Source organism: Rhinopithecus roxellana, chromosome 10 (assembly GCF_007565055.1).
Source record: "Rhinopithecus roxellana isolate Shanxi Qingling chromosome 10, ASM756505v1, whole genome shotgun sequence".
NCBI classification, from domain to species: domain Eukaryota; kingdom Metazoa; phylum Chordata; class Mammalia; order Primates; family Cercopithecidae; genus Rhinopithecus; species Rhinopithecus roxellana.
Window position 1 is genome coordinate 1,331,059 of NC_044558.1, and position 144,179 is coordinate 1,475,237.

Consider the following 144,179-nt stretch of genomic DNA (forward strand, 5'->3'; position numbering starts at 1 on the left):
AGGTCCCACACCCCAGCTGGTTTTCCGAAGCCTTTTCCAGAATGCTGAGGCTGTTTTGGGGATACTAACTTTCCCCATATCTGACAAACCAGATAGGGCATCCTATTTGCCTCTTACCACCTTTCTCAGAGAGACCTCACCTCTGAAGCAGCCTCTGCCAGGGGCCTCCTTCAGCAGCAGCAAAGCGGAGTATTCCTTGCACTTCCCTTCTTCTAAACAAGTCAACATCTTAAGCTTGTTTTTCCATCTTCCCAGCTCATTGAAAAAAATATCTTATGCTTTCTATTTTCCTAACACATACACACACACAGAAGAGCAGCGCCGTGAGGGCAGGGGGTCTTGTTTTCCCAGATCTGAGCCTGGCCCTCAAACACTAGCCAAATTCGTACTAACACGATAACCAGAGGCAGAAATGCAAATATCCCCACGACTTCAAATACCCTAAGGATCTAACAGGCCGAGTGGCCCATGTAACTATGGTTTGTGCTGGGCCATTCCACTGGTGTCCAAATCCCTGTCCAAGTGAGCTCTTTAATTTTGGGACTTTCAGACAGCTGTTTTGGTTTGGTTTTTTTTTTCTGTTTTGTTTTCATTAAATGGATCTACTATAGTTACAATCAAGAATATCCCAGGCCGAGTGTGGTGGCTCATGCCTGTAATCCCAGCACTTTGGGAGGCCAAGGTGAGCGAATCACCTGAGGTCAGGAGTTCAAGACCAGCCTGGCCAACATGTTGAAACCCCATCTTTACTAATACAAAAATGAACCAGCCATGGTGGCAGGCACTTATAATCCCAGCTACTCAGAAGGCTGAGGCAGGAGAATGGTGTGAACCGGGAGGTGAGGCTGCAGTGAGCCAAGATCGTGCCACTGCCTTCCAGCCTGGGCAACACAGCAAGACTCTCAAAAAAAATAAAAATAAACCAACACTCCCACTTAGTTCTTCACCAATGTCAGATACTTCGGTTAAAAGAAAAATAATATGAAAACATGTTTCTAAATTTCAGTGTTGAATTTAACCATATCTTTTAAGAAGATATGAAGATAGAAGTTCCCCAAGGATCGGGGGAGGAAAAAAGTACAGTTAAAAAAATTTTTAAAACCTCAGGAGAAAAACAAGTATGGGATAAGACCTGAAGGCAAAACTTTTTCTTTGCACTTTGATTTCAAAAGAACAGAGATGCCCAAAACGTGAACTCTCTCATCTGCATTTTATATTCCTCTACGTCTTTTGAAAGGCTGGAGATGGGATCCCAGGTTCCAAAGTGCCTGGCCATAGTTCACATCAGGCGTTTACTCCCCTGACTATGCCTAGAGATCTCTGTGGCCCAATTTACACAAAAATGTCCTAATTTACCCACGTTCATCACTTTGAACAAAGTCTCAAGAAATGAGACAAATATTGACACTCCACAGAAGCAAGTATTCTCTTCCAAAAAGTGTCAGGTTCCCATGAGCCAGGCAGCTTGGTTACAGAAAGCACTGGCTGACTTGCTGGTTTAATGTTAAATGCATTTAAAATGTTAAGTGATCAGGCCCCCCTTCCAGTGGGTGTGCGCGTTGAGCTGGCTGCAGTAGTGATGCAGACCACGTTCTTGCCTTTGGTTTTGCTTCAAGCAGAGCACCCCACACCCAGGAAGAGGCCATAGGAGAGCATCGAGGTCTAGGACAGTTCTAAGGAGAGCTGCAGGCCGACTGCCTTGTCCACAAATAGTCTCTCATTTCAGAGGGAATCACTGCAGAGTTCATAACACGCAGATTTTAAAAATTCCTATTTCTAATTTCATCCCATTAGAACTTTTGAAGAACAGATGTGCACCTGCTCCAAATCAATGAGAGGACACTCGGACAATCCCTCACAGGTCCTCGGCCTCTACCTCCTACCTAGAAAATGTCAGCTCAAGCCTATCACAGCACAGTGCAATTTTCTATAAATAACGTGCATACCTGCATCTGAACTGAGATGTGAATGTCTGGAATATGCCTGCCAGGCCCAGGAGGAACTGCAGCAGCTGTGGGGACACAAGCCACTAAGGAATCCAATTTGGAGGGAACTTAAGGCAACTAAAACTAGTTCCACTGGTTTTTCTTGGCAAGGCTTGACCAGGCAAACTTACCACTGTGGCTAATTCATGGTAATTGGGATGGGGACTTAACAATAATTAGAGCAATTACAGAATTTACTACTCAATTGCAATGGCAGAGATTCCTGAGAATGGAAGAACTGTTGCCCAGGAATAGAGTTCAACAGGTCCTCCCCACGCTCCGGGAAACATGGCATTTCCACGCACCCCTGCTTTGGTCCCCCGGCCACCACCCTCCTGATCTCGGCCATCTGATGGCATCACTCCCCACAGCTGGAAACACCTGACCTCTTGCCACCCTCCCATCTGCCCTGCCTTCCTCCAGCCCGCGATATTCAGGGATGCCCACATATGGGACCAGGAAACCAGGGTTATCCTAAACCAGTGCCTGCATTCAAAGTCCTCCACAGCAGGACAATCACCAACGGCCAATACTCCCAGAACCTTCCACCTCAAAACGGGAGCACATCTGGATTCAAGCTGACAACGCTGCAATCTCTTTGCCATGCACACACGGAGTCATGTCAGGTTCCACCTAAAGGTGTCATCAGGTTCCACGCTGGTCAGGAGCCCAAGCCTAGTCACTCTGTATGATCTCAATTCACCATCCACAGAGAAGCCTGCAGTTTTCCTCTGGTGCATGGTGTGGATGGTGGATGCATTTCCCCTAAAGACTTGAAGACGGGAGCCTGGCCAAGGAGGCCAGTCACCCCACCCCTGCAAGGCCCAAACCTACCCCTCTGCTGTCTGCACACAGTACCACAAGTCTAACAGGGCTGGCTCTGTGGTGGGATCCATCTGGGCCTGCAGAGGACCCGGGGCACAGGAACCATGCAGCCTGGCTGCAGCCAGAGTTCTAAGGGATCACCACAAGGTTCTCCAGCCGAGGTGCCCTCACCACAGGCAGAGCCATGCAAGAGAACTGCCTGCTGAACTGGAAACGTCCCAGTCTGCTCAGTCAACCCAGAAAGACAACAGCCACCTACAGCTGCTGAGCCCCAAAATGTGGCCACTGGACCTGAAGGGCTGAATCTGGAATTTAATCTGTGAAGTTGTTTTCCAGTGTGCTTAGCCATGTATTCAAATCTTTATTCTAGTTAAATTTAAAGGAGCCTCCGGCTATGGGCTCCCTTGTTGGGCATCACAGCTCCAGGGAGTAAGAATGGGAAGGAGAGGCCCAGAGCCTCTCTGCATTCTCCATGCTAATTCAATACATCATTGTAAGGAAAGGCACTCCAGCAGGAGAGGTGTGCACGGGAAGAACCGGGTTGGCCCTGACACAAGCATGACCCCCATGGCATCACAACTGCCTCAGCCAACAGGCACAAGACAATGATGCCCACCTGGACAGGCCACCGGATGTGATGACACACCCCAAGCCCTAGTCCCACAGCAGCCAGAGACCACCTGCCGCTCATCCCGGGTGAAACAGGCAGAGCTGCCTGAGCCCTCAAAAGCAGGAAGAATTAAGGAGGCACTTCCTGCGATTTCCACGACACACATGACACTCCTATGAGACTGACACAGGCTTCGCTGTGAAAGTGCAGAGGACGGTGCAGTCCCTAGGCGGGCTGCTTCTTCCATTGGGGAAGAAACCAGATCCATTTCCTTGTACGAGAATTATTTAGTACCATGATTAAAAGACAGAAGGTGGCTGATGTTATCAAATCACCAAGCACCACCGCATGGCTCCTTCTCCAAAGAGGGCCTGGAAACTTGCAGCCACCCGCAGTGTTTACAATGGAGACATGGGTGACTGAGGTCTGGCTTCCTCAGGGAAGCTAAATTTGAACACTCACCACTGAGGAATCGGTCATTTACAGTCACTCACCCTCAATGCAGAAGAGGGCTCAAGACACTGCACCAGACTTCAACACTCAGGGTCAAATTCACAAGTTTTACAAAATGTATTTACTTGGGATGCCAGAAGAGATGTAGCTTCACACCCCGCCCCCCCAGGGTTTGCTTAGCCCCTTCACCAGTGGATCACACCAACAGATGACACATCCACGCCTCATCCATGGCAGCACAGAAAACCACTTGGAAGACAGACACTCCCCACCAAGCTTCCTGGCTTCGGTGTTTAAAATCTGCATCTCGTACGTGAGATTGCACTCCTCCCAACAACAGACATTGTGACTGTCATTTCACCCAGAAGTGCTTTAGGAAATGACACACGGCCCAGACGCCAGAGGTCGCCGGCCACCTCACTCTAGCCTAATTCCTTTGTGCCTGTATGGAGGCTTCACAGACACAGCCTGGTCACATTAATGACCATATGAGAAGCTCAGGGCATAGATGAACTCAGTGCTGAATTTTTCCATTTATCGCCCCTTTGTTTTATCCAGAAGACAGCCGAGAAAGGCTGGGGCAGATCATCTCCAGCCACTTCTCTTCACCCCAGGTCACCCCTCAGTCACACGCTTTTGAGAAACCAAAGCAATTCTGTTCTCTCCACTCTGGGTTCCAAGTACTAAATTCCTCCATTTTATCAATTAGATTATCAAGCAGCCATTTGTAATCTGGATTGCAATCTGATACAAAATTTAAAGCTAATTTAGGTTGCGGTAATAGCTCCTATTTACATTATAGACAAGGCATGGATGAAAACTTTAATCTGTTTGTTCATAGGACCAATTTTGTAAACAAACCAACTATTCAAGCAATGATTGTCTTCAGTCAGATGCAAATTAATTTGCTCATAAAAGATTTTCCAGCAGGAATTTTTAAATCCACGGTATTTCCTGAGCTTGTCTCTGCACCTTAGCCCAGGTGCACAGCAGGACTTCCCAGGGCATCCCATCAGCAGGCCCACTGAAGAGAACAAGCCTGCAGCCCCCAGCCCGGGAATCAAGTCCAAGCCCCAGCAGCCCCTCGTCCAGCCGGGGCTTCTTCACCAGCACAGCACCCAGAGGACTTCCAGGTTTAATGCCACGTGTGTGTGGAGAGTACTGGAAGGACCACAGTGGACATCCTGCAAATGCAAATTCCCTCCTGGAACAGCCCAGCAGCCCTCTGTACCTTCCCCAAAGTACCCATGCCAGGCAGGCGTAGAGTCTAATGGGATGCCTAGGAATCAGCATTTAACACAATTCTGATTAATAAAAAAGTTTGAGAGGCCGGTGAGAGGCTGCTGTGGCCTCCACTCATTTGCAGGCTCTGAAGAGACAGATTCAGGTAACAGGCCAGACAGGACAGGACAAGGATGGGGAGGTGGAGGGCAAATTACATGGACCACCAACCACCCCACCATCCCCACTGAGACTCCGTGATTTAAGGAGAGGCAAAGCCAGGGAGAAAAGATGCCCACACCACGCGAGGAAGATTTCACCTAAAGCGCGCATGTGGCTGAGGGCCAAGGTTGGGCAAGCCAGGAGCACAGAATGGGGTTCTCAGGCCCAGAGGTGCCCCCCCACACCCAGACCTCCCAAGTACTGCCTGTGTTCCTGCCTGGTTTATTTCCTGCCCCTCTTCTACTGTGTTGGTTTCTCAGCCGCCCCCTTAAACGCACAACCTCTGCCCACCACCACTACACCCCCCTCTCAAAATTGGTGGACTGAAAAGAGCAGGTGGGGTAAGAGCTGGGCTCTGGGGCCAACGTCCTGCCTGAGACATTAGTTCCAACCCATGCAGCTGTGATGTGAGCCCCTGAGATGTCTCAAATGTGAGATGGGAAGGTAACTGAACCCACTTCCCAGGGAAGCTGTGGAGACTGAGATCACATAGCCACACCTCGGCGTCCAGCACACGTGGGACCCCAGCCATGTTGCCCCTGATGGGAATCCCTCTATGCCCCCTCTGCTACCAGGGCCAACCCCCAGCAGTAGCTGTGGAGGGTACGTCCTATATTCCCACTACACTCACCTCCCATTGCTCCATGCAGTGACCTGCCACGCGTCGGCCACCAGCAAACCCGGCCCCACTGGATAACTGACCACCGCCCCCCCCAACTTTGGGGCGTCTTCCACTGGCAGTTCTGAAGCAGGCCGAGAAACCACCCTCAAGGGCTCTCACCTGTTCTTATTGCACGTAATGATCTGCCACGCAGGGCCACCTGCAAACCCGGCTCCACCATCCAGGTTCTGGTGGGTAACTGTCCCCCTCCCCCGCTTCCTCCTGGGGTGTCTGGGAGGCTCAGAAACTGCCCTCCAAGGGCACTCATCTGTTCCTTATTGCAATAATACCTCCTTTAAAGAAATCCGCTTTGACTTCCAGCACTGCAGGTGCTGTTTAGGAATCCTGCTTGCTTGCAAGCTCCAAGAGCTTGAGGTCACGTCCACCTCACCAGCATCCCAGAGACCCAGCACTGTCCCACTCTGTGTTTAAAATTCCAAAATACTTTCAAAACGCTATTGGCATTTGGTTTGCGCATAAAATGCTAAAAACCTTCAAGTGAAACATATCTCCAACAGTTTGCTTCAATCATAACATACAAGTTACACATCTGCCAAGTTGTAAAGCCTCACGCATTTATAACATTTTATGTATAGCCAAATGGTTCATTAATATAAATTATGAGAATCTCTAAGAAACAGGTTTTTTTCTGGCATTAGATGACCAAAGGAAAACTGGGTTCTGGCTGGCTTGTGGGCCTGTAGAGACAGACATATCTGCTGACACAACCAAGCTCCTTCCCACTGATGGGGCCTCATCCCAGGCCCCTCACCCGGACGCCCACATGCACCTGGAGAAGCAAGCTGACCTGCCCACATTTCTCAAATGCACAGCTGTTGCTCACACTGCAGATGGAGCTCAAGGCACGAGCAGGCCACCGCGCTAAAAATACCACACAGCGTCCACGACAGGTGACGGTGGTTTTCACTCCATCCCAAAGCCCCATGTGAGTTTACAGCCATGACTACTAAATGGATTTTTAGGACCTTAAGACATACTTTGCTTTTATGCAACAAAGTTAAAAGAGTATCCCTCAGATATAGGCTCTGAAACTGGAATAATTATTTGGGAACAGAGCCTCTGCCAGATCAGGATAAGCACTTGGGACAACACCCCGTGACCTCCGTCCACACAAACCCATCCAGACCAGAGGCCTCCTGCACTGCTCTGTAATTTCTGTAAACGAGGCATTAGTGCAATAAGGAACAGATGAGTGCCCTTAGAGGGCAGTTTCTGAGCCTCCCAGCTACACAGCCACGTTCAGGCTGAAGCCCTGCCACCTCCAGAAACACTGTCCCTCGCCGAGGTGTGCCTGGCTTCTCCCTTCTTCCAGAACTTAACAAAACCTGAAAGGACAGGTGTGTGTAGAGAAACACAAACTGGCCGGGCACGGTGGCTCAAGCCTGTAATCCCAGCACTTTGGGAGGCCGAGACGGGCAGATCACGAGGTCAGAAGATCGAGACCATCCTGGCTAACACAGTGAAACCCCGTCTCTACTAAAAGAAAATACAAAAAAACTAGCCGGGCGAAGTGGGGGGTGCCTGTAGTCCCAGCTACTCCAGAGGCTGAGGCAGGAGAATGGTGGAAACCCGGGAGGCGGAGCTCGCAGTGAGCTGAGATCCGGCCACTGCACTCCAGCCCGGGCGGCAGAGCAAGACTCTGTCTCAAAAAAAAAAAAAAAAAAAGAAAAAAGAAAAAAAAACACAAACTACTTGCCATTCCACTTCCCAGTTCAGGCTGTAGGAAGCTCATTTCAGCCCTCACTGTGTTCTGACTGTGGCTTAGTTCCCACAAGAAATAAAGTCAGAATTCTAGTCCCTGTCTCCCAGGCGGTGTGGCAGGCATACATACCTTCAGTTACTTGAGGAAAGGCATGGCAAGCTTCCTTCAGTAAAACTGCACAGTTCCCAGAGCCCTGATGCCATCCCCCTCACGCCACTGTGAACACCTGGACAGAATACATTTCAATGCATGCACCTTCGTGGGCTAGTTTTCTACTTCTCCACTAAATCGCCCCAAATTTAGCACCCTCAACACTGACTTTTCTCATATTTCTGGAAGCTGGAGTCCAAAACAAGTCCCACCAGCTAATGTCGAGGTGTCAGCAGGGCTGGCTCTGGGGAAGCGACCCTCTCCTTGCCTCCCCCAGCCTCTAGAGGTTTATCACATCCCCTGGTCCATAGGCGGCCACAGGACCCACAGCGGCCCTGACGGCGCCACAACAGGAAGATGCAGAGTGTCAGGAGCCCAGGTTCTTAGTGCTAGGACCAAGCCTCCCCACCCAACCCTCCCAGCTCCTCACGCACGCCTGTGCGAGCTAATATAGATTCCACTTTAACTAGTGTCACCTGTGTAAGGTGTAAGTACTCAGCTGTGAACTGGTTAACCTCACCCACACAGATCCCAGGAATAAACTCACAGGCCATGGACCACTCCACAAGCAATGGGTGACCACCTGCCCGGGGACCTCCATGGCCCAGCAGAGCCCTGTGGTACCTCCCTGTGGGCTCAGGGACCAGCGGCCGGGGTCTGCAGCGCCAGAGGGCCCTGGATAAAAAAGATAGCTCCCATGTCGGGAGGCACCCGCCCGGCGGTTGGGTTCCCGGTACTTTAAGTAGCCCAGGTGGACAAGCCACCCCGTGTGCAACTCCGTCACCAGAATAACGGCTGCACGTGGCGAGTGCACGGGTGGCCACCACTCAGCCCACCTGGCCGCGCTAAGCACATCACCACCGTGATGCCCAATCAGACTCAGCTGCTGGCACAGTCCAGGCATCAGCCCCCAAGAACATTCTGGATCACAATTCACAATAGTGATTGCGATCAGGGCCACACGTGGCTGAATGTATTCACAGGAGGACGCCACAGCTGATCTGGCTGGACTGAGAGCATTTCCCACTGTACCTTCTTACAACACCATTTTATTTGCACTTTATTAAACTTTTATGGCTTTTTTCTACCGATCTACTTTATGGGAGTGTTTCTTGTTCTTATGACTGCAGCGATACTTCAACTTACAGTTATCAATGTGTAAAGTTAGTTTGGAAGGTGCCTTATCATTAAACATTTCACAAGCAAGCAGTCAGAGGCACCTAACCCGGAGGCCTGTCTCTGAGCCAAACCTACATTGGACTCAAAGAAAACGGCACACGGAGAGGGGCTGGATCTCCAGCGCCCATTCCTAGGGGGCCTCCTGGGGAGCGGATATGGAGGGAGAAGCCCTGGGCTACGGCACCGTTGTACTAAAGAAAAGTCCATTTGGGTAAATGTAAGCACCGGACTGAAGAGATTAAGCAAACCATGAAAAGAAACCACTAACCACAGCTTCTCCAAAACAGAACTAAACTCCCTTTAGTTTGAATTGGAAAAGCAGAAGTGATGATCAGGATACAAAAAAAATGACAAAGTATGTGAACACAGGAGAATAAACAAGAGCCACTGTCTCTTCCTGTGTCAGTGGGAGCCTCGCATCTAAGCTGGATTTAGAAGGTTGCTACTTTGGAAGGAAAGTTATCCCCAACCCTAGTTTGTAAGCAAGTGGAGCAGAACGCTTCAATTATTTCAAGGTTTAGCGGTAAAGCTCTGCAACTCTCATAACCATTTTAATTGGTGTGAATTTTAAAGTGATTCAATCTGTTGGCTGGAGTATCTAACGGCTTAACCACGGGGTCACGTTGGAAAATTATTCCAATTGCTTTTGTTTTTCCTACTGAAGATGCATTTGAACGTTCTTGTAGTTTGCAGTTGGTTGGTTCTGATGTTTGCTCCTGAGGAGGCCCAAGTACCCAGAGGGGAAGAATCTGAAACCTCAAGCCATTCGAATGCTGTCTGGGGAGATGGAGACCCCAACCCGAGGGCCACTGACGGACTCAGCAGGGGCGCAGGGCCGCCCGACGCAAGGGCCACATATTTGCCGCTTACAAAACAACATAAACACACACCCCCCAGGTGTGCACACACGCTCTGTACACGCTCAGTCTGTCCATCCCAACACCAACTCACAACCTCGAGGTGTGCACACACGCTCTGTACGCGCTCACGTCTGTCCGTGCCAACACCAGCACACACCCCCAGGTGTGCACACACGCTCTGTACACGCTCAGTCTGTCCATGCCAACACCAACTCACAACCTCGAGGCGTGCACACACGCTCTGTACACATCTGTCCCCACCAACACCAGCACATACCCCAGGGGTGCACACACGCTCTGTACACGCTCACATCTGTCCATGCCAACAACAGCACACACCCCCAAGGTGTGCACACACGCTCTGTACACATCTGTCCCTGCCAATGCCAGCACACATTCTGTACGTGCTCACATCTGTCCCTGCCAATGCCAGCACACATCCCCAAGGTGTGCACACACGCTCTGTACACGCTCACATCCCTCCCTGCCAATATAAGCACACACCCCCAGGGGTGCACACACGCTCTGCACATACTCACACCTGTCCCTGCAGTCTGGGTCAAACAGTCACAGAGAGGCAGAGGAGGAGGAGGAAGGACGCGATGGGCACTGAGGTCCTGGGCCGGCTCCCCTCCCTACGTCGGGAGAGACCCCTCATGTGGTCCTGCCGTCACTCACCCTTCCACCTCCATCCTCCATCCTCCCACAGGGATCAGGAGGACGCCCACTGCACAGAGCTGTGATGAGCATGAACAGAAGATGGCAGGAGCTCACGCCAAGGTGCTGAGCACGGGGCCTACGGAGTGCTTCTTTCTGCTGTGGCTGACATCATCAAACAAGAGGCTGACACGGCTTCCGGAGAGAATGTCACTCGCTGAGAAACTGAAACGTGTGACCTAGGAGCCTGTGAAGGTCTAAGAACAAACCAACAAACCAAACAGCTTTGTTTTTCAAACACCATAGCCTGTTTTTTCTTTTTTTTTTTTTTTTTTTTTTGAGACGGAGTCTCGCTCTGTCGCCCAGGCTGGAGTGCAGTGGCCGGATCTCAGCTCACTGCAAGCTCCGCCTCCTGGGTTCACGCCATTCTCCTGCCTCAGCCTCCTGAGTAGCTGGGACTACAGGCGCCCGCCAGGTCGCCCGGCTAGATTTTTGTATTTTTAGTAGAGACGGGGTTTCACCATGTTAGCCAGGATGGTCTTGATCTCCTGACCTCGTGATCCGCCCGTCTCGGCCTCCCAAAGTGCTGGGATTACAGGCTTGAGCCACCGCGCCCGGCCTTTTCTTTTTTTTTTTTTAATGCTCTACCTTGGGTATCATTTAGTTTAATTTCAAGGTAAGTCCAATAAATACACAAAATCACAGGACTGAGCATGGAGCGTTGTTTCACTTCATGTCCTCCAGCCTTTAGGACACATTAAGGAAAGACATGATTCCAGGATTCCCATTAGAAAGGCTGCCCTGAGGCACCTGCTGGGACAGCCAAATTGCAGGTGTTGATGCTGCCCCTAAGCTGCTTGGATGAAGCAGAAGATTCCAGAGGTCTCTTCTCTTCTCTTCTGCCCCTCGCCCAGGAGAGAAGGTGGGGGGAGAAAGGTGAGAGAAGACAGGACTTAGAAGGGGGGAGGGAGGGATGGGGGAGGGAGGGAGGAGGGGCATGTTCCATCCACCAAGGCAGCTGCACTGCAGAGAGAATGGAGGGTGTGTTGCCTCTCAGGACAGCAAGTTCAAGCTGTTTATAATTGTTAGCATAAACAGTGACCAGCTGAGGACAGGGCTGCAACTGGAGTTGACAATGTTTTATTTTCATAGTTGATATTGGGGACCTGGACCTAAAGCTCTGTGTCTTGTCCTTTTGCCAGATGGGCCAACGCATCTCTATACTTGACTCTATTTGACTAAATACCCGATATTGACTAGGAATTATGATGTGTAGGACACCCCTTACCACAGTAACTTCAAACTCACGTTCTAAATGCAATTTCCTCAGGGACTGGCTTCTAACTCTGGGTGGGAATGTTAAGCTCCGTCCAGTTCAATTCAATAAGCATTTATCAAGAAACTCCTAGATCAAGAGCTGTGTTAGACACTGGGTATGGGGTGCTGGGGATACGAAGATGTGGAATTAGAACAAGAGAAGCTCAAATGCTCTCATTTAATTCCCTAATGCAATTACCTAGCTTCAGCCTGATGGCTGTAATGTCTAAATTCACTTTTTCTTTATTCCACTTCTACATAACAAAGCATAAATAATCACAGAGGAATGATTCTGTGTTGGACTATTCCGTGGACAGAGAAGAGCATTCTGACCGGCATGAGATACTGTCTCCATTCCCAGGGAGCCCTTGAGGTGGCTGCACGGAGCACACGCGTGAAGATTCAGGAGCAGGAGCGTCAGATGACGGGAGGGGCACGGAGGCAGCACCAGACAGATGCCTGCTGAGGGGCCGCTGCAGCCAGGCTGGCCGGGAAGGTCACGGGAGTGGGCGCAGGCGTCTCCCTCCAGCCGCACTTGGTTTTCATGAGGACGCGTGCAGGGTAGGGGATGACACCAAAATGCTGTGGCGCTGAGGGGAGGAGGGGAGGGACGCAGGGCTGAGGGCTGGCCCCCACCCCTTTCGTCCATGCCCCTATGAACGCTGCCAAAATCAGCCCCAATGGGGAGAAGTGAGGTTTGTGAAAGAGGTGGACAGACTTGGCTTCCATGGAATTCACAGATTCCAGTCATTAAAAATCCCTTCTGAGTTTTCATCTGGAAAACTTTGCAAATGTATTTGGGGACAAGAGGCAGAAGATGAAGCCAACACAGCTGGGCTCAAACCGCCGCCCTTCTCCTTCTCTCTGCATCCAGGACCTGCCCTGAGCCCCTGAGTGCGAGGACCCGGAGCTGCCCAGCTCAAGGGCGGGGCCCCTGACCAGAGGAGGGAGCCGCACAGCGGGGCCCCCAGCACGTGGATGGCAGGATCTGTGCTATCTCAGTCCCAGGGCCCCAAACAGAGAAGGCCTGGGGCTCCCAGCTGAAGCTTTGCTGTCTCCTCTGTCACCAAAGTCGAGAAGGACTAAGTGGGACCAACGCCGGACCTGCCAGCTCCTGGGTGGCTGCCGATGTGGCCCTCAGGCTGTGGGTGAGACCATCTAGGGGAGCCCAGACAGCGCGAGAATCAGCCACGAGTGCTCCAGGGGCCCCAAAACACAAGCGCAGCCTGAGGAAGGCAGAGCCCGCTCAGATCCCCATCCAGGCTTGTGTGCCACACTCGAGAGGCACACGGCACCAGAACATGGTGCTTTAAGTGGCTTTGTTGGGTGTAGGAACACAAAGTGGGGCCTCGAGTGGCTCAGAAGTCACTCCCACCAGCCCGCGGGACCGGGGCGGCCCCTCTGGACCTGGCTGGCGTCTCTCCAGGACGGGCTCCAAAGTCCCACGGATGAGGTGTGCGTGGGTCTTGCTCTGACCTGAGGAGGGCCCCTGACAAGTATCCTGAACATGCAGCCACACAGCTGGCTGACTCATCTGAAGGGACCAGCTGAGCCAGGAGCCAGGGAAGGCTGGAGAGAACTCGACTAACACACAAACCCTGCCCAGGCGCCTACCCAGGGCGCCCATGAGAAAACTAGGGAAGCTTTGAAGACGGAGGTGTGCATGGGGCTGGGAGAACCCAGGGAGGAGCCTCACTGGGGACCAGGAGGGATGGACGGCTGGGCCTCACAAGCAAAGGAGGGAGGCACTCAGTGCCATGAAGACCACACTGCACCCACAGATGCAGGCCTGGCTGGCAGCACGACCTTGGCTGCAGGGGCCCAGGAGCACGTGTGTTTGGCAGGAGCTGCCCTCCTGGAGCCCCACTACAGGTACCCTCATTTTAGAGGCAGGTACCTGATATCAACGATGACAATCAACCATGCCACCCTGAATTACAGCCGTGTCCTCAGCGGGTCACTGTTTATGCTGACAATTACAAAGGGTTTGAACTCGCTGTCCCAAGAGGCAACAAGCCCTTCATTATCACCGCAGCAAGCCTCTGTGCGGCCCTCCTCCCCCTGCCGCTTCTGGTCTGGGCAATGTGAAGTCCCATGACAGTGACTCAGAGCCGGCCCAGCAGCTTCAGTGCAGGAAAAATCACAAAAACTCAAACACATCCTAAACATGGGCAGTTGGTAGGAGCCGATTCCTCAATTAAACCTGTTCGGAGGCTTTCTGGGCTAGCACAGCTCTTGATAACCGGCTTCGCTTTCTGCTCCCTGTGAAGGGCAGCGAGGAGGCTGGGCTCTGCCATTCTGCAGGCTCCCCTACGCAGAGTCTGCCCGGTGGCCTCAGTGGCCTGTGCCAGACAGTGTGATCGTCGCCCGCAGTGAACACTCGGCACAGCAGAGTAGGCTTGGGGAAGAACAGAAAGTGACCTCTAAGCCTGCAGAAGACGCTAAGCCACACAGGGCCTCAAGCGCACTGCGTGTCAATCGCGGGGGAAGCAGGAACGAGCTCTTAATAGTTCCAGTAAACGCAAAGGCCGCCCTGGAAAACTGCCTGAACCTTTCTGACTACTCACAGGTGGGGAGCCACTGCCTGAGACACAAAGGTAAAGAATTAACCTGAAACTGCATATTATAAAACTTATTTTTAAATGACGACGCTTAATTTAAAAGACTCCCAAAGAATACTGCATTAGAAAGTGACAGAGTGAAACCGTGAGGCTGACCACAGGAGTCCCTGGAAATTTCACCAAATGTTGTGTCAAAACTGGGAAACAGAAGAACCGCACCTGATGAAACATTCGATTCATCACTTGAGTCCTCCCCACATATGAAGCTATGTTAAAAAGTGTTCCCAGAAGGTAAAGTGAGCAGGAGGCCTGTGAACACAGAAAGAAAGAGCCACTTCGTCTGCGGACCACGACAAAAGAAACGCTAACAGTGCCTACGACACACTGGAGTTCAGGGCTCTGGGCGCAGCTGTGACGGGGACACTCAGGGCCCCATTGTCCAGATGGGAAACCAGGGCGGAAACACCAGGGAGCCTGTCCTAGGGTGCAGAGCCAGTGAACGGTAGTTCATACTGCGCCAATCCCAGCTGCCAGGCTCTGGGGCTCCTGGGGACAGAATCCTGTTGACTTCACTCTGGGGTTCGAGAGGTGGCAGCATCCCCCAAAGGCACCTGGAGAAGTGGTGTTACCCTCTATCCCTCCATCCCCTGTCCCCGGTGTTACCCTCCATCCCCGTCCCCGGCGTTACCCTCCGTCCCCCTGTCCCTGGTGTTACCCTCCGTCCCCTGTCCCCAGGTTTCTCCATGTTGGTCAGGCTGGTCGTGAACTCCTGACCTCAGGTGATCTGCCCTCATCGGCCTCCCAAAGTGCTGAGATTACTGGCATGAGCCACCATGCCTGGCAGATATATATATATATATATATATATATATTTAGATAGAATCTCCCTCTGTCGCCCAGGCTGGAGTACAGTGGTACGATCTGGGCTCACTGCAACCTGCGCCTCCTGGGTTCAAGCAATTCTTCTGCCTCAGCCTCCCAAGTAGCTGGGATTACAGGCGCCCACCACCATGTCCTGCTAATCTTTTGTATTTTTAGTAGACACTGGGTTTCACCATCTTGGCCAAACTGGTCTTGAACTCCTGACCTTATGATCCACCCGCCTTGGCCTCCCAAAGTGCTGAGATTACAGGCGTGAGCCACCACGCCCGGCCAATATGTTTTTAAAAGTTAAAAGATGCCATTCTTTATGTTCCTGTGCACTTCATGGCTAAATGAGAACTAATCACTAACTACGGTTAGCCAAGTGATTAAAAGATAAAAAACGTAAGCTCTATGTTGTCTTTATGGTCCAAAAACTTAATGCCTAAGAAGGTGAAAGATCAGCAAATAAACATTAAAGCAAATTCACATTAAAGCAAATTCACTATACCTAAGACACCTCAAGAAGAGGCTTGGAAAGTTGCCAATAAGAACTTGGCGATGTGCCAACCTAATTTAAGGCTTTTCAACTTATCCTTTTTGGGTCACAGGATCACCAAAAATATAAACAAATATAATAATAGGAGATTAAGTAAAAAGGAAATTATAAGTTCACGTGTCAGACTCTCCTTTTTACATCTCTTCATCTCCCCCAGAAAATTTTGCTTTCTTTGTTGTTTTCCCAAAAGGAGGTGTGTGTTACTTCCAACATTATATTGTAGTAACTTTACCATATTTTAGTTTTTAAAATTCATTTTCTTGATTTTTCAGATTCCATTTCCATTTCAGTTTGTACCTGAAGGAGAGAAGCATGGATTGAATTTGCCTGGGTTTTCTGAATTTCATAATATAAATTCAAAGCTCTCAAGTGGTAGGAATGCAGGCTTTGATTAGTGAATTTCAAGCACCCATTTCTCAGGGTGAAGGACAAGGTTAATTCTACTCTAAATAATCCTACCATTCAGAAAACCTGGTGTTTCTACAGGGAAAAAACAGGTTGTGACTACAAACCTGAAAGTAAAGGCAAACAACGCCAGACAGAGGCAGGAAAATGGGGGAGGACCCTTGGTAAATGTCACATGCCTCCTGGGGCCCCCATGGGCTTTGACTCCAGGGGAGATGAAGGGTATTTGTTAAAGAAAGAAGTCACTGGGACAGACAAAAGCTTATGGCACAGGAAGTTAGTTTGACTAAGGACACCGAAATGTAGGGAATTTGAATGTAGGAATTCCTAGGTGTGAGGTTGAAGTGAAACTTGATTGAAAAGAAGCTGCTGATGGTGAGTCTCTCCTTAAGTATTCCTGGCTTCTGGATAGTTGGTATAAACTCTGTGGTCCTCGAATACAATGCCCTTGAAAATTTTATAAGGTTAAGCACCTGGAAAATTACTTCAATGTAATGAATGGTAGCACTACCTCCGATGATGCTAACAAGCAAGCTATTAAGAAACAGAAAAGCTCACCGATCAAATTGAGATGCTAGAAGCGTATTAAATCAATTAAATACATGGCACAAAACACAGTCAAAAAAGATGGGATACGTTAATCTATTTAGGGTAAGGTGCATGTAGAGTAGAAAGGGTAGCAGTGTTTATATGTCCTCTGATACACTGGTGTAGTCACAAGAACTAAGGACAAGAACCAAGGGTGAGAATTTGAGATTCATTTAGGGCCAGGGGTCTGCAGAACAGATGTACCTGGAACACGGGTGTGAATGTGCTCTTATCAGAGAGACAAAGGGGTAGGTATTCCTGGCCCTGAAATAGTTCTCCTTGGCTCATTAAGCAGTTTTTTGGGTTTTTTGTTGTTGTTTTTGAGATGGAGTCACACTCTGTCACCCAGGCTGGAATGCAGTGGCGCGATCTTGGTCCACTGCAACCTCCTCCTTCTGGGTTCAAGCCATTCTTCTGCTTCAGCCTCCCGAGTAGCTGGGACTACAGGTGCACGCCACCACACCTGGCTAATTTTTTGTGTTTTTAGTAGAGACGGGGTTTCACCATATTGGCCAGGCTGGTCGTGAACTCCTGACCTTGTGATCTGTCTGCTTCAGCCTCCCAAACTGCTAGCATTACAGGCTTGAGCCACCAGGCCCGGCCTCACTGAGCAGCTTTGAAATTTATTTGCATTTTTTTGGGCAGCATACATGTAAGGCTGGAGTGAGTGTCTTCAATGGTGGCCAGTTCAAGAGTTATCCTGTTGCATGCCCTCTGGTAACCATAGGATATTTTGCATTAGGCTAAATAACAGTATTAGGTTCCTCTCACTTCTTCCACCCTTTTTGTGTTCTGTGTACATGTGCTCTGCTTAGCTAAATCTAGTCTGTCTTACCATTTATCAATTTATGTATAATTAGTATGTCTTATGAGTTATACAAATTTCATTTGTTTTTTCTTCCACAGTCAAGGTGAACATTTTCAGGCAATACAGCCAACGTGCATCACACCAGATTAGCCATACATCTATGTCCTTTCTGTAAATCGAATCTCCTAATTCTTAGCCTCTCCTACATCCCACATCTCATTTTGGTTTTTTTTGTTTTGTTTTGTTTGTTTTTTTAAGACAGAGTCTCACTCTGTCACTCAGGCTGCAGTGCAGTGGCGCAATCTCAGCTCACTGCAACCTCCGCCTCCCGGGTTCAAGCGATTCTCCTGCCTCAGCCTCCTGAGAGGCTGCGGCTACAGGCGCCCGCCACCACACCAGGCTAATTTTTGTGTTTTTAGTAGAGATGGGGTTTCACCATATTGGCCATGCTGTTCTTGAACTCCCAACCTCATGATCTGCCCGCCTTGGCCCCACAAAGTGCTGTGATTACAGATGTGAGCCACTGAGCCCGTCCCCAAATCTCATTTCTTAAGTCTCGTCCTTCCTCAGCCTTTCAGTAATCCTACAGTCATACTTTTGTTTTAAGACAACATTTTGCTGTGTTGCTCGGGCTGGAGTGTAGTGGCACAATCATTGCTCACTGCTACTTTGACCTTCTGGGTCCAACAGATCCTCCCACCTCAACCTCCCTAGTTGCTGGGATCACAGGCTAATTTTTTTTTTTTTTTTTTCTATTTTTTGTAGAGACAGGCTATCACTATGTTGCCTAGGTTGGTCTCGAACTCCTGGGCTCAAGGGATCCTCCCACGTTGGCCTGCAAAAGTGCTGGGATTGCAGGTGTGAGCCCCTGCACCAGGTCAGCAATCATACTTAGCCCTCAAGCTATGTAAGCCTCTGTAGGTTCCTTCAGTGCCATCCACACAACTGTCACACACGGATCCTGCTCGGTTGCTTGCTGGTCAATTCCTATCTCATTAGGTCAATAAAAATGACTCCTTTTTACTCAGAGTTGCTGCCCCTCTATCGGGGGAAAAAGACCACGTTTTAAGTATCTGCCATGTCAGTTTTGTTTGTTTGTTTGTTTGTTTGTTTGTTTGTTTGTTTGTTTTTGAGTTGGAGTCTCCCTCTGTTACCCAGCTCACTGCAACCTCTGCCTCCCGGGTTCAAGCAGTTATCTTGCCTCAGCCTCCTGAGTGGCTGGGATTACAGGCATGTGCCCACCATGCCCGGCAAAGTTCTGTATTTTTAGTAGAAATGGGGTTTCACCAAGCTGGTCAGGCTGGTCTCAGACTCCTGACCTCGTGATCCACCTGCCTCGGCCTCCCAAAGTGCTGGGATTAGAGGCAGGAGCCACCACTCCTGGCCACATCAGTCTTTGCCAGGATAAGAGAAATGATCATTATTTTTTTTTTTTTTTTTTTTTTTTTTTTGAGATGGAGTCTTGCTCTGTCACCCAGGCTGGAGTACAGTGGCCAGATCTCAGCTCACTGCAAGCTCCGCCTCCCGGGTTTATGCCATTCTCCTGCCTCAGCCTCCCGAGTAGCTGGGACTACAGGTGCCCGCCACCTCGCCCGGCTAGTTTTTTTGTATTTTTTAGTAGAGACGGGGTTTCACCGTGGTACCCAGGATGGTCTTGATCTCCTGACCTCGTGATCCGCCCGATTCGGCCTCCCAAAGTGCTGGGATTACAGGCTTGAGCCACCGCACCCAGCCTGATCATTATTCTTAACTTAGCAATGTCTTTTTATTATGCCTTTTTTAAAAAAACATGTTTTTCCTTTTTTTTTTCTTACAGCTCTATAGGTCAGAATAATCTGCCTCTTTATTTTTTTTTTGAGACGGAGTCTTGCTTTGTCGCCCAGGATGGAGTGCAGTGGCACAATCTCGGCTCACTGCAACCTCTGCCTCCCGGGTTCAAGCGATTCTTCTTCCTCAACTTTCCGAGCAGCTGGAATTATACATGCCTGCAACCACTCCCAGCTAATTTTTGTATTTTTAGTAGAGATGGGGTTTCGCCATGTTGGCCAGGCTGCTCCCCAACTCCTGACATCAGGTGATCCGCCTGCCTCAGCCTCCTAAAGTGCTGGGATTACAGGCATGAGCCACCACAGCAGGCCTACTCTGCCTCTTATGTCACTCACATCTTCCAAAAGAATAGTGAAAAACAGGCCGGGTGCGTTGGCTCACACCTGTAATCCCAGCCCTTTGGGAGGCCAAGGTGGGTGGATCACCTGAGGTCAAGTGTTTGAGACCGGCCTGGCCAACATGGAGAAACCCTATCTCTAATAAAAATACAATCATTAGCTGGGTGTGGTGGCACAGGACTGTAATCCCAGCTATTTGAGAGGCTGAGGCAGGAGGAGAATCGCTTGAACCTGAGAATCAAGAGGTTGCAGTAAGCCGAGATGGCGCCACTGCACTCCAGCCTGGGCAACAGAGTGAGACTCTGTTTCAAAACATAATAAATAAATAAATAAATAAATAAATAAATAAATAAATAAATAAAAACATTAGCTGGGTGTGGTGGCACGTGCCTGTAATCCCAACTACTCTGGAGGCTGAGGCAGGAGAATCACTTAAACCTGGGAGGCAGAGGTTGCAGTAAGCCAAGATCCTACCACTGCACTTCAGCTTGGGCGACAGAGCAAGACTCTGTCTCTAAAAAAAAGACAAAAAGAATAGTGAAAAATAAAGTGAGTTCCAATTTGGAGGTAAATACCTTTAAGAGTACTTCAGATTTACACAGCACACAATTACACAGAAAATATTTATAAACTGCACTTCACAACATAAATAAATAAATAATAAACTGTACTTCACTTGAACTGTAAGCTATACTCTGAGGTTACCATTTGTGTGTTAAGACTCTAAAGCTCTGTAAGTATGTTTTTTTTTTTTTAATAGACTAGTCAGGCTGGGTACGGTGGTTCACACCTGTAATCCCAGCGCTTTGGGAGGCTGAGGTGGGTGGATGACCTGAGGTCAGGAGTTCAAGACCAGCCAGGCCAATATGGTGAAACCTTGTGTCTACTAAAATTACAAAAATTAGCCGGGCGTGGTGGTGGGCACCTATAATCCCAGCTACTCGGGAGGCTCAGGCAGGAGAATTGGCTTGAACGGTGATGCGAAGGTTACAGTGAGATGAGATCGCACAGTATACTCCAGCCATCTGGGTGACACAGGAAAACATCGTCTCAAAAAAAAAAAAAAGAAGAAGGCTAGGCACAGTGGCTCACGCCTATAATCCTAGCAATTTGGGAGGCCAAGGCAGGCAGATCACCTGAGGTCAGGAGTTTGAGACCAGCTTGACCAACATGGAGAAACTTTGTGTCTACTAAAAACACAATATTATCCAGAGAAACTCCGTGTCTACTAAAAATACAGTGTTATCCGGGCATGGTGGCGCATGCCTATAATCCCAGCTTTCCAGAGGCTGAGTCAGGAAAATCGCTTGAACCGGGGAGGCAGAGGTTGGAGTGAGCCAAGACTGCGCCATTACACTGGGCAACAAAGTGTGAAACTCCATCTCAAAAAAAACCCCAGAAAATATAATAGTGTTATAATTTACAAAACCACCCATTAACATCTACACAGTATGTGCTAAAATATCTTTGACTGAGGCCGGGCGCGGTGGCTCAAGCCTGTAATCCCAGCACTTTGGGAGGCCGAGATGGGCGGATCACAAGGTCAGGAGATTGAGACCATACTGGCTAACACCGTGAAACCCCGTCTCTACTAAAAATACAAAAAACTAGCCAGGCGAGGTGGCGGACGCCTGTAGTCCCAGCTACTCGGGAGGCTGAGGCAGGAGAATGGCGTAAACCCGGGAGGCAGAGCTTGCAGTGAGCGGAGATCTGGCCACTGCACTCCAGCCTGGGCGACAGAGCGAGACTCCGTCTCAAAAAAATTAAATTAAATTAAATTAAATTAAATTAAAAAAAAAAAAGATTATCCTTTCAGCAGGTGGAGGGTGGTATCTGCCACATCAGATTTCTCATCAGGATAATAGAAATATAAACTACTCCCATGTTTTGTAGCTGAACTTAATCTGAAGCAAAGAGAAGCCAGATATTTTTTTCCAAAATTTCTAGGCTCTGAATTACCATTTAGTATTTCCTCAAATTTATTGGAGCTTCATTATCTGTCCTTTGTAAGAATCAATAATTTTATTAAAATGTTAGTGACACACCATCTTAAAAAACAAAAAAGGTGGAGCGCAGTGGCTCACACCTGTAATCCCAGCACTTTGGGAGGCCATGGCAGGCAGATCACTCGAAGTCAGGAATCTCAATCTGTTGCGATTGAGATTCTCAGCTCACTGCAATCTCCTGCAACAAATTGTTGTATTTTTGGTAGAGCGGTGCTTCGCCATGTTGGCCAGGCTGGTCTCGAACTCCTGACCTCGTGTGATCCACCCAGCTCAGCCTCCCAAAGTGCTGGGATTATAGGCATGAGCCACCTTGCCCAGCCACTTACTCAATTCTATCCATTTTTTGAGGCAGGGGACTCACTGCTGCCCAGGCTGGAGTGAGCCCTCCAGTACTCAAGCGATATTCCTGCCTCCCAAGTAGCTGGGACTACCATGGGCCTCCATGTTCAGCTTTTTCTGTTTACTTCTAAGATAGCCGTCTTCTCAGCTAATTTTCTCCCTTACCCCAACCAAAAACTTAACAAAGATTTTTGTTTAAGCTGTATTTTTACTGATTGAAACACTAGGAGAATTCAGGCCAAAGTCAACTAAAGGAAAAATGGTTGTTTTATTCATTAGTACTTAAACCAGCCAAAGTAGTACTGATGTCATAATGCAGCAAACACAAGACCTCTTTCCACAAATATTAGCATAATCAACAAAATAGGGGCTATAGTAACACAGAGCCAAAAAGGGCTGAGGAAATCAATGAAGTATGTTACAGCTTAACCCTTCACCCTTCGCCTCAATAAGGTTTTTATTTTATTTTATTTTATTTTATTTTGACATGGAGTCTGGCTCTGCCATCCAGGCTGGATTGCTGTGGCACCATCTGGGCTCAGCCTCCTGAGTAGCTGGGATTACATGGTCCTGCCACCACGCCCAGCTAATCTTTGTATTTTAGTAGAGACAGGGTTTCACCATGTTGGCCAGACTGGTCTCGAACTCCTAACCTGAGGTGATCTGCCTCCCTTGGCCTCCCAAAGAGCTGGTATTACAGGCATGAGCCACCGCGCCTGGCCTCAGTAGAGTTTTTTAAAAAATAAGCAAAGCCTCCCAATTCCAAACAATAGGAATATATTTTCATCACACCAATTTGTACTTTTATTTCTTATTCTTTTTTCTTTACCTTATCTTGAGGTTAGATTCTAAACCCTAAAGGTACCCAAACTAGTATTAGATCTAGTTATCTAGAGCCAGAGACAGCTAGTATCAAGTTGTCTTTAGCAGCCAAGGTTATTAAAATGTCTTTTCTCAGGGAAGATCCAATAGGAAAAAAAAAAAGAAACCTCTCTGATTAGGCTCCAACCATACTCCACCCTCCATCAAATTGACTGGATAGGCATAATGGAACCCAGAACATGTGGTTTCCAAACAAGAAAACTTCTATCAGGGAGGGGAGGAGGGGAGAGGAAGGTTCAGCCAGTGCCCAGATTGAAATTGAGTAATATCAATTTCACTCATCTTCACACATCTTCAGGTTGCATGTTCGTGGAGTAGTTTAGGGATAAATCCACGGTTTGTGGAGTACCACAATACCTCGTCGTCTACTGTATTACATTAAGGCCTTCCCCAGCAGCTTCCAAGGCAGCCTCCAAGTCACTGGCAGGAGAATTTGGCTGGAACTGCAAGCAGAACTGCAGAGATTCCTCTCCACAGTTATACATAGGAAGGGACTGTTCCAGGCCTGATTTTTCCAGGACTGGGTGCACCAGGTCTGAGCGTTCCAGGAGTGGTTGCTCCAGGACTGGATGTTCTGGGTCTGGTTGCTCCAGGATGAATTGTTCCAGGTCTGGTTGCTCCACGTCAGAAGGTTCCCAGTCGGGTTCACCAGGCATCCCTGGTGCAGGAAGAGTAGAGGCTGGGGTAGGCAGGTGCTGAGGCCTTCTGAAAGAGAAGGAGGGATTGACAGAAAGGGTACAAGGACAACCAAAACTGTCTGTGACTGCAGTTGTGTGTTTCAGGGATGGACAACATTGAAAGATCACTGAAAGGAAAGAACAGAATAAAGTTTCCTGTTACCTGAGTCACACCATTGCTATTCTTTGGCCAGTTGTTTTTCTGCCACCTCTTAGATTTCATTCTCTAGTTCTGGAACCAGGCCTTCACCTGCAGGAAAAAGTGACAGAAATTATAAAATATTAGTAATACAGATGTTCCTTGAATCAAAGAATATTACTAACTTTTATTCCTGGCAAGGAGCCATGTCTCACACCTGTAATGCCAACACTTGGGGAAGCCAAGGTGGGCGAGTTGCTTAAGCCCAGGAGTTCGGGCCAGCCTCACCAAAATGGTGAAACCCGGTCTCTACAAAAATTTTAAAAATTAGTCCGACATACTTGGTGGCTCACGCCTGTAATCCCAGCACTTTGGGAGGCCTACGTGGGTGGATCACGAGGTCAGGAGATCGAGATCATCCTGGCTAACACAGTGAAACTCTGTCTCTACTAACTATACAAAAAAAAAAAAAAAAAAAAATTAGCCGGGCATGGTGGCGGGCGCCTGTAGTCCCAGCTACTCAGCAGGCTGAGGCAAGATAATGGCCTGAACCCGGGAGGCGGAGCTTGCAGTAAGCCGAGATCGCACCGCTGCACTCCAGTCTGGGCGACAAAGCCAGACTCTGTCTCAAAAAACAAAAAAAAATTAGCCCGGAATAATGGTGTGTGCCTGTGGTCCCAGTTACTTAGGCACAGAGATGGAAGGATCACTTGCACCTGGGAGGTGGAGGGTGCAGTGAGCCAAGATTGCACAGCTGCATTCCAGCCTGGGCAACAGAGAAAGACTGTCTTAAAAAAAAAGAAGAAAAAAGAGAAATAACCATTTTCGATTAAAAAAAAAAAAAAAAGGTTAAAAACAAAAGAAACTGGAGGCTGCTGGCAGAAAGAAAAAAAGGAAAAAGAAGAGACAGTTTTTATTTTAATGAGAACCAGTGTAAGTTAGGAATTCTCCTAACCTGAAAAGTGGAGTTACGTCTTTTTTTTTTTTTTTTTTTTTTTTTTGAGACGGAGTCTTGCCCTTTTGCCCAGGCTAGAGTGGAGTGGCAAGATCTCGGCTCACTGCAACCTCTGCCTCCTGGGTTCAAACAATTCTCCTGCCTCAGCCTCCTGAGTAGTTGAGATTACAGGCAGCCACCACCACACCCAGCAATTTTTTGTATTTTTAGTAGAGACGGGGGTTTCATCATGTTGGCCAGGCTGGTTTTGAACTCCTGACCTCAGGTGATCTGCCTGCCTTGGCCTCCCTAAGTGCTGGGATTACAGGTGTGAACCACCATGCGCAGTCCATAATTCTTTTTGATTAAGGGAATGTTGGAAAGATTTTCACAATATTGGTCTGTGCAAGAAAAGAAACTGGTTAAGTTATATCACATTCACATAATAGATATTTAATGAAAGAAAGAGGTGAAGAACCTTCCGATGTGGAGCAACCAGACCTGGAACAATTCATCCTGGAGCAACCAGACCCAGAACATCCAGTCCTGGAGCAACCACTCCTGGAACGCTCAGACCTGGTGCACCCAGTCCTGGAAAAATCAGGCCTGGAACAGTCCCTTCCTATGTATAACTGTGGAGAGGAATCTCTGCAGTTCTGCTTGCAGTTCCAGCCAAATTCTCCTGCCAGTGACTTGGAGGCTGCCTTGGAAGCTGCTGGGGAAGGCCTTAATGTAATACAGTAGACGACGAGGTATTGTGGTACTCCACAAACCGTGGATTTATCCCTAAACTACTCCACGAACATGCAACCTGAAGATGTGTGAAGATGAGTGAAATTGATATTACTCAATTTCTTTTTTTTTTTTTTTTTTTTTTTTTTGGTCACACTGCTCTACATCTTCCTATTTTTCTTTCATCCTTTCTTTCCCGGTTTTTCCTTTCTCCTCTTGGCCTCTTAAGATCAGCTCACTCTAGAACCAGTTCATTCCAACAATCCCCTTCAAATTGCGAGTTGCCCTTTCCCAATCTGATATTACTCAATTTCAATCTGGGCACTGGCTGAACCTTCCTCTCCCCTCCTCCCCTCCCTGATAGAAGTTTTCTTGTTTGGAAACCACATGTTCTGGGTTCCATTATGCCTATCCAGTCAATTTGATGGAGGGTGGAGTATGGTTGGAGCCTAATCAGAGAGGTTTCTTTTTTTTTTTCCTATTGGATCTTCCCTGAGAAAAGACATTTTAATAACCTTGGCTGCTAAGGACAACTTGATAGAAGCTGTCTCTGGCTATAGATAACTGGATCTAATACTAGTTTGGATATCTTTAGGGCTTAGAATCTAACCTCAAGAATAAGAAATAAAAGTACAAATTGGTGTGATGAAGATATATTCCTATTGTTTGGGATTGGGAGGCGTTGCTCATTTTTTAAAAAACTGTTGAGGTCAGGCATGGTGGCTCATGCCTGTAACAAAGCACTTTGGGAGGCCAAGGGAGGCGGATCACCTCAGGTTAGGAGTTCGAGACCAGTCTGGCCAACATGGTGAAACCCTGTCTCTACTAAAATACAAAAATCAACTGGGCGTGGTGGCAGGACCATGTAATCCCAGCTACTTGGGAGGCTGAGGCAGTGAGCCCAGATGGTGCCACAGCAATCCAGCCCGGATGACAGAGCCAGACTCCATCTCAAAATAAAATAAAATAAAATAAAAACTCTATTAAGGTGAAAGGCGAAGGGTTAAGCTGTAACATACATCATCTTCATACTTTAAATTATTTGCAAGAGAGGGTGTGCTAACACATACCACACATATCTGTGTGCATCCACAGAGATCTTAGCCATGCAAATTAGTCTAATTTTTGTTCACCTTATTGCAATGACAAAACAAGCCTACCTGTTTGTAGCTAAGGTTCAGGATGTTGGAAAGTTCTTGCATCTGCTGGAGGCTGAGGTATTTCTGTCTCTGAAATCTATCATTGAGTACACACAGCTGGGCAGAAGAGAACACAGTTCTGGCCTTCTGTTTCTCGACCAGGACCTTGTCTTCCTTTTTTGTGGCACTATTCTCTGCAGAAGTGGATTGTTTGCCTTTGGGACTGGTGGAAGAATCAGGGCTGTCCTGAATAAGCAGATCCGTGGAGGAAGGAAGAGGAGAGACTGTTGGGAACAAATAAAAGGATGCTCTCCTCTAAAACTTTCTTCAAATATTAAAATATCCTGTTAAAAAAATTGTTTTCAAAGTACTTTGATAATTCCCACAACCCGAGATCTAGGTAATAAGCACCTTCTTATTTAATTATTTATTTATTTAGAGACAAAGTCTGGCTCTGACGCCCAGGCTGGAGTGCAGTGGGGGTGATCTTGGCTCACTGCAACCTCCCCTTCCCAGGTTCAAGAGATTCTCGCCAGGCATGGTGGCTCACACCTGTCATTCCAGCACTTTGGGAGGCCAAGGCAGGTGGATCACCTGAGGTCAGGAGTCCAAGAGCAGCCTGACCAACATGGAGAAACCCCGTATCTACTAAAAATACAAATTAGCCGGGTGTGGTGACACATGCCTGTAATCCCAGCTACTCTGGAGGCTGAGGCAGGAGAATCGCTTGAACCTGGGAGGTGGAGGCTGCGGTGAGCCGAGATCGTGCCATTGCACTCCAGCCTGGGTAACAACAGCAAAACTCTGTCTCAAAAAAAAAAAAAAACAGAGAGAGAGATTCTCGTAGCAGAGACAGGGTTTCACCATGTTGGGCAGGCTGGTCCTCAACTCCTGACCTCAAGTGATCCAGTCGCCTTGGCATCCCATAGTGCAGGGATTACAGGCATAATACACTGCACCTGGCCATAGCACCTTTTTTTTTTTTTTTTTTTTTGAGACAAAGTCTCACTCTGTTGCCCAAGCTGGAGTGTAGTGGCACAATCTCAGCTGGCTGTAACCTCCACTTCCCGGGTTCAAGCGATTCTCCTGCCTCGGCCTCCCGAGTAGCTGGGACTACAGGCTTGCACCACTGTATCTGGCTAATTTGTTTGTATTTTTAGTAGAGACATGGTTTCACTATGTTGGTCTGGCTGGTCTTGAACTCCTGACCTCGTGATCTGCCCACCTAGGCCTCCCAAAGTGCTGGGATTACAGGCGTGAGCCACCGCACCCAGCCCATGGTAAGCATCTTTTTTTTTTTTTTTTGAGATGGAATCTCACTCTGTCGCTCAGACTGGAATACAGTGGTGCAATCTCAGCTCCCTGAACCTCTGCCTCTGGGATTCAAGCAATTTTCTTGCCTCAGCCTCCTGAGTAGCTGGGACTATTCGTGCACACTGCCACGCCTGGCTAATTTTTTGTATTTTAGTTGAGATGGGGTGGGCGGGGGGGTTTCACCGTGTTGCCCAGGCTGGTCTTGAACTCCTGAACTCAGGTAATCTGCTCACCTCAGCCTCCCAAAGTGCTAGGATTGCAAGTGTGAGCCACCATGCCCTGCCGATAAGCACCTTCTTAACCAACCCTGGACACTTCAGCAAACTTTCTACCATATTGATCCAAGAAGTCTTATTGGTATTTTGCACATAGTGGACCGAGTTGGGAGAGATCTGTAACGGCATGGTCAATATCATTGCTAAGCAGGGATACCACTTTTTGCTTAAACTGATGCTCAAAAGCCCACACACTGGCTGTTAATCAGTCAGAATAGAGATCCACCAATTCCCCCCTATTGCATCTCACCTTAAATCACTTTCTGTTTATGATCTTCATTGCCACCTACGTGATTTTTTAAATGACATGAATCTGGGGATCCTATATAACCAGCATCTCAGCTGGGCGTGGTGGCTCACACCTGTAATCCCAGCACTTTGGAAGGTGGAGGCGGGCAGATCACTTGAGGTCAGGAGTTCAAGACCAGCGTGGCCAACATGGTGAACTCCCAGCTCTACTACAAATTACAAAAATTAACCAGGAGTGGTGGCACGAGCCTGTAATCCCAGCTACTAGGAAGGCTGAGGCAGGAGAATCACTTGAACCGTGGAGGCGGGGATTGCAGTGAGCCAATGTTGCACCACTGCACTCCAGCCTGGGCAACAGAATGAGACTGTTGTCTCAAAAAATAAAAACTAAAGCCAGCAACTCACTGCCCAGCTCTCAATGCTAGAACCAGCAGGATATGTGAATTTTGAAAGGCTTCTCTTTCAATCCAGGATTTTCCTTTACTAGCTCTCTGACCTCATCTCCAAAATTATTCCTTCATTTATTAAAATGAGGTAACCAGTTAAAATGGTCTAGCACAGGGCCTGGCATATACTGATTTTGTAACTGGAAATTAATTTTCTATACTACCTAGTTTCAGTTGTCACCTAAATATTTATTTGGTCTGCGGTGACCCCAGTGTTCAACTCTCAATTCTACCCTGCAGTCACAGAACAAATGAACAAGCTCTAAAACAGCAAAAATTCACAGTCTCCTGCTTCTTGCAAGTAGACCTGAAAAGCAAAGGAAGTCTTCAACTATTGATTAGAATTGGGGGAAATATTAAATAGTAGCTAGCTATCCAAACTGACACTTGAAGTGTGCTAAAGAAAATATGCTCATTCCCAAACCCAGCACTGTATTTTTAACATTTGAAATTATAAAGGCAAGAACATTAACACGAAGTTTAGAAAAACTGAGTGAATAGCCTGGTCCAGTGGCTCAATAGCTCTAATCCCAGCTGGAGGAGTGCTTGAGGTCAGGAGTTCGAGGCCAGCTTGGGCTACCAAGTGAGACCCCATCTCTACAAAAAGAATTTTTAAATTAGCTGGGCACAGTGAAGCACGCCTCTCTTCCTAGTACTTGGTAGGCTGAGGCAAGAGGATCACTGACTCCAGGGTTGAGGCTGCAGTGATCCATGATCACACCATTGCACTCCAGCCTGGGTGGCAGAGCAAGTCCCTGATTCTAAAAAAGAGAAAAGCAGGGTGACATTCAAATCTAAGGCTCAAATATAGCAATCATGTTTACTTATTCCTTCTCCACAACCTACTCTTTGCAACAGTAGTCATAATGTAACTGCACTTTTTAAGCTATTTTACAGTGTCAGGGTTACCAATGGCCTTCTTGGTAAAGTTGGTTCATTCTTAAGTTTTTGAAAACTACCGAAAAATTGATTTTCAAAAAAGTGGTAGCGGCTTAATGAGTATCCCAAGTATCCCCCACCCCTTGCAGCTACCAGTCAGAAGCCTGAGTACTAGCACAGGTTTTGGAGGCAAACTGGACTTCTAGCTATGTTCCGTTTGACTGTCAGTAGATTAAACTTTCTGGAATTATCTTTACTGTAAAGTTGGGTCAACACTTCCCAGGTCTTAGGAGAAGTAAACATGGGAGGTGCTCCCAAACTCAGAGCTGCCCAGTAACATCCACAAGTACCCAGAGAATGGAGAAGAGCCAGCCGTTAGTGACATAGAAAGAATTACACAAATTATATATTAATTACAGAAATCTCGTCGTGATCTGCCATACCATTTTTGGCAAAACAAAAACATCATGCTCGTCCCTGAGCTATGATGTTAGGTCTTCTGGTTAATTAGCGGTAACATCTTCTATAGCTGTGTGTCCAGTGCTATGTGAAGGTGTACACATCACCTTCATTTAACTTTGTTTCCACCATGCCTAAGCCCATAGGTTCTCAAATTTACTACACACTGTTCAACTGCCAAATTCTGTGTCCTTCAACTCAGTGCACACTCCTGAGACCTGAGACACAGTTAAAAGGGCAGGTGCCACTAAGTTACAATTGAAATGGGTTTTTTTTCCAGAGGATTAGTTGATATGAACACTTGCTTATAGTAACAGGGTATTGTTCAAGAGGGAAATGATCTCTTAACCCTCTCTACTTCCCTTTTCTCTTAAGGAACTTGGCCTTTCAAGGATAAATTTCTTTCTTACCAGTCTCTGTGTGAGGCATCTCAGCAGAAGACATTTGCAAGGATGGATGCTTTTCTTCAGACCCACAAACCACAGGTGTAGGTGACCAGTCTTTACAGTCGGATGCTTCGGAGCAAGGCAGGTTTTATGGACAAGCTGGATTCACACTCATGTCATTATTGGAGAAGAGTAGGAAAAATTTAAGAGGTGGACTGGAAAAAAGGCTAAGATGGCTTTAAGACATTTTTCTGGAAGATCTTAGAGAAATATGACCTCCAGGAGTGAAAGTATCAAGAAGTTGGGAGGAAGTGAGTCGCCTTCACAGCAACAGGAGGCAACCAGCTCAGTCCAGCAAAATGTTAAAAGCCTGGAGTCTCTAGATTTATAAAGAAAGCTCTATCACCCTTAGACCCACCCTTAGCCTCCTGGGGGCACACCCCCCACCCTTGTGAATTCTCAGTTAATCCCGTCTACCAGTCTCACCAAGGCCATTGTAATGCAAAAGTAGCTGTGGAGTAACCCAGACTAGGTCGGGCACTAGAAAACTCGACAACAGAACCTGAAGACAAACCCAGCAATAAATACTTCTAGGTTCACCACGTTTCCAACTTTTAAATCAGGAATGATGATATTGTCATGTCTTTCAATATTACCTCGTGCCCATCTAGTGTGTTTGGGGGATTTTTTTTGAGGTGGGAGGGAGGTGTGTTTTCCAAAGGAATAAAGTTTTTAGAGTTGGGTTCCAGCACTAACATTTACGGTCATAAATAGTCTAAAGTGGCCGGGTGCGGGGGCTCACGCCTGTATTCCCAGAACTTTGAAAGGCCAATGTGGGCGGATCATTAGGTCAGGAGATGGAGATCATCCTGGCTAACATGGTGAAACCCCGTCTGTACTAAAAATACAAAAAATTAGTCGAGCATGGTGGCATTCACCTGTAGTCCCAGCTACTCAGGAGGCTGAGGCAGGAGAACCACTTGAAGCCAGGAAGTAAAGGTTGCAGTGAGCTGAGATTATGACACTGCACTCCAGCCTGGGTGACAGAGTGAGACTCTGTCTCAAAAAAAAAAAGTCTAAAGTTTTCCATTGTCCTTTCTATTCCCAAACCCAACATTCAAGAAACCTGGCCAGGTACGGAGGTTCACGCCTGTAATATCAGCACTTTGGGAGGCCGAGGTAGGTGAATCACCTGAGGTCAGGAGTTCAAGATCAGCCTGGCCAACATGGTGCAACCTCATTTCTAATAAAACACACAAAAAAATTAACTGGACTGTAGTGGTGGGTGCCTGTAATCCCAGCTACTCAGGAGGCTGAGGCAGGAGAATTGCTTGAACCCAGGAGGCGGAGGTTGCAGTCAGCCAAGATCGTGCCACTGCACTCCAGTCCGGATGACAGAGTGAGACCCTGTCTCAAAAAAAAAAAAAAAAGAGAGAGAGAAAAGAAAAAGAAACCTAAGATTTCTTTCTCTTTTCCAATCTCCCACCCAGAAAACTAAACTCTTAGCAAGTCTCAATTATGTAATTTTTGAAGACACAACTCTGACTCATTCTCCTCTGCACTCTGCCCCTAAGGTCTGTACCCGGAGCAGTTGACTTTGCTCCCACACAAGCTGACTTTTGTCATGCAAAGACTCCAACTGTTGAGAGTAAAAGTATTGCTGGGTGAGAAGCAAGGAGATGAAATGTGGCGTCATCTTTTTTCTTCTCAGACCTCCATTCTGGAGAAGAGTCAGAACAGGGTCATCGGGGAGCAGGTAAGTGGAACTAGGTAGATCATGCTTCAGGCAGGCAGTCCATGTCTCATTAGAAATAGGGTGATTTATTTAAAAAAGGGAAAAACGTGCCCTCCTGTCTTTCTTAATTAGCACAGTTTGGTAAGTGGGGGCTGTCAAGGCCATCAAGACTCACCAAGGCTGAGCTTGCCCACAGCTCTCCAAAGGGCAGGTACCAGAAGCTTTGTTCTTTGCTGAAGGGGGACTTTGCATAAAAGTCTGAGCTGAATTCCCCCATCCCCCTCTCCGTTTCCCATTGTGTCTAAGGTAAGAGTCTAGGGAGTGAAAGACCAAAGGGAAGGGGCTTGTGGCTGGAAGGCCGACTTACTACGTTCTTTGCCAAGGAAAGCCATTTGAATACAGTTGAGGTTTAGGAAGCTGTCTGACTTCAGATTTGTTGGAACAGGCTGGCGTAAGGATGTGTTAAAATGAGCCAGCAATTTAGCAGAGTAGATCAAAATAGACCAAAAAGACAATTATAATCTTGTGTGATAAGTACTGAAAAAAGTGCACTGGATGCTAAGAGAGTACAAATAATAGAGGTTGGGGTGGGGGAGGGATGGGCAGGGAAGACTGGACAATCTTCAGTGATCTGAGAAGGAAAAATGTGGAGAGAAGGGAATTCCACAAAATTAACCTTTTGGGTAAAGGCACCAGAGAAAATGATGGATTCCAATACTATTGTTTAGCAGGACTCAAAGGCAGGGGTGCAACAGGAGGGAGTTGTGGGAGAGAACACCGCAACTAACACTTAGTGAGCAGATTACTATCAGAGTCTTGTGAACCAGAACGACTCCATCTTAAATAGGAGCTGGGGAAAATGAGGCTGAAACCTACTGGGCTGCATTCCTAGATGGTGAAGGCATTCTAAATCACAGGATGAGACAGGAGGTCAGCACAAAATACAGATCATAAAGACCTTGCTGATAAAACAGGTTGCAATAAAGGAGCCAGCCAAAACCTACCAAAACCAAAATGGCAGAGAGAGTAACCTCTGTTCATCCTCATTACTACACTTCCATCAGTGCCACGACAGTTTAGGAATGCCAAGTCAACCTAAGGAAGTTATCCTATATGGTCTGAAAAGGGGAGGCATGAATAATCCACCCCTTGTTTAGCGTATCATCAAGTAATAACCATAAAAAAGGGGGACCAAGCAACCAGACTCATGCCTGTAATCCCAGCACTTTGGGAGGTCAAGGCGGGTGGATCATCTGAGGTCAGGAGTTCGAGACCAGCCTGACCAATATGATGGAACCCTGTCTCTACCAAAACTACAAAAATTAGCTGGGCGTGGTGGCGCACACCTGTAATCCCATCAGGAGGCTGAAGCAGGAGAATCACTTGAACCTGGGAGGCAGAGGTTGCAGTGAGCAGAAATCACGCCCCTGCACTCCAGCCTGGGCAACAAGAGCGAAACTCCGTCTCAAAAATAAAATTTAAAAAAGGTGGGGGGAAACCAGGTCAGGCACGGTAGCTCACGCCTATAATCCCAGCACTTTGGGAGGCCGAGGTGTATCACCTGAGGTCAGGAGTTCGAGACCAGCCTGACCAACATGGAGAAACCCATCTCTACTAAAAATACAAAATTAGCCGGGTGTGGTGGTGCATACCTATAATCCCAGCTACTCGGGAGGCTGAGGCAGGAGTGTCGCTTTAACTGGGGAGGCAGAGGTTGGAGTGAGCTGAGATCACACCATTGCACCCCAGCCTAGGCAACAAGAGCAAAACTCAGTCTTAAAAAAAAAAAAAAAAAAAAAAGACAACCAGCAACGCTCTGAGCTGCTCTGTCTATGGAGTAACCTTTCTTTTATTCCTTTACTTTCTTAATTTTGCTTTATTTTCTTAAGTTGCTTTCACTTTGCCTTGCAGACTTCCCCTGAATTCTTTCTTGCGCTAGATCCAAGAACCCCGTCTTGGGGTCTGGATTGGGATCCTTTTCCTGTAACATTAATATGCATGAGGCACTGTCTTGTCCATATTGTAGCCATCTTAATTATATCTAGCCCAGGGCCTGATACTTGTGTGTGTATATATTTGATCATGTTGGTTTATATGGAGATGGAGATGTCAAATTGGTCATTGGAAATTAGAGTCCAGAGACCTGAGAAGTAATAGGTGACCACAGGTAGAAAAAGACTGTACGCTTTAAATTAAGTCTTTTCTAATTAGTCTATATTCTCCTGGTATTTCTTTTCTTTTCTTTTCTTTTCTTTTTTTTTTTTTTTTTTGAGACAGAGTCTTGCTCTAAGCCCAGGCTAGAGTACAGTGGCACGATCTCAGCTCACTGCAACCTCCACCTCCCAGGTCCAAGCGATTCTCCTGCCTCAGCCTCCTGAGTAGCTGGAATTACAGGTGCCCACAACCACGCCCGGCTAATTTTTTTGTATTTTTAGTAGACATGGGGTTTCACTATCTTGGCGAAGCTGGTCTCAAACTCCTGACCTCGTGATCCACCCGCCTCGACCTCCCAAAGTGCTGTGATTATAAGTGTGAGCCACCACGTCTGGCCTCTCCTGGTATTTCTCCTACTATCTCGGCTCACTGCAACCTCCACCTCCCGGGTTCAAGCGATTCTCCTGCCTCAGCCTCCAGAGCATCTGGGACTACAGGCATGCGTCACCACACCCAGCTAATTTTTGTACTTTTAGTAGAGACGGGTTTCACCATGTTGGCCAGGATGGTCTCGATCTCTTGCCCTTGTGATCCACTAGCCTCGGCCTCCCAAAGTGCTAGGATTACAGGCATGAGCCACTGTGCCCGGCCAGTCCAAAATCTTAAAGTCATCTTTGTCAACTATGCCTTCAAAATATATCTAGAATTCAATGGCATCTTTCTTGTAATTTTATTTCTTTCATATGCTTCTGTTTTCCACTGTTGAGTGAGTTTTTGATCATCACATGAACAAAAGGGTTTGGTGAACCAGCGGAGTGTCAAAAAATGATTATGCTTTTTAAAAACATGCATTTCTTTATTTCTTTTATTACGGCTTGTATCACAGGACTGCTGGGGTGGAGATGACCTGTATCTCTTGCCAAAAGGGTAGGTTCCCATTTGGCATGTGTGCCAACCCAAGCTGCAGTTGACCTTTCCTAAGTGCTATAATGAAGAATCAAGTGGAGGATAGGGAGGGGGACACTTCATTAAGGAGGTCATATTAAAGCTAGGTAGATTTCTGGAGGAAGAACCAGAGAGAAAACATTGGTGGCAAAAGCCCTGATTCTGGAGATTTCCTGCCTTCTTCCTGGATCATTGAGGGACCAACTTAATGGTGCTATAGGAGAACCCAAGGAGACAAAGACAGAGTATAAAGTACAGGGCTAGAGGAAGGATTCTGTGATTCAGCAGTTTGACTTGTGGCTGAATGAGAAAAAGCCAAAGGAAGATTTTGATCTAAGGAGTATCTTGATACGACCATCTTTAAAAAACAACAACAAAAAATCATTCTAACCGATACATTGGGACTAGATTATAGGAGGGCATGGGTGCCAACAGAGATGACAGTTGGGAGACTTTTTGAATAACTCAAGTGATAGGATTTGGATAGGGCAATAGGTAGCCTTGGAGATGATTAGAAAAGGTCAAGTGCAGCTTGGGTTGACATACATGCCAAGTATGAACCTACCCTTTGGCCAGGTGACACAGGTAAGTAATATACATTCTGTCTATGTATCTATCTATGTACCTACCCATCTATCTACCTACCTATCTGATTTATCTCCCTACTATCACTGGAATATAAGCTCTGTGAGGGCAATTATTTTCATTTTTTGCCTGTTTTATTTATTGCCTTGTCTGCAACCCTGGAAGAGTATGTATGGTTCATTCACCAGCATCCTCAGCACCACCTGGGAGCTTGTTCGAGATGCTGATTGATGGGCTTCACCACTGAATAGGAATCTTTGGTGATAGGGACCAGGAATCTGTGTTTTAAAGTTCTCCCTGTGAGGCGGAGCTTGCAGTGAGCTGAGATCTGGCCACTGCACTCCAGTTCGGGCTACAGAGTGAGACTCCACCTCAAAATAAAATAAAATAAAATGAATAAATAAAGTTCTCCCTGTGATTTTTATTTTTTCATGACAGCCTACCATTGAAACCAGGTGATTTTTCTGAATGCTATTGAATACTCTGAATACTAAGAACTACTCTTCTAGAGAGAATCAGGCAAAAAGTAGAAAATCATTGTTTGTTGATGAAGGAAGGGGCATAAATGAGAACTAAGGTTTGTAAACAAATCGAGGGTAGGAGTCATTTCCTTACATTTAAATATTGAACTGCACATCAATGTGATATGCAAAATAACTCTTGAAAACAACAATGCTCTTTGCCTCAGGTCCCCTACACTGACAATTCAATGAGCCTTGAACAATGAGTCTTTAATTTACAACAGTCACCCTTCCTCTGGGAGGTAGAGTTACTCTCCAATTACCAATGATGGAAAGATGAACACCACAGCTACTGAAACTACTTAGTTTAGAAATAACAAATGGAATTATATGGCATATTCTTCACTTATTTTGCCTATTATACCTATAAAAACACAAGCATACTTTTTCCCCTAAAAGAACCATTTTATTATGAAAAATTTTAGCTAGCTGTGGTGCTTCACGCCAGTAGTCCCCGCACTTTGGGATACTAAAGCAAGACGACTGCTTTGAGCCCAGGCATTTGAGGCCAGCCTGGGCAACAAAGAAAAACACTGCCTCAAAAAAAAAAAAAAAAAAATCATTAGCTGGGCTAGGCGGCACATGCCTGTGGTCCCACCTACTTGAGAGGCTGAGGTGGGAAGATCCTTTGAGCCCAGAAGGTCAAGGCTTCAGTGAGCCCTGGTTGCTTGACTGCACTCCAGCTTCAGTGACAGCCTGACCTTGTCTCAAAAAAAAAAAAAAAAAAAAAAATGGGCCGTCCAGGCGTGGTGGCGCACGCCTGTATTCCCAGCTACTCAGGAGGCTGAGGAAGGAGAATCCCTTGAACCTGGGAGGTGGAGGTTGCAGTGAGCGAAATCGCGCCACTGCACTCCACCCTGTGAGAATGGAAAAAAAAAAAAAATGCTGGGGGAGGTAGCTCAGGCCTATACTCCCAGCAGTTTGGGAGGCTGATGCAGACAATTGCTTGAATCTGGGAGGCGGGGGTTGCAGTGAGCTGAGATTGCACCACTGCACTCCAGCCTGGGCGACAGAGCAAGACTCCATCTTAAAAAAAAAAGAAAGAAAGAAAAGAAAAATTTCACACTTACATAGTGAACAATATAATAAATCTTAACATATGTATCTATCATCTAGTTTAATTAACTTGCTCATGGCTGTTTCATTAATGACCTTACCATGAGAAGAAATTTTGAAGCTGAATAAAAGATTCAACTAACAGAAAAATATGTGAGACACCACCAACTCCTTTTTCCACGATGAGCATCTCTTATTGGGCTAGGCATCACTGAGACCTATGGAATGAGATCTCTGTAGGTGGGCCCAGAAATCTGTCCTTTACGAATCTCTGATTTTTATTTGTTTGTATGTTTACTTTTCTTTTTTCCTGCCCCATGATGTAGAGCTTGAAAGAATCTCTGATTTTTGCATATACTAAATTAGAGAAGCACTGCTCAAACTATGAAAGAACACATTCCTCCATATATCACAGCCTTGAGCCCGACACATCACATCCCCCCATATGCCTCCACTTCCTGGGCCCAACACAAACACATTCCTCCATACATCACAGCCTTGAGCCCAACACATCACATCCCCCCATATGCCTCCACTTCACTTCCTGGGCCCGACACAAACACATTCCTCCATATATCTCAACTTTAGAAGAAAAACAACACCTGGAGAAGCTCCGATAAGGTTACAACCGTTTGTAAAAGCGCAGGAACCAATAAGAAGGCTGCTAAAAGTATAACTTAAAATGTAAACCAATTGTAATGCTGTAACCTAGAGAAATGCCTTGTTCCTCTGTAACCTGACAAGTCCTGTTTACCTCGAGCTATAAAAAGCAAGTGCACGCATTGTTCAGGGCCCTCTTGTATGTTGTAGAACGGAGGGACCAAGTTCGAACTTGCATTAAAGATCCTTGCCACTTGGCTTTGACTCTGGACTCTGGTGGTCTTCTTCGGGGAATAAACGGTCTGGGCATAACAACTACAGTGCTTGGCAGCATGAAAAAAAAAATTACCAATTTATCAAATTAATGAATCATTTCCAATAACTAAAACATTGACATTCAGAAAATTGCACAGGTACTGTTATGCCCAGACCGTTTCTTCCCCGAAGAAGACCACCAGAGTCCAGAGTCAAAGCCAAGCGGCAAGGATCTTTAATGCAAGTTCGAACTTGGTCCCTCCGTTCTACAACATACAAGAGGGCCCCAAATGATGCATGTGGCCGCTTTTTATAGCCCGATGCATACAGGATATGTAAGGTTATGTAAGGTTACAGAGGTACAAAGGAATTCTTTTGGTTGCAGCATTACAACTGGTAATTGGTTAATATTCTAAGTTATACAATTAACAGTTTCTATTTGTTCCCGTGCATTTAATAAAACTACAAACGGTTGTGACCTTATCAGGGGCTCTCTAGGTGGTGTTTCTAGGATGTTTGGGGGGATGTGTTTGTGTTGGGCTCAGGAAGTTTGGAACAAATAGAGGAACGTGTTTGTACTGGGCCCAGGACTAAGATATATGGCAGACACCGGTAATTAGAACAGAACAGAGCAGGACAGAGACTTTCACAACGTTTGTCCTTTCAGAGTCTGGAGTCTATAGATAACCTAATCGGTTAGGTCTGGGGTCGATCTTTAACTAGGCTCAGGGCGCCACCCGGGCTGTCAGGGTGCCGCCCAGGCTGTTTGCCTGTGGACTTCATTTCTGCCTTTTAGTTTCTTTCATTTGATCTCTTTCAGTACAATAACTTTTTTCTTTTTTTTTTTTTTTTTTTTTGAGATGAAGTTTTGCTCCTATTGTCCAGGCTGGAGTGCCATGGCACAATCTTGGCTCACAGCAACTTCCCTCTCCTGGATTCAAGTGATTCTCCTGCCTCAGCGTCCCAAGTAGCTGGGACTACTGGTGCCTGCCACCACACCCGGCTAATTTTTGTATTTTTAGTAGAGATGGGTTTTTGCCATGTTGGCCAGGCTGGTTTCCAATGCCTGACCTCGTGATCCGCCCGCCTCGGCTTCGCGAAATGGTGTACACGCTTGAGCCACCGCACCTGGCTTTTTTTAATTATTATTTTTTCTTTCCCATGGTGCTAGAAAAAAAAAATTCTGACTCATGGTTCAGCTTTGGATTTATCAGATTGTACTCTAACTAAAGGCTTTTTAATATTCAAGGACTGAATTACTATGTATACCGAATTCTAAGATCTACTGGAGAGTTCGGAAGACTAAGCCATCAAACCGCATTGTCAAAAATTGTCCTGTTTTTGCTTCCTGAAAAATATAAGGAAAAAAAAAATGTCCTGACCTTGAACACTATTGTTGCCAGGGTATTTATGACTTCCTCTTTCCCACTCTACCCTCAGGGGATCTTTGACCCAATATAAAAAGGGATTTCTGTTTAACCCCTAGTAAGTCTAGCTGCATGGAAAGGAGGAGTATCTAAGAATGCGTTCCAAAGTTTAGCAAACAAAAATAGAACCTTGCTCTGGAACAGCATATTACTGACCCAGAAGACAGTCGCCTCCTCAATTTCTCAGTAGGTGTTAGAGAAGGAGGAAGAAGAACATGTGGGTGGAGCTGAAGAAAGTGAAGTGATGATGATGTTCCTGGGGAGAGAAAAGTCCAGCACCTATGACAATTCTCTTATCTTGACCTTAGGTGTTGCCTCAGTTAGCTGATGTGGGATAAAATAAAGCTGTTGACCCTAATCATACAGCATCCAAAGAGTGAATTATCTAAATAGTGAGTTATCCAGGCCGGGCACGGTGGCTCAAGCCTGTAATCCCAGCACTTTGGGAGGCCGAGACGGGTGGATCACGAGGTTAGGAGATGGAGACTATCCTGGCTAACACGGTGAAACCCCGTCTCTACTAAAAAATACAAAAAACTAGCCGGGCGAGGTGGCGGGCGTCTGTAGTCCCAGCTACTCGGGAGGCTGAGGCAGGAGAATGGCGTAAACCCGGCAGGCAGAGCTTGCAGTGAGCTGAGATCCGGCCACTGCACTCCAGCCTGGGCAACAGAACGAGACTCGGTTTCAAAAAAAAATAGTGAGTTATCCCAAGTAATTGTTCAGGGTTAGGCCGGGCGCAGTGGCTCACACCTGTAATCCCACCACTTTGGGAGGCCGAGGCAGGCAGATCATGAGGTCAGGAGATGGACACCATCCTGGCTAACATCGTGAAACCCCGTCTCTACTAAAAATACAAAAAATTAGCCAGGCGCGGTGGTGGGCGCCTGTAGTCCCAGCTACTCCGGAGGCTGAGGCAGGAAAGTGGCATGAACCCGGGAGGCGGAGCTTACAGTGAGCTGAGATCACGCCACTGCACTCCAGCCTAGGAGACAGAGAAAGACTACATCTCAAAAAAAAGAAAAAAGAAAAAGAAAGCATTTGTGGGTTTTTTTTGTTTGGTTGGTTTTGGGTTTTTTTGTTTGTCTGTTTTTTGAGACTGAGACTTGCTCTTGTCACCCAGGCTGGAGTGCAATGGCATGATCTTGGCTCACTGCAACCTCCCACCCTTGGGTTCCAGCGATTCTCCCCACTCAGCCTATCCAGTAGCTGGGATTACAGGCGCCGGCCACCATGCCCAGCTAATTTTTGTATTTTTAGTAGAGACAGGGGTTTTGCCATGTTGGCCAGGATGGTCTGGAATTCCTGACCTCGTGATCTGCCCTCCTCAGCGTCCCAAAGTGCTGGAATTACAGGCGCCAGTGCTCCCAGCCCTGTTTTCTGTTTGTTTTTTTTGTTGTTGTTGTTTTGTTTTTTTTAGACGAACTCTCACTCTGTTGACCAGGCTAGAGTGCAGTGGCACAGTCTTGGCTCACGGCAACCTCTGCCTCCCGGGTTCAAGCAATTCTCCTGCCTCAGCCTCTCAAGTAGCTGAGATTACAGGTTTACGCCACCATGCCCAGCTAATTTTTGTATTTTTAGTGGAGACGGGGTTTCACCATGTTGGCTAGGCTGGGCTCAAACTGTTGACCTCAGGTGATCCACCCACCTTAGCCTCCCACAGGGCTTGATTACAGGCATAAGCCACCACTCCTAGCTAAGAAAGCATTTGTTAAGGGTACTAGTTTTTTGGGTTTTTTTTTTAATTTGAATTGAGAAACAACCTCCATATGGTGAACAAGTCTGAAGTAAATATTGTTTTTTTGAGACAGCCTCACTCATCACCCAAGATGGAGTGCAGTGGCTGGATCTCGGCTCGCTGCAGCCTCTGCCTCCTGGGTTCAAGTGATTCTCCATCCTCAGCCTCCCAAATAGCTGGGATTACAGGTGTGCGCCACTATGCTGAGCTAATTTTAGTATTTGTAGTAGAGATGGGGTTTCGCCATGTTGGCCAGGCTGGTCTTGAACCCCTGATCTCAAGTGATCCGCCTGCCTCGGCCTCCCAAAGTGCTGGGATTACAGGTGTGAGCCACCGCACCCAGCCCAGGCTGATAATTTTTAAAATAAGCTCTTTATTTTAGATTGACAGATAAATTAAGAAGATGGTACACACAATTCTCATACTCCCCATACCTTGTTCTGTCATTGTTAATATTTACATAGGCATCGTACATTTGTCACAATTAATTAATCAATATTAATCAATATTGACTAATCAATATTAATCTTTTTGTTTTTGAGACGGAGTCTTGCTCTGTTGCCAGACTGAAGCGCAGTGGCGCGATCTACGCTCAACTGCAACCTGACTTCCTGGTTCAAGCGATTTTCCTGTCTCAGCCTGCCGAATACTTGGGATTACAGGCATGTGCCACCACGCCCAGCTCATTTTGCTGTTGTTGAGGCGGAGTCTAGCTCTGTTGCCCAGGCAGGAGTACAATGGCTCAATCTCAGCTCACTGCAACCTCCCCCTCCTGGATTCAAGGGATTCTCCTGCTTCAGCCTCCTGAGTAGCTGGGATGACAGGCACCTGCCACCATGCCCAGCTAATTTTTGTAATTTTAGTAGAGACAGGGTTTCACTGTGTTGGCCAAGCTGGTCTTGAACTCCTGACCTCATGATCCACCTGCCTCAGCCTCCCAAAGTGCAGGCCTTACAAGCATGAGCCACCACGTCTGGCCTTTTTTTTTTTTTTTTTTTTTTTTTTTGAGACCCAGCTAATTTTTGTATTATTAGTAGAGACAGGGTTTCTCCATGTTGGCCAGGATGGTCTCGATCTCCTGACCTCGTGATCCATCCGCCTCGGCCTCCTAAAGTGCTGGGATTACAGGCGTGAGCCACCCTGCACGGCCTCAGTAGTAATCTTGATGGAATTCTGTTCTCAATATTGGTTAATATTGATTAATCAGCTTTTTTTTTTTGAGACAGAGTCTTGCTTTGTTGCCCAAGCTGGAGTGCAGCGGTGTGATCTTGGCTCACTGTAACCTCCACCTCCTGGGTTCAAGCGATTCTCCTGCCTCAGCCATGATATTTGTTGTTGTTGTTGTTGTTGTTTCTTTTTTAAAAATTTTATTTATTTATTTATTTATTTTTGAGATGGAGTTTTGCTCTTGTTGCCCAGACTGGAGTGCAATGGCACGATCTGGGCTCACTGCAACCTCTGCCTCCCGGGTTCAAGTTATTCTGCCTCAGCCTCCCAAGTAGCTGGGATTACAGGCATGTGCCACCACGCTTGGCTAATTTTCTATTTTTAGTAGAGACGGGGTTTCTCCATGTTGGTCAGAATGTCTTGAACTCCCGACCTCAAGTGATCCACCTCCCTCGGCCTCCCAAGGTGCTGGGATTATAGGTGTGAGCCACCATGCCCAGCCTGTTGTTTCTTATTTTTTTGGAGATGTCACTCTGAGGCCCAGGCTGGAGTGCAGTGGTGCCATTTTGGGTCACTGCAACCTCCACCTTCCAGGTTCAAATGACCCCCTTGTCTCTGCCTCCCTAGTAGCTGGGATTACAGGCAGGAGCCACAACATCTGGCTAATTTTTTGCATTTTTAGTAGAGATAAGGTTTCACCATGTTGTCCAGGCTGGTCTTGAACTCTTGGGCTCAAGTGTTCCTCCTGCTTTGCCCTTCCAAAGGGTTGGGATTACAGGCATGAGCCACTGTGCCTGGCCTAAAAACTTGTTCTTATATTTTTATGTATTTATTTTTTGAGACAGAGTTTTGCTCTTGTTGCCCAGGCTGGAGTACAGTGGTGTGATCTTGGCTCACTGCAACCTCTACCTCCCGGGTTCAAGCGATTCTCCTGCCTTAGCCTCCCAAGCAGCTGGGATTACAGGCACCCGCCAGCACGCCTGGCTTTTTTTTTTTTTTTTTTTTTTTTTTGCATTTTCAGTAGAGATGTAGTTTCGCTATGTTGGGCAGGCTGGCCTTGAACTCCTGACCTCAGCTGATCCACCCCGCTTGGCCTCCCAAAGTGCTGAGATTACAGGCGTGAGCCATGGCACCCGGCCTCTGTTTTTGTTTTTGAGACAGGGCATTGCTCTGTCATCCAGGCTGGAGTGCAACTTTTTTTTTTTTTTTGCAGAGTTGAGGTCTTGCTAGGTTTTCCAGGCTGTCTGAAACTCCTGGCCTCAAGCTGAGGCAGACGTTAAAATAATAATAATAAGTACTGCATTTATTCACTCCAAGAAAAGTAAGAGCTAAGGCCTAGAATGTGGCAAGGTAAGGGTTAAAAAGAAAAGAAGAACAAGTTTTCCTCTGTTAGCAGCTCACTTCAAGGGCAGTTACAAGATAACACTGACCAAAAAGCCAAGGCCAAAGGAATGAACTCCAGATAACACTGCCTTCCAGGGCAAGGTTGAGGGAAAAAAAGAAAGACAAATTCTTTTTTTTTTTTTTCCGAGACGAAGTCTTGCTGTGTCACCCAGGCTGGAGTGCAGTGGCACAATCTCGGCTCACTGCAAGCTCCACCTCCCGGGTTCACGCCATTCTCCTGCCTCAGCCTCCCGAGTAGCTGGGACTACAGGTGCCCGCCACCATGCCCAGCTAATTTATTTGTATTTTTAGTAGAGACAGGGATTTCACCACGTTAGCCCAGATGGTCTGGATCTCCTGACCTCCTGATCCACCCGCCTTGGCCTCCGAAAGTGCTGGGATTACAGGCGTGAGCCACCGCGCCCGGTCGAGAAAGACAAATTCTGTTTACTGACGCTCCTTTCCTTGGTCTCTTAAGCATGACTATGTTTTACAAATGTCTGTATTTAGCCAGTTCTTGTTTTCCTTTCCACATATCTACAAGACCACCAGCTAAAGGCCATAAGTTATACACTATATGATTAACTGCATTTGTTTTGCTTTTGTAAGCCTATGTATAAAAACTCCCGCTCTGTCTTTGTTCAAGGCTCAGCTTTTTGGACTTGAATCCACTGAGCCGGTGTGTACCTTAAATGAAAAATCCTCTTTTATTCACCTGTAGTGGTCTCTCTATTCCACAGTTTGCCACAACAAAGTGATCCTCCTGCCTAGGCCTCCCAAAGTATTGTGAATACAGGTGTGAGCCTCCATGTCTGGGCTAGAAATGTTTAAAATAGGAATTATCCATGGTTCCAAGTAAATTCTCAAATCCTTAAATGTGCTGTGCTCTAATCTGTCTTTATTCCTACTAGTGTTACTCAGAACTGTAAGGCATTAGGAATTGATTTTTTTCCATTTTTTTTTTTAGACAGAGTCTCTATCTGTCACCAGGCTGGAGTACAGTGGCAGGATCTCGGCTTACTGCAACCTCCAACTCCCTGATCCAAGTGATTCTTCTGCCTTAGTCTCCCGAGTAGCTGGGATTACAGGCATGTGCCACCATGCCCAGCTAATTTTTGTATTTTTATTAGCGACAGGGTTTCACCATGTTGGCCAGAAGGGTCTCAATCTCCTGACTTCGTGATCCGCCCATCTTGGCCTCCCAAAGTGCTAGGATTATGACCCTGAGCCACCCCGCCTGGCCCAATTTCCATATTAATACATTCATTTTACTTGAGAAAGATATTTAACTATGTTTTTATTTTTTTCTGGTAAGATGTTAGCAAGAATACAAATATACACCCACAGTATATACTTTAACCATCTAAAAATCTTTAAAACTGGCCGGGTGGGGTGGCTCATGCCTGTAATCCTAGCAGTTTGGGAGGCCTAGGTGGGTAGATCACTTGACGTTAGGAGTTCAAGACCAGCCTGGCCAACATGGTGAAACTCTGTCTCTACTAAAAATATAAAAATTTGCTAGGCATGGTGGCAGGTGCCTGTAGTCCCAGCTACTTGGAAGGCTGAGGCAGGAGAGTCGCTTGACCTGCGGTCAGGAGTTCAAGACCAGCCTGGCCAACATTGTGAAACCCTGCCTCTACTAAAAATACAAAAATTAGCCGAGTGGCGTGTGCCTGTAATCCCAGCTCCTGGGAGGCTGAGGCTGGAGAATCGCTTGAATTCGGGAGGCGGATGTTACCGTGAGCTGAGATTGCGCCACTGCACTACTGTCTGGGTGACAAAGCGAGACTCCATATCAAAAAAAAAAGAAAAGAAAAAGTATTATTCAGCTTTAGAAAACAAGATCTTGCCATTCACAGCAGCATGGAGGATATCATGATAATTGAAATAAGCCAGACAGAAAAAAAAAATTACATGATCTCTCTCATATATGAGATATAGGAACAGTCAAATACATCAGCCTCCTGAGTAGCTGGGATTACAGGTGCATGCCACCATACTCGCCTAATTTTTTTTTTCTTTGTACCCAGAACTTTCCTGGCATCAGTGAGTTTTAAAATTTTTTGGCAGAGCTTAGGTCTCATTAAGTTGGCTGGGCTACCGTTCGTCTCTTCACAGACATTTAGATTGTTTCCGTATCTTGGCTATTGTGAATAATGCCGCAATGAATACGGGATGCAGTTATTTTTACAAGGTGCTGGTTTCATTTCCTTTGGATATATACCCAGAAGTGGATCACAGGGTAGTTCTGTTTTAATTTTTTGAGGAATCTCCATACTGCTTTCCATAATGGCTGCACCAGTTTACATTCCCACCAATGTAAACACTTCCTCTTTTCTCCACTTAGCACCAACACTTGATTTGGGTGGCTGGAAAGTCCAAGACCAAGGCCCCAGCAAATTCACTGTCTGGGGATGGCATGCTTCCTGGTTCACAGGTATCTGTATTCTTGCTGCATCCTCACAAGAAAAAAATCCAGGAGAGAGCTCTCTGTTGTCTCTCTCTCTTTTTTTTTTTTTTTTTTTTTTGAGATGGAGTTTTGCTCTGTCACCCAGGCTGGAGTGCAATGGCGTGATCTCGGCTCACTGCAACTTCCGCCTCCCAGGTTCAAGCCATTCTCCTGCCTCAACCTCCCAGGTAGCTGGAACTACAGGCATGCGCCAGCACGCCCGGCTAATTTTTTTTGTATTTTTAGGAGAGATGGGTTTCACAATGCTGGCCAGGCAGGTCTCAAATTCCTGACCTCAAGTGATCTGCCCACCTCGGCCTCCCAAAGTGCTAGGATTACAGACATGAGCCACCGCACCCGGCTTAGTGTCTCTTTTTTTTTCTGAGACGAAGTCTTGCTCTGTAGTCCAGGCTGGAGTGCAGTGGCATGATCTCGGCTCAATGCAACCTCCGCCTCCTGGGTTCAAGAGATTCTCCTGCCTCAGCCTCCAGATCACCTGGAATTACAGGCACGCGCCGTTGCACCCAGCTAATTTTTTGTATTTTTAGTAGAGACATGGTTTTCCACCATGTTGGCCCGGCTGGTCTTGAACTCCTGACCTCAGGTAATCCACCTGCCTCGGCCTCTCAAAGTGTTAGGATTACAGACTTGAGCCATGGAGCCTGGACCTGGTGTCTCTTTTAGAAGTATACTAATCTCATTTATGAGACATCACTCTTATTACCTAATCACATTCCAAAGGTCCTATATCCTATTACCATCACATTGGGGTTTAGGATTTCAACATATTAATATTGAGGGGGTAGAAACATTCAATTTGCAACAATAATTTTTTTAATTTTTTTTTTTTTTTTTGAAAGGGAGTCTCACTCTGTCACACAGGCTGGAGTGTAGTGGCATGATCTTGGCTGACTGCAACCTCTGCCTTCGAGATTCACGCAGTTCTCAGGCCTCATTCTCCCAAGTAGCTGGGATTACAGGCATGCATCACCATGCCTCGCTAATTTTTGTATTTTTAGTAGAAATGGGGTTTTGCCATGTTGGCGAGGCTGGTCTTGAACTCCTGGCCTCAGGTAATCCGCCTGCCTTGGCCTCCCAAAGTAACTATATATATTTATTTATTTATTTATTTATTTTATTTTATTTTATTTTATTTTATTTATTTTTTTGAGATGGAATCTTGCTCTGTGGCCTAGTATGGAGACAATGGTGCAATCTCGGCTCACTGCAACCTCCATCTCCCGGGTTCAAGTGATTCTCCTGCCTCAGCCTCTGCAGTAGCTGGGATTACAGGCGCCCGCCACCATGCCCGGCTAATTTTTGTCTCTTCAGTAGAGACGGGGTTTTACCATGTTGGCCAGGCTGGTCTCAAACTCTTGACCTCATGATCCACCTGCCTCGGCCTCCCAAAGTGCTGGGATTACAGGCGTGAGCCACCATGCCCGGCCCACAGTAACAATATTCTTAATGCAGTGTTTGAGGAAGAGGGGCCATGGACTGCATAAGATAAATTTTCGGCCCAGTGCCATGGTCCACGCCTGTAATCCCAGCACTTTGGGATGGTGAGGTGGGTGGATCATTTCAGATCAGGAGATTGAGACCAGCCTGGCCAACATGGTGAAACCCTGCCTCTACTAAAAATACAAAAATTACCCTGGATTCGTGGCAGACGCTTGTAGTCTCAGCTACTCGGGAGGCTGAGGCAGGAGAATAGCTTAAACCCAGGAGGTAGAGGTTGCAGTGATTCAGGATCGCACCACTGCACTCCAGCCTGGGGTACAGAGCGAGACTGTCTCAAAAAAAAAAAGAAAAAAAAGAAATTTTCATAGTAGACTATGTAAAAGGAAACCATCCCGTGAAGAAAATGTTTTCTTTTTTCTTTTTTCTTTTTTCTCTTTTTTTTTGTTGAGACAGAGTCACGCTCTGTCGCCCAGGCTCTGGAGTGCGGTGGTGCAATCTCCGCTCACTGCAAGATCCGCCTCCTAGGTTCACGCCATTCTCCTGCCTCAGCCTTCCAAGTAGCTGGGACTACAGGTGCCCGCCACCACGCCCAACTAATTTTTTTGAATTTTTAGTAGGGACGGGGTTTCACTGTGTTAGCCAGGATGGTCTCGATCTCCTGACTTTATGATCCGCCTGCCTCGGCCTCCCAAAATTCTGGGGTTACAGGCATTAGCCACCGTGGGGCCTGTAATCCCAGCTACTTGGGAAGCTTAGGCAGGAGAACCGCTTGAACCTGGGGAGCAGAGGTTGCAGTGAGCCAAAATCGTGCCACTGCACTCCAGCCTGGGAGACAGAGTGAGACTCCATCTCAAAAAAAAAAAAAAAAAAAAAAATTTAGATTCCCCACAACATCATGAAATGTTCAAACGCTATTGAATTATACACTTTAAATGGGCGAATTTTATGTATTTGAATTATATCTCAATAAAGCTCTTTTTAAAAGTTAGATTGCAGGCAGGGAGTGCTGGCTCACGCCTATAAACCCAGCACTTTGGGAGGCCAAGTTGAAAGGATTGCTTGAACCCAAGAGTTCAAGATCAGCCCGGGCAACATGGTTAGACTTTATCTCTGAAAAAACAAACAAACAAACAAACAGGCATAGTGGCTTGTGCCCATGGTACAAGCTACTGGGGAGGCTGAGGTGGGAGGATCGCTTGAGTCCAGCAGTTTGAGGCCACGGTGAGCTGTGTTTGTGCCACTGCACTCCAGTCTGGGCAACAGAGCACGACTTTGTCTTACAAACAAACAAATAAATGAAAAGGCTGGGCGCATGGGCTCATGCCTGTAATCTCAGCACTTTGGGAAGTCAAGGAGGGAGGATCACCTGAGGTCAGCACTTTGAGACCAGCCTGGCCAACATGGTGAAACCCCGTCTCTACTAAAAATACAAAATTAGCTAGGCATGATGGAAGGCTCCTGTAATCCCAACTACTTGGGAGGTTGAGGCAGGAGAATTGCTTGAACCCAGGAGGCAGAGGTTGCAGTGAGCCGAGATCGCGCCATTGCACTCCAGTCTAGGCAACAAGAGCAAAACTCCATCTCAGAAAAAAACAAAACAAAACAAAAAAACCAGTATTTATGTATAAAGTGCAAAGGAATGAGATATAACATTCATATACATTTCAAAACATGCAATACAGTATCATATATTGCTTTAGGAGGCATGCAGGCATAGTAAAATATTGTGTGGAAATGCTAAATGCAAAACACAAGGTAAGTTTATTCTTATGGGAAGAGGGATGTTGTCAGGGAAGTATAAATAGGTTTTGGGCCGGGCACGGTGGCTCAAGCCTGTAATCCCAGCACTGTGGGAGGCCGAGGCGGGCGGATCACGAGGTCAGGAGATCGAGACCATCCTGGCTAACACGGTGAAACCCCGTCTCTACTAAAAATACAAAAAAATTAGCCAGACACGGTGGCAGGCGCCTGTAGTCCCAGCTACTTGGAGCCTGAGGCAGGAGAATGGCGTGAACCCGGGAGGCAGAGCTTGCAGTGAGCCAAGATCGCGCCACTGCACTCCAGCCTGGGCGACACAGGGAGACTCCGTCTCAAAAAAAAAAAAAAAAAAGAAGGCTTTGGCTGGGTGTGTAATTTCAGCACTTTGGGAGGCTGAGGCAGGCGGATCACCTGAGGTAGGGAGTTCAAGACCAACCTGGCCAACATGCCAAAACCCCGTTTCTACTAACAATGCAAAAATTAGCCAGGCGTGGTGCCAGGTGTCTGTAATTCCAGCTACTCAGAGGCTGAGGCAGGGAAAATTGCTTGCACCCGGAAGTTGGAGGGTGTGGTTAGCTGAGATTGCGCCATTGCACTGCAGCCTGGGTGACTGAGCAAGACTGTCTCAAAAAAATAAATAAATAAATAATCAACTTTCCCGGAGCATAATCAAGTTTATAGAGAAATGCCATGTTTGGAGGGGATGGTTATTTTATTTTATGTATTTATTTTGATACGAAGTTTCTTTCTTGCTGTTCACGCTGGAGTGCAATGGCATGATTTCAGCTCACTGCAACCTCTGCCTCCCAGGTTCAAGCAATTCTCCTGCCTCAGACTCCTAAGTAGCTGGGATTACAGGCATGCGCTACCACACCCAGCTAATCTTGTATTTTTAGTAGAGATGGGGCTTCACCATGTTGGTCTGGCTGGTCTGGAACTCCTGACCTCAAGTTATCTTCCTGCCTCGGCCTCTCAAAGTGATGGGATTACAGGCGTGAGCCACTGCACCAGGCCTGGAAGGGATATTTAAAGATATATTGACAAATTGCAGAATGCTCTGAACTCATTAGATTCTACAATGGATTTCCCTTTCAGTCTCAAGAAATTTCCAGAGGTTGGTAATTTATTTATTGACTTTTTTTCTGAAATAAAATCAACGTCCACTGTAAAAACTTTAAAACCATAGTAGTATGAAAATAGGATATATAGGAACTTCTTTGCACTCGTCTCATTTAGTTCTACTCCACAGAATTAATGATTGTTAATATTTTCTTGTTTATCCTTTCAGAACTCCATTTATTGGTGAGAATGGTTTTGTATAAAACGTCTTAGCCACAGTCAGGAAGCTGAGGCAGGAGAATTGCTTGTACCCGGGAGGCGGCAGTTGCAGTGAGCTGAGATCCAGCCACTGCACTCCAGCCTGTGCAACAGAGTGAGACTGTGTTTCAAAAAACAAAAAAGAAAAGAAAAAAGAAAAAACATCTTAGCCAGGCACAATGGCTCATGCGAGTAATCACAGCACTTCCGGAGGCCAAGGTGGGAGGATCCCTTGAGGGCAGGAGTTCGAGACCAGCCTTGGCACCTCATAGAGACCCCGTCTGTAAAAAAATGTAAAGAAAAGCTTCACAACACAGTCTACTTATTTAATATACATCAAAATATGTTAAATCTGGAAAGCAATTCTTATTGAAGGGCAAGGTAATCTTTCCAACATATATTTTAAAATTTCATAGGGGTAAGAAAGTTGTAGAGGCAGAAATGGTGCAAGACCATTAGAAACACCATCACACCAGCTGGGCATGGTAATGTACACTTGCAATCCCAGCTACTGGGGAGGCTGAGGTAGGAGGATCCCTGTAACCCAGCAGTTTGAGACCAGCATGGGCGGCACAGTGAGACCCCCGTCTCTTAAAAACAAATGAACAAAAAACAGCCGGGCGTCCTGGCTCATGTCTGTAATCCCAGCACTTTGGGAAGCCGAGGCGGGCAGATCATCTGAGGTCAGCAGTTCGAGACCAGCCTGACCAACATGGTGAAAACCCGTCTCTACTAAAAATACAAAGTTGGCCGGGTGCAGTGGCTCATGCCTGTAATCCCAGCACTTTGGGAAGACAAGGTGGGCAGATCATGAGGTCAGGAGATCGAGACCATCCTGTCTAACACGGTAAAACCCTGTCTCAACTAAAAATACAAAAAAAAAAAATCTGCCAGGCGTGATGGCACGTGCCTATAGTCCCAGCTACTTGGAAGTTGAGGCAGAATTACTTCAACCCTGGAGGCAGAGGTTGCAGTGAGCCAAGATCGTGCTATTGCACTCTAGCCTGGGTGACAGAGCAAAACTTGTCTCAAACAACAACAACAAAAACCAAAAAACTGTCACAGTGGGATTTTAAGAGGACACTAAGAGCATCCAAACACTACTTATGAAACAAATTGATAGAGCCTAGACTATGTCTCAAGTTATAACTGAAAATATACAGCTTATGAAACTAAGAGATGAGAGTACAAATTCAGGCTCAGACAGTCAGTAATTGTTATTTATTGATGAAATCACGTTATTTCCCAGCAATTCAGCTTCCTCATTTATAATTTAGAGTAATGATTGCTGGGAAATGCAGTCTCATGCATGTAGTCTTTCAATCCTGACTTGGCCTCATAAGAATAGACTGTGGGCCTGGAATACTTCTTTACCAAGAGATAAAAGAGCCCGGCCGGGTGCAGTGGCTCACGCCTGTAATCCCAGCACTTTGTGGGGCAGGCAGATCACTTGAGGCCAGGAGTACAAGACCAGCCTGGCCAACACAGTGAAACGTCATCTACACTAAAAATACAAAAATTAGCCCGGTGTAGTGGTACATATCTGTAGTCCCAGCTACTCAGGAGGCTGAAGCACGATAATTGCTTGAACCTGGGTGATGGAGGCTGCAGAGAGCCGAGATTGCACCACTGTACTCCAGCCTGGGTGACAGAGCAAGACCCTGTCTCAAATTTCAAAAAAAGAGGCCGGGCACAGTGGCTCATGCCTCTAATCCCAGCACTTTGGGAGGCCCAGGCAGGCAGATCGCCTGAGGTTGGGGTTTGAGACCAGCTTGGTCAGCTTGGTGAAACCCTGTCTCTATTAAAAATACAACAATTAGCTGGGCATCGTGGCAGGTGCTTGTAATCCCAGGTACTCAGGAAGCTGAGGCAGGAGAATCGCTTGAACCCGGGAGGTGGTGGTTGCAATGAGCCGAGATTGCGCCATTTCACTCCGGTTGGGCAACAGAGCAAGACTCCATCGCAAAAAAAAAAAAAAAAAAAAAAAAAAAGAGAAAAGAAAAAAGAGCCCAAGTGACCTGTGCTGGTTTATTGCCTCTGTGAGACTATCTTTCCCTGTGGCAAGCCCAATGCGCCAGAGGGGTATGCATAGCCAATTTCCCTGCACGGGCTGCCAGGAAGCTGATCTTGCTCTGTAAGTAAAGTGTTGCTCTACCCATGGCTTGATCGCATTGTTTTGGACAACTCTGATGGCGAGGTGCATTGAGTGGAAACATTTGGACTTCTATTCTTGTCGGTTGGCACAGTGATGATCTTTGCAATCCTCCATGTGGTAGGAGTCATTCCCTCGGTGTTGGTAACCAGTGTTCAGTGTTCTGCTCTCCTGGGATTGACAACCGAGGGCACCATATTTTGCTTAATGATCAAGTGAGGCCGGGCATGGTGGCTCACACCTGGAATCCCAGCACTTTGGGAGGCCGAGGTGGGCGGACCATCTGAGGTTAGGAGTTTGAGACCAGCCTGGCCAACATGGTGAAATCCGGTATTTACTAAAAATGCAAAAATTAGCTGGGCATAGTAAAAATTAGCTGGTGCCTGTAACCCCAGCTACTCGGGAGGCTGAGGCAGGAGAACTGCTTGAACCCAGGAGGTAGAGGTTGCAGTGAGCAGAGATCGTGCCATTGCACTCCAGCCTGGGTGACAGAGTGAGACTCTGTCTCAAAAAACAAACAAACAAAAAACATTGATCAAGTGAGATAATATTTAAACATTTCTACATAAATATACATAAATAAATAATATATTAAAATTCTATATACAGTCTAGTGATGTTAAAAATGTTGATATTGGGCTTGGTGCAGTGGCTCACACCTGTAAATCCAGCACTTTGGGAGGCCAAGGCAGGTGGATCACCTGAGGTAGGGAGTTCGAGACCTGCCTGACTAACACAGAGAAACCCGGTCTCTACTAAAAACACAGAATTAGCCGGGCATGGTGGCACATGCCTGTAATCAATCCCAGCTACTCAGGAGGCTGAGGCAGGAGAATCGCTTGAACCCTGGAGGTGGAGGTTGCATTGAGCTGAGCTCTGCCATTACACTCCAGCCTGGGGCATCAAGAACGAAACTCTGTCTAAAAAAAAAAGAACAACAACAACAACCAAAAGAAACAAACAAAAAGGCTTGATATTGTCCTTAATTCCTTCCAAAAATCACATGAGCATCTGCCAATAACTAGAGCAGAAGGACAATCATCAGATATATTTAGCATCGAAGGAACAAAAAGGACAAAATTATTAATTCTGTGCTGCAATCAATAAAAAGCTAATGTCTGGCCGGGCGCGGTGGCTCAAGCCTGTCATCCCAGCACTTTGGGAGGCCGAGGCGGGCGGATCACGAGGTCAGGAGATCGAGACCATCCTGGCTAACACGGTGAAACCCCGTCTCTACTAAAAAATACAAAAAACTAGCCGGGCGAGGTGGCGGCGCCTGTAGTCTCAGCTACTCGGGAGGCTGAGGCAGGAGAATGGTGTAAACCCGGGAGGCGGAGCTTGCAGTGAGCCGAGATCCGGCCACTGCACTCCAGCCTGGGCGACAGAGTGAGACTCCGTCTCAAAAAAAAAAAAAAAAAAAAAAAGAAAAGCTAATGTCTGTATTTGTACATTTGGTAATATGATTACGTGTTAAATGGTGGCATGTATATGTGAGTATGTGCCTGTGTGTGTTTTGAGTGGAGTGAAAAATAAGGCAGTAAATGGTTTTTCTGCCACTGGCTGGAACACGAAAAAGTTTATAGGCACACCCAACAACAATGGAAACACAAACCATCTCCGGAAGTCAATATATTCCTTCTACTTCCTGTTATTTTACAAGAAACACTTTCTTACCTAGTTTGTTTTTCCTTATGCTTTCTCTTGGACATTTCTCTATTGTATTTCTTCCTCTTTTTACAAAACCATTGACTTATCTGCAAAAAATGAGGTATGGGAGGTGATTAATACAAGAATAAGGATATTGGTCTATGTGAGTAATAGTACTATAGAAGTGACTTTGTCTATCAATGAAGAAATGTCTATTAATGTCGTCATACCTGTTTATGTGTCATGCCAAATTCAAACGAGAGTGATAGACTCTCTTGTATTGTGGGGCACCTGTTTAACTTAAACTTTGCCCAGAGAGTGTCCATGAGGGATTTGCTGACTAATCTACCCTTGGAATATTTTTTCTTATTTTCCCTTTTCCTTTTTTCCTGTTCATCTTCCAGCTCCTTTTCATTTTCCTCTTCTTTTTCTCGCTCTCTCTTTCCACCTGCTTCTCCTCCTCCTTCTCTCCATTTCTGCTCTCCCTTTTGTTCATTTTCACTGTAATTTCCATTTGATTGTTCTGGATTTTGATCCCAAGGCATAGCTGGTTGTTTCTGTATAAAAAGATCTGTGGAATAAGATCAAGCTGCAGCTAAATTTGACTTTCAGATCATAGTCAACAATTTTTCATATGATAATATTTTGATTTTCCTAAATTAGCAATGTTGTACATTGGTGGATAGCACAGAGCAAAGAAAAAGTAAACTTACCAAAACTTACTGAAGATTTTCATAAAAAGAACAGAAAATTAAGAATAATTTCCCAGGCCAGGCATGGTGGCTCATGCCAGTAATTCCAGCACTTTGGGAGGCTGAAGTGGATGGATCACCTGAGGTCAGGAGTTCAAAACCAGCCTGGCCACAATGGTGAAACCCCGTCTCTACTAAAAATACAAAATTAGCCAGGTGTGGTGGCGGGCAGCTGTAATTCCAACTACTTGGGAGGCTGAGGCAGAGAATTGCTTAAACCTGGGAGGCGGAGGTTGCAGTGAGCCGATATCGTGCCATTGTACTCCAGCCTAGGTGACAGAGCCAGACTCCATCTCAAAAATAAATCAATAAAAATAAAAATACAAAAATTAGTCAGGTGTGGTGGTAAGTGCCTGTAATCCCAGCTATTCGGGGGGCTGAGGCAGGAGAATCACTTGAACCTGGGTGGAAGAGGTTGTAGTGAGCCGAGATTGTGCCATTGCATTCCAGCCTGGGCAACAGGAGCGAAACTGTGTCTCAAATAAATAAATAATAGTTTCCCACTGGGCACGGTGGCTCCTGCCTGTAATCCAAGCACTTTAGAGGCCAAGGCAGGTGAATTGCTTGAGTTCAGGAGTTTGAGACCAACCTTGGCAATATAGCAAGACCTCATCTCTACTAAAATAAAAAAATTAGCTGGGTATTGTGGCATTCACTTGTGGTCCTAGCTACATGGGACCACATGAGGTGGGAGGTCTGTGTGAGCTCAGGAGGTTGAGGTTGCAGTGAGTTATGATCACACCACTGCACTCCAGTCTGGGTGCCCGAGTGAGACTGTATCTCCAAAAAGGAAAGAAAGACAAAGGAAGGAAAGGAGCTATCTGTTGAAATTAATAAATTTCCTTGTGATGTTAGTCAAAAATAAATGACATTGAAATGAATAAATCATGAGATGCAACAAATTTTGTTGCAGGAAGTCAGGGACCCTGAACGGAGGGACCGGCTAGAGCTACAGCAGAGGAACATAAATTGTGAAGATTTCATGGACATTTTTCAGTTCCCAAATAATACTCTTATAATTTCTTATGCCTATCTTACTTTAATCTCTTAATCCTGTTATCTTTGTAAGCTGACGATGTACGTCACCTCAGTACCACTGTTGTGTTAACTGTACAAACTGATTGTAAAACGTGTGTTTGAACAATAGAAATCAGTGTACCTTGAAAAAGAACAGAATAACAGCAATTTTCAGGGAACAAGGGAAGAAAACCATAAGGTCTGACTGCCTGCAGGGTCGGGCAAAATAAGAGTCATATTTTTCTTCTTGCAGAGAGCCTATAAATGGATGTGCAAGTAGGGAAGATATTGCTAAATTCTTTTCCTAGCAAGGAATATTAATAATACCCTGGGGAAGGAATGCATTCCTGTTGGGGGAGTCTATAAACAGCCACTCTGGGAGTATCTGTCTTATGTGGTTGAGATAAGGACTGAAATATGCCCTGGTCTCCTGCAGTACCCTCAGGCTTACTAGGATTGGGAAACTCCACCCTGGTAGATTTGTGGTCAGACTGGTTCTCTGCTCTCATTTTCTTTTGTTTAAGATGTTTATCAAGACAATACCTGCACAGGTGAACACAGACCCTTATCAGTAGTTCTAATTTTGCCCTTGTCCTGTTTCCTCAAAAGCATGTGATCTTTGTTCTGCCTTTTGCCCTTTGAAGCATGTGATCTTTGTGACCTACTCCCTGTTCGTACACCCCTCCCCTTTTGAAATCCTTAATAAAAACTTGCTGGTTTTGTGGCTCAGGTGGGCATCATGGTCCTACAGATATGTTATGTCACCCCCAGAGGCCCAGCTGTAAAATTCCTCTCTTTGTACTCTTTCTCTTTATTTCTCAGCTGGCTGACACTTATGGAAAATAGAAAGAGCCTACATTGAAATATTGGGGCTGGTTCCCCCAATAAAATTTACAATAAACTCCATAGTAAAATGATAATCAATAAAGCCAAAAGTTGGTTCTTTGATAAGATTAATAAAATCATCTGCAAAGACCGACCAAGTAAAAAGAATGCATGCGTAAATAATATTACCATGAAGGAAATATAAGTTTATTGTACTTGAATGGACATATTTCTTTATCTTTTTTTAAGATGGAGTCTTGCTCTGTTGCTCAGGCTAGAGTGCAGTGGTACAATCTCAGCTCACTGCAACCTCCCCCTCCCAGGTTCAAGTGATTCTCCTGCTTCAGCCTCCCAAGTAGCTGGGATTACAGGCGCATGCCACCACGCCCACCTAATATTTGTATTTTCAGTAGAGATGGGGTTTTACCCTGTTGGCCAGGCTGGTCTTGAACTCCTGACCTCATGATCTGCCTGCGTTGGTCTCCCAAAGTGCTGGCATAAGCCACCACATCCTGCCTAAATACACTTTTAAAATACTCAACTCAAAGGCCAGGCTGAGATGAACATTTTAGTACCTACATTTGGTGAATATATGTATGCATTTCTGTTGAGTGTATACTTAGGAGTGGAATCCTTGGATCATGGGGTAGGCATATGTTCTAATAAATATTGCCAAACAATTTATCAATTTGTACCCCATTGACAAATGTGTGAGAAGTTCTGAATGTTTTACATTCCCCAGGTTTGGCATTCACTTCCTTTTTTCTCCACACCCCAACTCCTATCTTTGTTGTAGCCATTCTAGTGGGCACGAATTGGTATCTCATGTAGTTTAAATGTCAAGTTCCCTGATCAACAATTCAGTTGCACACCTTTTGACGTGTTTATTGTTGACTGGAATATCCTCATTTGAGAAATGCAGTATAGATCCTTTTAATGGCCCTTGTTTGCTATTGACTTATCAACCCTTTACTAAAGGCCAGGCTGTCCTGGTGAGCCTCCAGGTAATTCCAAGGTAAGCCTTATGCTTGGGCTCGGGGAGAACAATCTCTCCAAAACACCTTTGCGCTGTCCGTAGGGGCCTTACCCTGGATAGCACCAATGAGGCAGCAGAGGATGACCTTTATTACTCCAAACCCCAAAACCCTAGAAAGTCTTTTCCAGGAGGTGGAGAGAACGACCGCGGGCTTTTCAACCAAAAAGACCTCCTGAGTCCGAATTAACTCTTTTTTGTTTTGTTTTGTTTTGTTTTGTTTTGTTTTGTTTTGTTTTGAAACGTAATCTTGATCTGTTACCCAGGCTGGAGTACAGTGGTGGAGTTCGGCTCACTGTAACCTCTGCCTCCTGGGTTCAAGCGATTCTCCTCTCTCAGCCTCCCAAGTAGCTGGGAATACAGGAGCCCACCACCACGCCCGCTACTTTTGGTATTTTTAGTAAAGACGGGGTTTCGCCATGTTGGCCAGGCTGGTCTAGAACTCTTGACCTCAAGTTATCCGCCCTCCTCGGCCTCCAAAAGTGCTGGGATTACAGGTATGAGCCACCGTGCGCGGCCCGAAAGAACTCTTCACCGGATCTCGCCCTGGGCCTTCACAGCGGAGCAGCCCCGCCCGCGGGAATAGCCGAGGCACTACCTCCCGGCCGCAGGCGGTGAGGGGCTCGGGTATCTTTGAAAGTAGATACGCTCACACCCTCCTAACGGCGGCGCCAAGGGTGGTGGGGCCCAAAACTGTTTCCCGGTCAAGAGTTCCCCTGCCCCGGTCGCAGGAAGACGCCTGAGGGGGGCGCTCAGAGGGATCCCCAGCAGCCTCCAGGGCTGGACCTTGCGGTGCGCAGGTGAGAAGCCGGGAGGGGCCGGACAACCCCGACCGCAGGTGGGTGCTTTCTTGTCTTGCTTACGGAGGGCGCCAGATGAACCGAGTCACGTTTTGCGACCACATTAACGGACCATTCAAAGTCGAATCCTAGGCTTTTCGAGGCAGTTAGTGGGTGCCAACGGCTGCAGGCAGGGCCGGCGGGAGCGCAGTGGGACGGTCGCTGTTACTGCCCGGCGCGGCGGCGGCCTGGGGCCAGCGCAGAGGCGCAGCGACCCGGGAGGTGAGCGCTGAGCGAAGCCGCGGGGCCCAACCGCAGTCGCGGGGTCTGGGAGGTGGGTGCGCCGCGCCGTCCCTGAGGCCGGGGGGTGCGGGAATGAGGACCTGAGCTGGGGTAGAGATGGCCGAGCTGGAGTCGAGGTGGGCGGCTACTCGGAGGTGGGCCGGGCTAAGGGAGAAGTGTCCTGAGGCTCTGGGAAACTAGCCTTGGACCCTTGGAGAAGCGATTTGTGATTTACTGAGCACTTACTATGTCCTGGGCTCCGCTCTAGGTGCTGGGATCCCACAGCAAACGAAGCCACCCCAGCCCTTGCCCTCCTGGACTGTGTATTCTAGGGAAGAGACAGGCAAGAAAATGTATAGATATGTAACAAAATGCCGTAAATTTTCATGAATAAAAATGTAATAGGGCTAGGGGAGTGGACTGTAAAGTTGGGAGTGGGGAAGGGGTCGGTCTGAGAGGCCTTCGTGAGGAAGTCTTTTGGCAGGAGACCTGAAATGAAGTGAGGGAGCCTTGGGAGGACTATCCAGGCGGAGGGAACTGGATTCCGGAGGCGGAACTACCTTGGCCTTGAAAGATACCTACCAGGAGTTTAAGTGCTGTGCGGATGGCTCAGCTTTGTAGATTTGTGCAAGATGAAAATTGGAATTGTCTTAGGAAATTATGGATCGATCATTCATTTATTCAGTGCTGGATTCATTCAGTGATTTATATCTGAAGCGTGAGAGAATGGGAGTAAGGCCAAGTGCCCTTGGCAAAATACTGTTATTAGTTTTGTCCCAGTTTAATACACAAACTAAATTTAGAATTTCCATTGATTTTTAAGAAGAGCTAATCTGAATTAAGTTTACATATAAGTAAACAGTACCTCACTTTTTTTCTTTTTCTTTTCTTTTCTTTTTTTCTGTGCTCAGCCCTCTATTGGAGATTCTGCCTCCCCTGGGACTGATGTCTTCTTGAGCACACTCCCACGGTGGGTGGCTGCTCTGGGTGGGTGTGCGCTGGTGGCTCAACAGGGTGTAGGGTAGGGGTCTAGTGTCCTGTCCTCTGAGGGGGGACTTTGGTGAACTTGCGTTTGGGTAGGGATGCACGTGAAGTGGTATTGGATCCCAGGACTTAGGGCCCCTTCCTCCTGGGGGCACACAGGTTCCCTTCCTCCTTGGGGAGCAGCCCAGGAATGGCTGTCTTGGGGCCTTCCCTCACTGCCTCCAGGACCTGGAGTCCCATCTCTTCAGAAGGTGGTCTTTCCTTGGAGGGGTCAGAGACTCCTGCCCAGGGCTCTAGAGTCACGGTGAGAACACCTGCCTCAGTCCTGCACTGCACTTCTCTTGGCCTGATTTCTCCACTGGGAGGTGGGACCCGAAGCCCTCAAAGGGAGGATCCCCTGAGAGAGGGTCGTGGGCAGAGAGCTGGTACGGACCAGTGTCCGCAGGGAGGGGTGACTGGCCGGGGACCCAGGGCATCGGGAGGGCTGGGGTGGCCTAGTCATCTTTGTCCTTGGCGCCATGTTTGAGGATGCAGGTGAACTCCACCTAGTTGAACTTGCCTTTCTTATCAATGGGCGCCTCCCAGTACATCTCATCCACTTCCTCATCTGTGAAGCTGTCACCCATGGTGGTGAGCAGCTCCTGGAGGTGGTCCTCATGAATGAAACCTGAGGATTCCTTGTTGAAGCAGGTGAAGGCGTTTTGGATCACATCCTGGGGCTCTGTTCCGTTCAGCTTCTCCTCAAACATGGTGAGGGAAGTGGTGGAAGGTGATGGGCCCTGGGGCCTCCCTCATCATGCCCTGCAGGTATTTATGCTTGGGGTTCTTCCCCTGCGAGGCCAGCTTGTTTTGCTGTCCCCCTTTTCATTGAAGCCATCATGGTTCTGGTCAATCACGTTGAAAGCCTCCTTAAACTCCTGGCTGTGGAACTGGTCGAACATCGCGAAGACATTGGATGTGGCCCACTGTAGTCGCTTCTTAGTGGTCTTGGCTTTGGTCCACTTGCTGAACATTTTGGCTTCAGGTGGGTGGGGCTTCACTGGGTTCTTGGAGCTGGGCTGACCATACGACTTCACTATTTCCAAAAAGTATATTTGAGTTAAAAGGCTTCTGAGGTTTTTGTTTGTTTGTTTGTTTGTTTGTTTGTTTTTTGGTTTGACTTTGTTTTTCCCAAGTGTGAATGATCTAGAAGATAAGAACTAGCTCTAGATACAGGAACAAAAAGAGTGAGGCACGGGGTGGGGAAGATAGCAGAGAGAAATGAAAATGAAAAAAAAAAAAAATAGGGGGGAAAGGGGAAAAAAAAAAAAAAAGAAATGAAAATGAAATAAGGAGGATGTGGAATAGTGAAAGGGACGGTCTGTCCTAATTCTCCTCCTCCTCCTAATAGACTCAGGAAATAATACAGGTTCAACATAATGTATCTCAGCAGACCTTCAGAACTATCAATCCAAGTCAGGAGAGCTGGTAGAGGAGGAAACAGAGTTACATTTGATAACTGGTTAAGCACAATCATGATTTCCAACTTCCCTGTGGCTCACTGAAGCAGTTTAGGCTAAGGTGATGCTATGAGGAGAGGTGGCTTGTTCTAAGTGTTTTAAATTTTATGTGGCAAGGTAAACCACATTAAATCACAGAATTGTATGACAGCAAGATTCTCTAATCCAATCCTTGCTCATTTTGCAGATGGGGAAACTGCTAGTTGGTGACAGAGAAACAACTCAAAATATAGGAGAGACATTTTTACCTTACCTTCAGCTGTCTCTCCCCAGAACCCTTATTTGATAAAATGCTTCTCAGTGGCTCCTGAATGAGTAGAATCAGCTTTGTTGAGGATCCCAGAATTGAATTAATCTAAAACATCATTAGTATTATATAAATTTTCACTTTCTTCCAGAAGTATTTATTGGAGTGCCCATTGGCGAGGGGGCTAAACCACAGCCTCTTCCCTCAAGGAGCTTAAGTAGATGGAGTAAATGAATAACTAGACAATTACAATTTACAGGAAGCAGTACCTTGGAGAGAAATTGGAGAGGGAGTCAATTCCTAGGATAGCAGAGAGATGGACAACAGACAGCATGTGAGTATTAAAACTGATGTCAGATATCAGATTTGTTGGTCAGGGTTATGTTGATAATCCCAATACCTCCCGTCTGCCTAAACTTTTCTTGTCTTGATGTGTAATATATGTAAGTGGTGGTGGGAGAGACTATTGCAGCCAGTAGACTTGGTACATTCCCAAAATCTTTTTATTCATAAGTAATTACTATTTGCCATTTGCAGCCTTTTGTGCTTTAATATTATCAAGAACAAGACGAATGATAAAATATTTATGATCAGCATTGTAATTGCAAACAGGCCTCAGTAATAATCATATGCAACTGGTTTTGAGGGAATTTCCTTGTAAAGAACTATGGCTATATAGGTGTGAAGAGTAACGTAGAGTAATACGTGCATGTACACAATAATAATAACTTTATAGAGCAGACCATAGAGTGTAACTGAGTCATTGTACTTGCATACTGTGATAAAGATCCAGAAAATGTATTCAGCAATATATGAGCCTTTGGATTGGGCTGGAGGATAGGATAGGCAGCATCTGGTATTTAAATTACATAATGCCTAATTGTCACATGTGCTCACCTCTGGAAAGACTTTCACTAAGCTTGTTTTCTGGGAACTCACTCGCATCTTGAATGCCTTGCATCTCCGACTCTCAGATTTTTTCTGAACATTTTAGTAGTCACACTTAGAGAAGCAGAGTATACTTAGTCAACACTTTTTTTTTTTTGAGATGGAGTTTCACTCTTGTTGCCCAGGCTGGAGTGCAATGGTGCGATCTCGGCTCACGACAACCTCCACCTCCCAGGTTCAAATGATTCTTCTGCCCCAGCCTCCCAAGTAGCTGGGATTACAGGCATGAGCCACCACCACCGGCTAATTTTGTATTTTTAGTAGAGATGGAGTTTCTCCATGTTGGTCAGGCTGGTCTCAAACCCCCGACCTCAGGTGATCCGCCCACCTCGGCCTCCCAAAGTGCTGGGATTACAGACTTGAGCCAATGAGCCCGGCTTAATGTTTTTGTATTTTTGTAGAGACAGAGTTTCGCCATGTTGGCCAGACTATTCTTGAAATCCTGACCTCTGGTGATCCACCCACCTCGCCCTCCCAAAATGCTGGGATTACAGGCATGAGCCACTGTGCCTGACCAGACATATTCTTTTATTCAAGTATTTTTTCTCTAGCAAAACAATTTACAGGCTAATATGCAGCATTTTTCTGGGAAGATGTAGTGGTTCTTTATGACTTATTTATTCACTGAACTATTTCTCAAGTAGCTATTATACTACAGGCACTGTTGGTACCTGGGACTGCCCCGATAGAGAAGGAAGTGATAAATTCCAAGAAGAAAAATAAAGCAAGATAAGGGGATAGAAAATGGTGGAATGGACAGGGAGGATTTTGATTATTCTAAATGCAGGCATACCTCAGAGATAGTGCAGGTTTGGTTCCAGACTACTGAGATAAAGCTAATACCCAATAAAGTGAGTCGCAGAAATATTTTGGCTTCCCAGTGCATATAAAAGTTATGTTTACACTATACTGCTGTGTATTTCCTGTACAATATCATTGTGTCTAAACAGATGTATATACTTTAGGATCACGAGGTCAGGAGCTTGAGACCATCTTGGCTAACATGGTGAAACCCCGTCTCTACTGAAAATACAAAAAATTAGCTGGGCGTGGTGGCGGGCACCTGTCGTCCCAGCTACTCAGGAGGCTGAGGCAGGAGAATGATGTGAACCTGGGAGGCGGAGCTTGCAGTGAGCCGAGATTGCACCATTGCACTCCAGCCTGGGTGACAGAGCGAGACTCCATCTCAAAAAAAAAAAAAAAATGTATATACTTTAAAAATACCTTCTTGCTAAAAAATGCTAACAATCATCTGAGCCTTCAACATGTCATAGTCTTTTTGCCTCTGGAGGGTCTTGCCTCAGCACTGATGGCTGCTGACTGATTAGGGTTGTGGTTACTAAAGGCTGGGATGACTGTAGCAATTTATTTAAGTAAGACAACAGTGAGGTTTACTGCATCTATTATAGACTCTTTTTTCACGAAGGAGTTCTCTGTAGCATGTGATGCTGTTTGATAGCATTTTAGTCACAGTAGAATTTCTTTCATAATTGGAGTCAGTTCTCTCACATCTTGTTACTGCTTTATTAACTAAATTTACGTAACATTCAAAATCCTTTGCTGTCATTTCAGTAGTCACAACATGTTTCCTAGGAGTAGATTCCATGTCAAGAACCACTTTCTTTTTCTTTTCTTTTTTTTTTTTTGAGACAGAGTCTCCGTCTGTCGCCCAGGCTGGAGTGCAGTGCAGTGGAACGATCTCCGCTCACTGCAACCTCCACCTCCCAGGTTCAAGCGATTCTTCTGTCTCAGCCTCTTGAGTAGCTGGGACTACAGGCACCTGCCACCACACCCAGCTAATTTTCGTATTTTTAGTAGAAATGGGGTTTCACCATATTGGCCAGGCTGGTCTTAAACTCTTGATCTTGTGATCCACCTGCCTCAGCTTCCCAAAGTTCTGGGTTTACAGGTGTGAGCCACTGCGCCCGGCCAAGAACCACTTTCTTTATTATCCATAAGTAGCAACTCCTCACCCATTCAAGTTTTCTCATGAGATTGCAACAATTCAGTCTTATCTTCAGGTTCCACTTCTAATTCTAGTTCTCTTGCTATTTCTACCACATCTGCAGTTACTTCCTCCACTCAAGTCTTGAACCCCTCAAAGTCATCCATGAGGGTTGGAATCAACTTCTTCCAAACTCCTGTTAATGTTGACATTTTGAGCTCCTCCCATGAATCACGAATGTTCTTTTTTTTTTTTTTTTTTTTTGAGACGGAGTCTTGCTCTGTCACCCAGGCTGGAGTGTGATGGCGCAATCTTGGCTCACCGCAAGCTCCGCCTCCCAGGTTCAAGCCATTCTCTTGCCTCAGCCTCCAGAGTAGCTGGGACTACAGGCACCACCACCATGCCTGGCTAATTTTTTGTGTTTTTAGCAGAGACGGGGTTTCACCTGTTAGCCGGGATGGTCTCGATCTCCTGACCTTGTGATCTACCAGCCTTGGCCTCCCAAAGTGCTGGGACTACAGGTATGAGCCACTGCACTCGGCATGAATGTTCTTTTTTTTTTTTATTATTTAGAGATAGGATATTCTGTTTATTTTTATTTTTATTTTTATTTATTTTTGAGGCAGAGTCTCACTCCCATCGCCCAGGCTGGAGTGCAGTAGCACGATCACAGATTACTGCAACCTCAACTTTCCAGGCTCAGGTGATCCTCCCACCTCAGCCTCCCAAGTAGTGGGGACTACAGGTGTCTGCCACCGTGTCCCACCCCTCCCAGACCTAATTTTTTCTATTTTTAGTAGAGACAGGGTTTCACCATGTTGCCCAAGCTGGTCTCAAACTCCTGGGCTTAAGCCCAGCTTGGACTCAAGAAAGCAATCCACCTGCCTCTGCCTCCCAGTGTTGGGATTACAGGCATGAGCCACCACGCCCTGCCACTAACATTCTTAATGGCATCTAGAGTGGTGAATCCTTTCCAGAAGATTTTCAATTTATTTTTCCCAGACCCATCCAAGAAGTCACTATATATGGTGGTTATAAGCCATATTAAATATATTTTTTAAATAATAAGACTTGAAAGTCAGAATTATTCCTTGATCTGTGGGCTGCCGCATGGATGCAGTGTTAACAGGTACGAAAACAAAACATTAGTCTTGTATGTCTCCATCAAAGCTCTTGGGTGAGTATGAGTGTTGCCAATAAGCAGTAATATTTTGAAAAGAAACTTTTTCTCTGATCTGTAAGTCTCAACATTAGTCTTAAAAAATATTCTGTAGGGCTGGGCGTGGTGACTCACATCTATAATCCCAGAACTTTGGGAGGCTGAGGCCAGTGGATCACCTGAGGTCAGGGGTTCGAGACCAGCCTGACCAACATGGTGAAAGTCTGTCTCTACTAAAAATACAAAAAAATTAGCTGGGTGTGGTGGCGGGCATCTGTAATCCTAGCTACTCAGCAGGCTGAGGCAGGAGAATCACTTGAGCCTGGGAGGTGGAGGTTGCAGTGAGCCGAGATCCTGCTGTTGCACTCCAGCCTGGGTGACAGAGCCAGAGTCGTCTCAAAAACAACAACAACAACAACAACAACGGGCCGGGTGCGATGACTCGTGCCTGTAATCCCAGCACTTTGGGCAGCCGAGGTGGGCGGATCACAAGGTCAGGAGTTCAAGACCAGCCTGGACAATATGGTGAAACCTCTCTGCTGAAAAATACAAAAATTAGGCTGAGTGTGGTGGCACGTGCCTGTAGTCCCAGCTACTCAAGAGGCTGAGGTCGGAGAATCACTTGAACCCAGGAGGCTGAGGTTGCAGTGAGCCGAGATCGCACCACTGCACTTCAGCCTGGTCAACAGAGTGAGACTCTTTCTCAAAAAAAAAAAAAGAATAAAAAAATCAGTAAATTCCCACTTGAAAATGGCAAAAAGTCTAAATAGACATTTCTCAGAGAAGACATACAAATGACAGACAGTTATATGAAAAGGTGTTCCACATCACTGATCATCAGAGATGTACAAATCAAAACTATAATGAGATACCATCTCACTGCAGTTAAAATGGCTTTTATCCAAAAAAGAGGTAATAACAAATGCTGGCAAGGATGTGAAGAAGGGGGAACCCTCCTATACTCTTGGTGGGAATGTAGATATTAATACAGCCACTACAACTATCATATGATCCAGCAATCCCACTTCTAGGTATGTACCCAAAAGAAGGAAAATCAGTATATCAAAGAGATATCAGGACTCCCATTTTTATTGCAGCACTATTTACAACAGTCAAGATTTGGAATCAACCTAAGTGTCCATCAGCACTTCAATGGGTAAGGAAAATGTGGTACTTGTACACAATGGAGTACTACTCAACCACAAAAAAGAATGAGATCCTGTCATTGGCAACAACATGGATGAAACTAGAGGCCATGATGTTAAGTGAAATAAGCCAGGCACAGAAAGACAAACTTTACGTGTTCTTATGCATTTGTGGGAGCTAAACATTAAAACAATTGTTCTTATGGAGATAAGGGTATATAATGATTTTTTGTTTTGTTTTGTTTGTTTTTTTGAGAAGGTCCCACTGTGTCACCCAGACTGGAGTACAATGGCGCCATCTCGGCTCACTGGAACTTCCACCTCCCGTGTTCAAGCAATTCTCCTGACTCAGCCTCCCTAGTAGCTGGGATTACAGGCGCCCGCTACCACGCCCGGCTAATTTTTGTGTTTTTAGTAGAGACAGGGTTTCACCATGTTGGTCAGATTTTGAACTCCTGACCTCAGGTGATCCACCCACCTTGGCCTCCCAAAGTGCTAGGATTACAGGTGTGAGCCACCACGCCCAGTCTATAATGATTACTAGAGACTGAGATGAGTAATGGAGGTGGGAGGAGTAGGGATGGCTCATGGGTACAAAGATACAGTTAAGCCTGGCCAACACGGCAAAACTCCGTCTCTACTAAAAATACCAAAATTAGCCTGGCTTGGTGGCGACGCCTGTAGTCCCAGCTAGTAGGAATGCTGAGGCATGAGAATTGCTTGAACCTGGGAGGTGGAGGTTGCAGTGAGCAAAGATTGCATCACTGCACTCCAGCCTAGGCAACAGAGTGAGACTTTGTCTCAAAATACATATATATATATAGGCTGGGTGCAGTGGCTCACTCTGTAATCCCAGTACTTTGGGAGGCCAAGGCGGGTGGGTCACCTGAGGTCAGGAGTTCGAGACCAGCCTGACCAATATGGAGAAACCCTGTCTCTACTAAAAGTACAAAATTAGCCGGGCATGGTGGCGCATCCCTGTAATCCCAGCTACTTGGGAGGCTGAGGCAGGAAAATTCAAAAATTAGCCTGGCTTGGTGTCGCGCGCCTGTAGTCCCAGCTACTCAGGAGGCTGAGGCAGGAGGATCGCTTGAACCCAGGAGGCAGAGGTTGTAGTGAGCCGAGATTGAGCCATTGCACTCCAGCCTGGGCAACAAGAGTTATGTCTCACAAAAAAAAAAAACAATAAAAAAACAAAAAAAACCCACGAAAGTCCTAGATGGCATCTTCTTCCAATATAAGGCTGTTTCATCTACACTGAAAATCTGTTGTATAGTGTTGCCACTTTCATCAATTATCTTAGCTAGATCTGGATAACTTGTTGTAGCTTCTATATCAGCATTTGCTGCATCACCTACCTGGTACTTTTAGGTTATAGGGACAGCTTTTTTCCTTAAACCTCATGAACCAACTTTCGCTACCTTCTAACTTTTCTTCTACAGCTTCCTTACCTCTCTCAGCCTTCATAAAATGAAAGAAATTTGGCTGGGCCCAGTGGCTTATGCCTATAATCCCAGCATTTTGGGAGGCTGAGGCGGGTGGATCACCTGAGGCCAGGAGTTCTAGATCAGCTTGGCCAACGTGGTGAAACCCTGTCTCTACTAAAAAATATAAAAATTAGCTGGGCATGGCGGTGGGCGCCTGTAGTTCCAGCTACTTGGGAGGTAGAGGCAGGACAATAGCTTGAACCTGGGAGGCGGAGGTTGCAGTGAGCCAAGATCACGCGACTGCACTCACTCCAGCCTAGGCGACAGAGCAAGACTCCATCTCAAAGAAAAAAAAAAATTAAAGAAAGTTAGGACCTTGCTCTGGATTAGGCATTGGCTTAAGAAAATGTTTAGTGGTCTATTTATATTTAGACCACGAAAACTTTCTCCATATCAGCAAACATCTGTTTCACTTTCTTTTCTTTCTTTTATTCTTTTTTTTTTTTTTTTTTTTTTTGAGACAGAGTCTTGGTCTGTTACCCAGGCTGGAGTGCAGTGGCGCAATCTCAGCTCACTGCAGCCTCTGCCCACTGGGTTCCAGCGATTCTCCTGCCTCAGCCTTCTGGGTAGCTGGGATTAACTGGGTATAGGCACACACCACCATGCCTGGCTAGTTTGTGTATTTTTGGTAGAGATGGGATTTCGCCATGTTGGCCAGGCTGGTCTCAAACTCCTGACCTCAGATGATCCACCTGCCACAGCCTCCCAAAGTGTTGGGATTACAGGTGTGAGCCACCATGCCCGGCCCCTGTTTCACTTTCTTATCATTTGTGTGTTCACTGGAGTAGCACTTTTAATTTTCCTCAAGAACTTTTCCTTTGTATTTACAGCTTGGCTACCTGTTTGGTGCAACAAGCCTTGTTTTGGGCTTATCTTGGCTTTTGACATGCCTTTATCACTAAGCTTACTCATTTCTAGCTTTTGATTTAAAGTGAGATATGTTTGACTCTTTCACTTCAATAATTATATGCCATTTAGGGTTTTTAATTGGCCTAATTTTCAATATTATTGTCTCCGGAAATAGGGAGGCTTGAGAAGAGAGAGAAGGAGAGAGAAACGGGGAATGTCCAGTTAGTGGAGCAGTCAGAATGCATACAGTACTTATTGATTAGATTTATTGTATTTTATTTTTATTGGTTGGAGTGCAGTGGCACAATCTCGACTCCCTGTAACCTCCGCCTCCCAGGTTCAAGAGATTCTCCTGCGTCAGTCTGCGTCAGGGACTACAGGCATGTACCACCACCCAGCTAATATTTTGTATTTTTAGTAGAGATGGGGTTTCACCGTGTTAGCCAGGATGGTCTGGATCTCCTGACCTCCCGATCCGCCTGACTCCGCCTCCCAAAGTGCTGGGATTATAGGCGGGAGCCACCGCACCTGGCCCACATTCATTGTCTTGTGTGGCTGTGGTTCATGCCAAAACAAAGACAATAGTAATATCAAAGATCACTGGTCACAGATCACCATAAGGGATATAATAATAAGGAAATGTTTGAAATATTGCAGGAATTACCAGAATGTGGCACAGAGTCTCAAAGTGAGCTCATGCTGTTGGAAAACTGAGGCCAATAGACTTGCTTAACACAGGATTGCCACAAACCTTCAATTTGTAAAAAAGCGCAATAGGGGCAAAATGCAATGAAGCGAAGTGCAATACAGCGAGATATGCCTGTGGTGTGGTCAGGAGGGTCTCTTTACGGTAAATTTGAGCAGAAACCAGAATACATAAAGAGCCAGCCACGAGGAGATCTGGAGAAAGAGTGTTTCAGATAGAGGAAACAGCATATGAAAATACCCTAGAGTTTGAAGGCTTATCCGAGTAGAGCCTGGGTCAGCTGACTCTTTGTGCAGATAGAGGCTTTGTGGGCCATAGCGGGATTACAGGTGTGAGCCACCGCGCATGGCCTGTTTTTTAAGTTAAAGTTGACAAAGCTTTTATGTATGGTTTATATAGTTTTGGAGACAAGTGGAGGCCTGAAACTTAGTTGTGCAGTTTCGTGGAATAAGTAGAGGCTGCAATCCACTGGCCAGGCTCTCCTCCTCATCCAGAGGAAGGGGCACATTTTTCTTTACACAAGAGTACCATTCCTAGAAAACCTGCTTTTTCCCAGAAGGGCACCTTTGCCTAATCTGCACAAAAGCACTGGAAAAGCTAGCAGTGGCACTGAAAGCATGTATACCAGATAATAAACAGCAGAAATTAATCCCTGGAAGCTACTTAAACATAAACAAATTCTTAGATGTCAACTTAAAAATGTGTAGGGGAAATACATAGTTTTTGAAAATTATTATGGGGAGTAAACAAGCACCCCCCCCCCCCCCAAAAAAAAGACTTGCTCCAAACTCTCTTCCAATGTTGCTCTGGTGCCTATTCCTCACCTTGCACTGTGTATCTTCACATCTCCCCTCTCTTTGGTTCTTCCTTTTGGCTGCTTCTTTCTTTAAAGAACTGATAATTACTTTATGAAAACAGTTGATGCCGGGCACGGTGGTTCACGCCTGTAATCCCAGCACTTTGAGAGACCGAAGCGGCTGGATCACTTGTGGTCTGGAGTTCGAGACCAGCCTGACCAACATGGAGAAACCCCGTCTCTACTAAAAGTAAAAAATTAGCTGGGCATGGTGGTACATGTCTGTAAGCCCAGCTACTCAGGAGGCTGAGGCAGAAGAACTGCTTAAACCCAAGAGGTTTAAGCGGAGGTTGCAGCGAGCCAAGAATGCGCCATTGCACTCCAGACTGGGCAACAGGAGTGAAACCCCGTCTCAGAAAAAAAAAAAAAAAAAAAAAAAAAGTTGGCCGGGCGCGGTGGCTCAAGCCTGTAATCCCAGCACTTTGGGAGGCCGAGACGGGCAGATCACGAGGTCAGGAGATCGAAACCATCCTGGCTAACACGGTGAAACCCCGTCTCTACTAAAAATACAAAAAAAAAAAACTAGCCGGGCGAGGTGGCGGCGCCTGTAGTCCCAGCTACTCGGGAGGCTGAGGCAGGAGAATGGCGTGAACCCGGGAGGCGGAGCTTGCAGTGAGCTGAGATCTGGCCACTGCACTCCAGTCCGGGCGACAGAGCGAGACTCCGTCTCAAAAAAAAAAAAAGTTAACAAGTAAGTGCAGTGGTGAGCGGCCTCAATTCCTGACTCAATACTGATGGAAGCAATCTGTTTAACAACCTCAGAAGGACTGTGTGAGGCAGTGAGTCATTTGTGGGTTCTCATCTGGAAATGATCCCAAATCCTAGAACCCTCACCACAAGGCGTTTTTCTTGCAGTGATTTATGGAGTCTTGGCATTCGAACTGGTCCTTCAAGCTGGGATTCTTTCCCTTTGTGCCTCTGATCAAGTCAGCACACACCTTCTCCAAGGATTTCATGCTGTGGCTGGTTGGGGTAATCCTCATTCAGTGAATTGTCACCTCCGGATCCAAGAGTTTATTTCCGGAGTTTTGTAAAGCCTAGGGCGGTGTGGCTATCCTGACCAACTAGTTTCTCAAGGAACGGCCTGGAGGACACGGCTTTCCCTCTAAGAGCCCTCTACTACTTTTTAGACCTCATTTTACTCTCGCCCTGAAGCAGTTTCCTTTCCTTTTATCTTCTCCATGATCTTTTCCCTAAATGTTCCCAAATGTATCCTCTTCTCCGAGGGCTTTGCTTCTTCAGGTCTAACTAAATAACACCATCCACAAGCCACCTCAACTGTACCTATGCTAATTCTCACTTCCAGTTTTTCTCCAGGGGCAGTACTGGGAGGGATGGCGCAAAGATATACACTGCCACCTGGTGGCCAACTGCTAACCAGCTCTGGTAATACCAAGGATGCTATTAGCACCATAGCAACGGGCTCTGGAGGCCGATTTGCAGAAGCACCAGGTGGGCGGAGCAGTGTCAGCTCTTTGGTTGGTAATAGCATCTCTCTGCCTGTAGTTACCTTTCCAAGTTTATTTCTCTCAAAATTCTTTTCATCTTTCATGGTCCATATAAATGCCACGTTTCCCATGATCCCCTTCCTGATCTTTCAAGTTAGAGGATCTCACTTCTCTGAAAGTACTACAGGGTAGGTTCAGCATTTCGCTTGTAACTCTTATGATGCTGTTCTTTGTCTACTTCAAACTGTTGCTGACCCCCTAAAAACTCAGCTCCTTTTAAGTGCGTGGCATCAGGATATTGTAATAATCTGCTGATCTCCTGGGTCACTTCCCCACATTCTCTGAAAATTTAGAAGCCTGATTGATTTTCTTGGTTTACACCACTCCTACTGTCATCAGTCTAGGCTATTCCATGATACATGGAGACGGCTGGCCTTCAGTTTCTTTTCCACTCATTTCCAATCATCTCATTTTCCAGTCCACCCAGTCATTTATTCCCATGGTAAATACCCTAGCCCTGGTCATTTATAATAAACGGGCTCCTTGCAAAACCTGTACATTTTGCACCTCACACTGACTATCACTTCCTTTCCAAAATTTCTTTATTTTTTTTTTTTTTTTTGAGACAGCGGAGTCGGCCGGGCGCGGTGGCTCAAGCCTGTAATCCCAGCACTTTGGGAGGCCGAGACGGGCGGATCACTAGGTCAGGAGATCGAGACCATCCTGGCTAACACGGTGAAACCCCGTCTAATACAAAAAACCAGCCGGGCGAGGTGGCGGGCGCCTGTAGTCCCAGCTACTCGGGAGGCTGAGGCGGGAGAATGGCGTGAACCCGGGAGGCGGAGCTTGCAATGAGCCGAGATCCGGCCACTGCACTCCAGCCTAGGCGACAGAGCGGACTCCGTCTCAAAAAAAAAAAAAAAAAAAAAAAGACAGCAGAGTCTTGCTCTGTCACCCAGGCTTGAGTGCAGTGGCACGATCTTGGCTCATCGCAACCACCGCCTCCTGGGTTCAAGTGATTCTTCTGCCTCAGCCTCCTGAGTAGCTGGGATTATAGGTGTGCGCCACAACGCCTGGTTAACTTTTTGTATTTTCAGTAGAGACAGGGTTTCACCATGTTGGTTAGGCTGATCTCGAACTCCTGACCTCAGGTGATCCGCCCTCCTCGGCCTTTCAAAGTGCTGGGATTACAAGCACCAGCCATCATGCCCAGCCTGTTCAACTGATTTTTGACAAGGGCACCAAGATTATTCAATGGGGGAAAGAATAGTCTTTTCAACAAACGGTAAATGGACAAGAGGATAACCGTATGCCAAAGAATGCAATTGGACCTTTACTTCATACGATATATAAAAATTAACTCAAAATGGATGAAAGTGCTACAACCATAAAACTCTTAGAAGAAAACATAAATGTTAATCTTTGTGATCTTGGATTGGCTAATGATTCCTTAGCTATGACAACCAAAGCTAATTTCAATGACATCAGGCTAATTTTAATTTTTGTTTGTTTGTTTGTTTTTAGTAAAAACGGGGTATCACCATGTTGGCCAAGAAAATTAAAAAAAATCTTTTTTTTTTTTTTTTTTTTGAGACAGCGGAGTCTTGCTCTGTCACCCAGGCTTGAGTGCAGTGGCACGATCTTGACTCATCGCGACCACTGCCTCCTGGGTTCAAGTGATTCTCCTGCCTCAGCCTCCTGGGTAGCTGGGACTACAGGCATGTGCTACCGCACCCAGCTAATTTTTGTATTTTTAGTAGAGATGGGGTTTCACCATGTTGGCCAGGATGGTCTTGATCTCTTGACCTCGTGATCCACCGCCTTGGCCTCCCAAAGTGCTGGGATTACAGGCGTGAGCCACCATGCCTGGCCCAACCATCTTCTTAATTCTAAGACAGATATACTCTGGAACTTTACTTAGGGTTTGTTTACCAACTGATCCTTCTAAAATTCTGCATTCCAGCCTGAGTGACAGGGTGACACTCCATCTCAAAAAAAAAAAAAAAAATTAGCCCTCATTAATACCCACTGCAAAGGCTTGTCAATATAGATTTCCTGTTCCCATTCTGCTGAAAGTCTGACTCAGCAGGCCTGGGGTGGGGCTGAGAATTTATATGTCTAACAGACTCCCTAAAGATGCTGATGTCATTCGTCCACAGATAATCACACTTGGCTAAAGTAGGGTGCTGCTCCATTTAATAATTTCCATCGATGCTGTCAATAGTGCTCTTCCACAGCGGCTGTGCATTCTTAAATTGTGCATCTTGCACCACAGTAAAAGTTTAACGTGGGTTAGAGATAGCTTTTCTTTCGCAAAGTAGAAGAAAGTAGTGAAAAGTAGAAAAGAAAAATGAGCAAACCACACACATTATTTTTTGAGACAGAGTCTTGCTATATTGTTCTGGCGGGAGTGCCATAACTGGCTATTCACAGGTGCCATCCCACTATGGATCAGCACGGGACTTATATGGGCCGTGCTCTGTGGAGAAGCTAGTTCACTTCTCCTTAGGTAACCTTGTGGTCCCCCGCTCATGGGAGATTATCATATTGATGCCAGACTTAGTGTCGACACCTGACGTGCAAAGTGCACTTCAGCCCAGAACTGCTGGCCTCAAGTGATCCTCCCGCCTAAGCCTCCCAACCACCAGGGATTATAGGCATGCACCACTACGACTGGTCAGGCACATTCTTAAGAAAATCAGTTTTAGGAAACAAAACCCACGAAAGCTAAAGATTTGGAAAATGACTTTGTTAAAAACGTGTAACCAAATTAGTCAGAATTTTACATGTCTGGTTTTGCATTAAAAATATAAAAATTTTCACAATATGGTATGGCTAATTATAAAACGATTTTTAAAAGTCTACTTCATGTTGTGAGGCTGGTGCATTCAGAGGGAGCATTTGTAAGCCAGGCGTGGTGGCTCACACCTGTAATCTGAGCACTTCGGGAGGCTGAGGCGGGTCACCTGAGGTCAGGATTTCGAGACCAGCCTTGCCAAGATGGTGAAATCCTATCTCTACTAAAAATACAAAAATTAGCCAGGCTGGTGGTGTGAGCCTGTAATCCCAGATACTCGGGAGGCTGAGGCAGGAGAATCGCTTCAACCTGGGAGGTGGAGATTGCATTGAGCTGAAATTGTGCTACTGCACTCCAGCCTGGACGTCAGAGTGAGACCTTGTCTCAACAAAAATAAAGAAAAAGAAAAAAAAAGGAGCATTTGTGGAAGAAGCAGTGGTAAATGTGTAAGCATTTAGGGTAAGGGGGGCATCACACTGGTTGAGGAGAATAGGCGGCTGCAGGGGTAGTAATAGCCTATTTAAATTTCTTCTTAAGCTCCCAACTTGCTGATACAGCCATTTGGGGAGCAAGGGGGTGGTCATCAAAAAACAGAGAGTTGGGCACAGTGGCTCATGCTTGTAATCCCAGCACTCTTGGAGTCTGAGGCAGGAAGATGGCTTGAGCTCAGGAGTTAGAGACCAGACTATGGGCAACATAGGGAGACCCCATCTCCAATAAATAAAAAATGAAAACAAATGAAGGAAGCATGCTTTTGTTTTATCTGCCCCCTGAAAAGAAATTGCAATTGACGTAACTGTGTCAAGAGGATGTAAAGATGAAATGCCTAATGTCCAGAGTGGGAATCAAGGGGTTACTCTGGGAAGTGATGAAGACATCTTACTGGGTGGATGATGCTCATTGATTTCCCAAGCTATATATAAAGCGAGATGCTTGGCTGGATGCGGTGGTTCATGCCTGTAATCCCAGCACTTTGGGAGGCTGAGGCGGGTGGATCACAAGGTCAGGAGTTCAAGACCAGCCTGGTCAACATGGTGAAACCCCATTTCTACTAAAAATACAAAAATAAGCCGGTCGTGGTGGTGAGCACCTGTAATCCCAGCTACTTGGGAGACTGAGGCAGATAATTGCTTGAACACGGGAAGCAGAGGTTGCATTGAGCTGAGATCACGCCACTGCACTCTAGCCTGGACAACAGAGCGAGACTCCATCTGAAAGAAATGAAATGAAATAATGAAATGAAATGGAATGAAAAAATGAAATCCTGTAATCCCAGCCTTTTGGGAGGTCAAGGTGGGCAGATCAACTGAGGCTAGGAGTTTGAGACCAGCCTGACCAATGTGGCGAAACCACCTCTTTACAAAAAGAAAAAAAATTAGCCAAGCATGGTGGTGGGCGCCTGTAGTCCCAGCTACTTGGGAGGCTGAGGCACGAGAATTGCTTGAACCCGGGAGGCAGAGGTTGCAGTGAGCTGAGATCGTGCCCTTACACTCCAGCCTAGGTGACAGAGCAAGATACTTTGTCTCAAAAAAAAAAAATTTAGGGCCAGGCACAGCGGCTCACATCTGGAACCCTAGCACTTAGAGAGGCCGAGGCATGTCTATCGCTTGAGTTCAGGAGTTTGAGATCAGTCTGAGCAGCCCTGTCTCTACAAAAACTACATAATTAGCCGGGCGTGATGGTGGGAGCCCATAATCCCAGTTATTCATGAGGCTGAGGCAGGAGAATCGATTGAACCTGGGAGCTGGAGGTTGCAGTGAGTCGAGATTGTGCCATTGCATTCCAGCCAGGGTGACAGACCGAGACCCTGTCTCAAAAAAAAAAAAAAAGAAAAGAAAAAAAAGACCATTCTAAACATACTTTTTGCCACTGCCTTTTTTTGAAGTAATGGTGAGTATCTTGTATGAGGAAGCAAACCACGCAAATGTTAACAATCACAGCAAAAACATGAACATGTGTGAATATACTTTGCTGATAATCAACATAGAAGTAATATTCTATATCACCTATGAGCTTGCACAATTAAAAAAAGATTAATATCAGTTTTGGCAGGGCTATAACAAAAAAAGCATTCTTTATATAATTATAATAGCAGGAATAAAAATTGCCCTCGTTAAGAGAGGGCAGTCTAGCAATTCTTTTTGAAATTTAAAATACACCTACCTTTGAACTAGCAATCCCATATCTACAAGTTTTTTCAACAAAATGACCTCAGAAACTCACAAGGATATGGAGGCTAGGCACAGCGGCTCATACTTGTGATGTCAGCATTTTGGGAGGGTGAGACGGGAGGATCACTTGAGCCTAAAGGTTTGAGACTACCCTGGAAAATACAGTGAGACCCTATGTCTACTAAAAGTAGAAAAATTAGCCGAGTGTGAGGACACACACCTGTAATCCCAGCTACACTGGAGGCTGAGGCAGGAGAATCACTTGAACCTGGGAGGCGAAGGTTGCAGTGAGCCGAGATTGTGCCACTGGACTCCAGCCTGGGCGACAGAGTGAGACTCCATCTCAAAATACATAAACAAATAAATAAATAAAAGAAATTCACAAGGATAAATGCACAAATATGTTTATTGCAGCATTATTTGTAATAGCAAAGCGACCTAAATGGATGGTAAATTATAGTGTTCCCTACCATATCACTTACCATTGTGCAGCATATCTGAATGTACTGATGTAAATAATGTCCATAATATATTGTTGGGTGAGAAAAATGTAAAAATGTTGAAATGATATATATGTTTATATAATGTCATTTTTGTAAAATTACACCTGTAGGGCTGGGCGTGGTGGCTCACACCTGTAATCCCAAGCATTTTGGGAAGCCAAGGTGGGCAGATCACGAGGTCAGGAGATCGAGACCATCCTGGCTAACCTGGTGAAACCCCGTCTGTACTAAAAATACAAAAAATTAGCCAGGCATGGTGGCACGCGCCTGTAGTCCCAGGTACTCAGGAGGCTGAGGCAGGAGAATTGCTTGAACTGGGGAGGCAGAGGTTGCAGTGCTGGAGTGAGCTGAGATCACACCACTGCATTCCAGTCTGGGCAACAGAGCAAGACTCCGTCTCCAAAAAACAAACAAAAATTATACATGTATACAAGCAGAAAATATGTGTCTATATTCATCTATATATAGGTACATTACATAATATGTGTGCTAATACATGTGTATACACATACTCAAAAGTTTTTTCTGTTTTTGTTTTGTTTTGAGATAAGATCTTTCTCTGTTGCCTAGGCTCGAGTGCAGTGCTGTGATCATAGCTTACTGCAACCTCAAATTCCTAGGCTCAAGCCATCCTCCCATCTCAACCTCTCTAGTAGCTGAGACTACAGGCACGCATCACGACACCTGAGATGAAATTTTGCTTACTGCCCGGGCTGTTCTCTAACTCCTGGCATCAAGTGATCCTCCTGCCTCTTCCAAAGTACTGGGATTACAGGCGTGAGCTACTGTGCCTGCCTGTTCTCAAACTTGTTAGTCACAATTAAACTTGATATTGAATAGGCATCTGAGAATGTCCTTAATTTTATATATTTTTTCCATTTGTGTTGTTCTAATTTTTTTTTTTTTTTAGACAGAGTCTCACCCTATCATCAGACTGGAGTGCAGTTGTACGATCTCGGCTCACTGCAACCTCTGCCTCTCAGGTTCAAGCCATTTTACTGCCTCAGCCACCCAAGTAGCTGGGACTACAAGCATGCACAACCACACCCAGCTAACTTTTTGTATTTTTAGTAGAGACAGGGTTTCACCATGTTGGCCAGGCTGGTCTCGAACTCTTGACCTCAGGTGACCCGCCCACCTTGGCCTCCCAAAGTGCTGGGATTACAGATGTGAAACACCTCACTCGGCCAAATATTATTATTTTTTTATTTATTTATTTTTTTTTTTTTTTTTTTTTGAGATGGAGTCTCGCTCTGTCGCCCAGACTGGAGTGCAGTGGTGTGATTTCCGCTCATTGCAAGCTCCGCTTCCTGGGTTCACGCCATTCTCCTGCCTCAGCCTCCCGAGTAGCTGAGACTACAGGGCCCGCCACCACGCCCGGCTAATTTTTTGTATTTTTAGTAGAGACAGGGTTTCACTGTTAGCCAGGATGGTCTCAATCTCTTGACCTCATGATCCGCCCGCCTCAGCCTCCGAAAGTGCTGAGATTACAGGTATCAACCAACTGCGCCCAGCCAACATTATTTTTTAAAAATATACAATGAATAAGCCGGGTGCAGTGGCTCACACCTGTAATCTCAGCACTTTGGGAGGCCAGGGGCGTGGATCACGAGGTCAGGAGATCGAGACCATCCTGGCTAACACAGTGAAACCCCATCTCTACTAAAAAAATAACAAAAAATTAGCTGGGTGTGGTGGCAGGCGCATGTAGTCCCAGCTACTCAGGAGGCTGAGATAGGAGAATGGTGTGAACCCGGGAGGCAGAGCTTTCAGTGAGCCAAGATCACATCACTGCACTCCAGCCTGGGCAACAGAGCGAGACTCCATCTCAAAAAAAAAACCAAAAACCAAACATATATATGTATATGTATGCACACACACACACATCACACACACACACACACACACACACACACACACACAATGAATAGGCCAGGCACAGTGCTCGTGCCTGTAATCCCAGCACTTTGGGAGGCTGAGGTGGGTGGATCACCTGAGGTTAGGAGCTCGAGACCAGCCTGGCCAACATGATGAAACCCCATCTCTACTAAAAATACAAAAAATTAGCCAGGCATGGTGGTGCGCACCTGTAATCCCAGCTACTCGGGAGGCTGAGGCAGAAGAATCACTTGAACCTGGGAGGCGGAGGTTGCAGTGAGCTGAGATTGTGCCACTGCACTCCAGCCTGGGCAACAAGAGTGAAACTCCGTCTCAAAAAATAATAATAATATATACCTAGATGTTTTCACATCAATATATATTGCGATATATCGTTCTTTTTAATGGCTACATAGTATTTCATTGTATGACAACACCATTGATTCATTCTACACTTATTGAGAGGCTACTCTATAACAGGTACCAGGCTGGGTATTGAAGGAATGAAGAACTTAAAATAGAAATTGACAGAGGGGCCAGGCTCAGTGGCTCATGTCTGTAATCCCAGCACTTTGGGATGCCAAGGCGGGAGGATTACCTGAGGTCAAGAGTTGGAGACCAGCCTGGCCAACATGGTGAAACCCCGTCTCCACTAAAAATACAAAATTAGCCAGATGTGATGGCACACACCAGTAGTCCCAGCTACTCAGGAGGCTGAGACAGGAGAATTGCTTGAACCTGGGAGGCGGAGGCTGCAGTGCAGTGAGCCGAGATCACACCACTGCACTCCAGTGAGACAGAGAGACACTTATCTCAAAAAAAAAAAAAAAAAGAAAGAGTGTTTAGGGAAGGTCTTTTTAAGTAGTGACACTGAAGTTGGGGTCTAAAAGAATATGCTAGCCATGGGAGAAAATAACATTTTTGTCAGAGGGAACATATATATAGGGCCCTGAGATACAAAAGAGCTTGGTGTGCCTGAGGAATTGAGAAAGTATCAATGCAGTTGGAACTAGCAAATAAGAAGAAATGAAAGTTCAAGATGAGAGTGTAGATAACAATTCCCCTCCCCTCCCCCACCCTCCCCCCACATCCTGAAACGGAGTATTACTCTGTTGCCCAGGCTGGAATGCAGTGGCTTGATCTCGGCCCTGCAACCTCTGCCTCCTGGGTTCAAGCAATTCTCCAGCCTCAGCCTCCCGAGTAGCTGGGATTATAGGCGTGTGCCACTATGCCCAGCTAATTTTTGTGTTTTTAGTAGAGACAGGGTTTCACCATGTTGGTCAGGCTGGTCTCGAACTCCTGACCTCGTGATTTGCTTGCCCTGGCCAACCAAAGTGCTGGCATTACAGGCATGAGCCACCGCACCCGGCCTTTTTTTGGAAGATCAGTTTTGGACATGTTGAGTTTGAAGTGCTTACAAGATATCCATGTTGAGATTTATAGTGGGCAATGTCTTTTGCAGGTGAAGCTTCAGCAGAGTGGTTGCAATGGAATGTGGGTAAGAGTGCTTTAACCTTTGAGTAAAAATCATGTTTCCTTTGGAAGTTACTGCTGAAGATCATTAACTAGTGGCCAGGTGCGGTGGCTCACACCTGTAATCCCTGCACATTTGGGAGGCTGAGGTGGACGGATCACCTGAGGTCGGGAGTTCGAGACCAGCCTGACCAACATGGAGAAACCCCATCTTTACTAAAAATACAAAATTGGCTGAGTGTGGTGGTGCATGCCTGTAATCCCAGCTACTCGGGAGGCTGAGGCAGGAGACTCGCTTGAACCTGGGAGGCGGAGGTTGCAGTGAGCTGAGATTTCACTCCATTGTGAGCCATTGCACTCATGGGCCATTGCACTCCAGCCTGGCTAACAAGAGCGAAACTCCATCTCAAAAAACAAACAAACGAAAAAACAAAAAACGAAAGAAGAGAGAGGAATCAGTGAGACTCATTAGGAGACTACTTCAATAGATCAAGGGACAGTCTATAATGGTTTTGACAAGTATGGTGTAGCAGACGTGAATGAGTGGAAGGAATCTAAGAGTATTGTGGAGATAAAGGTAACAGTTTTTGTTGGTGGATTAGATATGGAAGATGTGGGAAAGAGAAAAATCCTGAATAACTCCTGGCTTTTGCAATTTGGTGAATATTGATAAAATATTTACGGAGATGTGAAAGACTAGAGAAGGAAAAGATTTGGGGGTTTGAAAGATAAACAGGACTTCTCCTTTGGCTAGGTGTAATTTGAGAGGTTTTTTGACCACCCAGGTACAACTAAGACAGGCTATAGATAGATGATTCTAATCGCTTCTTAGCCTTTTGGCCAAGATCAAGTGATATATAATTCTGGAAGTCAGGGGAAAAGCCATCAGTGGAAAAGTTAACTAACTTTCAAGACAGCCCATTATATTTTGGATAGCTCTAGTTATCAGAAAGTTCTTGCTGTTACACTAAGGTAACTATAAATGTTATATAGATTTGATGCCCATTTCCATTTGGGGTTCCTGAAAAGTACACACTTTTCTAAGCACATTAAATATTGGAAGATAGTTATCACATTCTCTCCCAACATCTTCTATTTTCTGAGCTAAACAAACAATTCTAGTTTCTCCAGCTGTCCTTCATGACCTGTTTCCAGACATGTTATCATCCTGGTTGGTCATATGCCATATAAGGTAGGATGCCAAGGACTAACGTGACCAGAATAATCATACACAAAATGGAGGACTATCATCCCTCGGATTTGCCATTCTTTCAGAAATATGTTTGCCTTTTACAGTTTATCTGTTTTCTTTTTCTTTTTTGGAGACAGCATCTTGCTCTGTCACCCAGGCTTCAGTGCAGTGGTGAGATCTTGGCTCACTGCAACCTCCGTCTCCTGGGTTCAAGAGATTCTCCTGCCTCAGCCTCCAAAGTAGCTGGGACTACAGGCGTGCCACCATGCCTGGCTAACTTTTTTTTTTTTTTTGAAATGGAGTCTCTCTGTTGCCCTGGCTGGAATGCAATGGCACGATCTGGGCTCACTGCAACCTCCACCTCCCAGGTTCAAGCGATTCTCCTGCCTCAGCCTCCTGAATAGCTGGGATTACAGGCGCGTGCCACCATACCTGGCTAATATTTGTAATTTCAGGAGAGATGAGGTTTCACCATGTTGGTCAGGCTGGTCTCGAACTCCTAACCTCATGGTCCGCCCACCTCGGCCTCCCAAAGTGCTGGGATTACAGGCATGAGCCACCGTGCCCGGCCCTGTTTTCTTTCTTATTGTCATTAGCGTGTCAGTGTTCCTGTCTCTTCTTATTTTCATCTAATCCATTGTTGGATTTGGAAATCAAATAACCAGTTGAAGCTATCAGATGTTAACATTTTGCTTTGTGTGTTTGGGATATTTTGTAATAATTTAAAAGGAGAGAGAGAGTAAGTGCTTCCTGAGGAGACCAAAGCCTTTCTATGAGTTATGCTTTGAATTTTAGCGAGAAAACCTTTCTTTTTTCTTTGCTTCGTCTAGACTATATACAAAATAAATGAGTTTCCCAAACAGTTGAGTGTCAGATGGGTGAGGTATTTCAGCCTTTTGCAGAGGATCTCATTGGAGATTTTCTGAGCTGTCTTGCTGAAATCAAGGTGCATGGTGTCTGAGGCAATGGTTCTCAAACAGCGGTGATTTGCTCCCAGTGGACATCTGGCAATGTCTAGAGATATTTTTGTCGTCATGATTGTAGGAAAGGGATTACATGCTTCTAGTGGGGAGAGGCCAGGGATTCTGCTAAACATTCCACAATGCATGGGACAAGCCTCTGTGACAAGTAATTGTCTGGCCCCAAATGTCAGTAATACCTATGTTTAGGACTATGGTATTTCTCTGAATTTATTAACTTTATGGGAAAAAGTTAGATAAGTTTTAAACTTAATGAAATAATTCCACTTCCACTGCTCTCTTCTTTTAGTACATACAAATCATCTCTGAATAATCTTTCTAGACTTTAGTGGGACAAAAATGAAGCGCTGCTTTTTTCCACTTTTGTAAAATGGAAAAGTTTACATTTTTCTGTCACCATTCTCAATCTCCATAATTTTTAAAATATTAACAGTGCCTAGTGATTAAATTTGGACACTATGTTCATATACTGTTATTTAAAGAAAAATTATACTCTCGCCATATCCCATTTTCCTTTCTGGCCTTTTGTTTCTCTTCCCCATGTTTATTCATTTGTTGCAGTTGTAAGGTTTTTCTTGAGGAGGTAAGTAATCCTGCTTTTCTTCTGTCATCTCTAAAAACTACGTAATACAATACAACTTAAACTAGAAGCTCTGTTCTTATCTTTTAAGAACCCTAGTGAGGCCGGGCACGGTGGCTCAAGCCTGTAATCCCAGCACTTTGGGAGGCCGAGACGGGCGGATCACGAGGTCAGAAGATCGAGACCATCCTGGCTAACACGGTGAAACCCCGTCTCTACTAAAAAATACAAAAAACTAGCCAGGCGAGGTGGCGGGCGCCTGTAGTCCCAGCTACTCAGGAGGCTGAGGCAGGAGAATGGCGTAGACCCGGGAGGCGGAGCTTGCAGTGAGCTGAGATCCGGCCACTGCACTCCAGCCCAGGTGACACAGCGAGACTCCTTCTCAAAAATAAAAAAAATAAAAATAATAAAAATAAAGAACCCTAGTGAGACATGTAGCTATTTTGGAATGAGGCTATACTAATCATATTGACTGGTTACTTATTAGTGAGAGAGATGGGGGCAGAAGTCACTGTCCTGTCACCAGGTAGATAAGAATGTGGGAGACAAAGAATGATGCTGTCCTCTGCACGTCCTCCATGTGGGGACACTGGAATCTTTTCCTGGGGCTGTGGCATTTCTTTTGTATTGACTGCAGCTGTCAGGATCAAAGAAGAACTGATGAGACAAAAGTAAATAGCTTCATTCTCAGGCTACCTGAGAGGAGTAAGGTCTGATGGAGATTAAAAGATGAAAGGAGAGAAAAATTCTTTCTCAGCCATACCCAGATACAACTAAGTCACTCTTTTCACATGCTTCTGATTTTTCAAATTCTATGTTACCACTTAGAATCTAGTGGCAAAAATGATCTTTTCCTAATGCTTTTTTACTTATTACGTTTTTATTATTTTTTAAGATAGAGAACAGTAATGTTTCCTGATCTCAATGCTTTTATATTTAGAGCTAGAGATTTATTTAATCAGCTAGTCATTTATTAAATTTTATATTGACTGTATCTGTATGTTCCAGACCCAAACATGAACCAAGGAAAAGCAAAATGTTTGGCTAGGGTGGACAGGTACAAGGATGCTTAGGTAAGAGAGACTGGAAAAGAGGATGGAATAGACATAGGAGCATTAAGTTGGTGGCTACCTGGGGCAAATGGAAAAAAGAAAAAAAAGAACAAGAAAGGGAATTGTTTAAAAAAAAAAAGACAAGCTGAGATACAAATATTGAAGAGCTGGAAGGAGAACAGTCAAGACATAAGGGTTGTGTCTAAGGGAAGTATTTCTAGGTTTTGGCTGTCCTAGGGAGGTTCCTTTCTGTGCATGTCAGAAGATGACAGGCAAGAAAGGAAAGTGGGAACTAATAAGGAAGTGAAGGTAACCCCTTTATAACCTCCCACTGGTTCATTCCTTGGAGATAGAAATGACTCAGGGAGGCAGATGAGGAAAAATAAACACTGCCTTGAAACTCTCTATGTTTAGCTAGATTCTATCTGCAGCTTCTTGAATCCAGGAGGCAGAGGTTGGAGTGAGCCAAGATCACGCCATTACACTCCAGCCTGGGTGACGGAGCGAGACTCCCTTTCAAAAAAAAAAATTATGAATATTCACATTGTAACCACCAGGTCTTTCTTTTGATATACTATAGTTTTTTCACTAAGATTAGTTCTGGACACCATACTTTAAGTGGTACATGAAATACACTTGGAATGGCCTTTAAAAAAGACAAATAAAGAAAAAAAACAACTTGAAATGATATTATCCACCATCATTTAGGACCAGAATGTTAGATAAAAGACTTAATAAGGATAAATATATATATATATATATATATATATATATATATATATATTTTTTTTTTTTTACCAATAATGGGATTTGTTTCATGTAGGGAAGGGTTACCGAGTGAGTTAAAGCAATGGAACAATTCTGCTCAGAGATCTTTAAACTATATACTCATATATCTGTTAATAAATTGGTTAGATCAGTTTTCCCTCCAACTTTAGCTTCCTTTTTCCACTGTTTCCTTTGACCTCCACCTGGAGAGCCTGTTAGACACAAATTCCTGAGCTCTGCTCTCAGTAATTCTAATTCTGGAGGTCTGAGGGGATACAAGGGGCTTGACTTTGCATTTCTATTTCTTCTTTTTCTTTCTTTTCTTTCTCTCTTTCTCCCTTCCTTCCTTCCTTCCTTTTTTTTTTTTTTTTTTTGAGACAGAGTCTTGCTCTGTCACCCAGGCTGGAGTGCAGTGCGCGATATTGGCTCACTGCAAGCTCCGCCTCCTGGGTTCACGCCATTCTCCTGCCTCAGCCTCCCGAGTAGCTGGGACTACAGGCGCCCGCCACTGCGCCTGGCTAATTTTTTGTATTTTTAGTAGAGACGGGGTTTCACTGTGTTAGCCAGGATGGTCTCGATTTCCTGACCTTGTGATCCGCCCGTCTTGGCCTCCCAAAGTGCTGGGATTACAGGCGTGAGCCACCACGCCCGGCCCGCCCTCTCTCTCTCTCTCTCTCTCTTTCTTGCGCTCTCTCTCTCTCTTTCTTTCTTTCTTGACAAGGTCTGCCTTTGTCACCCTGGCTGGAGTGCAGTGGCACCATCTCGGCTCTCTGCAGCCTCGACCTCCCAGGCTCAAGCTATTCTTCTGCCTTAGCTTCCTGGGTAGCTGAGTTTACAGGCGTGCACCACCACGCCCAGCTAATTATTTTTAGTAGAGATGGGGTTTTGCCAGGTTGCCCAGACTGGTCTCAAACTCCTGAGATCAGGAGATCCGCCCGCCTTGGCATCCCAAAGTGCTGGGATTACCCGCCCGCCTCATCCTCCCAAAGTGCTGGGATTACAGGCGTGAGCCACCGCGAGTGGCCAGAAAATGCAGTTTCTAATCATAATTCACAACTTATTAATATTCTGACCTTAAATTGGTCATTTAAATTATCTTTCAGTTTTTATACCCATAAAATGGTGATAAGATTAACTACTTTACTTCCCACAAAAGTTTTGAGGATCAATTGAAATAATGTATAAAAACATTATTAAAATACCATATGCATATTAAGACAAAGATGTAGCTCACTTGTTTTTGCTTAGAATTTGCGACTTATAGCCGGGTGTGGTGGCTCACACCTGTAATCCCAGCACTTTGGGAGGTTGAGGCGGGTGGATCAACTGAGGGTCAGGGGTTTGAGACCAGCCTGGCCAATATGGTGAAACCCCCTCATTACTAAAAATGTAAAAATTAGCTGGGCGTGGTGGCATGCGCCTGTAATCCCAGCTACTTGGGAGGCTGAGGCACGAAAATTTCTTGAACCTGGGAGGTGGAGGCTGCAATGAGCTGAGACTGTGCCACTGAACTCCAGCCTGGGCGACAGAGTGAGACCCTGTCTTAAAATAAATAAATAAATAAATAAGGAATTTATTATTTACTGCCAAAAAAAAAAAAAAAAACAGCAGCCCAGCAATCTCATTCCTAAGTATACACCCGAGAGAAAAGAATTCATACATTGAGCAAATATCAGGAATGTTTATAATAGCTCGAACTAGAAACAGTGATGCGTACATCAGTGGGAGAATAGATAAATAGATGTTGGCATAGCCAGAAGTGGAATACTACTCAGCGGTAAGAAGGAATGAACTGCCAATACCACCACATAGTACTCATAGACACTGCGCTCAGTGAAAAAAACATCTGAGCACAAAAGAGTACATACTCTGGCCGGGCGCAGTGGCTCAAGCCTGTAATCCCAGCACTTTGGGAGGCCCAGACGGGCGGATCACGAGGTCAGGAGATCGAGACCATCCTGGCTAACACGGTGAAACCCTGTCTCTACTAAAAAAAAAAAATACAAAAAACTAGCCGGGTGAGGTGGCGGGCGCCTGTAGTCCCAGCTACTTGGGAGGCTGAGGCAGGAGAATGGCCTAAACCCGGGAGGCGGAGCTTGCAGTGAGCTGAGATCCAGCCACTGCACTCCAGCCTGGGCGACAGAGCCAGACTCCGTCTCAAAAAAAAAAAAAAAAAAGAGTACATACTCTATGGTTCCATTTAAAGGTCAAGAACAATAAAACTCATTGATGATGGCAGAAGTAAAAATAGTGGTTTCTTCTGGAGAGGGAGGCTATAGACTGGAACCAGCACAAAGAAACTTTTTGAGGAGCAAGAAATGTTAAAGAATCTAGATCTTGATCCGGGTAATGGTTGTACCTGTGAATACAGATGTAAATATTCACCCAACTGTAAACTCCAGATTAGTGCATTTTTATCTGCTTTATTGTATGTGTACTTCAGTAAAGAAGAAAAAATAAAGGAGAAGACATAAATAAAGAAGGGAAGAACTCACCCTCAATTCTGTCACTACTAGAAGACAATTTTTTTCTTGAAATGTTTCCATTCTAACCGCCCCAGCGCTATTAAAGACGTTCAGTTTTGTAACTGGAACATCTGATGAGCATCTGATGAGTAGATCCAGAGGTTAGCCCCTCATGTAGAGCTGATGATGATATTTCAGCTTCTAGACGTCAGCAAGATGACAGTAAAGGGAAGTGGAAACCGTGGCTCACTGGTTCAGGAAGAGGGCCAGGTTTACAATATTGCCGCAAATCTGCTGGGGGTTTTTTGTTTTTGTTTTTGTGTTTTTATGTTGCCGTTTCTTTCTTCCTTTTCATCTTTGGGTCCGTATGCCTACTTCTCTTGGATTGATTTTCCGCTCTACCCCACGACACAACATACTCTGGGGAGGAGGGAGGTCTTCACATTTTCTTCCACTCTCCTACTTTCCCATCTTTTCTCATGTGTCTCAGTAAATTCAATGGTATGTGCTACCATTTTCTTTTATGAGTCTATTCCAGGGACTCACATCCTGTCCCCTGCCCAAGGAGCCTTCCAGTAGCCTTTACAGCTGCATTCTCAGGCTTTTGTCCACTCTTTTTGAAACAGTGCCTGTGACATTCCCACTCATTACAGCATGCCCCTCCCATGCCTCCAGGAAATTCTCCCTGTTTTCCCGCAGGCTTTCTTTTTTTTATTTTTATTTTTTTTGAGACGGAGTCTCGCTCTGGCGCCCAGGCTGGAGTACAGTGGCCAGATCTCAGCTCACTGCAAGCTCCGCCTGCCGGGGTTTACGCCATTCTCCTGCCTCAGCCTCCTGAGTATCCTGCCTCAGCCTCCTGAGTAGCTGGGACTACAGGTGCCCGCCACCTCGCCCAGCTAATTTTTTGTATTTTTTAGTAGAGACGGGGTTTCACCGTGTCAGCCAGGATGGTCTCAATCTCCTGACCTCGTGATCCGCCCGTCTGGGCCTCCCAAAGTGCTGGGATTACAGGCTTGAGCCACCGCGCCCGGCCTCCCACAGGCTTTCTACTCAGCAGCTATTGTGAGTCTAATGTGCTTCATTCACCCTCAGCCTTCCTCAGGAAGACATAAAAAAGGGTAAAAAGAACATTTATTTCTCAGGAAGGATTGGTCAGCTGAGTTGTCTGCGGGTCTAAAAAGATGAGGGGTTAACTCAAAGCATAAATGCCTGAGGGGATGGATACCCCATTCTCCATGATGTGATTATTTTACATTGCATGCCTATATTAAAACATGTATGTGGCCGGGTGCTGTGGCTCACACCTGTAATCCCAGCGCTTTGGGAGGCCGAAGGGGGCGGATCACTTGATGTTGGGAGTTCAAGACCAGCCTGACCAACATACAGAAACCCCGTCTCTACTAAAAATGTAAAATTAGCCGGATGTGGTGGCACATGCCTGTAATCCCAGCTACTCGGGAGTCTGAGGCAGGAGAATCGCTTGAACCCGGGAGGCGGAGGTTGCAGTGAGCTGATATTGCACTATTGCACTCCAGCCTGGACAACAAGAGCGAAACTCCATCTCAAAAAAAAAAAAGAAAAGAAAAAGAGTTAATGAAGAATAGATGTGAGTCAGCTGAGCACTTCAGTCATCGTGTTCCTGTTTTCCTGTGAGTGGGGGAAGGGGGGTGGTATCCTGCTGATACTGTTCCACTAATAGCTACACAGAGAAAGAAGGACATTTATAGCTTTAGAGCACTGCTAGAGAAAACTTAAGGAATTCAAAGAACTGTCTTCACTTCATGCAAGCAATTATCTGTGTTGCCTATATATTGGCACTTATATATGAAGATGATTTTTATTGCTTCCGGCCTTTTGGCTAAGATCAAGTGAAGATGACTTTTAAAACCCTTGTCTGTGGTCCCTCAATCACCCTCCTTGGTACTTATGCGAATGAGTTGAAATCCTGCATCCACAAGAAAACCTGTAAATGATTGTTTAGAGCAGTTTTTTCATAGTTGCTAAAACTTACCAAGATGTCCTTCAGTAAGTGAATGGATAAACTGTGGTGCATCTATATAATGGAATATTATCCAGTGATAAAAAGAAATGAGCCACAAAAAGACATGCAGGAACCTTCAATGAATATCACTAAGTGAAATAAGTCAATCTGAAAAGGCTACATAATGTATGATTCCAACTGTATGACATTCTGGAAAAGATAAAACTATGTAAAAACAACAAAAAGATCAGTGATTGCCAGGGGTTGGAGGAGTAGGGAAGAGAAGTGGAACATGGGATTTTTTTTTCTTTTTTTTTTTGAGACAGAGTTTCGCTCTTGTTGCCCAGGCTGGAGTGCAATGGTACAATCTCGGCTCACTGCAACCTCCACCTCCCCGGTTCAGTCAATTCCCCTGCCTCAGCCTCCCAAGTAATTGGGATTACAGGCATGCGCCACTACGCTCGGCTAATTTTATATTTTTAGTAGAGATGGGGTTTCACCATGTTGGTTGGGCTGGTCTCAAACTCCTGACCTCGTGATCCGCCCACCTCAGCCTCCCAAAGTGCTGGGATTACAGGCGTGAACCAGTGTCCCCAGCCTGGAACATGGGATTTTTAGAGCAATAAAGCTGTTCTGTATGATATCATACATTTATCAGACCCATAGAATATACAACACAAATAATGAACTTGAATATAAACTATGGACTTTTTGTAATAATAATATATCAATATTAGCCCATCAATTATTAACATGACAGATGTGGCTCGGCGAGGTAAGCCTAGCACTTTGGAAGGCTAAGTCAGGCAGATTATCTAAGGTCAGGAGTTCAACATCGGCCTGGCCAACATGGTGAAACCCCATCTCTACTAAAAATATAAAAATTAGCCAGGCGTGGTGATGGGTGCCTGTAATCCCAGCTGCTCGGGAGCCTAAGGCAGGAGAATCGCTTAAACCTGGGAGGTGGAGGTTGCAGTGAGCCAAGATCACAGCACTGAACTCCAGCCTGGGTGACAGAGTGCAAGAAAATAATAATAATAAATAATAATAATATAAGAGATGTATCACACTGATGCAAACGTTAGTATTAGGGGTGTTAAGGGAGCACATGGGAACTCTGTGTACTTTCTGCTCAGTTTTTCTGTAAACCTAAAACTGCCCACCCCCAATAAATCCTATTACTTAAAAAACAAAGCAAAACATTTGTTTATATGTCTCTCTCCATCCGCTTCAGCACCATGAGAATTTAAAGGTAGAAACATGTTTTTTTCTTTGTATTCCTGGCATCTAGGGATTACAGAGAAAGGGAACACTCTATTTTTAGTGCATATCCTAACAATATCTCAGACTAGTGCATCTAAAATAGAAGTCTTGAGCTGGGCGCAGTGGCTCAAGCCTGTAATCCCAGCACTTTGGGAGGCTGAGGCGAGCGGATCATGAGGTCAGGAGATCGAGACCACACTGGCTAACACAGTGAAACCTTGTCTCTACTAAAAATACAAAAAAATTAGCTGGGCATAGTGGCGGGCACCTGTAGTCCCAGCTACTCAGGAGGCTGAGGTAGGAGAATGGCATGAACCCAGGAGGAGGAGCTTGCAGTGAGCCGAGATAGCGCCACTGCACTCCAGGTTGGGTGACAGTGCAAGACTCCATCTCAAAAAATAAATAAAAAATAATAAAAAATAAATAAAATAGAAGTCTTGATTTGATCCTCAAGTCTCTGTCTGCTTTCCTGACTGAGGTAAATGGCAACTCCAGTTCTCCAGTTGCTCCAGCCAAAACCTTTAGGATCATTCTTGACTCCTTTTTTTCTCTTGTGCCCAACATCTAGACCACCAGTAGGTTGCACCTGGAAAACATATTTCAAATCCATCGGCAACCCACTCTATGCTCCTACCCCTACCCTCTAAGTCTGTTCATGCTGCTATAACAAAACAAAACAACACAGGCCGGGCGCAGTGCCTCATGCCTGTAATCCCAGCACCTTGGGAGGCCCAGGTGGTTGGATCACCTGAGGTTAGGAGTTTGAGACCAGCCTGACCAAAATGGTGAAACCCTGTCTCTACTAAAAATACAAAAATTAGCCGGGTGTAGGTGTGGTGGCGGGTGCCTGTAATCCCAGTTGATCTGGAGCGGGAGGCAGGAGAATCGCTTGAACCCAGGAGGCGGAGGTTGCAGCGAGCCGAGATCGTGCCATTGCACTCCAGACTGGGCGACAAGAGCAATACTCTGTCTCAAAAAAAAAAAAAAAAAAAAAAAAAACATAGACTGATTAATCTATAAACAGTAGAAATGTATCTCTCACGATTCTGAATGCTGAGAAGTTCAAGATCGAGGTACCTGCAGGTTTAATGTTTGGTGAGGGCTGCTCTCTGCTTCTAAGATGGCGACTCTTGCCCCGTCCTCATTAGGTGAATGAATGCTGTGTCCTCACACGGTGGAAGGCAGAAGGGCAAAATCAAGGAGCAAACTCTCTGAAGCAACCCCATCTCACTTTTTTTTTTTTTTTTTTTTTTTTTTTGAGCCAGGGTCTGGCTCCGTCTTCCAGGCTGGAGTGCAGTGGCGTGATCACAACTCACTGCAGGCTTGACCTCCTGGGCTCAAGTCATCCTCCCACCTCCGCCACCCAAGTAGCTGGGACTACAAGTGCAAACCACCATGCCCCGCTAATTTTTTGTATATATATATATATTTTTTTGTAGAGACAGGGTCTCCTTGTGTTGCCCTCCTTGTGTGGTCCAAAAGGGGGAAATAAGAACTCCTGGACTCAAGCAATCCTCCCGCCTTGACCTCCCAAAGTGCTGGGATTACAGGCACGAGCCATCGAGCCTGGCCTCTGAAGCCCCTTCTATATGAGTATTAATCCCTCCATGGAGGCAGAGCCCTCATGACTCAGTCACTTCCCAAAAGGTCCTGCCTCTTAATATCGCCACAATTAGGATTAAGTTTCTGCATGAATTTCGGAGGGAACACACATTTAAACCACAGCACCCTCCTTCAGCATCTTCTCCATTCAACAGCACATACTTTTTAAAAACAAATCAACTCATGTCATGCTTCTGCTCAAAAAAACTAAAATGGTTTCATAGCTTCCTGGCTGTCTGTCACATTCGGAATATAATACAGAACGTTCATGACTGCTTACAATGTCCTGCACGAGCAGACTCCTAGCTGTCTTCAACACCATTTCTCCTGCCACTCTGCCCCTGCTTCACTCCACTCCTGCCAAATCTGCCTTTTGACACCCTGCCAAGCATGAGTCCTCCCTTTGGTGTCTGCCTTTGAAATGCCTTCTGTTTGAAATGCTGTTTTCAGATACTGCCAAGGTTGACTTCCTCAGGTTTCTGTTCAAGTATCATCTCTACTGAGAGAGGAACCCTAACCACTCTGTCTTAATCTTCCCCAGCCCCAACCCTTTATCACCTTACCTTGATATTTTATTCTTCAAAATGCCACCTTATTACTTGACATTATATATGTGTTGTCTGTTAAGGCTGCCATAACAAAATACCACAAACAGGTGGCTTAAACAACAGGAATTTGTTTTCTCATAGTTCTAGATGCTGGACATCCAAGATCAAGGTGCCAGCAGGGTTAGTTTCTCCTGAGACCTCTCCCCTTCGGTAGCAGATGGCTGTCTCAGTGTCCTCACATGGCCTTTTCTCTATTCACAGGCCTAATACCTCTTCCTCTTCTCATAAGGACACCTGTCCTATTGGACTAGAGCCCCACCCTAGTGACCTCATGTAACCTTAATTACCTCCTTAAAGGCCCATCTCCAAATACAGTTCCATTCTAAGTTACTAGGGGTTAGGGCTTTCATAAAACAATGTAAATGGCATTTCAGGACACACACAAAAAGCTAGTAACTGCTCTAAAACTTTGCTTGCATCTGTTATAATCCTCATAAAGAACAACTTTTGTTAAAGCAACTTTTTAATCTTCCTTTATTAGGTTAGTGGAGGCAGAGTTCACTTTGAATTTGAAAACACTGTAGAAAATAAGTCCTCAGGATTAAGAAGGAAAACATTTGAGAAATGTTGATTTTCCTGTCTAAACTGGGTTTAAATCATCCATCCATCACTCCTGTTGATGCTAAAGGGCCTAATCCCAGCTCTCAGGCCCGTCCCACTTTCAGGAAGTGATTCCCTCCTCCTCCTTCTCCCTTCTTCAAAAATGAATCCATTCCACATCAGGGCTAGGTGAATTATCCTAAATCAAAATTTGAATCATGTCAATTTCCTACTCAAATATCTTCAGTGCTGGGATTATAGATGTGAGCCACTGTGCCCAGGTCAACACATTTTTTAGATTCTCAAGACTCAGTTGAATTCCAGTTGTAACCTTTAAAAATAATCCCAGCATTTGAGAGACTGTGGCAGGAGGATCACTTGAGGCCAGGAGTTGGAGACCAGCCTTGGGCAATACAGTGAGATCCCATCTCTACTTAAAAAAGAAAGAAAGAAAATGAAGGAAAATAAGAGAAGGGATGGAAAGTTATGAGACTAATGAAAAAAATAAGGCTCTCAAAGATAGTGAATGATGAGAGGAGAAAGAAGGGACTTTTACTAAAAGGGAAAAGATGTGACAGCATTGTACTGGCAGGGTCCTCCAGGGTAACGATGCTTAGTTGTGACTGAGACATCTGGGAGGCTGCAGGCAAGGTCAGTTCTCCCACTGAAGCTTCCAGCCTGCTATCTACCCTGTCTGACCTGAAAGGAGAGGAATTTAAGATAGGAAAGTTTGAAGGGATTGGTGGGGGGGTGGGAAAAGACATAGAAGATGGCTTCAGGTATACAAATTGAGCTGCCCCAAGGTGGCAATCTAAAATATTATCCACTTCCCCAGCTGAATTATTCCAGGCAAGGTGAAGATGACTGGTTCCCCCCACTAAGAAATGTCTCTTTTTTATTTTCACTTTTTTTGAGACGGAGTCTTGCTCTGTTGCCCAGGCTGCAGTGCAGTGGCATGGTCTCGGCTCACTGCAACCTCCGCCTCCCAGGTTCAAGCGATCCTCCTGCTTCAGCCCCTCCTAGTAGCTGGGATTACAGACACACACCATCATGCCCGGCTAATTTTTGTATCTTTAGTAGAGATGGGGTTTCACCATGTTCGCCAGGGTGGTCTCGAACTCCTGACTTCAGGTGATCCACCTGCCTCGGCCTCCCAAAGTGCTGGGATGACAGGCATGAGCCACCACGCCCAGCTAGAAATGTCTTATTTGTTAGGTTTGTAGTGAGCCAAGTGTTTTTCTTCCCCCATCCAGGGGTTAGGTTAGGGATAGCAGAATAGTATTTAATAAACCAGAAGACTCAAGTGGGAACAGGATGCAGTGGGTAGATCCAGTAGGTTACATGGCCCTGAGAGATAAGAGACTCAAAGAGCTGCCCAGCAGTGAAGACACAAACTACCACCACCGTCCCCCACCACCACCACTGGGCTTCTGTGGAGTCTGGGTACAGATCAGACTGCACTGTGTTTGTTTCCAAAATGATCAATTCTTAGTGATCCTACCCAGGGCTGTGTTGTCCTCTGCGCCCCCCCCCCCCCCCCCCCCAGTTCTTGAGTGGCATTCTGTGCCTACCTTTACCTGATGCAAGCTTTTAAATATTTCCAAATTGACCAACCCAGTTTCTCTTAACTTCTTCCTTCCCCAATTTTCTTTCTACTTTCACCAAGTTAACTTCACATTCTTATCTCCAGATAAGTTCTTTAGTATAATCTATTCCTTCGTCTTCCCCATTAATTACCTAAATCTCATGTGATGTTTGTCCTTTTCATACCACTCATAGGTCAGATTCTCCTAATACGGCTCCATAATTAATAAGAAACAGTCACCAATCACAAGTTTTAAGGACCGCTGTCTCCTCCCTGTCTTCCCTCCCTCCAGGTCACCCCAGCTCTGATCTTTGCCATCACAGTTGCTACAATCGGCTCTTTCCAGTTTGGCTACAACACTGGGGTCATCAATGCTCCTGAGATAGTGAGTACCAGGCCACAAGAATTAGAATCTGGAATAGGGAAGTTACTCCTTTAAGTAGAGTTTCAAGAAATCAGAATTCAAGGCCAGGCACGGTGGCACCTGCCTGGAGTCCCAGCTACTCCGGAGGCTGAGGCCTAAAGATCACTTGAGCCCAGGAGTTAAACACCATCCTGGACAACACAGTTAGTGAAGGTCCCTCCCCAAACTAGTGGATTTTAAGACAAACTTTGTATCTGTCCTGTCCAAGACTGAAGATGGAGACAATATTGGTGGGGAAAATTAGTGGGGTCATTTAATCCAAGCAAAAAGCTCATTTACTCCCTGAACCCTGGGCGGTGCTGTTCTTCCTCCCACTCTTTCACCCATAGTGATACACTTCCTGTATTATCCCTTAGGGGTTAGGTACAAAGAAGTTGGATTCGCTTAGCAGAGGGCCGGGGTGAACATCAGTGCTGCCACCTACTGGGATATTCAGGACAAATGAAAAATTACTATTCCAGGGAGAGTTAACATTAACTCCAATGTTACCTGCCTCTTCCATTCCCGTCTATTTATTCCCTTGATTCTCTAGGGAGGAAATAATCCCTAATACTTGTTTTGTTTGTTTGTTTTGAGACGCAGTCTCGCTCTGTCACCCAGGCCTGAGTGCAATGGCGCTATCTCGGCTCACCGCAAAACTCCGCCCCACAGGTTCAAGCGATTCTCCTACCTCAGCCTCCCGAACAGCTGGGATTACAGGCGCCTGCCACCACAACCCGCTAATTTTGTATTTTTAGTAGAGACGAGGTTTCACCATGTTGGTCAGGTTGGTCTCCAACGCCTGACCTCAGGTGATCCATCCGCCTCAGCCTCCCAAAGCACTGGGATTACAGGTGTGAGCCACTGCGCCCAGCATATTTGTATCTTTTGTTCTCATCCAACTGTAATAGTGTGTCCTCCCACCAACCCTTTTATTTTGCAGATCATAAAGGAATTTATCAAGAAAACTTTGACGGAGAAGGCAAATGCCCTTCCCTCTGAGGTGCTGCTCACGTCTCTCTGGTCCTTGTCTGTGGCCATATTCTCCGTCGGGGGTATGATCGGCTCCTTTTCCGTCGGACTCTTCGTCAACCGCTTTGGCAGGTATTGACTAGAAACTGGGCAAGGAAGTGGGCTCTACAGCTGCACTGAGGACAAGTGTGGAGAGTTAGGGCAGGGAGATGATGATGCCTTTGAATAAGAACACCTTGAATTCTAATCAAGGGAAACCTAGTCCAACTGGCCCCGAATATGACTGCCCTTGCGTGGAACTCTACTACCCTCCGTAGCTCCCGCCCAGCTGCGCAAGAGATGAACTGTGTGAGTGATTGGCCTTTGCAGTCCAGCTAGGGCTAGTTCAGAATTATTCCCTAGTAAGCTCAACTATGGGGTTTCCAGAAACATACTTAATTTACAAGGTCCAAAGTTGATTACTTTTCTAAAAAAAAAAAAAAAAAAAATTGGGGTCTCATATAAATGTTTTTGTTATCTTACACGGGATTGGTAGGAATTATCTTTAGTCTCTGGCAAATGTAGATAATGGCCAAAAAAAGAAAACTGAATCTTCTTTTTTTTTTTTTTTTTTTGAGATAGAGTCTCGTTCTTGTCACCTAGGCTGGAGTGCAATGGTGCAATCTTGGCTCACTGCAACCTCCGCCTCCCTGGTTCAAGTAATTCTCCTGCCTCAGCCTCCTGAGTAGCTGGAATTATGGGCACCCGCCACCACACTCGGCTAATTTTTGTATTTTTAGTAGAGATGGGTGTCACCATGTTGGCCAGGCTAGTCTCGAACTCCTGACCTCAGGTGATCCACCCACCTCAGCCTCCCAAAGTGCTAAGCTTACAGGCATGAGCCACCACACCTGGCTGAAAACTGAATCTTATTTTATACTAGCGTAGTAATCTATTTTAGAAGGTAGAATATATTTTCAGTTATGACTGACGAAGGAACTGTTTTAATTTGCCAATTAGATGTTCTAGAAATGGAGTGGTACTCACATTTAAAAACTGATAAGGCAACCTAATTTACTTGCTAATGTTCTTCCCCCTCTGCCCTCCCTCTGCCCAAGAAGCAGGGTCTTGCTCTGTCACCCAGGCTGGAGTGCAGTGGCCCAATCATAGCTCACGATAGCCTCAACCTCCCAGTCTCAAGCAATCCTCCCACCTCAGCTCCCTGAGTAGCTGGGACTACCCGTGGGCACCATCATGCCTGGCTCCCAACTAGAAATGTTCTAATAATAGAAAGTAAAAAAGGTCTGGGTGTGGTGGCTCATACCTGCAATCCCAACACTTTGGGAGGCCAAGGTGGGTGGCTCATGAGGTCAGGAGTTAAAGACCAGACTGGCCAAGATGGTGAAACCCCATCTCTATTAAAACGCAAAAAAAATTAGCCGGGCGTGGTGGCAGGTGCCTGTTATCCCAGCTACTCGGGAGCGTGGGGCACAGAATTGCTTGAACGTGGGAGTCAGAGGTTGCAGTGAGCCGAGATCACGCCACTGCACTCCAGCCTGGGCAACAGAGGGAGACTCTGTCTCAAAAAAAAAGAAAAGAAAAGAAAGAAAATGAAAAAGAAAAGTTAGACCAAAAAAGGAGTTGATATGAGCCTGGAGAAGAGCAGAATAATGAGGACAGAAGAGGAGAGGTTAGGAGCCGTTCACTTTGCTAATTCCACTTTGTCTTTGATTAACCTTACAGGCGCAATTCAATGCTGATTGTCAACCTGTTGGCTGTCGCTGGTGGCTGCCTTATGGGACTGTGTAAAATAGCTGAGTCGGTTGAAATGCTGATCTTGGGCCGCTTGGTTATTGGCCTCTTCTGTGGACTGTGCACAGGTTTTGTGCCTATGTACATTGGAGAGGTCTCGCCTACTGCCCTGCGGGGTGCCTTTGGCACTCTCAACCAGCTGGGCATTGTGATTGGAATTCTGGTGGCCCAGGTACTCTAGAACTTCTCATACTTAATGAGTGTTAGTTTCATGGGTCATTAAAAAAGTTAACATAGATAAAGCACTGAAGAATATCCGGCATATGTTCAATTATATATGGAAGTTTTAGATATTGTTACTATAACTCATACATAGTAGCTCAAGAAGCAGGTTGAGTAGAGAAAGGAAAAGAAACACAATTTCTTTTTTCCTTTTTTATTTATTTATTTATTTTTGAGACAGAGTCTCACTCTGTCCCCCAGGCTGGAGTGCAGTGGCACGATCTCAGTTCAACCTCTGCCTCCTGGGTTAGTTATTCTTATGCTTCAGCTTCCCGAGTAGCTGGGATTACAGGTGCCCACCACCACGTCCAGCTAATTTTTGTATTTTTAGTAGAGACAGAATTTCACCATGTTGGCCCAGCTGTTCTCAAACTCCTGACCTCAGGTGATCCACCCGCCTCGGCCTCCCAAAATGCTGGGTTATGGGCGTGAGCCACTGTGCCTGGCAATTTTTTTATTTTTTCCAATGGTAAAATAATGTATGATTTTCTGAACTTTTGTTTTATTTTGTTTTGGAGACGGAGTCTCACTCTGTCACCCAGTCTGGAGGGCAGTGGCACGATCTCGGCTCACTGCAACCTCCGCCTCCTGGGTTCAAGTAATTCTCTGCCTCAGCCTCCTGAGTAGCTGGGATTACAGGTGCCCACCATCATGCCTGGCTAATTTTTGTATTTTTAGTAGAGACGGGGTTTCACCATCTTGGCCAGGCTGGTCTTTAACTCCTGATCCACCTGACTCAGCCTTCCTGGAATTACAGGTGTCAGTTACTGCACCCAGCCAACTTGTTTTTTAATGAACTTGTGGCCTATGAAGTATGGGGTTTATAGCATTATCTTTGTGTGGTTTCTAGATCTTTGGTCTGGAATTCATCCTTGGGTCTGAAGAGCTATGGCCGGTGCTATTGGGCTTCACCATCCTTCCTGCTATCCTACAAAGTGCAACCCTTCCATGTTGCCCTGAAAGTCCCAGATTTTTGCTCATTAACAGAAAAGAAGAGGAGAAGGCTAAGTGGAGTGAGTGTCTTTCACTCTTTAGTATACGAAGTATATGGTTGTGGTTTGTTTTAAGGATGAGGGTGCTGGACCTATTTTCTGTCGTACCCTTTCCCTGACCATCAGAATCCAAGTGAAGACGGTTCTGATTACTCTTCCTTGTTTTTTCTCTTTTCGAGACAGAATCTCGCTCTGTTGCCCAGCCTGTGGTGCAATCTCAGCTCACTGCAACCTCCGCCTCCTGGATTCTAAGCAGTTCTCCTGTCTCAGCCTCCGGAGTAGGTGGGATTATAGGCGTGTGCTACCACCACCACGCCCAGCTAATTTTGTGCTTTTTTTTTTGGAGACGGAGTCTGCCTCTGTCGCCCAGGCTGGAGTGCAGTGGCACGCTCTCGGCTCACTGCAAGCTCTGCCTCCCAGGTTCACACCATTCTCCTGCCTCAGCCTCCTGAGTAGCGGGGATTACAGGCGCCCACCACCATGCTTGGCTAATTTTTTGTATTTTTAGTAGAGATGGAGTTTCACTGTGTTAGCCAGAATGGTCTCAATCTCCTGACTTCGTGATCCACCCGCCTTGGCCTCCCAAAGTGGTGGCATTACAGGCATGACCCACCGCCCCTGAGCAACTTTTTTTTTTTTTTTTTTTGAGACACAGTCTTGCTCTGTCACCCAGGCTGCAGTGCAGTGGTGCAATCTCTGCCTCCCAGGTTCAAGTGATTCTCCTGCCTTAGCCTCCCAAGTAGCTGGGACTACAGGTGCGTGTGCCATCACGCCAGCTAATTTTTTTTTTTTTTTTGAGACGGAGTCTCGCTCTGTCGCCCAAACTGGAGTGCAGTGGCCGGATCTCAGCTCACTGCAAGCTCCGCCTTTTCGGGTTCACGCCATTCTCCTGCCTCAGCCTCCCGAGTAGCTGGGACTACAGGCGCCCGCCACCTCGCCTGGCTAGTTTTTTGTATTTTTTTTAGTAGAGACGGGGTTTCACCAGGTTAGCCAGGATGGTCTCGATCTCCTGACCTTGTGATCCGCCCATCTCGGCCTCCCAAAGTGCTGGGATTACAGGCTTGAGCCACCGCGCGTGGCCTTGTTTTTTTTTGTATTTTTATTAGAGATGGGGTTTCACCATGTTGACCAGGCTGGTCTCGAACTCCTCACCTTGTGATTCACCTGCCTCGGCCTCCCAAAGTGATGGGATTACAGGTGTGAGCCACCATGCCTGGCCCATCTAATTTGTATTTTTATTAGAGATGGGGTTTCACCATGTTGGCCAGGCTGGTCTCGAACTCCTGACCTCAGGTGATCCACACGCCTCAGCCTCCCAAAGTGCTAGGATTACAGGCATGAGCCACCGCGCTGGGCTCTGATTACTCTTGAGTAAAATTTTCAGCCCCTAAAGAATAAGGTGAGCAGGCAGGTTCAGGAATGGATGCTATCGATCACCTCATCTCATGCAGCCCTTTCCTGGCTGCCTTACAGGAAGAATGAATTTGGGGCAGCACATTGTCTTTATCCTTTCCTCTTTCTTCTTTTCACCAGTCCTCCAGAGGTTGTGGGGCACCCAGGATGTATTTCAAGACATCCAGGAGATGAAAGATGAGAGTGCAAGGATGTCACAAGAAAAGCAAGTCACCGTGCTGGAGCTCTTTAGAGTGTCCAGCTACCGACAGCCCATCATCATTTCCATTGTGCTCCAGCTCTCTCAGCAGCTCTCTGGGATCAATGCTGTGAGTATGATACTTTAGGGTCAAAGGTGTCTTACAAAATTTCACTTAAAATGCCGGGCATGGTGGCAGTGTGCCTCTGCAGTCCCAGCTACTCAGGAGGCTGAGGCAGGAGAATCACTTGAACCCAGGAGGTGAAGATTGCAGTGAGCTGAGATTGTGCCACTGCACTCTAGCCTGGGTGACAGACTGAGAGTCTTCATCTAAAAAAAAAAAAAAAAAAAAAAAAAGACAAAAATTAGTTGAGCGTGGTGGTGCACTACTCGGGAGGCTGAGGCCAGACAATCACTTGGACCTGGGAGGTGAAGGTTGCAGTGAGTGGAGATTGCGCCATTGCACTCCAGCCAGAGCAACCAGAGCAGAACTCCTTCTAGAAAGAAGAAAAGAAAGACAGACAGAAAGAAAAGAAAGAAAAAAAGGCAGAAAGACAAAGAAAGGCAGAAAGAAAGAAAAGAAAGAAAAGAAAGAAAGAAAGGAAAGAAAGAGAAAGAAGGAAGGAAGGGAGGGAGGGAAGAAAGAGAAAAGAAAAAGAAAGAAAAGAAAGAAAGAAAGAAAGAAAGAGAAAAAGAAAAGAAGAAAGGAAGGAAAGGAAAGGAAGGAAAGGAAGGAAAGGAAGGAAAGAAAGGAAAGGAAGGAAGAAAGGAAAGAAAGAAAGGGAGCCTGGAAGGACACTGGCAACTTCAGACTGAGCTGACTTTACCAGTCTGTACAACTAGAATAGGCAATGATTGTTTAAAGAGCTAGCATTTGGCGGGTAACCCTTGTATTCCATGCAAATATCAGCTTCCTGCTATTGAGTGTGGGTTGCGGGAAGAGAGTACTCCTATGCCTTCTAGTGGATCGTGGATAAAATATGGATATGAAGAGCACCCTTGTGCTTCATCCCCTGAGGGTTTTCCATTAGTCTTTGATCAATGAGATTAAATCATTTTGTAACAAAGCATTTTGCAAAACTTACTATTTTGAGCATCAAAATGCTCAAAATTAGTAGAGACGGGGTTTCACCATCTTGGCCAGGGTGGTCTCCAACTCCTGATCCACCTGATCCAAGTTGGTTCTCGGCCTTTTCTCCTACCTAGCACACCAGGATATTTGTATTTGAAGTGGCAGTGCTTCTTGTGAGGGGTTAGAGACTGTTTTATCAGAATGTACAAGGAGCCAGGTGTGGTGGCTGCTACTCAGAGGTTGAGGTGGTAATATCACTTATGTCCAGGAGTCAAGCCTGGGCAATACAACATGACCCTGTCTTAAAAAAAAAAAAAAAAAAAAAAAAACTTGGGAGGAAATACACAGTAGTTAGAAAAAGCCTCCTAGGTGATTGGTGATTTTGATGAATCCCAGTCTCAAATTCCTCATTTGGAAATGATAATGTAGGCCACACGTGTTACTGGAGAAAAATGTGCTCCCGAGACCTTCCAGAGCAGCAGACTCGGCAGGTGAGGCAGCTACGTGCAAGCGTAGCCCTGAGAATGAGCACCTCTTTAAAGAATGTACCTTGCATTATTTCTGTGCCTATTACAAAAAAAAAGAAAGAAAGGAAAAAGAAAAAAAAGAAAAAAAAAGATTGTGCCTGAGGCAACTCCCTACCTGCCTCACGACAGTCCTAGCCCTGCAAAACAGGATTAGAAAAAAAATCACCTGTGGGAAATTACAGATGATCCATGAGCACTCTGAGGGATAGACTCCTCCCACTTCAGAGTATGGTATGTGCTTGCTTGCTCTTGCTTTCCCTCCCTCCCTCCCTTCTTTCTTTTCTTTCTTTGTTTTCTTTCTTTCTTTTTCTTTCTTTCTTTCTTTCTCTCTTTCTTTCTTTCTTTCTTGAGACGGACTCTCGCTCTGTCACCCAGGCTGGGGTGCAGTAGTGCAGTCTCGGCTCACTGCAACCTCTGCCTCCCTGGTTCAAGTGATTCTCCTGCCTCAGCCTCCCGATTAGCTGGGACTGCAGGCACGTGCTACCACGCCCGGCTAATTTTTTGTGTTTTTAGTAAAGGCAGGGTTTTACCGTGTTAGCCAAGATTGTCTCTATCTCCTGACTTTGTGATCTGCCTGCCTTGGCCTCCCAAAGTGCTGGGATTACAGGTGTGAGCCACCACACCTGGCTCTTTCTCTTTTTTTTGAGAGGTAGTCTTGCTCTGTCACCCAGGCTAGAGAGCAGTAGCGCAATCTCAGCTCATAGCAACCTCTACCTCCCGGGTTCAGGTGATTCTCCCGCCTCAGCCTCTCAAGTAGCTGGAATTACAGGCGGCCAACACCATTCACAGCTAATTTTGCGTTTTTAGTAGAGATGGGGTTTCACCATGTTGGCCAGTCTGGTCTTGAACTCCTGGCCTCAAGTGATCCACCCACCTCAGCCTCCCAAAGTGCTGGGATTACAGGCATGAACCACCACGCCCGGCCTGTACATTAATTATTGTTGGACTAAGGTGGCTCCCAATTTAGTCAATGAGCGGATTTTGCTCCACATATAATCATCACCTAAAGCTGGCTGCACCAGAATTATGGTGGATGGGGTTCCTGAGTCGGCTGAATGGAAAGTCTCTGTGTAAGAGGGCTGGAAATTGTCTGTAAAAAAATAAATCTGGGCCGGGGGCGGTGGCTCATGCCTGTAATCCCAGCACTTGGGAGGTAGAGATGGGCAGATCACCTGAGGTCAGGAGTTAGAGACCAGCCTGGCCAACATGGCAAAAGCCCGTCTCTACTAAAAATATAAACATTAGCTGGGCGTGGTGGTGCACACCATCTAAAAATCAATCAGTCAATCAATCTGATGCATAGCAGGCTTGGAAATCACTTTTCCAGCCTACTTTTGTGCAAACAATGGTTTGTTTTTTGTTTTGTTTTTTTTTTTTTTTGAGGCGGAGTCTCACTCTGTCACCCAGGCTGGAGTGTAGTGGCGCAATCTCAGCTCACTGCAACCTACGCCTCCTGGGTTCAAGTGATTCTCCTGCCTCAGCCTTTTGAGTAGCTGGGATTATAGACATGCGCCACCTCACCTGGCTGGCTAATTTTGTGTTTTTAGTAGAGACGGGGTTTTTCCAGGTTAGTCAGGTCTCTAACTCCTGACCTCAAGTGATCCGCCCGCCTATGCCTCCCAGAGTGCTGGGATTACAGACGTGAGACACCTCGCCTGGCCCAAGAAGTTTTATTGAGATGTGTACATGTACATTAGGTTTTCGATGTGTAGACATTATGATAAAGAGAATTGTCATAACTATTTATTGCTTGTTTAAACTGCTCAAGTAATTACTTTTGCACCAACCTACTATCTTTCCCCACAAGCTCGATGTCATCATAAAATATGTTGGGATTTTGTTTTGTTTTGTTTTGAGACAGTCTTGCTCCGTTGCCCAGGCTGGAGTGCAGTGGCTCAATCTCGGCTCACTGCAACCTCTGCCTCCCAGGTTCAAGCAATTCTCCTGTCTCAGCCTCCTAAGTGGCTGGGACTACAGGCACCTGCCACCACACCCGGATAATTTTTGTATTTTTAGTAGAGATGGAGTTTCACCTTGTTGGTCAGGCTGGCCTTGGAACTCCTGACATCAGATGATCCACTTGCCTCTGCCTCTCAATGTGCTGGGATTACAGTTGTGAGCAACTGCGCCTGGCCAATTATAATCTTGTTTTAGAAAATATAAATATACATAGTTTATATCTTACATCTTAGGGATTTAGAGAGTTATTTCTTGAGAAGGTAAATCCCAATGCAGAAGTCCATATTCATCAAAAAGACTAATAAATATTGCTATGGAGGCAAATGCTCTGGGTGAACTAGACTGAAGCGGACCTGGGTAACCTAGATAATGTTCCCTTGGAAACTTGTGGTCTGAGTCCAATATTTTAATATTTTTTCTTTTCTTTTTTTTTTTTTTTGAGACAGAGTTTCACTCTTATTGCCCAGGCTGGGGTGCACTGGTGTGATCTCGGCTCACCGCAACCTCCACCTCCTGGGTTTAATTGATTCTCCTGCCTCAGCCTCCCGAGTAGCTGGGATTACAGGCTTGAACAACCATGCCCTGCTAATATTGTATTTTTAGTAGAGATGGGGTTTCTCCATGTTGTCAGGGTGCTCTTGAACTCCCAACTTAAGGTGATCTGCCCACCTTGGCCTCCCAAAGTGCTGGGATTAGAGGCGTGAGCTATCGCACATGGCCAATTTCTTGTAGCTAAGGTAGTTGTAGCAACCTTATTTTTTTTTTCTATTTTTTTTTTTTTTTTTTTTTTTTTGGATACAGAGTCTCGCTCTATTGGCCAGGCTGGAGTGCAGTGGCACAATCTCAGTTCACTGCAACCTCCACCTCCCAGGCTCAAGCGATTCTCCTACGTCAGCCTCCCAAGCAGCTGGGATTGCAGGTACCCACCACCATACCCAGCTAATTTTTAAATTTTTATTAGAGACAGGATTTCACCATGTTGGCTAGGCTGGTCTCGAACACCTCAGGTTATCCGCCCGCCTTGGCCTCCCAAAATGCTGGGATTACAGGAATGAAACACGGTGCTCAGCCAGCAACCTTACATTGTAGCGCAGTGCCTAGTAAATAACAAACATAGTAATTTATTTAATACTGGTATTATTTCATAAAACACTTCAAAAGGGCCTAGGCCTAGGAAATACAGCCCAACCTCTGCTTATTCAATGAGCAGGATAAGGTTATTCAATTAGTTCACTATCAAATTGAGACATCAATGTGCCTATCAATGTTTTGAGGGTTTGGGGAAGAGTCAATTAAACAAGCATTTAGCTGGGCGTGATGGCACATGCCTATAATCCCAGCAACTTGGGAGGCTGAGAGGCAGGAAGATCACTTGGGACCAAGAGTTTGAGAATAGTGTGGGCAACAGAGTTGCTGTCTCAACTTATAAAAAAGAAACCAGTTAGTAGGAATTATACCTTCATATAAATTGGTGAAGTGGACATAAGCAAGAGTAAACGGAACAGTGGAAATAAGCATAGTTAGAAGGAACAATGGAAATTAGTAGCTAAAATTGAGAACATTTAAAAAGAGAAAGGAGGGCAAGGTGCAATGGCTCACACCTGTAATCCTAGCGCTTTGGGAGGCTGAGGTGGGCAGATCACGAGGTCAGGAGCTCAAGACCAACCCGGCCAACATGGCGAAAGCCTGTCTCTGCTAAAAAAAAAAATACAAAAATTGGCTGGGCGCGGTGGCTCACACCTGTAATCCCAGCACTTTGGGAGGCTGAGGTGGGCGGATCACGAGATCAGGAGATCGAGAACATCCTGGCTAACACGGTGAAACCCTGTCTCTACTAAAAATACAAAAAAATTAGCCGGGCCTGGTGGCACATGCCTGTAATCCCAGCTACTTGAGAGGCTGAGGCAGGAGAATCACTTGAACCCGGGAGGCAGAGGTTGCAGTGGCCGAGATCACGCTGCTGCATTCCAGCCTGGGCGACAGAAAGAGACTCCGTCTCAAAATAAAAAAAAAGAGATACAAAAATTAGCCAGGCGTGATGGCAGGAGCCTGTAATCCCAGCTACTTGGGAGGCTGAGGCAGGAGAATCGCTTGAACCCGGGAGATGGAGGTTGCAGTGAGCCAAAATCGTGCCACTGCACTCCAGCCTGGGTGACAGATTGAGACTCCGTCAAAAAAAAAAAAAGATAGAAAGGAGATAAGATTCAGAAGATAATTCATTTGCAGAAGGGATTGAACAAAAACCGTAAGGACTTCTTAACCTCCTGGGACTTTTAAGTATTTTTTTAAATTTTATTTAATGGAGACAGAGTCTCATTTTGTCTGGCCTCCCAAGAAGCTGGGACTACAGGTGTGCCCCATCACGCCTGGCTAATATTTGTATTTTTAGTAGAGACGGGGTTTCACCGTATTGGCCAGGCTGGTCTTGAACTCCTGACCTCAGGTGATCTGCTTGCCTCAGCCTCCCAAAGTGCTGGGATTATAGGCCTGCGCAACCACGCTCAGCCTTAAGTATTTTTTGAGGGTTCTGTGTAACTGGTATGAAGTTTGTATCAAAGTTGCATGTTTTCTTTTCTACTAGGTGTTCTATTACTCAACAGGAATCTTCAAGGATGCAGGTGTTGAAGAGCCCATCTATGCCACCATTGGCGCGGGTGTGGTTAATACTGTCTTCACTGTAGTTTCTGTAAGTTGGATGGTTTGATAATTTGGGGGGAAGAAAAGAATCCTTGCTACAGATATTCAAAGATGGATTGCACAGTTCCACCATTATTTAGTTACACCTTTTTTGTTGTTTATTTATTTTTATTTTTTTTAATTTTTTGAGACAGAGTCTTGCTCTGTTGCCCAGGCTAGAGTGCAGTGGCACGATCTCGGCTCATTGCAACCTCCATCTCCTGGGTTCAAGTGATTCTTCTGCCTCAGCCTCCCCGAGTAGCTCGGACTACAGGCATGCGCCACTACGCGCAACTGGTTTTTGTATTTTTAGTAGAGACGGGGTTTTGCTATGTTGGCCAGGCTGGTCTTGAACTCCTGACCTCTGGTGATCTGCCTGCCTTGGCCTCCCAAAGTGCTGGGATTACAGGTGTGAGCCACCACGCCCAGACTGTTGTTTAATTTTCCTTTGGAAAAAAGAGATACATTAAATGCTGAATGTAGTCTTCACTCTTCAAGCAAATATGGGATGGATGGGAAAAGAGGAAGTATAGAAGGGACTATATAGTATGCTTTGAACTTGGAATTGGAGGAGAGGTGTTTGGAAAAACTTTCAAACTGTTTTTCCTGTTTTTACACTAAAACAACAATAATAACAGAAGATTTCTGTGACCCCCCCCCCAAAATATTTAAGGATTTGTCCCCATCATGTAAGCAATCAGTTCTGCAGTGGACACCATCTAGGTGTCCTGTGATTTAATTCTGACACTACCTGGAGATAGCATCGGATCTCACAGGTTGGTGGCACAGTTCCCAAGACTGCCCCCCACTCCTGATGCCCATCACAGGCTCCAGGTTGTTTACCTGTGCTTCTGACCCACCAGCTATAGGTCAGGATTCCCACCACACCCTCTCTGGGTTGGATTAATTGGCTACAGTGGCTCACAGAACTCAGGGAAAATGTTTCCTGGTTTGATTTAAAGGATATTTTAAAGCACAGAAATAAACAACCAGATGAAGAGATTCACAGGGCGAGGTCTGGAGGGACCCTGAGCGTGGGAGCCTCTGTCTCCGTGGAGTTGGGGTGCACTCCTAGCACATAGATGATTTGTTGCTGACCTTCCTGTCAGCTTCCACGGGTTCAGATATCTGCAAGCTCCCCACACCCTGCCTTTTGGGCCTTTTATGCAGACTTAATTGATTCTCCATGACTGAAGCATGGACAACTGTTCTGAAATGTGATTGGACAAAAAGGGAATGATCTGAACCCAGCCAGGCCTGTCTGTTTGGATTATTTTGGCCTCTCTATAGCATTTCTTCCTCTAGGGGGTGGGGCAGGACCCTCTCTGAAATGAGGGTTTTATGACTCAGTCAGACTAGTGTCCTGCCAAGTGGGAGGGCAGGAGAAAGTCAGAGAAGAATTGTATTTTCTGAGGCCTGTGGCATCCCAATATTATGGCAAAAGACTACCAAGGGCTAGGGGGATTTTGAGCCAGGACCTGTGAATGGAACACAATATGTATGTATATAAAATCGTAAATCATAGGAGGTGTATCCGTAACAAGTGTCCTGCTGTTGGTAAGGCAGATTTCAAGTAGCTCAGACACTGTTTTCATGGAAAGGAAAACTGAAGTTTCATGTCACATTCTTCTTCCAGCTATTTCTGGTGGAAAGGGCAGGAAGAAGGACTCTGCATATGATAGGCCTTGGAGGGATGGCTGTTTGTTCCATGCTCATGACTGTTTCTTTGTTATTAAAGGTGAGTGCCCTTTGAGTGAAGAAAAGCGAGGGAGGGGGAAAGGAGGAGGGGTTACAGTTGACTTCTGTGACACAAGGGGTGGGTTGTTAAGGTTGCAGTTTGTCAATAAAGTCAGAGGAGAGAAGCAGGATGCCTAGAGTTTTTAAGAAACGTGGGTCTTCAGAGAACTGGAGGTAAACTGTTAGAATCCTTACATTTATAGAACATTGTTATAGTCTATAAAATAAATTATCTAATTTAATTCTTTGTTTGTTTGTTTGTTTGAGACAGAGTTTTGCTCTTGTTGCCCAGGCTGGAGTACAGTGGTGCAATCCCGGCTCACCGCAACCTCTGCCTCCTGAGTTCAAGTGATTCTCCTGTGTCAGCCTCCCCAGTAGCTAGGATTACTGGCATGCGCCACCACGCCCAGCTAATTTTGTATTCTTAGTAGAGACGGGGTTTCTCCATGTTGGTCAGACTGGTCTCAAGCTCCCGACCTCAGATGATCCACCTGCCTCGGCCTCCCAAAGTGCTGGGATTACAGACATGCGCCACCACACCCAGCTAATTTTTGTGTTTTTTAGTAGAGACAGGGTTTCACCATGTTGGCCAGGCTGGTCTCCAACTCCTGACCTCAAATAATCCCTCACTTCACCCTCCCAAAGTGCTGGGACTATAGGCGTGAGCCACAGTGCCCAGCCAAAACAAAAAAAAAAATTGTGTTTTAATTAGCCACGTGTGGTGGCACATGCCTCAAGTCCCAGCTATTTGAGAGACTGAGGTGGGAGGATTGCTTAAGCCCAGGAGATCGATGATGCAATGAGCTGTTATAGCACCACTGCACTCTAGCCTGGGCAACAGAGTAAGACCCTGTCTCAAAACACAAAAACAGAAATAAATCCAAGCCTATTGATTCCACAGCCACGCATTGTATTGTACGTCAGAGACAGGAGGAACTTGCATTAGTTGCCTCTGGGAACCTAGATTCTGGGTTACACTGTCTTTTAATTTAATTTTCTCTGTTCCTTCCTCTTACAGGATGACTATAATGGGATGAGCTTTGTCTGTATTGGGGCTATCTTGGTCTTTGTGGCCTTTTTTGAAATTGGACCAGGTCCCATTCCCTGGTTTATTGTGGCCGAACTCTTCAGCCAGGGCCCTCGCCCAGCTGCGATGGCAGTGGCCGGCTGCTCCAACTGGACCTCCAACTTCCTAGTCGGATTGTTCTTCCCCTCTGCTGCTGTAAGTAAACTCAACTTTATCTATCTATCTATCTATCTATCTATCTATCTATCTATCTATCTATATTTTTTTGAAACTGAGTCTCGCCCTGGTGTGCAGTTGCCCAATCTCAGCTCGCTGCAAACTCCACCTCCTGGGATCAAGCAATTCTCCTGCCCAAGCCTCCTGAGTAGCTGGGACTACAGGCGTGCGCCACCACGCCCAGCTAATTTTTGTATGCTTAGTAGAGACGGGGTTTCCCCATGTTGACCAGGATGGTCACGAGCTCTTGACCTGGTGATCTGCTCTCCTTGGCCTCCCAAAGTGCTGGGATTACAGGTGTGAGCCACCGCGCCTGGCCAACTCACCTTGTCTTAAAACCAGCCTACTTAGGCTGATATATTGAAGATACGCATTAATACAGTAGTCAGGCTGGGGGAGGTGGCTCACTCCTGTAATCCCAGCACTTTGGGCGGCTGAGGCGGGCGGATCGCCTGAGATCGGGAGGTAGAAACCACCCTGACCATGCCGGGTGTGGTGGCTCAAGCCTGTAATCCCAGAACTTTGGGAGGCTGAGACGGGTGTATCACGAGGTCAGGAAATCGAGACCATCCTCGCTAACACGGTGAAACCTTGTCTCTACAAAAAAATACAAAAAACTAACCGGGCGAGGTGGCGGGCGCCTGTAGTCCCAGCTACTCAGGAGGCTGAGGCGGGAGAATGGCGTAAACCGGCGGACGGAGGTTGCAGTGAGCTGAGATCCGGCCACTGCACTCCAGCCTGGGCGACAGAGCGAGACTCCGTCTCAAAAAACAACAAAAAAGAAACCACCCTGACTAACATGGAGAAACCCCGTCTCTACTAAAAATACAAAATTAGCCGGGCATGGTGGCGCATGCCTGTAATCCCAGCTACTCGGGAGGCTGAGGCAGGAGAATCGCTTGAGCCCAGGAGGCGGAGGTTGCGGTGAGCCGAGATCGGGTCATTGCACTCCAGCCTCGGCAACGAGAGTGAAACTCCGTCTCAAAAAATATATTTATTATTATTATTATTATTATTATTATTATTATTATTATACAATAGTCCTTCCTCATCTGCAGTTTCAGTTACCTGAGTCTAAAAGTATTAAATGGAAAATTCCACAAATAAACAATCCATAAGTTTTAAATTGCACCCAGGCGCAGTGGCTCAAGCGGGTAATCCCAGGACTTTGGGAGGCGGAGGCGGGAGGATCACTTGGGGTCAAGAGTTCGAGATTAGCCTGCCCATCATGGTGAAACCCCATCTCTACTAAAAATACAAAAATTAGCCAGGTGTGGTGGCACAAACCTGTAGTCCTAGCTACTCGGGAGGCTGAGGCAGGAGAATCACTTGAACCCACGAGGTGGAGTTAGTGGTGAGCCAAGATCTTGCAATGACACTCCAGTCTGGGTGACAGAGCTAGACTCCATCTCAAAAACAAAACAAAACAAAAAAATTTACGAATAGAGACGGGGGCCTGCTATGTTGCCCAGGCTGGTCTCAAACTCCTGGGTTCAAGTGATCCTCCCACCTCAGCCTCCCAAAGCTCTGGGATTATAGGCATGCACCACTGTGCCCAGCCTAAGAATGTATCTTTTGTCCATAAAATTGTGAAGAAGAAAAAAGAGGATGAGTGAGGTGGTTCAAGCCTGTAATTCCAGCACTTTGGGAGGCTGAGGTGGGCGGATCACGAGGTCAGGAGTTTGAGACCGGCCTGGACAATATGGCAAAACCCTGTCTCTATTAACAATTCAAAAATTAGATGGGTGTGGTGGCAGGAGGCGCCTGTAATCTCAGGTACTCGAGAGGCTGAGGCAGGACAATTGCTTGAACATGGGAGGCTGAGGCTGCAGTGAGCTGAGATGGCACCATTGCACTCCAACCTGGGCAGCAAGAGTGAAACTCCATATCAAAAAAAAAAAAAAAAGTGGCCAGGCACGGTGGCTCACACCTGTAATCCCAGCATTTTGGGAGACCAAGTTGAGAGGATCACCTGAGGTCGGGAGTGTGAGACCAGCCTGACCAACATGAAGAATCCCCATCTCTACTAAAAACACAAAATTAGCCAGGCGTGGTGGTGCATGCCTGTAATCCCAGCTACTCAGGAGGCTGAGGCAGGAGAATCACTTGAACCCAGGAGGCAGAGGATACGGTGAGTGGAGCTCATAACATTGCATGCCAGCCTGGGCAACAAGAGCAAAACTCCATCTCAAAAAAAAAAAACCTGTGGGTAACTGGGGACTACTGTAATTACTGATGCCATGAAAGATTGGACATCAAGGGCTATAAACCAGATTTTCAATAACACACGGGAAAAAAAATGACGGCAGGAAAGATTGAAATGGAATGGCAAAACTGGGAACTTTATTCATTTTTTTATTATGTGAGATGGAGTCTTGCTCTGTTGCCCACAGTGGACTGCAGTGGCTCACTCTCAACTCGCTGCAACCTCCACCTCCTGGGATAAAGTGGTTCTCTTGCCTCAGCCTCCTAAGTAACTGAGATTACAGGTGCATGCCACCACTCCCAGCAATTTTTTTTTTTTTTTTTTTTTTTTTTTTTGTATTTTTAGTAGACACAGGTTTTGCCATGTTGGCCAGGCTGGTCTCAAACTCCTGGCCTCAAGTGATCCACCCACCTCGGCCTCTAAAAGTGCTGCGATTACAGGCATGAGCCACCACACCCAGCTCAGAAACACAGATTTTAAAAATAATACTCAAGGCCGGGTACGGCTCACTACAGGCGTGAGCCACTGTGCTCAGCCTCTGTTTTTATTAAATATGGAAGGGTTATAGCTTGAAGCATATTGGAAATATGAATGTGAAGGAAATTGAGTTTGTCAATGACCAGATTTTTATAAAAACCTTCCTTTCTTCTGTCCTCTCACTAGCACTATTTAGGAGCCTACGTTTTTATTATCTTCACTGGCTTCCTCATTACCTTCTTGGCCTTTACCTTCTTCAAAGTCCCTGAGACCCGTGGCAGGACTTTTGAGGATATCACACGGGCCTTTGAAGGGCAGGTACAAGGTACAAATAGATCTGGGAAGGACGGCGTCATGGAGATGAACAGCATCCAGCCTCCTAAGGAGACCACCACCAATGTCTGAGTCATGCCCCCTTCCACCTCCCTCCCAGCATGGGAAAGCCATCTCTCCCTGAACAAGGGAGAGACCTCATCAGGATGAACCCAGGACTGCTTCTGAATGCTGCTACTTGGTTCCTTTCTCATCCCACGCACTCCATGAGCACCCCAAGGCTGGGGTTTGTTGGATTTTCAATGGCTTTTTAAATATTTTATTTCCTGGACATTCTCTTCTGCTTAGGAGAGACCGAGTGAACCTACCTTCATTTCAGGAGGGATTGGCCGCTTGGCATATGATAACTTTGCCAGCTTTTCCTCCCTTGGGTTCTAATATTGCCGCATTAGGGGATACAGGAGAAGAAAAGTAAGGTGCAGATAAAGCTACTGATTTCCTTTGGAAATTTAAGGTAATAGTTTACAGGTAGTAGTACTTGAAATCTAGGATTATTAACTAATATGGGCATTGTAGTTAATGGCAGTTGATGGGTTCTAATTTTGGATGGAGTTGAGGGAAGGGAAAGTGATTTCTAGAAAGCCTGTTCCCCTCACTGGACGAAATAACTCCTTCTTCTTGTAGTAAGTAGTCTCATGACTTTTGAAGTAATCCTGCCACCTATCTTGTGGGAGCCATCCAAACGAGAAACCTAAAATAATTGGTTCTTGGTAGAGATTCATTATTTCTCTACTTTGTTCTTTAGGAGATTTTAGGTGTTGATTTTCTGTTTTATTTTAACTCATACTTTTAAAGGAATTCCCCAAAGAATGTTTACAGCAAACTTGGAATTTGTAACCTCAGCTCTGGGAGAGGATGTTTTCCTGAGCGATTATTATCTCAAGTGTGTTATGGCTTTAGGGTCACGGCACGCTTGCTTATGTCTGTTACCATGTCACTGTGGTCCGATGCCGAGTGCCCTGAGGGGACTTGAATCTTTCCAATAAACCACGTTTGAGATAGTATGAGTCAATGTGCAGTGTAGCCACACTTGAGAGGATGAATGTATGTGCACTGTCACTTTGCTCTGGGTGCAAGTACGTTATTGTTGACTTATTTTCTCTGTGTTTGTTCCCACAGCCTCTTTTTCATATGTTGCTCAATCTCCCTTTCCCTTCTTGGTGCTTACACATCTCAGAACCTTTAGCCAAACCCTTGCCAATGACAGTATTTTGGTTCTCAGTTCTCACTGTTCCCTCTGCTCGTGGAACTTTCGAATAAAAATGCACCTAGCTATGGAGTGGGGTTTAGCTGGAAAGGTGACCTTCCAACTTCACGTCAACTTCTGGCTCTTCAAACAGGTTGGCAGTAAGGCAGGGAAGTTGTTTTCCTATTCCTCACTGAGAAGCTTGTGAATCTTTCCATATGGATTTTCCATTATTAATGTTAATTTGATTCTTTGTTTTAAAATAAAAATTCTGAGTGTACATGACATCACAGACACATTATTTATTTATTTTTTTGCCGTTCCTATGACAACAAAATCAGCTTTAAATGCTGAGTTGACTACTCAGTACCTGTTGTGACCTTGAGACTTGTATGAGACCCTCATAGTCATATGAGACTCTGTTCTTAGAGTCTCACACATATAAGAGAATAGCAATATTTGGCCGGGTCCGGTGGCTCACGCCTGGAATCCCAGCACTTTGGGAGGCCGAGGCAGGTGGATCACCTGAGGTTAGGAGTTTGGGACCAGCCTGGCCAATATGGTGAAACCCTGTCTCTACTAAAAATACAAAAAAATTAGCCAGGCTTGGTGGCAGGCGCCTGTAATTCCCAGGTACTCGGGAGGCTGAGGCAGGAGAATTGCTTGAACCCAGGAGATGGAGGTTGCAGTGAGCTGAGATTGCGCCATTAGACTCCAGCCTGGGGGACGAGAGTGAGACTTTGTCTCAAAAAAAAAAAAAAAAAAGGAGAATAGCAATATGTGTTTACTATGCAGATTAAGTGAAAAAGCCTTTGTGCCTTGCTTTTCATACTTGATGAATTACATTGCTTTCTTTCCCCAGTGAGAACTAGTTTTGTGTTTTTTTTTTTCTTTCTGTTTTTCTCTTGTGTTCCTTTCCACTTCCTTCCTCCTCCAGTCTTTGCTCTCTACAAGTCATCCCACACTGCTGTCAGGGCATCCTTGTGACATACAATAGTCCCTTGCTGTCCCCAGGGGACTGGTTTCCAGACGCCTTCTTAGATACCAAAATTCAGGGATACTCAAGTCCCTTATATAAAATGCATATAGTCTGGGCGCGGTGGCTTATACCTGTAATGCTAGCACTTTGTGAGGCCAAGGCAGGCGGATCACGAGGTCAAAAGATCCAGAACATCTTGGCCAACATGGTGAAACCCCGTCTCTACTAAAATTACAAAACTTAGCTGGGCGTGGTGGCACTCCAACCTGGCGACAGAGCAAGACTTGGTCTCAAAAAAATATATATATATATATAAAATTATTATTGTGATGATTTAAATGCAAATAATCTATGCACATCATCTCATGCACTTTAAATCATCTCTAGATTACTTTTAATATCTAATACAATGTAAATAATTGTTAAACTATATTGTTTTTTATTGTTGTATTGTCTTTTTTTCCAAATATTTTCCATCTGTAGTTCTTTGCATCTGCAGATACAGAAGGCGGACTGTATATCACTATCCTACTTAAAATCCCTTGGCCGGGTGCGGTGGCTCACGCCTGTAATCCCAGCACTTTGGGAGGCCAAGGCGGGCGGATCACGAGGTCAGGAGATCGAGACCATCCTAGCTAACACAGTGAAACCCCGTCTCTACTAAAAATACAAAAAAAAATTACCCAGGCGTGGCAGCGGGCGCCTGTAGTCCCAGCTACTAGGGACGCTGAGGCAGGAGAATGGCTTGAACCTGGGAGGCGGAGCTTGCAGTGAGCCGAGATCGCGCCACTGCACTCCAGCCTGGGCGACAGAGCGATAGTCCATCTCAAAAATAAATAAATAAATAAATAATCCTTCAATAGCTTCCAGTTAACTACAGAAGAAAACTTAACCCCCCTAGTGGATCATGTAACCCCTCTAAGACAAGATCCCTGCTACCTCTTCAGTTTGACTTACCATTTATTTCTTAGCTCCTATTTATATAAAACATCTTCCCCATTACCACATTCATTCACACCTCCATGCCTTCATTTATAAGTTCTGACATTCCACATAGTGAAAATATTTGAGGAGCTACCTTTTGTATTTCTATTTACCCCAGTCCTGTGCTCCATAAAGCCTTCCGTATTCCCAAAATGTTGCTTACACTGTGAAATTGTGCATATTAGAAAGAATGAAAAGATGAAATGCACTGACTGTCCCAAAAGTGCCTGGTGAGTACACAATGATTAATTTGTTTTGAGGCAAGGTCTCATTCTATCACCAAGGCTGGAGTGCAGTGGCATGATCACAGCTCACTGGCAACCTTGACCTCCTGGACTCAAGGGGTCCTTCTAGCTCAGCTTCCGCAGTAGCTGGGACTATAGGGGAGTGCCACCATACCCATCACCAGCTAATTTAATTTTTGGTAGAGATGAGGTCTGGCTATGCTGCACAGGCTCGTCTCCAACCACCTGAGCTCAAATGATCCTCCCACCTTGGCGTGAGGATCATTTCCCAAAGTGCTGGGATTACAGGCATGAGCCACTGCACCCCACCTCTCCATAATTGTCATAGCTCCCTCTTTTCCACCTTTGCTTTCTTAGGATTTATTCTCTGTATCACCAATTTTTTTTTTTTTTTTTTTTTTTTTTTTTTGAGATGATGTCTCACTGTGTCGCCTAGGCTGGAGTGCAGTGGCATGATCTTGGCTCACTGCAACAACCACCTCCCGGGTTCCAGTGATCTCCTGCCTCAGCCTCCTGAGTAGCTGGGATTACAGGCATGTGCCACCAGGTCTGGCTAATTTTTTTGTATTTTTAGTAGAGACAGGGTTTCTCCATGTTGGTCAGGCTGGTCTTGAACTCCTAACCTCAGGTGATCCACCCGCCTCAGCCTCCCAAAGTGCTGGGATTACAAGTGTGAGCCACCGTGCCCGGCCACGTCCATCTAATTTGTGTGTTTTTAGTAGAGACAGAGTTTTGTCATGTCGGCTGGGCTGGTCTGGAACTCCCTACCTCAAGTGATCTGCCCACCTCAGCCTCCCAAATTGCTGGGATTTCAGGTGTGAGCCACCAAGCCCAGCCCAGAGTGATCTTTTAGAATTGAATCATGTCACTCTGCTGCTTAAAGCCTTCCAATTACACCTTACCACTTAAAATAAGATCCAGACTCCTTCACCATGACTAGCAAATCTAGTGACCTTAGGTCCCAGTTTAAATTTCCTCGATTCATTTTCGTTTTCTCTCTTTTTTTTTTTCTTTCTGAAGCAGAGTTTCCCTCTTGTTCACTAGGCTGGAGTGCAATGGCATGATCTCAGCTCAGTGCAACCTCTGCCTCCTGAGTTCAAGTGACTCTCTTGCCTTAGCCTCCTGAGTAGCTGGGATTACAGGCGCATGCCACCACGCCCAGCTAATTTTTGTATTTTTAATAGAGACGGGGTTTCGCCATGTTGGCCAGGCTGGTCTCCAACTCCTGACTTCAGGTGATCCTCCGGCCTCGGCCTCCCAAAATGCTGGGATTACAGGAGTGAGCCTCCGCTCCCAGCCTGCTTTGATTCATTTTCAAAACTTCCCTGTTCCAGTTACCCTACCTAAAAGGTTTGCCTTTTCAATTTCATCTCTTATTGTCCTCCTTGCATACTGAAGTCAAGCCCCATTTGTCTTTCCAGTTGTCATATACATCAAATTCATTGTCACTTAGGTTATTTTTGCACTTGTCCCCTTGTGCTTGGAATAGTCTGCCTCCATTTTTCATGACTGAATCTATCTTAGGAATTAGGTCTTAGTTAACTTCTGTAGAATATAAGCGTCATAAGAAGCATACTTTGTTGTCTTATTCATGCCTAGAACACTGTCTAACATTTAATTGATTTTTTTGTGTGGTTTTTGTTGTTGTGTTTTTGGTTTTTGGGTTTTTTTGAGACAGAGTCTCATTGTGTCACCCGGGCTAGAGTGCAGTGGGGCGATCTCAGCTCACTGCAACCTCTGCCTCTCGGATTCAAGAAATTCTCCTGCCTTAGCCTCTGGAGTAGCTGAGTAGGTGACTACAGGTCACCATGCCTGGGTAATTTTTGTATTTTTAGTATAGAGGAGGTTTCGCCATATTGGCCAGACTGATCTCAAACTCCTGGCCTCAGGTGATCTACCTACCTCAGCCTCCGGAAGTGCTGGGATTACAGGCGTGAGCCGCCGAGCCCAGCCCTAATTGATGTTTATTAAGTGTATCAGTCTGGGTCCTATCAGAAGACAAAAATCACACTTTTTTTGTTGTTGTTGTTTTGTTTTTACAGGGAAAGGTTAATATAAAGAGTACCAAACTATAACAAAAGTAACTGTAAGATGTAAGATAAAATGCAGTTTCCTAGAGCTGAGGGAGATTATCCAAGAAAGGACATACTTGGAAGGAAGGTCACTGTCATTTCCTCAAAACTGAGGTGCACACCCTACTGGAGAATGTAGAGTTGCAGTCCACGGGAGAGCAGAGAATTTTGGTGGTTTGCCTGGGTCAGTGCTGGTGTTCAGTCCCTGGGCAAGCAGGGAACACACAGCTGGTGACCAGACATGCAGATGTGCAGAGGGAGTCGCACCAGAGGGGTAGGAGGCCTGGAGTGTGGCATCCCTGTGGAAAGTGACCACCAGGCCAGGGCGTGGCTGGGGCAGGTCACCACCAAATTTCCTCTCATCTGTACTGCTGACCTATGGTGCAGCCATTGGAACCAGCAAGAAAATCCCCCTTCATCCTGGAGTATCCTTCCAGCACCATCTACTGAGAAAGCATTGTTCTTAGTACTCTAAAAAGGAAAGCTTAAAGGAATTCCATCCATTTAAAAGCAGGTATTGAGGGATGAATTGGAGCTGACAGACAATGAATTGATAACTAGCACAATAAGTGTTAGATGGCTGGGTAGATAATAGTGAGATTTGGTTGAGGAGATTTCCCCCTTCCACACCTCCCAAAGCCACCTGGGCTTTTAGAGAAAATTCAAGGTAAAACTTGTCCCCAATCCTGGCGCCCCCTTCCTTTATTTTTGGAATCAAGTGTTTGTTGCAGAAATTTGGCCAAGGTTCCAAGTGGTCCCAGTTGGTTGAGGTTGGGCCAGGAGGTCGCCTGCCCAGGGTTGGACAAGTGATACAAGGAGAAGGTGGAGGGAGCGCCTCTGGGCCTGGAGCTTCAGAGCTGCAAGATGCAAGAGCCAAGCTGCAGGTGAGGCTTATGCGGCTTCCGCTTCGGCTCCGGCTCTGCGCTGCGGGCCTTCATCATGCCGTCCTCTCTCATCATGAGCTATAGATACCCAAAGAATGGCACCGATGAATCATCTAGTAACAAATCTGTCTTTCTGATCGGGGGCCTTCGCTGCACTGGCGTGGCTGAAACTGCGGTTCTCACCAACGTCCACCTTCTTCCTCCAGTTCGCCGCCCTGCGCCCAGCGAGCACCGAGCCCGCCAGCTCCAGACTTGGCGCTGCGGCTGCGACCACCCCCTTCCCACCGCCCCAGCGCCTCACGAGGCTCGGACTGGCGGGGTTGGGGGTGGGGCTGCAAAACTGGAGACCCTGCAAAAGGCTGGGTCTGGGCGGAGCTGTCTTCCCCGCGGGTCCCCTTCACTGCGCAGGCGTGGCCAGCTGCAGAACCCCGTTTTTGGTTTTTTTTTTGGGGGGGGGGGGTTTGAGACGGAGTCTCGCTCTCTCGCCCAGGCTGGAGTGCAATGGCAGGCTCTCAGTTCACTGCAACCTCCATCTCCCGGGTTCGAGCGATTCTCCTGCCTCATTCTCCCAAGTAGCTGGGATTACAGGCGCCTGCCACCATGCCTGGTATTTTCAGTAGAGACGGAGTTTCACTATGTTGGCCAGGCTGTTCTCGAACTCTTGACCTCAGACAATCCACCCGCCTCGGCCTCCCAAAGTGCTGGGATTACAGGTGTGAGCCACCGTACCCAGCCTTTTTTTTTTTTTTTTTTCTTTTGAGATGGAGTCTTGCTCTGTCGCCCAGACTGGAGTGCAGTGGCGCTATCTCGGCTCACTGCAACCTCCGCCTCTGGGGTTCAAGCGATTCTCCTGCCTCAGCCTCCTGAGTAGCTGGGACTACAGGTGCCTGCCACCATGCCTGGCTGAGTTTTGTATTTTTAGTAGAGACGGGGTTTCCCTATGTTGTCAGGCCGGTCTCGAACTCCTGACCTCGTGATCCGCCCGCCTCGGCCTCCCAAAGTGCCGAGATTACAGGTGTGAGCCACTATGCTTGGCCTAACCCTGTCATTCTTACTTGGTTTTGCTCATAATCACTAATATGCTTTGCTGTGACCCAGGATATACCTGGAACCCAGCGACCTTGACCTACCTTCAAATGCAGGTAAGTGAATTTAGCTGCCCTTCCTGGATTACTCTAGGCTGTGTTACTTGATAGGGTTGAATGCTGAGTTAGGATACATTTCAGGGATTACATGCAAATTTCATTTTTTAAAATAAGGAAATTGGTCAGGTGCTGTGGCTCTAGCCTGTCATCCCAGGACTTTGGGAAGCTGAGGCGGGAGAATCGCTTGAACCTGGGAGGCGGAGGTTGCAGTGAGCTGAGATCGTGCCATTGCACTCCAGCCTGGGCGACAGACCAAGACTCTGTCTCAAACAAACAAACAAACAAACAAAAACAAAAAAAAGAAAAAAAAAGTTAAAGAAGCCAGTCATAAAAGACCACATATTATATTACTCAATTTATATGAAATTTCCAAAATAGGCCATTCTACAGAGAGAAAGAAGACAGTTAGTGGTGACCTTGGAAGGGAAGAGGAGGTCATGAAGAACACAGAGAGGGCCGAGTGCAGTGGCTCACGCCTGTAATCCCAGCACTTTGGGAGGCTGAGGCAGAAGGATCACTTGAGGCAGGAGTTCAAGACCAGCCTAGGCAATATGGGGAGACCCTGTCTCTACAAAAAATTTAAAATTTAGCCAGGTATGTAGGCCGGACGCGATGGCTCATGCCTGTAATCCCAACACTTTGGGAGGCTGAGGCAGGCAGATTACAAGGTCAGGACATCGAAACCATCCTGGCTAACATGATGAAAGCCCGTCTCCACTAAAAAGACAAAAAATTAGCCAGACATGGTGGCACGCACCTGTGTTCCCAGCTACTCAGGAGGCTGAGGCAGGAGAATTGTTTGTACCCAGGAGGCGGAAGTTGCAGTGAGCCGAGATTACGCCACTGCACTCCAGCCTGGACGACGCAGCGAGACTCCGTTTCAAAAAAAAAAAAATTTAGCCAGGTGTGATGGCACATGCCTGTGGTCCCAGCTACTTGAGAGGCTGAGGCAGGAGGATCACTTGAGCCTGGAGGTCGAGGTTGCAGTGAGCTGAGGTTGCAGTGAGCCGAGGTCACACCACTGCACTCTAGCTTGGGTGACAGACAGAAACCCTATCTCAAAAAAGGAAAGAAAAGATATAAAACCAAAATCTCCTCTGATAGGAAACTGGTAAACATAAATTTTGCAATGTCCATGGAATGTAGTACTATGCAGATACTCTGCATAATTAGGTAGATATTTGGTGCTGCTATGTTACAACATCCATGATGTGTCACTGAGTAAATAAAAGAAGTTAGAGAACAGCATCATCAATATGTCCCCATTTGTTAAAATAAAAAAAGAAGAAGGAAGACAAGAAAAGGAATCTTACTTATGTAGGCTTATGTAAATATAGAGAGTTTCTCAAGGGATATTGAATAAATTGCTAATAATGGTTAACTCTTTGCAGTGAGCCGAGATCGCACCACTGCACTCCAGCCTGGTGACAAAGCAAGACTCCATCTCAAAAAAAAAAAAAAAAAAAAAAAAAAAAAAATTAAAAAAAAAAATTACCTCTGAAAAATGCAAAGAGATCTTATTGAGAAGACCTTTTACTTTTTAATTTTTTCCATCTTGCTTTTTAAATATTTTGCTACTTTTAAAAACATATGTACACACAACAAAAATTTAGAAAATTCTCAATCATCTCTCTTTTTAAAACATTGTAGCTTTCTCCTTCTTCACAGATTTGGGAAGCTTCATTGATCTTGGACTTTTCCCAGGAAGGTGTCACAGAGTGTGGAGGTCGCAAGATAAAGTCTAGGTAGTTTAAAAGGAGATCCCTGAATAAAGGATGAACAAGAGATAAAACTATGGTTCAGAAGAAGACAGCAGTCGTCTTTTGCTTTTTCACCTTGGTGCTGGACAGAAGAGGAAAAAAAATCTCGCTAAGAATTTTTTTTTTTTTTTTTTTTTTTTTTTTTTTTGAGACAGAGTCTCGCTCTGTAGCCTAGGCTGGAGTACAGTGGTTTGATCTCAGCTCACCGCAACCTCCGCCTCCCGGGTTCAAATGATTCTCCTGTCTCAGCCTCCTGAGAAGCTGGGATTACAGGCATGCACCAACACATTGGCTAATTTTTTTGTATTTTTAGTAGAGATGGGGGTTTCACCATGTTGGCCAGGCTGGTCTCGAACTCCTGACCTCGTGATCCACCCGCCTCGGCCTCCCAAACTGCTGGGATTACGAGGATGAGCCACTGCATCCAGCCCAAGAATTCTTAACTACACATTGGTCCCCATGCAGTTTTGTTGTCTGATTTTATGCTACCTGTGTGACTAAAAATCTACAAATAGAAAATATAACTTAAAGCGGTTCTAGGTTACTGCAGGTTCTAAACAACTGAGAGAAGCAAACATAAATCTTTTCTGGAGGAATGCCAGTCCAACTCAGAGTTCAAAGTAGTCAAAATTATGAAATAAGAGGCGAGGCTTGGTGGCTTATGTCTGGAATCCCAGCACTTCAGGAGGCGGAGGTGGGTGGATCCCCTGAGGTCAGGAGTTTGAGACCAGCCTGGCCAACATGGTGAAACCCCATCTCTACTAAAAATACAAAAAATTGGGCCGGGCGCAGTGGCTCAAGCTTGTAATCCCAGCACTTTGGGAGGCTGAGACGGGCGGATCACGAGGTCAGGAGATCGAGACCATCCTGGCTAACACGGTGAAACCCCGTCTCTACTAAAAAATACAAAAAACTAGCCGGGTGAGGTGGCGGGCGCCTGTAGTCCCAGCTACTCGGGAGGCTGAGGCAGGAGAATGGCGTAAACCCGGGAGGCGGAGCTTGCAGTGAGCTGAGATCTGGCCACTGCACTCCAGCCTGGGCGACAGAGCCAGACTCTGTCTCAAAAAAAAAAAAAAAAATACAAAAAATTAGGCTGGGCGGGGTGCTCATATCTGTAATACCAGCACTTTGGGAGGCTGAGGCGGGTGGGTCACCTGAGAGTTCAAGACCAGCCTAACCAATATGGACAAATCTCATCTCTACTAAAAATACAAAATTAGCTGGGTATGGTGGCATGTGCCTGTAATCCCAGCTACTCGGGAGGCTGAGGCAGGAGAATTGCTTGAACCTGGGAGGCAGAGATTGTGGTTAGCCGAGATCATGCCATTGCACTCTAGCCTGGGCAAGATCAGAAATCCATCTCAAAAAAAAAAAAATATATATATATATATATATATATATATATATATACACACACACACACACACACACACACAAAATATGTGTCTGGGGTCGGTGGGTCACATCTGTAATCCGAGAATTTTGGGAGGCCAAGGCAGACGGATCACTTGAGGCTAGGAGTTCGAGACCAGCCTGGCCAACATGGTGAAACACTATCTCTACAAAAATTTAAAAATTTGCTGGGTGTGGTGGCATTCACCTGTAATTCCAGTTACTCAGGAGGCTTAGGCAGGAGAATCGCTTGAACCCGGGAGGAGGAGGTTGCAGTGAGCGAAATTGTATTGTATCACTGCACTCCAGCCTGGGCGACAGAGGGAGATCTGTCTGAAAGAAAAAGAAAGAAAAGAAAAGAGAAAGAAAGAGAGGAGACAGAAAGAAAGAAAAGAAAGAAAAAGAAAGAGAAAGAAAGGAAAAGAAAAAGAAGGAAGAAAGAAAAGAAAAAAGAAAAAGAAAGAAAAGAAAGAAAAAAGAAAAAGAAAAGGAAGGAAGGAAGGAAGAAAGAAAGAAGGAGAGAGAGAGAGAGAGAAAGAAAGAAAGAAAAAGAAAAGAAAAGAAAAAAGAAAAAAACATTAGCTGGGCTTGGTGGTGTGCACCTGTAAATGCCAGCTACTCAGGAGGCTGAGGCGGGAGAATTGCTTGAACTCAATCACTATTTAATGAATAAGCCTTAGAGATGATAAATCCCAAATATTTTACATGGGGGAAAAAAACTATGAAAGAAAAACCAAAAGCTGTTTTTTTTGGTTTGTTTTTTAATGTAGCAGGACAAGCCACAGACAAAACTCCTCAGACATCGGATTAAAGAAGGAAAAGGTTTTTATTCGGCCGGGAGCATCGGCAGACTCGCATCTTAACAATCGAGCTCCCTGAAAAATAAAGTATTGGCCTTTTCAAAGGCTTACAACTCTGAGGTGTCCACGTGAAAGGGTCGTGATAAACAGAGCAAGTGTGGGAAACGTGACTGGGGGCTACACGCATCAGCTAACAGAACAAAAAGTTTTACAATGCTTTGTTCATACAGCATCTGGAATTTCCAGATACTACAAGTAGTTTAAGTCAGGGGTTGATGTTATTATTATTACTTTTTTTAACTCCTAGGGCCGGGTGGTGGTGCCAAGGTTGTCTGGCTATTTATCTTACTTTTGTTTTTTTTTCCAACCTTTTGCTTTCTCTCTCCTCCTGTCTTGTGTGCTAGGCAAGGTGGGGGGAGGAGGGCAGCAGGAGTAGTAGTGGCCTCCATCCTTATTAAGAGATGGGGTTGGCCGGGCATGGTGGCTCACACCTGTAATCCCAGCACTTTGGGAGACCAAGGTGGCGGATCATGAGGTCAGGAGTTTGAGAACAGCCTGACCAGCATGGTGAAACCCCGTCTCTTCTGAAAATACAAAAATTAGCCAGGTGTGGCAGCATGCACCTGTAATCCCAGCTACTCGAGAGGCTGAGGCAGGAGAATCGCTTGAACCCGGGAGGCGGAGCTTGCAGTGAGCTGAGATCTGGCCACTGCACTCCAGCCTGGGCGACAGAGCCAGACTCTGTCTCAAAAAAAAAAAAAAATACAAAAAATTAGGCTGGGCGGGGTGCTCATATCTGTAATACCAGCACTTTGGGAGGCTGAGGCGGGTGGGTCACCTGAGAGTTCAAGACCAGCCTAACCAATATGGACAAATCTCATCTCTACTAAAAATACAAAATTAGCTGGGTATGGTGGCATGTGCCTGTAATCCCAGCTACTCGGGAGGCTGAGGCAGGAGAATTGCTTGAACCTGGGAGGCAGAGATTGTGGTTAGCCGAGATCATGCCATTGCACTCTAGCCTGGGCAAGATCAGAAATCCATCTCAAAAAAAAAAAAATATATATATATATATATATATATATATATATACACACACACACACACACACACACAAAATATGTGTCTGGGGTCGGTGGGTCACATCTGTAATCCGAGAATTTTGGGAGGCCAAGGCAGACGGATCACTTGAGGCTAGGAGTTCGAGACCAGCCTGGCCAACATGGTGAAACACTATCTCTACAAAAATTTAAAAATTTGCTGGGTGTGGTGGCATTCACCTGTAATTCCAGTTACTCAGGAGGCTTAGGCAGGAGAATCGCTTGAACCCGGGAGGCAGAGGTTGCAGTGAGCCAAGATTGTGCAACTACACTCCAGCCTGGGCGACAGAGTGAGACTCTGTCTCAAAAAAGAAAAAACAAAGGGGATGGAGTCTTGCCATGTTGCCAAGTCTGGACTTGAATTCTGGGCTCAAGCAATCCTCCTGCCTCAGCCTCTTGAGTAGCTAGAATTACAGGCACAGGCCGGGCGCGGTGGCTCAAGCCTGTAATCCCAGCACTTTGGGAGGCCGAGACGGGCGGATCACGAGGTCAGGAGATCGAGACCATCCTGGCTAACACGGTGAAAGCCCGTCTCTACTAAAAACTACAAAAAACTAGCCGGGCGACGTGGCGGCGCCTGTAGTCCCAGCTACCCGGGAGGCTGAGACAGGAGAATGGCGTGAACCCGGGAGGCGGAGCTTGCAGTGAGCTGAGATCTGGCCACAGCACTCCAGCCTGGGTGACAGAGCGAGACTCCGTCTCAAAAAAAAAAAAAAAAAAAAAAAAGAGAGAGAGAGAAAAGGGGTTAGAAAGAGAAGAAAGACAGAAAAAGCAGTGCAAAATAGAAAACCGATAATAGAATGAAAGAAACAAATCTTATTATGTAAGCAATAACAAATAATGGAATAAGCTTTTCAAATAGTAGAAAAGATTATCACATTAGATTTTTATGTTATTAATTTTTTTTGAGACAGAGTCTCGCTCCGTCGCCCAGGCTGCAGTGCAATGGCGTGATATCCGTTTATTACAACCTTCACCTCCTGGGTTTAAGTGATTGTCCTGCCTCAGCTTCCTGAGTAGCTAGAATTACAGGCACCCACCACCACACCCAGCTAATTTCTGTATTTTTAGTAGAGACGAGGTTTCACCATGCTGGTCTTGAACTCCTGACACCTTGGCCTCCCAAAGTGCTAGGATTACAGGCATGAACCACCATGCCCAACTATTTATTTAAATTTTTTTTTTTTTTTTTTTTTGAGACAGAGTCTTGCTCTGTCGCCCAGGCTGGAGTGCTGGAGTGCAGTGGTGCCATCTCGGCTCACTGCAAGCTCCGCCTCCTGGGTTCACACCATTCTCCTGCCTCAGCCCCCCGAGTAGCTGGGACTACAGGCGCCCGCCACCACGCCCGGCTACTTTTTCATATTTTTAGTAGAGACGGGGTTTCACCGTGTTAGCCAGGATGGTCTCGATCTCCTGACCTCGTGATCTGCCCGCCTCAGCCTCCCAAAGTGCTGGGATTACAGGCGTGAGCCACTATGCCAGGCCTTTGTTTTAAAACTGAAAACAAGTTGCTGAGTTTTTCTGATTATGGAGGATCTGATTTCCTTTCCTCATTCCCTCTCTGTGGATATAGAAATCCACACTTACATACTAAGCCATTAGTGTCTATTATGCTGGCCCGGCATGGTGGCTCATGTCTATAATCTCAGCACTTCGGGAAGCCAAGTTGGGAGAATCACTTGAGCCCAGAAGTTCCCAGCCTGGCCAACATGGCAAAACCCATCTCTACTAAAGATACAAAACCAAGCCAGGTTGGCTGGATGTGGTAGCTCATGCCTGTAATCCTAGCACTTTAGTAAGCCTAGACGGGCACATCGTCTGAGGTCAGGAGTTCACTGCCAGCCTGGTCAACATGGCGAAACCCTGTCCTACAAAAACATACAAAAATTAGCCAGGCATGGTGGCAGGTACCTGTAATCCCAGTTACTCAGGAGGCTGCAGCTGGAAAATTGCTTGAACCTGGGAGGTGGAGTTTGCAGTGAGCTGAGATCCTGCCATTTCTCTTCAGCCTGGGCTACAGAGGAGGACTCCATCTCAAAAAGCAAAGGAAAACAAGCCATGCATGGTGGCACATGCCTGTAGTCCCAGCTACTTGGGAGGTTGAGGTGGGAGACTTTTACCTGAGTCCAGGAGATTGCGTCTACAATGAGCCAAGATCATACCACTGCACTCCGGCCTTGGTGACAGGGTCCCAGTCTCCAAAAAAAAAAAAAGTATTATGCTATAAATTTGTCTTCCCAAGGATTATAATTGTTTTCCATTGGAGGAAGAGAACAGGATATCACTATATTGCCCGGGCTATACTCCTAGGCTCAAGCAATTGTCCGGCTTCAGCCTCCTGAGTAGCTAGGACTACAGGTTCAAGTCGGCAAGCCCTTCACATTACAATTGTTTTCTTTTAATTAATTAATTATTTATTTATTTGAGATGGAGTCTCTCTCAGTCGCCCAGGCTGGAGTGCAATGGCGTGATCTCGGCTCACTGCAACTTCAGTCTTCCGGGATCAAGTGATTCTCCCGCCTCAGCCTCCCCAGTAGCTGGGATTACAGGCACCTACTGTCATGCCTGGCTACTTTTTGTAGTTTTGTAGAGATGGGGTTTCACCATGTTGGCTAGGCTGGTCTTGAACTCCTGACTTCAGGTGATCTGCCTGCCTTGACCTCCCAAAGTGCTGGGATTACAGGCGTGAGCCACCGCGCCTCACCAATTTTTTTTTAATTATTGAAAGGTAGAAACACTGAGAAAAGCAGGGAAAGAGTAGGACCTTCCTGGTAGGAGCAGAAACCCATAAATTTAGACAGGGTAAAGCCTCATAAATCCTACAGTCAGGCCAGGAGTAGTGGCTCATGCCTGTAATCCCAGCACTTGCAGAGGCCAAGGTGGATGGATCACTTGTGACCAGGAGTTCTAGAGCAGCCTAGCTAACATGGAAAAACCTCATCTCTACTAAAAACACAAAAATTAGCAGAGTGCGTGGCATGCGCCTGTAATCCCAGCTACTTGGTAGGCTGAGGCAGGAGAATTGCTTGAACCTGGGAAGCAGAGGTTGCAGTGAGCCAAGATCGCGCCATTGCACTCCAGTCTGGGCAACAGTGCGAGACTCCATCTCAAAAAAAAAAAAAAAAAAAATTAGCTGGGCATGGTGGTGCACACCTATAATCCCAGCTACTCAGGAGGCTGAGGTGGGAGGATCGCTTGAACCCAGGAGTTGGAGGCTGCAGTGAACTATGATAGCACCACAGTACGCCAACCTGGGAGAAGAAAAAAAAAGAGTAGACTAAGTTTGGACTGACCCATGTAGCTCATGCCTATAATCCCAGCTCTTTGGAAGGCGAGGGCAGAACAATAGCTTGAGGCCAGGAGTTCAAGGCCAGCCTGGACAACATAGCAAGACTCCAGTCTCTACAAAAATAAATTTTAAAAAAAATTTTATTTCATAAAAACAATTAGCCAGGTGTGGTGGTGCAAGTCTGTAATTCTAGCCACTGGAGAGGCTGAGGCGGGAGGATCACTTGAGCCCAGGAGTTCAAGGCTGGGGTCAGCTATGATCAAGTCACTGCACTCCACCCTGGGTGACAGAGCCAGACCCTGTCGGAAGGAAGGAAGGAAGGAAGAAAGAAAGAAAGAGAGAGAGAGAGAGAGAGAGAGAGAGAAAGAGAGAGAGAGAGAGAGAGAATATTTAAATGCTCATGCAAATGTAAACTGAAAAAAAGTAAAAAATAAAAATAAGTAATGTTAAAAATAAAATGATTTAAAAACTGAATGTATTCCTCACTCTTCCACAGCTCAGGTGACAGAAAACTGAAATCTGTTATTTGATTTTATTTTATTTTTTGATGATGGTGCTGGGGAATGTTAGCCCAGGACCATGAGCAGAAAGCTGAAATTTTATGGCTGGAAGTGTCCAAGACCAACAGAGCAATTTGAAATTAGCAGTGAATTGGCCGGGCACGGTGGCTCACGCCTGTAATACCAGCACTTTGGGAGGCCGAGGTGGGCGGATCACAAGGTCAGGAGATCAAGACCATCCTGGCTAACACGGTGAACCTCTGTCTCTACTAAAAAAAAAAAAAAAAAAAAAAAAAAAATTTAGCCAGGCGTGGTACCAGGCCAGCGCCTGTAGTCCCAGCTACTTGGGAGGCTGAGGCAGGAGAATAGCATGAACCCAGGAGGCGGAGCTTGCAGTGAGCCGAGATCGCCCCACTGCACTCCAGCCTGGGCAACACAGTGAGACACCATCTCAAAAAAAAAAAATATGGCCAGGCGCGGTGGCTCAATCCTGTAATCCCAGCACTTTGGGAGGCCGAGACGGGCGGATCATGAGGTCAGGAGATCGAGACCATCCTGGCTAACACGGTGAAACCCCGTCTCTACTAAAAATACAAAAAAAAAAAAAAACTAGCCGGGCGAGGTGGCGGGCGCCTGTAGTCCCAGCTACTCGGGAGGCTGAGGCAGGAGAATGGCGTAAACCTGGGAGGCGGAGCTTGCAGTGAGCTGAGATCTGGCCACTGCACTCCAGTCCGGGCGACAGAGCGAGACTCCGCCTCAAAAAAAAAAAAAAAAAAAAAATTATGAGTGAATCCTACCAAAAACAACTAAAAATGGGGGGAAAAAACCATAGAGAAAGTCATTCCTAAAAGTCTGATCATATTTTCTGCCCAAATTTCTGACTGACCAGTGAATTTTGCAAGCACAGGTAAGTCTTCAGGCCAAAAAGCAGCAGACGAAGACCCTAGATCGGGATAGAGAGATCAGCTCTTGCTCATTGCTGGGATGATCATGTTTTTGCCTACTAGAACAAAAATACAAAATGCCCAGAAGAACACGAGAGAATGCAGAATTTCTACAACATAATATTTACAACATCAAGTTTTCAATCCAAAATGACTAGCTCACATCACCCCCACAAGTGTCGGGCTGTGAACTACTCCTCAAGACTGGCGGTAGATCCCACGAGCCTACCTCCTTGGTGCCATCTTGCTGGATGCCCCACACCTGTCCCATACTATAGCTCTGCTAGATGTTCTGATTCTAACAAACTGAATTTTCCTCAGCTAATGCATGACCTTGACCATGAAATCTCCACAAGGATCTCTTGTAAACTGTGAGGGAAGCCGAAGCCAATCCTATGACTCCGACGCTCTGTTCAGCTTGTCTTCTGTTAGTCTTCATTCAACCGTGGCCCTGTTCATACACACCTGTGGGCTTGCTACCCAATTTTCTAAAGCTAAATAGGTGACAAAAGAGAGAGAGAGGCCGGGCGCAGTGGCTCACGCCTGTAATCCCAGCACTTTGGGAGGCCGAGGTGGGCGGATCACGAGGTCAGGAGATTGAGCACATCCTGGTCAACATGGTGAAACCCCGTCTCTACTAAAAATACAAAAATTAAAAATTAGCTGGGCGTGGTGGCGGCGCCTGTAATCCCAGCTACTTCCCAGCTACTCGGGAGGCTGAGGCAGGAGAATCGCTTGAACCCGGGAGGCAGAGGTTGCAGTGAGCCAAGATCACACCGTTGCACTCCAGCCTCGGCGACAGAGCAAGACTCTGTCTCAAAAAAAAAAAAAAAAAGATAAAAGAGTCTGATATACTTTTAGTTAAACTCCACAGCAACAGATTTCTTTTTTTCAATGTCCTCAGCAAATTTGTACCTTCGTTACAATACCTAAACACATTCTTCTAAGAACATTTCCATGTCTGCCTGCAGGCCTGGTTTATAACCACTATGAATCACTTGTAAAAGCAGTGTCACTTATTTTGCTAAGGTTTTCTTTTTATTTTATTTTATTTTACTTTTTTGAGACGGAGTCTCGCTCTGTCGCCCAGGCTGGAGTGCAGTGGCCAGATCTCAGCTCACTGCAAGCTCTGCCTCCCAGGTTCACGCCATTCTCCTGCCTCAGCCTCCCGAGTAGCTGGGACTACAGGCGCCCGCCACCTCGCCCGGCTAGTTTTTTGTATTTTTTAGTAGAGACGGGGTTTCACCATGTTAGCCAGGATGGTCTCGATCTCCTGACCTCGTGATCCGCCCGTCTCGGCCTCCCAAAGTGCTGGGATTACAGGCTTGAGCCACCACGCCCGACCTCTGCTAAGGTTTTCCATCTATTTTTTTTTCCATAGGGCCTCCAGTTTATTCCATCTAGTGGACCTCCTACTTCATCAAGTACATCTGAGTATATCTGACCCATCATTGTCAATTGGTTTCTATCTTGCACCACATGTAATTGAAGAATATGTCTGGGTATCCATTCCCTTGTCCCTGAACATGTGATGGTTAAGGAAAATTCCCTAACATTGTAAAACAGCTGGGAGATTGGTGAGCCCAGTGCCATGATAGACCACTAGAGGGGGGTGTGACTCTCTAAGTGAGCTTAACATTGACTTACGGCTTTGCCCAAAGACAGTCTAATCTGTGTTTCAAAAGCAAGAGTTCCAGTATTCTAGCTTGCCTAAAGGTAATAGTACAAGTACTTGAGTTATTTTCATATTTCAGAAATGTTTGTGGAAATGTTGCTTTTACTAGCAATTATTTATTTCCATAGAGACTACTCTTACGCTTTTCAAATAGATATATATATTATTTTTGTCTGATATGTTCTAAAAATAGAGAAACAGCAAAAAATGCCTAATTTTATTTCCTAGAGATAACGATTACTTTCATTTCTATATCTGTATCCATCTTTCCACACTTAATTTATCTCCATATATGACATGAATGGGATCACCTTAACCTATAAATGAATCTGGTTTTCTACCTTAATAATGGAATTTCCCCATACATTTAAATCTGCCTCATCCTTTTTGTTTTTGTTTTGTTTTGTTTTTTTGAGACAGAGTCTTACTCTGTTGCCCAGGCTGGAGTGCAGTGGTGCAATCTCAGCTCACTGCAACCTCTGTCTCCCGCGTTCAAGCAATTTTCCTGCCTCAGCCTGCCAAGTAGCTGAGATACAGGCACTCGCCAGCATGCCAGGCTTATTTTTGTATTTTTAGTAGAGACGGGGTTTTGCCATGTTGGTCAGGCTGGTCTCAAACTCCTGACTTTGTGTTCCACCAGTCTCTGACTCCCAAAGTGCTGGGATGATAGGCGTGAGCCACTGTACTCGGCCATCTTTTTTGTTTTTTATAAAGGCTACGTAAGTACTCCAGTGTATCAGAACACATTTAAGGAAAGTCCTATTGATAGACATTTAGATTTTAAAAATTTTTTTTGGCCAGGAACAGTGGCTCACACCTATAATTCCAGCACTTTGGGAGGCCGAAGTGGGCAAATCATGAGGTCAAGAGATCGAGACCATCCTGGCCAACATAGTGAAAACCCGTTTCTACTAAAAATACAAAAATTAGCTGGGCTTGGTGGTGCGCAACTGTAGTCCCAGCTACTCGCAAAGCTGAGGCAGGGGAATTGCTTGAACCTGGGAGATGGAGGTTACAGTGAGCCGAGATCGCGCCACTGCACTCCAGCCTGGCGACAGATTGAAACTTTACCTCAAAAAATAAATAAAAATAAAACATTTTTTAGCTATTACTGACAGTGCTGTAATGAGTATCTTTATGTGGTTGTTTGATTAATGCTTTGGCATAATCAAATTAATGCCTTGGCATACATTCCTAGGGGTGTATCAAAGGATGATCACATTTAACATTTCCATGCAGGTAACTGACATTAATTGCACATATTCTGTGAGCCAGACAAAATACATATTAGATGACAGAAATCACTTCAAGTATTATTTCTATTTACACAAAAGGGAAGACCTGAAAGGCTGCAAAATAATTTGCCCAAGGTCATAATGGTGGAGCTGGGATTTTAATGTGTGTATTTTCTTTTTGGTTTTTTTTTTTGAAACAGAGTTTCACACCTGTCTCCCTGGCTGGAATGCAGTGGCATGATCTCAGCTGATTGCAGCCTCTGCCTCCTGGGTTCAATCAAGTGATTCTCCTGACTCAGCCTCCCGAATAGCTGAGACTACAGGCATGCACCACCATGCCTGGCTAATTTTTGTATTTTTCTGTGGAGAAGGGATTTTGCCATGTTGGCCAGGCTAGTCTTGAACTTCTGGCCTCAAGTGATCCACCCGCCTCGGCCTGCCAAAATGCTGGGACTACAGGTGTGAGCAACCTTGCACAGCCTATTTTTGTTTGTTTTTTGAGACAGGGTCTTCCTCTGCTGCTCAAGTTGGAGTGCAGTGGCACAATCACAGCTTGCCGCAACCTCAACCATCAGGCTCAATTGATTTTCCCTCCTCAGCTTCCCAAGCAGCTGGGACTACAGGCAAGTGCCACTGTGTCCAGCTAATTTGTTTTATTTTTTGTAGAGATGGGAATTCGCTATGTTGCCCAGCCTTGTCTAGAACTCCTGGGCTCAAGTGATCTTCCCACCTCAGCCTCTCAAATTGCTGGGACTACAGGTGTGAGCCATGGCACCCAGCTTTCATGTAACCCAGAATGAAGCAGGACTCTATCAACTTACCCCCAAACTGAGAATTGTTACTTCTATTTCCTAAATAATGTATTATTTATCTATTCATCTGAAAAGTAAATTTGGGGCATATTTTTATCCTCCCAGAAAATGTTTGTATCTATGTGGCTTATATTTTTTAATTCAAATAGAATAAATCATTCATATGGTTCTGTGCCTTGTTTTTCCTTTTTTTTTTTTGAGACGGAGCCTTGCTCTGTCACCTAGGCTGGAGTGTAATGGTATCATTTCTGCTCACTGCAATCTGTACCTCCCGGGTTGAAGCGATTCTCCTGCCTCACCCTCCCAAGTAGCTGGGATTACAGGTGTCCACCACCACGCCCAGCTAATTTGTGTATTTTTAGTAGAAACAGGGTTTCTCCATGTTGGCCAGGCTGGTCTTGAACTCCTGACTTCATGATCTGCCCACCTCAGCCTCCCAAGGTGCTGGGATTTGTTCCGGCCTGTTTTTCTAACTAATAAGATAGTGATCTAAACTAGAATTCTTAATCAAATATGCAGTTTCTATATATATTTGGTAGTATTCCGGGACTCTCTACCTTGTAAAATTGATCTAGTGTACTTGTGCTAGAGCAGATATACACTGGTTGCTATGTAGCAGAAACTGCTAGTTTTCCATTCACATACAATTCTCTTAACTTCTTCTGAAGGCCATGTCTTTTACTTAGGAGGTAAATTTTTTATTTTATGTTATTACTATTTTTTTAGAGACAGGATCTCCCTCTGTCACTCAGGCTGGCTGGAGTGCAGTGGTGCAATCATAGCTCATTGTAGCCTCAAACTCCTGTGCTCAGGCAATCTTCTAGCCTCAGCCTCCTGACTAGCTAGGACCAAAGGCACGCACCATCACACCTGGCTAATTTTTTAAATTTTTCTGTAGACAGGGAGTTTTACTATGTTGACCAGGCTGGTGTCAAACTCCTGGCCTCAAGTGATCCTTCAGCCTCGGCCCCCCAAAATACTGGGATTACAGATGTATGCCACTATACCCAGTTGTGGGAGACAAATTGTAATGATCTCATTTGCTTGCCAAATTGTTAGTTTAACCATGGGCTTCTGTCAATTTTGGATAATGTGTGAGAAGAAGTCGCAGAAAGACTTCTGAGATTTTTCCGGCTTTCCAATTGTCTGCACATAAAGTCAATATCTGTAACTACCCTTAATTATAGCAACACCAGCGAACAGATTTGATCTCCAAATATTCTTCCTTGCTAAAAGTAACCAATGCTTCTTGGAGAAATGGCCAATTCTAGAAAAATGTGTAAAATGGGCTGACAACCAATTGCACAAAAACAATAACAAGAACAAAATTAGCAGGGTGTGGTGGAGGGCACCTGCAATCCCAGCTACTTGGAAGGCTAAGGCAGCAGAATCACTTGAACCCAGGAGACAGAGGATGCAGTGAGCTGAGACTATACCACTGCACTCCAACCTTCGAGACAGGAGCAAGATTCCATCTAAAAAGAAAAAAAAAAAGGCCTAGGTACAGTGCCTCACACCTGTAATCCTAGCACTTTGGGAGGCCGAGGCAGGTGGATCACAAGGTCAGGAGTTCAAGACCAGCCTGGCCAAGATGGTGAAACCCCGTCTCTACTAAAAAATACAAAAATTAGCCAGGCGTGGTGGTGCATGCCTGTAATCCCAGCTACTCAGGAGGCTGAGGCAGGAGAATCACTTGAACCTGGAAGGCGGAGGTTGCAGTGAGCAGAGATCACGCCACTGCACTCCAGCCTGGGCAACAGAGCCAGACTCCGTCTCAAAACAAACAAGCAAACAAAAAAACTCCATGATCTCTAACATAGCTGTTGAAGAAGGAAAGAAAAAAACTACAAAAATCATTTTGATTAGGGTGGTATACTTCAGTCAGCAACAGTGGCTTATGCCTGTAATCTCAAAACTTTGGGAGGCCAAGGCAGGTGGATTGCTTGAAACCAGCTGGGATTACAGGTGCCTGCCACCATGCCCAGCTAATGTTTTTGTGTTTTTAGTAGAGAAGGGGTTTCATCATATAGGCCAGGCTGGTCTCAGACTCCTGACTTCAAGTGATCCACCCACCTTGACCTCCCAAAGTTCTAGGATTACAGACATGAGCCACCACATCCAGCTATGAAATCATTCTTTGATCATCTCCTTACTTCTGTCATATGCAACACAGTGTCCTAATGAATCCTAATCTAGGCCCTTATAAATAGGCATAATCATTAAAACAGACTAATCTCTGGTCTTGCTCCCTTCCGATACCTTCCCATAGTACAGGGAGAGCAATCTAAAATGCAAATCTAAGTATGTTACTCCTTAAAGTTTTTAAAGGCTCATATTTGCCTATCCTATTTTAGTGTTTCTCTAGTATACCATCTTATACTACCATCCTCTCTCCCTTCTTCTTTTTGAGACCCCATCTCTACTAACAATACAAAAATTACCTGGGCGTGGTGGCACACACCTGTAATCCCAGTTACTCAGGAGGCTAAGGTAGGAGAATTGCTTGAACCTGGGAGGCGGAGGTTGCAGTGAGCCACTACACTCCAGCCTGGGAGACAGAGAAATAGTTCATCTCAAAAAAAAAAAAAAAAAAAAAAAGCCGGGCGCGGTGGCTCACGCCTGTAATCCCAGCACTTTGGGAGGCCGAGGTGGGCGGATCGCGAGGTCAGCAGATCGAGACCATCCTAGCTAACACGGTGAAACCCCATCTCTACTAAAAATACAAAAAAATTAGCCGGGCGTGGTGGCGGGCGTCTGTAGTCCCAGCTACTCGGGAGGCTGAGGCAGGAGAATGGCGTGAACCCAGGAGGCGGAGCTTGCAGTGAGCCGAGATCGCGTCACTGCACTCCAGCCTGGGCGACAGAGCCAGACTCCGTCTCAAAAAAAAAAAAAAAAGCTGAGCACGGTGGCTCATGCCTGTAATCCCGGCACTTTGGGAGGCTAAGGCAGGCAGATCACGAGATCAGGAGTTGGAGACCAGCCTGACCAACACGGTGAAACTCTGCCTCTACTGAAAATACAAAAATTGGCCGGGCGCGGTGGCTCAAGCCTGTAATCCCAGCGCTTTGGGAGGCCGAGACGGGCGGATCACGAGGTCAGAAGATCGAGACCATCCTGGCTAACATGGTGAAACCCCGTCTCTACTAAAAAATACAAAAAAATAGCCGGGTGAGGTGGCGGGTGCCTGTAGTCCCAGCTACTCGGGAGGCTGAGGCAGGAGAATGGCGTAAACCCGGGAGGCGGAGCTTGCAGTGAGCTGAGATCCGGCCACTGCACTCCAGCCCGGGCGACAGAGCGAGACTCCGTCTCAAAAAAGAAAAAAAAAAAAAGAAAATACAAAAATTAGCCGGGCATGGTGGCGTGTGCCTGTGGTCTCCCGCTACTCGGGAGACTGAGGCAGAACTGCTTGAACCTGGGAAGCAGAGGTTGCAGTGAGCCAAGATTGCACCACTGCACTCCAGCCTGGGTGACACAGCGAGACTCCATCTCAAAAAATAAAATAAAGAAAAATAAAGATTAGCTTCAAGGCTAATAGAGTATCTTCCTATTGTAGGCTGAGCTCTCAGGGGCTAGAAGAGGGCTGAGTGCAAAGTGCAGCATATGAGAGAGCATACTCATTAAAAAAACAAAAACAAAAGAACAACAACAAAAAAAAACAGGAGTCTTCATGTGTCGCACAGGCTCACTGCAGCCCGGAAATCCTGGGCTCAAGGGATCACCCTGCCTCAGTCTCCAAAGTAGCTAGAACTACAGATGTGCATGAACATAACTGGCTACTTTTTTTTTTTTTGTATTTTTTGTAGAGCTGGGGTCTCACATGCTGCCCAGGCTGGTCTCAAACTCCTGGGCTCAAGCAAGCCACCCGTCTGTTTCCCAAAGTGTTGGGATTACAGGTGTGAGCTGCCACACCCGCCTATGGCATGCACTCTTGATTTTCTGAGAAGCGATCAACAAAGTTTAACCCTGCTACTGCCTAAGCTCTCAAAGCGTCTGTCAAACTCTTGAGTTTATGTGCATTTTTGAAGTTCAGTAGTTGAGGTCAAAACGCCCACCTTTGGGGTTGGGTCTGATTGAATTTGATGTTGACATTCTTGAGGGAAACTTGAGTTCACTCCAAGTTCTCACATACGGTGTCTGGTAAGACATCAGACTAGAAGGAAGAGGGGAGTTCACTCCGCATCAAACTATGTAAGTTTCTGGGGTTACTTCAAAGCTATGTAACATAGTGCAACAGAGAGCAACATCTGGAGCTTTGGAGTCAAGCAATTAAGGGCTTGAATCCAGATTTTACCACATACAACCAGTAGCACCTTTGGCATGTTGCTTAAGCTCTTGGCTTTTTTCTTCTATAAAAATTGTTACTAAGGTGACAAATAAAAGTAACCATCACGGCCGGGCGCGGTGGCTCAAGCCTGTAATCTCAGCACTTTGGGAGGCTGAGACGGGCGGATCACAAGGTCAGGAAATCGAGACCATCCTGGCTAATACGGGGAAACCCCCGTCTCTACTAAAGAATACAAAAAACTAGCCGCGCGACGAGGCGGGCGCCTGTAGTCCCAGCTACTTGGGAGGCGGAGCTTGCAGTGAGCTGAGATCCGGCCACCGCACTCCAGCCTGGGCGAGAGAGCCAGACTCCGTCTCAAAAAAAAAAAAAAAAATTATTACTGAAGCCAGATCCAGTGGCTCATGCTTGTAATCTCAGCACTTTGAGAGGCCCAGATGACAGGATCACTTGAGCCCAGGAATTCAAGACCAGCCTGGGAAACATAGCAAGAGCCCTGTCTCTACAAAAAAAGATCTTAAAAATCAGCTGGGTGTAGTGGTGTGCACCTACAGCCCCAGCTACTGAGGTAGTTGAGGCAGGAGGATCATTTGAGCCTAGGAGACTGAGGCTGCAGTGAGTCATGAATGCACCACTGCACTCCAGTCTGGGTAACAGGGTTTTTAATTCTTTTAATTTAAAATTAATTTTTAATTTTTAAGTTAAATTTCAGTTTAAATGTTAAAATTTAAATTTTAGTTTAAAAGTTAAAATTCAAATTTTAAATTTTAAATTTAAGTATATATGACTCAAAAAAAAAAAAAAAAAAAAAGTATATATGACTGTGTGCAGTGGCTCACACCTGTAATTCCAGCACTTTGGGAGGCAGAGGAACTCCACCTGCGGTCAGGAGTTCCAGACCAGCCTGGCCAACATGGTGAAACACCATCGCTACTAAAATTATAAAAATTAGCTGGGAGTGGTGGCGGACGCCTGTAATTCCAGCTATTCAGGAGGCTGAGGGAGGAGAATCACTTGAACCCGGAAGGTGGTGGTTGCAATGAGCCGAGATCGCGCCATTGCACTCCAGTCTGGGCAACAAGACCAAACTCAGTCTCTAAATAAATAAAAACTTCCAGCGTCGTCTGAAGGTAGTGAGTTACCTCAATTGTTTGTTCACAGTGAATTACAGATCGAAATCCTTGTTCTCTTTCCCACTTCTCCCTACTGCACTTGACTGGTCTTAAAAAAAAAAAAAAAAAAGAGCTTTAGATTCTTAACCCACAAATGGTCGTTAACCTCAGAGTATAGCTTAAGGTTCAAGTGAAATACGGTTTATAAACATGTTCCTATGTAATTGAGTGCTGTGGAAACTTTTTTTTTTTTTGAGTCTTTCTCTGTTGCCCAGGATGGAGAACAGTGGCACAATCTCAGCTCACTGCAACCTCCACCTACCAGGTTCAAGTGATTCTCCTTGCCTCAGACTTCTGAGTGGTTAAGATTACAGGCATGTGCCACCATGTCCAGCTAATTTTTGTATTTTAGTGGAGACAAGGTTTCACCATGTTGGTCAGGCTGATCTCAAACTCCTGAGCTTGTGATCCACCAGCCTCAGCCTCCCAAAGTGCTGAGATGTGAGCCACTGCGCCCGGCCCAGTGCTATGTAAATCTGAAGTACTCTTAAAGGTATTTACCTCCAAATTGGAACTCATTTTACTTTTCACTGGTTTTTTTTTTTTTTCTTTCCGAAGACCGGGTCATGCTCAGTCTCTCAGATTGGCGTGCAATGGCACGATCTCAGCTCACTGCAACCTCCGCCTCCCAGGTTCAAGCAATTCTCCTGCCTCAGCCTCCTGAGTAGCTGGGATTATAGGCACCTGCCACCATGCCCGGGTACTTTCTGTATTTTTAGTAGAAACAGGGTTTCGCCACGTTGGCCAGGCTAGTTTTGAACTCCTGACCTCAGGTGATACACCCACCTCAGCCTCCCAAAGTGTTAAGATTACAAGCATGAGACACCATGACCCGCCTGCAAATAAATTTCAGAGCTGCTCAATGAACCAAGGAGAGCTACTTTTGTGGCCAGGAATACCTGTCCCTTTGTCTGATAAGAGCACATTCATACCCGTGTTCCAGGTACATCTGTTCTGCAGACCCCTGGCCCTAAATGAATCTCAAATTCTCACACTTGGTTCTTGTCCTTAGCTCTTGTGACTACACCAGTGTATCAGAGGACATACCTACCCTTTCTACGCCACAAGCCCCTTATCCTAAATGGATTAATGTATCCCATCTTTTTGCCTGTGTTTTGTTGCATGTATTTAACTGATTTAATATGATTCTAGCATTCTAATTTGATCGGTGAGATTTTCAGTTTCCTAATAGCTTGTTTGTTAATATCATCGGAGGTAGTGCTACCACTGCATTTAAGTAATTTCCCAGGTGCTTAACCTTTTAAAATTCTCAAGGACACTTTATTCGAGGACCTGAGTTTACACCAACTATCCAGAAGCCAGGAATAGCTAAAGGAAAGACTCACCACCAGCAGCTTCTTTTCAATCAAGTTTCACTTCAACCTCACACCCAGGAACCCATTCAAATTCCTACATTTCGGTATCCTTAGTCGAACTAACTTCCTGTGCCAGAAGCTTTTGTCTGTCCCAGTGATTTCTTTCTTTAACAAATTCCCTTCATCTCTCCCTTCAGTCAAAGTCCATGGGGGCCCCAGGAGGCATGCAATATTTACCAAGGGCTCTCCCCCACTTTCCTGTCTCTGTCTGGCAGTTGTTGCCTTTACTTTTAGGTCTGTAGTCACAACCTGTTTTTTCTTCCTTAGACACACCAGGTTTTCTGAATGGTAGGATTACTTGGAGTAAAACCAACCTTGTCCTTCACCCCGAGAACCAAGCTTGAAATTCACTAATCAAGGCCTGTATACCTCCCACTTCTGAGTTTCAGATTTATATTATGAAATTCAGAAAACCCAGGCAAATTCAATCCATGCTTCTCTCCTTCAGGTACAAACTGAAATGGAAATGAAAGCTGAAAAATCAAGAAAATAAATTTTAAAAACTAAAATATGGTAAAGCTACTAAAATATAGTATTAGAAGTAATACACACCTCCTTTTGGGACAAGAAAAAGCAAAATTTTCTAAGGGAAAGGAAGAAATGTGAAACGGCGAGCCCGGCACATGAACTTACACTATCCTTTTTGCCTGATCTCCTATTTATTTTTATTTTGACACAGTGACGCTCTGTCGCCCAGACTGGAGTGGGGTGGCATGATCTTGGGTCACTGCACCCTCCATCTCCCAGGTTCAAGAGATTATCCTGCCTCCGCTTTCCAAGTAGCTGAGATTACAGGCGCGAGGCAAAACCTCCGGCTAATTTTTGTATTTTCAGTAGAGACAGGGTTTCACCATATTGGCCATGCTAATCGCGAACTCCTGACCCCAGGTGATTCACCTGCCTTGGTTTCCCAAAGTGCTGGGATTACAGGTGTGAGCCACAGCACCTGGCCCACTAATCTTACTGCTTTTGACTAGTTATTACTGTTACTTTAAAGATTATTCCAAAAAGATCTCTAAATTCTTACATGCGAAGAGGTTGAAGATTACTACTGGGTGATAAAAAAAAAAAAAAAAAACTCTCAGAAAACATAATACAGGGCTGGGCTGGTGGCTCATGCCTGTAATCTCAGCACTTTGGGAAGCCAAGGCTGGTAGACTGATTGAGTTCAGGAGTTTGAGACCAGCCTGGCCAACATGGGGAAACCCTGTCTCTCCTAAAAACACAAAAGTTAGCTGGGCATGGTGGTGTGCACTACTTATAGCCCGGGCTATTTGAGAGACTCAGGTAGGAGGATTGCTTGGGTCTGGGAAGACGAGGCTGCAGTGAGGTGAAATGGTGCCAGAGCTCCAGTCTGAGCAGCAGAGTGAGCCCATCTTAAAAAAATAAAAAATAAGGCCGGCACGGTGCCTCACGCCTGTAATCACGCCTGAGGAGGGTGTATCACCTGAGGTCAGGATCGACACCAGCCTGGTCAATATGGTGAAACCCCATCTCTAATTACTAAATACAAAAAGGTAGCCGGGCATGGTGGCACATGCCTGTAATCCCAGCCACTCGAAATCGTTTGAACCTGGGAGGTGCAGGTTGCAGTGAGTAGAGACTGCATCATTGTGCTCCAGCCTGGGCAGCAAAAGCAAAATTCCATCTCAAAAAAAAAAAAATTGATGCCCAGGCACGGTGGCACACGCCTGTAATCCCACCACTTTGGGAGGCCAAGGCAGGCAGATCACC

At 45.9% G+C, this 144,179-nt stretch overlaps 1 protein-coding gene and 2 pseudogenes across 1 annotated transcript; 1 reads left to right on the forward strand and 2 right to left on the reverse strand.

Annotated features, from left to right (window-relative positions):
* Positions 1–23,321: 23,321 nt before the first annotated feature.
* Positions 23,322–30,841, reverse strand: LOC115900035 (annotated as a pseudogene).
* Positions 30,842–32,290: 1,449 nt separating this feature from the next.
* Positions 32,291–115,250, forward strand: LOC104681671 (solute carrier family 2, facilitated glucose transporter member 3-like). The gene is made up of 10 exons (XM_010388018.2): positions 32,291–32,422; positions 96,705–96,797; positions 97,759–97,919; positions 99,510–99,750; positions 100,651–100,813; positions 102,326–102,513; positions 108,523–108,627; positions 110,254–110,355; positions 111,373–111,576; positions 114,467–115,250. The coding sequence occupies exons 1-10, from the start codon at positions 32,291–32,293 to the stop codon at positions 114,683–114,685; spliced, it is 1,608 nt and encodes a 535-aa protein (XP_010386320.2). The 3' UTR covers positions 114,686–115,250.
* Positions 61,180–61,698, reverse strand: LOC104681670 (annotated as a pseudogene).
* Positions 115,251–144,179: the final 28,929 nt, after the last annotated feature.

Excerpts from the sequence above, each read along its gene's own strand:
- LOC104681671 (XM_010388018.2), top strand. The coding sequence starts at position 32,291 with ATGCAAAGACTCCAACTGTTGAGAGTAAAAGTATTGCTGGGTGAGAAG. Across the intron at positions 102,514-108,522 it reads AGCTCTCTGGGATCAATGCT|GTGTTCTATTACTCAACAGG; the intron begins GTGAGTATGATA and ends CTTTTCTACTAG. Across the intron at positions 108,628-110,253 it reads CTGTCTTCACTGTAGTTTCT|CTATTTCTGGTGGAAAGGGC; the intron begins GTAAGTTGGATG and ends TTCTTCTTCCAG.